This window comes from Anarhichas minor, unplaced genomic scaffold (genome assembly GCF_050575085.1).
Source record: "Anarhichas minor isolate MPS153535 unplaced genomic scaffold, ASM5057508v1 ptg000021l, whole genome shotgun sequence".
NCBI classification, from domain to species: Eukaryota; Metazoa; Chordata; class Actinopteri; order Perciformes; family Anarhichadidae; genus Anarhichas; species Anarhichas minor.
This window is the reverse complement of record NW_027466467.1, coordinates 7,485,712-7,629,890: the sequence shown is the minus strand read 5'-3', so window position 1 is coordinate 7,629,890 and position 144,179 is coordinate 7,485,712. Positions and strand designations below refer to the sequence as shown.

The following is a 144,179-nucleotide window of genomic DNA, read 5'->3' as shown; positions in this document are numbered from 1 at the left end:
ATTTCCCAGAGCTGTCTTTTACAACAGAAGGTGTTTACAATACAAGAACGCAGGACATATACGTTTTTAATCGTGTTCTTTAGGCACCACACACACACACACACACATCATACACACCAGGCCCTGAGGGAATTAAAGGGGCATTCATTCCGTTTTCAGGATAAATTTGATATAGGTATTCAGAGAACCTAAAAAAAGAGGAAATACATTACGATTGTATTCCGCTTCACCCAGTGTGCTGTAGTTCTGCGGCTTGGAGGTTGTGTCTACAGAAAGATACCCATGAATAATAAGAAATTCTGAATTGAACTGTCCAAAAATTTCCTTTCACTCATATTCTTTAAATGTCAACAGTGTGTGTGTGTGTGTGTGTGTGTGTGTGTGTGTGTGTGTGTGTGTGTGTGTGTGTGTGTGTGTGTGTGTAAGATCAAACAGTGTGCTCACGATTAAAAGTGAAACTTTCAATGTTTAATATTTAAAATATTGAAAACTAGGCCTGGCAGTCTGATGGGAAAATGAAGAAATAGATAATATGTTATTTTCTTCATTAAACATTTTCGTGGACTTAAAGTCGTAGTAAAAGTTTTATAATTTGCACATTCATAGAAAACGGAGATCAAAATAAATTCCATTGTCACCTCCTGAAAAACACAATTGGTGCGTCCGAAGTCGATGATGGAGGTAAGCTAACGAGTGAGCCATCTCGTCTCTGTTGAGAGTCGCACACACTCTGTGCCGATCAGATGGGCGGTAGCAGAGAGCGTTAGCCGGAGCTAGCAAAAATGCCAGCATTTTTAATGCGCTGGTGTCGGCCGATCTGCAAGTGCAGGTATCGGAATCGGAATGGGGAGAGAAGAAATGGTATTGGATCCGATAGTGACATGTTTTTATTGCACCACAAGTCAAAACATCTACATGCAATTAAGCATCATCCACCTCTCCTCTGCCCATCCAGCATGTTGAGCTGATGAACGGGATTGTGTGTTGGTTTATGCATTTTAGGGCAATCTCATTCATTCACTGGTCAGCACAACTGCTCTGTGGTATCCTTTTTTTGTTTGGCACATAGTGAATTCACAGATGGAGAGTGGAATTGCATTGTAATGAGGTGGCTTTGGCCACTTCCATACTTGTTTTCCCCTTGGAAAACATTGCCATTCGTTGCAACTGTCACAAATCCAAGCTGACCAGTTTCCATTCTCCATGAGGAGGAAACAGCCTTTTACTGCCACCTGTAAAAAAAAGTGATGAGAGTCACTTTAAGGTCATGTTTGAAACCATTTCATGTGAAAACAAGGATTTGACATTAAGCCAAATGTCAGTTTCATGGCCACAGATGCATGTGTGTCTTCAGTATATATGAATATGTGCGTTAATGATGACACATACATGAAAACTACTCCCATTTATATAATAATAGTGATACAATGTTTCCATTGATGACAAGACAGAACACCTCTGGCCTTTAGTCTTTTTGCTTTCTTTGTCATGTTCAGGTGCATATGTGATAATGTCCAAGATGAAACAATCTCAAACAGCTGCTACGTCGCTACCTTTTCTATCAGCATGAGCCCAGATGTATAACCTTTTAAACAAAAGGCTCACTTGCTCTGCCTCAGGCCACACTTGCCAGTTTGCTTTCTTGTCAAGGCAGAAAGGGAAAGTACATGAGAGAGAAGTGTGCATTGATGAAGGGGAAGAACATTGGTTGACAAGTAAAAACTCTGACAGACAGACGGCGAGAAGCTGATAGCATTCTATTGACATGTCTGGAATACACATTTACACATCAAACACTTGCTCGGCTCATTTAAAAGCTGTGTGCTTTCTGGAGATGTCTTCTGTTGCCAGCAGAAAGGGAAATAAACACACAACAACAAATAAAGAGTAACACAATGGAGAATCCACGGGAACAGGAAGACAATGTGCCCAGGAATATGCAGAGGAAGATATGCACACAAACAATGAGCTAGACTTGACAACAACAGACAAACAAATATTTAGCTTTGAGACCAGATATTCACACCGACATCAAGCCAAAGTCATTCCGTCTCATCGCCTCAAATCTACCAACTGCCGTTGGAGTGGAGACTGGTGCCAATAGACTGAAGCTGTTGTAAAAACCTAAATCAAACAACATATTTCTTTAGTGGTGCTGTGTTTTTTTTTTTTTTAAATGTTCTTTATGAATATGTCGTAAAAAGCTAGTAGTGTGAACATGTCTTTTAAGCAGATCTATGTTTGAGTATCTAAAGCCTGTTATTTCACTTTAAACTGCATGTGAGTAAATGGTGGATAAGCGACGCATTCTTGCTCAACACCAGACTGGATAGGCAACACGTTCTGACACATACTGACGCTTTGTCAGGCCCCTTGGCATCACTTTCTAAAGGCACTGGGTAGCCAGGTGCACTGTCACAGTAAACTTTGTGAATTAAAACAAAACCACCTGCTAAGGTTTAGGCAGCAAAACCACTTAGTTAGGTTTAGGAAAAAGATCATGGTTGGGCTTAAAATAATTCCAAAAACGAGGGTCACATGAGTACCGAGTACAAGTCGCAAACATCACTTCTGAATAACTCAACACACTCTTTGGGACACGAACCCCAGTCACCATCGGCGGTGTCCTGGTTGAAAGTCCTGTTTGTTTGACAACGTTTAAACAAGTCAGAGTGTGATAAAACAACGCTGTTTGTTACTGCCGTCTCATTTCTCTGTGCCTTTTAAACAAATCACTGTTGAAAAAGTAAAACTGTTTTATGACGTGACAACGCCATGGTTAAGGTTGGGTTAGGTTTAAGGAAAGAACAGGGTTTCAGTTAAAATAAGTGCTTAGTTACGGTTAAAACCATTTCTTTTGTTTTTTGGATCAGCCTCAAGTGGCCATTTGAGGAACTGCAGTTTTTGGCTCTCCCGCATCGGTTTCATTTCTCAGCACCGCTTGTATAAAACATACTTTCAAGCCGGGAGGGCAAAGAAACCTCTTGTTAAATTACTTTTTCATTGCTAAATATAGTTTGCACGAAAAGATTTACCTGTGCCACATTTGTTCATTGATCAATGCATTTTGTCATGTTAATTCATACAAACGATGAATGTATGCAAATTGAAATGAACTAGGTTACTCAGTGGGGTATATTTCTACACATGAACTGATTTAGTGGACTAGATTTGTTTTACAGCATTTGTTTCTTGAGCTGGAGAACGCATAAGGCATCATTACCTATTGCAAAAAAAAAAACCCAACAACAATTGTTGTAAAACAGAGCATTCTGTAACACAATTGTGTATCTTTCAGCCGTGTGTCGGCTCTTATCTGCATTCTTCAGCCGAGGAGAGTGAAGAAGTGTGAAAGCTTGTTTAGTAGCCTGGTGTTTTGTTTTTTCTAATCTATTTTTTATTTTAACCCAGTTAATGCTTGACAGTGCCATGTGGTCAGCATTGTTGGTATTTATAGAAAAAGTGTAAATGTATTCACATAAAAACATCAGAGTAGACATGAGAGGTCACAAGTCATAAGTAACCGCGTTTAAAAACCTGAATAACTGATTCAGTCAGAGGGAATAACTGCTGTCCCGTGAGCTCGTATTTAGCCTGTTATAGATAGATCAATATCTTTTACAGAGAGCTCAGCTTTGCGTATCATTGCACGGGCTCTTATAGCTAGAAGAGATTACATAATCCAATGTAATGTGTGTGTCTATGTAAAGAATCATTTCGCTGACATTTAGCAGATGCCCTCCATCTCCAGCCGTAACCGTATAAGCAGCACAGCAAATCGAGACGACGTTCTCCTCATGCATGGCTTGGTCTTAAATCATGGGAGAAAGATCTTCGTGACTAATTACAGATCCATCTTCTAATGTTATTCATGTATGTTAGTTACTGGAAAACATGCCTGGCGGCCATCGATCCTAAGCCGGTGGGCAGGAGGCAGAAATGTCTTTATTGTATTTCACCTAAACAGCCCTTTCATCTTACTTACAGTATTGACAGCAGGAGGGAGAGAGAGAGAATGAGACATAAGAAGCAGGGAGACAGAGGACCACTTACTCCAGCCTGATTAGTTCCTGGTCACTTTACCCACATTCTTCTTCAGCACGTCTGTATTCAAAAGTATAATGTGTGTGACCCATGAGAAGATGTACCACTACGATTCATTTGTGCAGAGATAAAACATTTTAGTTGTGACAGTCTTATATAAAACAGAGAGAATGCGAGAGAGAAAGAGAGAGAGAGAGAGAGAGAGAGAGAGAGAGAGAGAGAGAGAGAGAGAGCGGAAATAGAGGTTTTATTGCAATGCATCCAAATATATCCAGGCGAAGTGTTACCAAATATGCAGGACCTATTTATGTCAGTGAGCATCAGTGCATCCCACTTACAGACAGAGAGTGCTGCTGCTACTCCTCAGCATAGCCGGGCATACAATGGGCGTCACGGGAAAACGGCCTTATTGTTTATGGAGCTGCAGTCACCCTTTAACCCAGATTATATGGCTAGATTACACTCCTAAACAGGAACTCCACTTCCAAGGCCAGAAGACACTAATGTGTAACGACCAACTCAAATGACCCATGACTGAGCCGGGAGGAAACATGCCTCAGGGGCAGATAAGAATCTACTGAGTAGTCTTTATAGTTTGAGGCATTCAATTGTTTTCCACTTAGTGTAGTGATGACTACGGCAAAGTGCAAGCAAAGGCTGGTAAGACTAACTTCTCCTGTGCAGTACGGTGGTAAAGGTTGGTGCCGTCACGTTGCTTGAAGATAGCGAGGTGTCTGCAAAGGGAGAGGGGCACCGCAGAGACAGCGAGATTTTGGGAGACGGAGAAAAGGGGAGGATGGAGATTGTGCTGCATGCGAACTCTGAAAAGTTTCTCACAGCAGAAGGAGAACAACGCAGAGACATCAGGCTGCACTGTTCGACGCTAACCACTGTTGGCAATGAGGGGGCTTGACTCCTCCCACCCATGCAGGCTTCGGGGCCGGGGGCTGACTCCCAGGAGGCTGCCGGTGATTGAAATGGAAATTCGGGAAGTAATGCTTCAGAAGGAGGAAGTGTCTGGCTCTCCCTGCCAGTCAGTCTGTCTGTTCATCCTGCTGTGCTTTATTACTGTCACTTTCTGTTCGCATTAACCCATAATCATGCATGGCACATAATCACTTTCAGTATGTTCAGCCCTGAAATCCACGTGCGGGCTCAAAACTTAGAGCACATCATTTTCCTCCGATTTTTAAATTTTTTTTAATATCCTATCAACAGAAGCTAGGCCAAACTCTTAAATAATACTGAAATTGTTGACAGGAATTGTGTCTTATCTGCCCACATTCATTTAATGAATCAATTTAATTTGAACAAAGTTAAATAGGAATACAGTTTGAAGTATTTCCTGTTGATCCAAATAGCAACTATAATCATCCCCTGAAAGAAAGCCTATAAATGTTTACAACATACTATTAAATCATTTATTGGAGACTATAAACTTGTAAATATATTGTTTGTTGAATGAAGCACTTAATAAATAATGACATATCTCCTCTGTTTATATATTTATCTTTATATTTGCTGCTGCTGGCAAATTGCATGCTGAATGTCACAGTGCAGCAGCTCTTTTCCCATTCAGGCTTACTTCTGTCATGTCTGTGTTAGTGTTAAAAGGCAAGATATCAAACTCTTTAAATCTTTAATTCATGCAGCCCTAACACTTTAGAGAATAAAGCCACCCTCGGCTTGCAAGAGGTTTGACAGTGCACCCACAATACAACGTATTCAGTCTGTGTGGTTGAAAAGGTCATCAATGATGGGCACAGACTCCTATGGTCAAAAACGCCGATATCTCTTTATAGGGCAAACAGGCCTGAGCCAGTCCCTGCTGGGCCTCTCTGTCCAACCCCGGTGTGTGCATTCCAAAAAAAAAATGCCAGAGAAAATCACACACATCACCCTCCCATCTATTGTGATATAAAAGATCAGAATCCCTGGAGCACTGAAGAGGAGAGGAAAAGGGTAAATTGTATGCAAAGTGAGCGGAGTACGGGGCGTTTGTTTCAATAGGCTGCAACCTCGTTTCCATAGTGAACGATATCCCTCCCTGTTTGAAGAGAGGTAGTGGACAAAGAGAGCAGGGGAAGTGAGGAGAGGAGGCGGGAGTGGGTTGGTGCTATCTTTTGTGTGCAGTTTTGGTCATTTAGAGGTGAAACAAGAGTCTACAGCCATAATAGCTGCTCTGTAAAGCTGTACTTGGGCACAGTGGGGTTTACAGCATAATGATAACTTCGGGGTGCTGACATGCTCACAAGGACTTTGCTAACATACTGATGCTAAAGAGGAGGTATGCTTATTGGCATGCTAACAATTGCTAATTAGCACTAAACGCAATGTACAACTGAGGCTGATACGTCTGAAACGTTTGATCTGATGATGCTGCTGGATAAAAACTTAAGGGATCATCGAAGTTATTACAATTCAGCCTGAGGGGAAGATGAAAATCTGTACCAAATTTTATGACAATCCTTCAACTGTTGTCGAAATATTTGTAAGTCTAATGCAGAAGATTATTTGTAGAATAAAAAAAAGTAAGTGGATCACTAAAGTCTTCAGGATATATCCTCTGGGAAGCATGAGGTCTGTACCAGACGATGTCCCAATCCATCCAGTAGATGTTGAGATGATTTAATAGGATGATGTTTAACCTGCTGGTGGTGCAGCAGAAAGAAAAGAAGAAAAGTCAGTGAGTCGGATTTATCCTCAGGGGACCATGAATGTCTCTGCCAAAATTACAAGACAATCCATCCAACAAATTCTGTCTGGAGTAAAGTGGTTGAGCAAGCAACATTGCCACCAATAAATCATCTCGGCTAAAACGGGTCTAAATTGAGTTATAAAGGTGTATATCCAGTTTAACACCTACTGTTTCGACAGTAGTTATGTGACTCTAATTATCATGTGGTGATGACCTTCAACAGACTGAAATACAGTAATGTAAATGTTGTTTTACAGTAATTATGGTGATATGTAAACAAACAGTCTGCCAATCCCCAAATCCCTTCATGCTGGGTAAAAAATAGACAGCAGAAGCCACGGATGAAAAAATAATCACTGAAAGAGTAAGAAATCACAGAGGAGTACTGCAACTGTAAAAGAGCAGAGCTGACAGGAAGCAAAAAAAAAAAATTGTTCTTTCTGGCAATGAATGTGTAGTCATGTGAAGTCAGTGAAACTTTTTCAGAATGAAAAGAGAAGAGGGTGTCATTTCCAGTGGCCTTGAATACAGCTCCGTTGATTTACAGCAACCGATAAGCACTTTCTCACGTGTGTGTTTAAAGTCCGAGACGCACTTGTGCCGTCTTACTGGAACGATGTTCGACTAGATTATCTGGATTTCCTCTTGAAGGGAAAGTGATCTTTCATTTTGAAGGTGCCAGCTGTTGACATCAGCTTTCATGGTGTTTTTGTTGCAGTTACTGCTGCTGTGGACGCTGCAACTTGTATTGCCGTTATTGCTAATTATGGAGATGAGAACGACGTTGCCGATTGGCGATGGATTTGCTAGCTAGGGAGGTGATGGATGACATTAATGACATTTGATCATACACAAGCTAATAACATGACAAAAATGTGACATTTTCATACCAGGAACTGTCTTGTTTGCTGCTCTATAGATTATTAAATAAAATGATAATTAAACACTGAACGGTGACAGAAAAAAAAAAGAACACCATCTGCAGAAACTCAAGCTGTTTGAGTGACAAGCTCTCCCTGTAGAGAGCTAAGCAAAAACATCACACTACATGTTTATCTCACCACGATAAAAGATAAAAAAAAACTGATTTACCAGATTACCGGAGCCATTATTTCCTGATGCGAATTGTTTTATGATTAATACAAGCCTGGTCATGACCACGGGACCTTTACCGTGCTTGGCTTTTTCACATATTTGTGTCTACGTGAGTGAATTAATTAGCACACACAACAGTTTCAGTCTTGTTTTTGGAACATGTTCCTCCACTGGAATAGGACACCTCCAAAATAGGCGCTCAAACACCAGAGCGGTTTTCACAGGAGCTCATAAAACTGATGAAATGCTAATGTATAACAAAGTTAATTAGCAGAAAAGGCAAAGAGAGGGGTGATGGTGAGATCACCCTAAAGTATAGAGGCGGAGGGGCGGGCCAGAGAACAGATATAGCATCCAGAGAAGAATGAGACACGGCAGCGGTGAGGGGAGAGCTGAGGGATAGGAAAATCAGCATTTCAATTACATGAAAGCAATTGTTTTTTATCTTGAGTGCAAGTTAATGAAACTAATTAGTCTTTGCAGCATGAACCCTCTGGCACGTCAGATAATCGCCAGAGGCTTAGATAGTGCCTGTCAAGTTTTAGCTTTCTGCAGTGGAGGGGAAAAACAAACAGGGCCTTATCGCTCCAGCAGGCATTACACCTGGGGTTTACATCAACTTCAAGACCTTTTCTCACCTTTCCAGGTTACTTACCGGCCATTTACATGAGGCATCCACAGCATAACACCTCTCCCGTCTACAGCCGTAGGGTCTTTAGAACAAAGCAATTAGCATTTGATTGAGATCTCCACCAGGAAATTTGAATATCTATGTGGAATAGTATGTAGCTGCCCTTGAGAGCCAAGGCTTCTACATGCTCTGCAAAATAATGTGTATTTGATGCATTGCTATGCGGCACAGGTGGACAAAGACCTGCACAATTGCTATATCATAATAAGTGAATTAAGAATTTCACTGAAAGCCTGAACTACCCAGGAATAAAGACACCTGCAGTGGGCTTGTTTGTGTTACTTGTAATGTCTACGAAGACAATGAATCTGAACCAGACGAGGCCGTAGTGACGCGAGGGGAGACTGGCGTTCACACACAAGGACAGACATATTATTCATGTTATATTCAGGCTTTGTCTTGGAATGCTCTCAAATATTCCACTAGACAATAATAATAATAATACCAACAATACTACTACTACTACTACTAATAATAATGGCTTTATTTATGTAGCATCTTTAAAAATAAGCTTTACAGTAAAAACAAAGTAAATCAAAGTACATTTAAAAATAGATAATGAAAACAATTACAACAAATATCGTCATTTAAGAACAAGTCATGATAAAAGTGAGTTTGACAGCTGGCAAAGGCTAGGTGGACATTGTGGAAACCATAAGGACCCTGCCAGAGGAACTCAGGCAGCCATCAGGCCTTCAAATCACTTATGCAACTCACAGGTAACCAGTGAAGGGTAGCAAGGTTTGGCGTGATGTGGTGGCTTAAAAGCCTGCCAGCAGCATTTGTACACGTTGCAGTCTTTGCTGGTACCAGAATAAAGTGTGTTGTAGTGGTCGAGTCTGGAGGAGATAAAAGCATTGATGACCTTTTCTAGATCTGCAGATATAAGGAAGGACCTGATCTTGGTTTAATGTCTCAGTTGGACAAAGCAGGGCCTCACCAATTGAATCAGCCGAGCATCAAAAGACAACTTTGAGTACACTTAGGGTTACAGGTCTCCTTTTTCTTTTTTCGGTAAACTGTCAATTTAAAGTCTTACAAGACAGTCTCAAAAGGGTTGAGGTGGATCCCATCCAAGAGGTGTGATGTGCACAGAGGGAAGGTCATGCAAATATAAACGCAAAGACCAAAGTGTTCCAGTTTAGCTAGGATACGAGCATAAAAGGTTAGCTACAAGGTCTTATGATGGTGTTTGGCCATGGGAGCAACAGTCTGTCTTGTATAAGACAGTATGAGCAGTGGGAGCTGTCCACGGTGCTGAACTCAGACTGCAACATACGATTGCAGCTGGTAGAGAGCTGTGCGTGGTGCTGAACTATCATGCACAGAGGCCCTCTCATTGGCAACGAGAATATAGACAAATACAGCGATAACCCTGACACAATCCCCGACATCTAGCGTGAACTTGAGTTTATATCATATTCATAAAACAGCTTTCTCACAGCTACATGAGAGATTCATGAATAATGTATCTCCTTTGTTGTAACTTAAGTTCATCTGGATTGTTATCCAAGAGTTTCAACGTGAATGTTTATGCATGTTTAAATATGCTTCGAGCAAATATTTTATGCATTCAGTTTAAGTTTTGAATTGATGCTTACAAGAAAAGGCACTCAGTGATCCAGAATTGAACTGAAAAGGTCAGAACTTGGAGTGGAGTTACAGCGATAGATTGCCCACACATTGATCTGACAAAGCTTCACCTTGTGTTTCTTGTTTTAATACTAACTATCGATCGGCTGACCTTCATGTATATAAATGGACACTACCCTCAGTGTGGCAGGCATGGATTATTTCCACTTATATCTGCTTGTCAAAGCTCTTAGAACCCCCGGCTTGTCAATCAATAGTCAGAACTGCATGGGGATATTTCGATCCACATCAGAAAGTCATGAAAAACAGTATTAAGTGCATTGGCAGCAGCTTTATTGTGGAGTGCATGATGGAAATAGCTCTGTTTTGCAATGCATTTTATATAATAACTGAGTATTTCATTTTTATTTTTGCAGAGATTTTTGCAATAGTAGTCAAATAGTGTTTTCAATTATTTACCGTTTACTAATTTGCTGAACAATGTATGACAGCAATTATATGAATATGTTTCAAATATTGATAACAAGAAACCTATATCTCTCCGTATTTGAAGTTGAGTCGTAGTCTTCAGTGAAATTGCTTAAAATGTCCTGCTTTGATTGGACAATTTTTTTCACAAGCTTTGCTCCAGACAGTGAAAACTGAGTATTTATTGAAGAGAACTACATCAAAACTTGCAAGGTAAAGTTAGTGAAGATCTTTGGCTCTGGTACTCGGTACATGGGAGCCCAGAATCTAGAGGGAGATAGAAGTTTGATGGTGAAGTACAGAACTCCAACTAGGTCAGAACTATTCCTGGTCTCCCACCACATGCTTAAAGGTGCTCCAGTATACTGGTGGTAGTGAGTGGAATAATATCTGTGTAGCTGCAAATTCATCAGCTGGCACTATTGGTGTACAAACCTCGGGGTGCTTACTGCAACGCAGCCAGAGTGCAGGAGCTGGTCAGCCATTCAGCTCTACCAGGCCTGACCAAAACCCAGAGAGATAGCCAGCATTCTTATACCAGAGGCTAGCTGATTTATCTATTCTTTGACGATGCTATTTAACAACAAGGTGCCAGCTGAGTTGGAGCTTATTTCTAAACCAATACATCAGAGGAAAAGAGTCAGCATCAAACGTGCTAAAATCCCTGAAATCTAAAAACGATTTCAACTTTATCTTGACTCCATTCATGTTGAAATATGACATTAACCAAAAAACGCTGCTGCTGCATCTCTCCTAGCCCTCAGCTTTAAAAACGCACACACACACACACACACACACACGCACACACAAAGATTGGATCGGTTGAGACTGGTTGAGTCTGTAAATGATATTCTGGAGCCGAAGGCCACAATGTGAACCACAGGTTGAGCACAGAAGGCATGAAGAGGCGGCTCATGCATTTTTAGGTTTATGTGGCAACTGTGTAGGTGCATCTCAGGAATACATTGTGGTTTTCTACTATTCGTTGTTTCAGAGTGCTGAAAAGCGTGCAGTGTATATGATGGACTGTACATTGCAAGGAAAAGCTTGTCCCTTTGGGGGAAAACGCCTGTTCACATTCCTACTGAGAGTTGGGTGAGAACATAAAAATCTCATGTCCGTACACTAAGCTACCACCAGCAGTCAACTAACTTAGCTCAGTATAAAAGACTGGAAACGGACAAAGAGCCTGGACAAGGCCGTCCAAATGTAACAAAATCTTGACTTGTTGCCCAGCAAGCAGCAGAAACTCAAGCAAGGTACTTGTCCTGACCAAGCAGTAGTCTGAATACAAACATCTGTGAATTTTTTACACTTTGGTTTTTGTACAGATTAAACAAATAAGACATACAAGGTGCTAATCAGTCCACAGAGCCGGGCTAACTGTTTCCCTGTTTCCAACCTTTTTTGCTAAGCTAAGTTAGCCAACTGCTAGCAGGAGCTTAATGTTTATCTTGCAGGTATGAGGGTGCTATCTTCTCATCTCTCAGCAACAAAGTGTAAAAGAATTTATTTTCCCAAAATGGCAAACTTTTCCTCTCAACATAGGATGAAGAACAACACAAGTTGAGACTTGTGTGTCCCTGTCACAACATTAGCTTATTATCCATGTGCGATGCTGCCTTTACAGCTGCCATGTGGTAGAAGAACATGCCACCGTCGCAGAACGCTAAACAACCCCATCAACCTATTGTTTTATTTTCTCTTGGTATCTCCGAGATATGTCCAGGACCTTTAATTAAGTCTGCAGTGTCAGGAGGGGCTGTCCATATTACTCCTCTGACATTTCAGCTCCACTGATATGGAAACCTGAAGTGCACAGATTCCATTAAGTGTGCAGGGTGCGTGGCGGGAGAACACGGGGCACCCGTGGGATTCCTTAAGCGGCATTTCCTCGGCCTGTCATATCCTCTCTGCGAGTAATGGAATCTGTTGGCTCCTTCACTCCTAGCTCAGCATTGTCTGATATATTATAGGGTTTTAGTGAAAAAACAAGAACGAAAATAATGTGCAGCAGGGACCACGATGAGGACAAAAAAGCTACAATTTTGATTTACGTTGCTGTTTTTGAATAAAACAGCTTTCACTGCAATGTCATGGACTATGCGTAGATGGAAGATGAAGCAATTACTTAATTAATGAGGCGTTTTCACCAAAGTCTCATATTTTACTGTCTTGTTTATTTATATTCAAAGTAGTTTTGAACCAGACTCCCACCAGCACACCTGACTGAGCTCTCCATCATTCCCTTTTCCAGCCCGACTGCCTCATCAGAGAAATGCGTTCCTCACGGCTTCCATTAAAAGAAAACTTTGCCCGATTTCAGCTCAACTTAGAAATCATTAGATCCTCACTGCCGGGGTTTTAATATTTACAGAGGAGAATTTTTCACTAGCACAGCTCTAAACTGCCTAAAACATGCATCGTTAGCGTTTCTAAATAGGAAGAGTGTGATGCTTGGTAGTATATAAAATCGGATCCTACGTATGCTTAAGGTTTCTGAAAGGAGCCATGTCTTTGTCTGGAAAGTCCCGACCAATAAATGAACCCCAGCAACACCAACCCTTACTGTCAGCCAAGCTGTCAGAGGAGCAGCTGGATTCTTTCTGAGCCGAATCTCTTGAAGACAATTGAGCCGTTTGTGTGCGGCCTCACCGGAATGAAGCTTGAAGTGGGATTATCTAGCTATCTGCTTCGACACTTAAAATCTGAATCTGCAGCCAAAAAAAAACAATGAAAAAACAAAGAAAACAGAACTGATGACAGCACAGAAAAATATAGAAGCAAGATGTCTGGGCTGCCACTTAAGCAAAGGCTAAAAAGAGGGTGCTTCGGGGTGCATAACGATGAATTCCTTCGAATCCCTCTTCTGGAAATAAAACAAAACAGCTGGTGGTAACTGCTCAAAGGCAGCAGCAGAACAAAATGGAAATGCTCTCTTCAAGGCCACATTATACAGTAACAAAATCCTTGATTTAGTCATACAAGAGGATTTTCTAAGTGTGCCTTTGGCATGATGACATGTGAGGGTCAATAACGCCTCAGTGCCTCAAACATTCTGGACAAGGTGAGCATAAATCTATCACTCTGTCCTGATTTTACATGGAAACACTCCGGCTGGGTTTAAAAATGGGCTGCCAGCTCGGCGTCCTAAATTTCGCTGGGCCTCGACAGGTTGACGCCATATTTACTGTGTGAAATATAATGCAATGAGATGTGGCTATTAGAATGGCTGTAGCTCTTTTTTGATCAGAGCCCTCCGCGGCACAGAGCTGTCAGCGGAGCTCCGGGAGTTTTTTTTTTATTGGGTCGGAGATGCACAGCTCACCAGGGAGCAGGAGTAACAGATAGATGGATCCTATGGGGTTCACGTACACGAGTGCAACACAGGCAGGCTCAATAGGTTGTGGTTGTTTCTACCGGGTTGCTTTACATATTGTTTACCAGCCCCTTTACAGCTGGAAAACGGGGACAAACACACAGACACACACACACACTTACCGTATTTCTTTGCTCCTGTCAAATCTTTTGGAGTGCTTAAATGACGCAAGATATTACATATCAAGAATTTGTGACCTTAGAATTATCAGCCTCTATCTGAAGATATTGAGCTTTGAAGTTTTCACATCCAAGAAAACAAAACTGATGCACAGCAAAGTTCTCTTTTATTTGTCAGAATAGCAGGCACCCTGAAGAAAGTCTAGAAGTCAATTCTTAAATCTTTTGTTTTTCCACTTTCAATTATACGGCTCTGTCTGCTGAGAGAGGACTGTAATCAAGGGTTTTCTTTAAAAAAGTAGACAGTTTAGTCTTACTTTGTTTTAATACACATGAAAAAACAATAAATTAACTACTGAATGAACTGACAGAAAAGCCAGCAGTAAGCTTTCAGACACTATTTGGTCAAATCAAAGACTTTTCCCTGACAGATCTAAACTCACAGTTTTGTTTGTTAAGTTTCTTCTGACATCACAAGTCAAAACAACACATAATAACACAAATACAATGTTTTTCTATAAATTTCTGCTGCTGCGTTCCCTCTTTATTTGACATTAGTTTTCTGTTTGCGGCTGTCCCTCCGTCTGCTGTTTGTCTTTTCACTCTGCCCTCTTTTCCGTTCCCAGATTTGCCTCCACTTTTCTGCTTGGATAAACTAGAGTTAGAGAATGAACGTAATCCCTGCCATCAGTGTAGATCTACTGAAACACAAAAGTCACAATCAAAACAGACAGGGACCCAGCAAAACATATCGGATCTCAGATTTCTACACATCAAAACCGGAGCCATGATTGCTATCATAGTAGTTATTAATGATGACATTCATCTTTCCAACAAACATTAGCATTAGCAGTGTAATTAACTCAAGCAAGCTATCTTTCAAGCACGACAGCTAATGTTAAAAATCTACTTTTCAAAGTTCAAACAAGATAACAAATGACTTAGCTGGCATCCGAAACAGTGTTGTTTACAACGTCTGTAACTAAATCATTAATTAAAAGAGATGCTTCAAGAATATTTAAAGGAAATTGATCGACAGGAGTGAAGAGCGATGGCTGAAGATCTGGATGTATGAGATGTGGAGCGGGACTTCTGATGAGCTCATTGATGATGTGATGGAGACCGGAGGTAAATGAGGTGGAGGAGGGTCACATGGATCCGACACTGAAATGGTAACTACACTCACAAGTCAGTCTCTAAACGTTTGGCTCAACTAGATCAGTAGGTGTCGATCTAAATCATTAAAAATGATGATTGAAAACAATATTGCAATGGTGTATTTCTACTATAAATGTGCTCATAAATCACGAGCAATCAAACACATTTGAGAAAAATCCTTTAATTATTTATTCATGTTTTTTTCTGTCCATTGCTGTGTAAAACACCTCATTAAAAATGAGAATAATTTGTCCTTTCTCCCTTTTTTTGACAACAAATAATTTATTATTCATACTTTATTAAAGGTTAAGTCATATTAATGGATAAAGTCATGCTTTAAACAATATTGCATATTTATTCATTATCAGCCGTGTCATAACTATTTAGAATATCAATAATTAGTGATGAATCTCCAGAAACTGAATGTTCGGAGCCTCCTGAGATGAATATTCTGTGTACACAATCAATAGGATGCATTGTGAGCTGTTTGTAAAAAATACGACTTACTTCTCAATAAACAGTTTCATGTAAATAACAATAAAATACCAGATATAACCTTATAATTAGTAGGACTTTTGAAAAGTCAAGCAGGCGTGTAAGCACACTCCCACTGTATATACACATACTGTATTTTTAAGGAGACATGGCTGCAACAACACAGCGGCACCTTCCATTTCTGTGGGGATAGCAGCCGGAGAAGAGAAAGAACACAGGCTGAACCAAATAACGATGAAATAACCGACGAGTCCTCCAGCCCAGACCCAGCTCCATGGCGCCAGCTGACAATGACGGAAGCCCGGAGCCTTCCTATATGAGGAGCTTCTAATATCTCGCAGCCCGCTGATGACTGTGCCCTTTCTTCCCCTTTTCCCCATTGTGTCCAATCCGCAGATTCGATTTACAGGCCTTTAAAAATGATTCAAACTTTTATTGCATTGTTCACTGAACAGAGCACCGCTGAAATGAAATATAGGAGGAACAAGGCAGACATATTTTATTTGAAAGTTTTACTCACTCCTAATGTCACAGCTGGTACACAGTGTGGTGTCAGACTTTCATTGTTTTCGTTTTAAGCTCCCGTTTGCTAAGGCTGTGATAATGTTTTTTTTTACGATTTCCACAGGGGAAATGGGCTTCACTTTTAAAGGACACGTTAGATGGTCACGAAACGTTTTGAGTGAAGCAGCATATTGTGATTGTGTCCCCTGCATTGTCTCTTGCTCTCACCCGTCTCCTTTCCCCAGATTAATTGGATGATAAAACAAAACAACACGGCGGCAGGAACGGAGTGAGGCCACATATAGATTGATTTGAGACAAGATGCCAATAATCCACAGTTATGCTGCTACTGTAGCCACTGGAGGTGACGGAAGTGGAGGAAAATGGTTTAAAAGCTACCTCGAAACACATGCTACATTATGTATATGAAGATAATTATTCAGACTTCACACTGCGTAAATGTGGGGAAATTATTCTCAGAGCAGCAGACGATATCCAGCCTTGCCCAGGGGCACGGCATTAAATATACAGTACAGTAGGTTGATACTGCATAAATGTATAGGGAGGAAGAGGTATGAGTCGGTCGGTAAACTGCAGGTAGTGAGCAGTAAACACATCGCCTCTCGTGGCAGAGTTGCAGTGAACTCATTGATCTGCTCACATGCAGAGGAGGGCCGGATAAACCACACTTGGGAAATCATCTTTGACCTAAGACTTCACCAGCGGACTTTTCACGTGTAAAATGGGGAGGGGAAATAAATATTAAGGGAAGAGGACAGCCTTGAGAGGATTGTCAACATGGATTTCCTGGATTAGTGTTTGGGGGCAGTGGTGCGGCGTGACTGAGGACGCGTTCGTGGCTACGGGAAGGTAATTAATTAGAAGCGTTTGTAACGCACCCTGCTCCGCCCGATAACGCCGATGCTGACGCGATGAAGTGAAGCTGGAGGTTATCGGAGCAGACAGCGCCCCAAACGCCTCTGCATCTTCTCCCCACATCTCTCTTTCTGTTACTATCTGCCTCCTCTGAAAATGCCGAAACCACGTTTCAGTCTCCAACCTCCGCCATTTAAGATTCATCCCATCAAAGTCCACAGCGGTCAATTTACCAGCATGCTTTAATAGATGAGTCGGACTTCGCGGGAGATTGGAGCCGATTGCACCCTTGTTCTGTTCATTTGCACAGACCTCGGTTAATTGACTGCTGAGCAGCGATCTATTGGACACACACTATCTGCTGCCAGCCTCCTTCCTGACCCCACTCGCTGCAGGGAACAAAAGGGCAGCGTTTGTTTAAACAAACTCTTTGTTTTTCTCTCTGTGGCATGTGCACAGGTACCTGTTTGTGTGTGTAAAACAGAGAGCGGGAGAGAGGCAGAGATGTTGTCGTTATCTGTGGCAGGGATAATGAACAGGATGGGTAACAGGAAGATGAGATCAGCAGCAGAAAAGTAGGAGGAAAGATTGATGTGGATAGCAGACTGCGCTTAATGTAAGTCAGCAGATTATTCATTGCTCTATAAAAAGGAGAAAGTATGCAATGAACATCTCTAATGACAGCTGCAGCCTCTTATTTTACCAGTTGCACAAGATGCAACGGACATGCAGATAAAAGAGCAGAATTACCGTGCGGTACTGGACCGTTTTTTACAAAAGTAGTTTACAAAAGAGTACGAAATTTGGAATCTCAAGGAACTCAGATTGGGCAGTTTTGGTGACTGCCCAATCATCTGTGCTACATGGACCCATGAGGGGAAATCAAATCCCGGGATGAAAGACAAGTCATGCAGCACATTTCTGCACCTAATGTATATTTATCTTCTCTAGAGGTCACAAAGAGCTCATGATTATGAGCATTATTAGTCAAGAACGCAACTGGACCTTGTGTATAGTAAAAAGTGACAAAAGAAGAGGCATTTTGTACCGTAATATTACAGAAGTAATGTTACTGAGTGGTTGTTGTCTCGCTTGTTTTCCTCACGTTTTATTGGGGAACTGCAAAGATATATGGAGTAGGATACAAGGATACCTACTTAAAAAATTCCAATATCAGTTTTAGGCGTTTGCTATATTTATGATATTTTCGTCGCTTTACCTGTCCATCAGACAGCCCTTTCCGACGGGGAACTGAAGCTCTTATATTCATCTATGCTCTCTTTAAATCCACGCGACTCCTTTGACAAAAACAGTACTTTCACTTCTCAGAAATCGGGGGTTGCTGTTCTATCAACGCCTCAATCGATTTGTTTGTTCGTGTTGATGTGTGACTTTTGTGTTTTAACGGGATTAGTTGGATTCTCCAAAGTCACACAATAACACAAGCTAACGAACCTATCGAGGCAATGGTAGACCATGAAACTCCTTCCAGGAAAAATGGCTTTGAAGAGAGCATAGATAACAGCTTCAGTTCCCCCGCCGGAGATGGCGGGTCAGGTTAGGTGTGAGAGCACCCTAAGCCTTCATCAGGGTGGTTATAACATTTTGTCCATGAATCCCACCAGCAGCCAGCGACCTTTGTCAAACCACAACCGGTACGACATTCTTTCTGCAACTCTGCCATGTATTGTAGCTTTCACTTGTGCTTTCAATCTGAAAGCACATCATACAGCATGGACAGTGTGTGAGTGTCTGGGAATTCACCGATTGAGCCCTGCATCCCCTTGCTTAAATTTCCGCCGGGGGGTCAAAGGTGACAGACGAGCTTGTGACAGGTGAAGCAACCACTTGTCTGCAGCTGTGATAACGGGAGCAGGAGTAACCATGGCAATCCAGCATGAACATGTCAGCTCTGGGAAGCCTAAACACGCGCCGTTCCTCCTCTATCATTATTCTGCTCTGGGTATGCCAGCTGGAGAATGAGCCACAGAGTAGACTTCAAAACAACCAAAACAATAACGCATATTGTAGAGTGGAACTGGAATTGATGTAGTTGCCAAATATCCCCCCTCTTCATTTTTAACATGAAGAGTCTGGATCCAGCACCGCCGCTTAGTGACTCACAATTTTGTAAGCAGGGCATTGGATTTCACTCATAAATGTTTTAGAATCCAGCAATATTTATGATCATCCACTTTTATGGCTAATCTATAGCAGAACCATTAGGCATGCATTAGCGAGTGAAGTATATTTGACCTAATCCTGGTCCTCATTGAGAAGTCAATAGCCTGCATTAAGCCTGCCTAAATAAAAACTATGGCCTGGCACTGTCTTTGCACCAGTCACTTGAGTACCACTCTCAAGACCCTCTCCCTCCAACTCGTCCTAATTGGGACATCCGTCACTCGAACATGATCCCTCTGTGATTATTTTAAACCTCAGGGACACATGGGGAGAGGCAGGAGAGGGGGAACGAGAGACAGTCGGAGAGAGAGAGAGACAAGGAAGAGAGTTAAAAACAGACAGACGCATTAGGAACAGATGTATCGCTACGTGTAAAGTAAAAACGAAAAGTGGCTTTGCCCCTATGGCCAGTCCCCTCCAAAGTAGTCCCCCAGGGTACCATGTAATTACCTCTCCTTCAAATGACCTCGGATGTTTATGAGTTTGAATATTATTTGAGCTTCGGCTGCGTTCTTAAAATGCTTTGAATGGGCTTATCAAATTTGTGCTTTGATAATTACATCAAAGCAAGGAGCAAATGTATAAAAAAATAGATTAGTGGCGCCATGGCAGCTTCTATGAAATCGGCCTAATAGGCAATTTGGCGTCCAACTGAGACACCACTCCTAAGGTACAGACTAAAATATGAATTTAATGTTGTCAAATGCCACAGTGTTCCTTTTTTGCTACTTAGTTACTGAGTCACGCACAACCGCCGAGTATAACAAAAGGTCCATAAAAAAAAAAAAGTTGAAATCTTTTCTACTAACTCCTGATTTTCACTCTTGAGACGAACCGAGAAGTCTGTCGGCGTGGTTCCACCAACTCCGCTTTGACAGCCGGCTGGTACAAACCAAGACTGTGCTGCAGTGCTGTAGCTTTGGGCGTGTGTGCTGTGTTTTTGAGATAAATGGCGACATGTGGAAGACTCTCCGCAGCGCACTCCACCTCCTTTGTCACCTAGTCAAACTCCCAGGCTCCTCCGGATCAGCTGTCTGGCTGAGGTGAATGGAGACAAGAGGGGTGGGGCGGCTGTCAGGAACTGTTCCCAGCAGCCCTCGGCCAACTGCGTCTTATCACACCCCCAAGTGTGTTGTATCTCCGCTGCTCTCATCACGACCAGGGATCTACTGAGAAGTACAAGGAGAGAAACCTTCTGCGAAACGATTGCCTCAGCTCAGCCGAGATCTTTCACGTGGCTGTGTCCCAAGAAAATGCTCCAGATAGGTTTCAGTTATGGCAACACTGTCAAGGCAGGCCAATGAGAAGAGACACGACAAACTGATTAATATGCAAAGGACCCAAGCTTTTAAATGCTTTTTTTCCTCCCCCACAGTGCTTTTTAAGTGATTTGAGAAGTCACATGTCTACAATTTGAATCCAATTTATAAACAAATTGACCCATGAAAATCACATGCAAATGGGATCAGCCGCACCCAGGTTAAGTGAGCGATCTTGGCGGCGGGTAAGGACTCCACGGCTCACAAATAGCGAACGGATGGCTGCACGAGTCCCTCTTTCTCTCCCTCTTCTTCCTCAATAACTCAGCCCTGGCATGAATATAAATGGAGACCGCCGAAGAGCAGGGACCGGGTGCCGGTGAATGGCTTTCTGCTCGGCCTCCGACAGCAGCGCTCCCCTAATGGGTTCAGCCTGACTGGATTCAATCATGTCCCCTGATACCCTCTGAAGAGGATGCAAATTGTCAATCAGACCTCTCTCCCCCTCCCCGCATGCTGCCCCATCTTTTGCCGCTGTCTTCACCTCGTTCCCTGTGATCATCTCGCCATCATTCACCTCGCTCTTACTTCCCATTTCCTCTCCTTACATCCTTTTATATATTAGCCCCACCTCCCGCTCCCCTGTCAGACCTGTCTCGATCCGTTCGGAAGATATCGACATGAACTTCATCCAGGTTGAATAAAATAACGAGCGCAGAGAAGGTCGTGTGCATGCAAAATTCATCAAGTCATATATGACTTGATGAGCTCGCTTTTAAAGTGAGCTATTAAGAAAACATGGGCTTGTCCGGGATGCATTTTTGAGTGTTTGTGCTGCACGCAGAGTCTGGCATTTCAGATAATAAAGCATCCTTCCTCTCTAATAATAATGAGATAAACTGAATATTTTACATGTGCATTTCTATTATTTCCATTCAAGTAGCAGCAGAAGCAGGTACACTGACTCAATAAACAACGGACAGCGCAGTAAAAATGAAAGGACGAGGTTAATTATGTTTTTGTTTAATCCAACCATTTTAGGGAAACGACAACAGCTAGGAGGAGATGACATGTTTTGATTTGTAAAGGTTAATGTATTTATTGGATTGCCTCTTAATGCAATCATATTTAATTAGCTTCATGTAAAAGCAATCAGACTGTGAAAGCTCTTGCTGAGGGGCAGAAACAATGAGGAGAAAATTTAACATATTTCCACACCGGGTGAAAACTTAATCTGCCCCGTGGGCTACAGGTGCAGCCAGCCTCCCTTCGAAATAGAGGGACTTCTTCATGAGGCTCATTCGTTTTTTTGCCACACGGTACTCAAGACAGAAGACACAATGAATATGCATGCTGGGGCGTCTAAGACAAATACCATGAGACTGAAACTCAGTTGGATTCCAGCTACCTTTGTTTCCAGCAAGTCATCACATCAGTGTTTTCTGGTGGTTAAGGTTACGATAAATTCAGGCAATTTAAACTACTTGGATGAGGTTGCTGAAAGATCATGGCCTCCTCCCTGAAGGTGTGTTCTGGCAAAAAGCGAAACATATTTTAGATATGACACAATTGCATGTAAAAGTCGGTGAAGCGAGACGGGTAGGTGCGAACATACTGCGAATTCACTCCAGGCGGCGCAAAACTGAGGTGAAAGACGTTCATGCTAATTGGACGCGCTTCACCTTTGGTGTGAAGAAGTTGCGGTGATCTTCAGGCATTCTTTTTCTACTCCGTTTGTAGGAGCAAAGGTGGGGCAAATTCGGGAGTCGATAAGAGATGAGATCAAGGTGAGAACTTGTGCACTTGAGGAGCAGTTTATTTGACAAAGAAAACAATGTTCGTACACTTGTTCATCCTTTCTTTTATAACCCTCTTTGTGAGCGTGTGTATGTGCATGTGTGCACGCTTGTGTAACGTTTGGCTCTAGCTAAATGCTACCTCGTATGGTGGAGATATGTGCCCGTGTGTGGTTCTTGTGTTAACTAAATATTAACAGGAATGTTTCCGTGTCGGTTTCGAGATCCCGAGAGATGTGTGTGTGTTACATGTGGCTGTAACATGTAGTGATACTACCATACATTAACAGATGCCAGATGATAAACACAGACTGCACAATGAAATATAAATATAAAACTCATGTCCACGCTGCGTGACAACTGAATTTATCCTGTGGGTTACTGGTGCGCCCAGATTCCTTATGATTTTGAAAGAGTTCTTCACAAGCCTACAGCGCCACATGATACAGAAGACACAAGACACAAAGCTTTACCTTATGACATGCAGGGGTGTTTTTTGTCCTTTGGCAAACATTTCTCAGCATTCTTTCTGTAGTTCACAGCTCACACTGTCTGAAACATTCACTGCTTCACCCCCCCCCCCGCCAACAAAGTTGAAAAAGAACAAGATGGTGCTGCCATGATCGATGACGAGGGCGATGCGCTGCAATTAGCTGTGATGAATAGCAAGACTCTTTAGATGCTCTGTAAATAATTGATTTAAAAAAAGAAACATCAGATGTAGGCATTCCAAAACTACAAGCATCAGTGTCGGGAGGGGTGATGTATGGAAACCCAGTTAAGAGCCCATTTCCCTCCCATTCCACCGGGAGCGGGGAGAGGCCGCAGTAAATAACCGCTACATCGCCAGAGGGGAGAAAGGGAGCGAGTGTGGAGAGGAGGGGGTCAAAAAAAAATTCCCTGTAGTCTCCCCACCTTTCTTTCTCTCTCTCTGCTTCCCACTTACGCTACTTCCTGCATTGGTTTTCGCCTGCACCCCTCCCACCGCATCGCCCCTCTGTATGTCTCAATCTTCTTTGCTTTCTTGCCCTCTCAATCCTGCTCCTTTCATTCCTGCGTGCCTGGCGGACGATTGCTGAAAGGAAGGTGGAATTGGATGCCTCCTTCACAGAGCTTTCCTTTGAGACTTGTAGGAGATTTTGTTTTGCTGGAGTGAGTTGTTACAGCTCACTGGCTCGCCGTCATCCAAAACATCCATTGTCTGTCACGGCCAGCTGGGGCCCTTGCGAGTTCAAAACATTCAGGACAACAACCCTGCTTCTATCACGGCCTTCATGCACTTGTGATGGAACACACAATGATTCATCTATCACACACAGTGCTGGAGATGTTTTTTCATTCATGATTTATATTTCCTGTTGGGATTTGAAAGGATGAGAGAACATGTTGCATGCTCTTCTGCTCCTGTCCTGGATTCAATTGCAGTCGTTATTATCTAGATTTGGTGAGTCACTAACAGATGTGTGCTCTATAATGTTGCTTTTTAAGTATGGCTGAGTCATCCCTCGCACCTCTCAATGAAGAGCTATAGGTCCCTCTCCAACTCCAGTAAATCGTATTGGAAAATGCAGTCCTTTGTGGGTGGAACTCCTAGTGTTTGGCATTCGGCTGAATTTTTCCTCAGGGCTTCGCCACCACATCAAACAAATCATGACTGTCAGCAAAGGGAAAATGCTGAACACCCTTGTCTCATGGCTGATATAGAAGGTCACTTCAGTTCCTCCATATTACCCTGACCCGCTGAGCCACCGGTGCATATGGCGGTTGGTGGCTGACAATTCCCCGTCTCTCCACAGCAAAGCGACAGAGGGTTTAATCCCTTCCCGCAGGTTGAACCCATCTCCTCTCTTATCTACCCTCTCTTTCTGCTTCTCTTTGAGTGATGGACAGGCAGCTTGAGCCGTTATGGAAGGCTGCCAGACAGGTCAAAGGTGAGCAAACGGAATAATCCCTTTATGAAACCCTCCTCCCCCACTGAAGTAAAGCTGGTGTGAGGAAGGTCAGCGTGTAGAATCGGTCCCTCCTCAGCATCAGCCAAAGATTGTACTGCTCTATTCACTCTCTTACCTTGAGAAGCATACCGCTGGCTTATCGCTCCGGAATTGGCTGTGCAGCATGAATGCAGCAGAAGAGAGAAGCCATATGAATGTTTGAATGGGGATAGAGAGTGAATGCCTTACCTGTTCCACCTTATCTGCCTCCAGCTTCTCTCTATCCTCCATCTCTCTCTCTCTCTTACTTTTACCTCCATCTATTCCGCCGCACATTCTATAACTGTTTGTGCAGGGAATTGAATCCGTCTGTGATCTGTACGTTTTTTAAGATGACCCGAGTGAAAAGTGAGTCTGGCTCAAAGGGATCATGTCCTGTTGTACAGGTCACCCTGGGATCAAACCTGTTCTACTGCACTGCGTCCAGATGTGTGCAGTAAGAATCGGTTGAGAAAACATCCCAGCGACTGTAAACTCATCCCCTGTCATGTCTGTTTTTGTTTCGCTCCTCCAATTCTAAATGCAGGTCCCAATAAAAATGGCAGACAGAAATAAAGACACAGGGAGTCATTCACTCACTCACTACTCCCTACTTACTATCCAGGGAGTTCTATGTAGAGAACGCTATTGCTGTTGCACAATTAAAATGTGGAAGATTAATGTAATTTAGTAGAACATCCATAATAAATACAGACGTGCATTTTTTGTGATAATATTGGAAGCTTTGTTATTGAGTTGCCTCTTAGCGAAATGCTCTGAATGAATTGATGTTCCCCCTGGTCAGTGATGCAGCGTATATATGTCTAGGTCTTTCATTGTAGGTACAGGTAAGCCGAGGTAAAGCAGTGTGGCTTACCGTTGTGAATGTGGGGACAGTGAGCGTTATTTCCTATATAAATAAATACAAAGTGCTTTGTGGCCATTTGTGTTGTGATGCGCCGCTCTGCTCACATAATACTCACAGAAATATTATCTAGAAATACATAGAAATACTGATCATTATTCTTATAACAATAAAGCAAGGAATGTCTGTCGGTCACACTTGGTGGGTGTTTTGCTGGGGACCCAATGGAGTGCTGTGTCAAATTTGGTGTAATTTGGATATGGGACACTTCATTAGTAATAAACTATGAATAAAACAAAACGAACAGGCCGCGGCTCATTGACTGCAGTTGACTTTTGCTGCTGGATGCCGTACGTAGTCATGTTACAATCAAACTCTTCTTCACTTCCCTTGAGTCAACAAGCGTTGAGGGGGTTGCCTCCAAGCAATTAGCCCGCTCCAAACGAATGGGTCCTGCACTAGTGTTAATGTAATAAATTACTATGTATAAAATGGCAACTTTTTGGTGATAGAGCCACATATAATTATCACACAACTCTGTAGATCCCCTCGGCTCTACAAAGGTTTAGGTAATTGCTAAATAAGAAAGCTTGAATGTTCACTTTCGCGCCTCTCATCAGCATCATTCCCAGACACTGCAGGCCACTGAAGTCATTGGAAAAGCTCTGGTAATGTATACGTGACCATCACCAAACATCAGACAGACAGTGTACAGTATTTGGTAGCAACGTACAGAGAATTCTCCAAAAAGGCTCACAGACTCAGCGTCCAACTGTTGAGGGAAATTGACAGGTGTCATTCTGAAGAAGCCTTGAGTAGTTACATATGTGATACTTTTCCAATTTGAAAAATGAAAAGCATCAGGTGTAGTTTTTATTTTTTGTCACGTTGTTCTCATCAGCATTACTCTCTTTATCACCGTTTTTCTCTCTCAGTGAGTCCCCTGTCTCATCAGTTTGATAGTAGTGTATTGAGCAAAGCATTTCCACAGGTGGTCTCCCTGGGCCAGAACCCAACCCCACTGTCCCTGGTCCAATTACAGTAAGAAGGAGAACATTTTTATTGGTGTGTGAGGGGAAATTTCCATGGCAGCCATCATCTCCAGCAGTAGAGTCGTCTAGCGCTCAATTACTCCTCCATCCTGAACTGACAAGAGAGAGGAAACGTCCCCCGCTGAGACCCGGTGAGTCCCAGCGCATTACCAGTACAGAATTTCTGACCTACTTCAAACACAAAAAAAGCCACAACTTATTTTCACTGCCACCTAGAGTATATGATTGAATATGTGACGAGTAATATTTTCTTGGATTTTTGGTAGAGAGACCAACAACTCTTTTATAACATACTTTTCCATACAAAACATTTTACATTTAAAGAAATTCCAATACCACTTGAGTGCAAAGATGCCAGAAGAATGAATTATGTCCTAAGGTACATTAATAAACATGTGAAAGACAATTTAGTAACAATAATTTATATAATCTGTAAAGCACTTTACACAATGACATAGGCCTACAATGTGCTTTATATTCAAACGAACAAAATGAATGAGTCCATACCAAACTGGAATTCTTTTGTTTGCAAATGATTTGGTTATGTTTTGTCCTTATAGTCCTGGTTCCCAACAGTATGTGTACAGTACTAACACATTCTCACTCACAACTAAAATACCGCTGCAAACTATGGTGCTCTAGGTACTCCTCTAGCATCAGATTTGGACGTGTCAGGGACGGTGTGTCGGTTTTCACACGTTACATGCATAGTGTCTTTTCAAAATAAACCTCTGTGCTCCCAGGAAACATACACTTTCTGCTTGTTACATGCATACAGTCTCTTTTCAAAATAAACTTCCAACGTAGATTTACTTAGTTGTTACTGTTATTTACGCAACACAACTACACGGTTAGGCTACAAAACTATTTGATTAGTGTTAAGGTTGTGGTCTTGGGTTTCCGAGCCAAATTAGAGCCGATCGCTGCGCACCGCTGCAGAGACTGACCCGTTGAGTTTTAAGAGATGTTCGGTTCATTATGAAACTGTGGTTGTACAAAATAGACTTTGGCGGGCCGCCACAGTTAGGTAATTAATGGGAAACACAGATTGACGTCACTGAGGCCTGAAGGATTCATACTGTTAAAAGTCCCAAAACAGGGGTTCATGTTTAAGCTGACACTTCAACAGCTGATCACAGAGCTAGAAACAAAAAAAAAGCAGACTCAAGAGACAAGAGCACCCATGGTAAAAAATAGTCCTCACCTTGTTGAGAGGCAGGCTCATGGTTGGCAGCGGGAAGGCTGTCAGGACAAGCAAACAAATCGAAAGGGCTATAACAAGCAAGCAGGTCATAACAACAGGCAGAGGCAAAACATGACTACGGCTCCAATGCCAAGAAAACATACAGAATCTGGCAGAGTAGGACCACATATATACACTGTGATTTACACAGACACACACATAGTTTGCCAAAATATCGAACCCAACCTCATCCTTAAGACTTTATAGAGCGGTATAATGTCACAATACTTCTGCTTTTGCTTCTGATTATAAACATAAACACCAGTGAAATAAAAAAAATGGCCCAATTAAAGAAGAGTGAAGTGTGTCAGTGACTAACCGACGTGAATTTGCCTCTTGATGAAAATGAGAAAGTAATTAGGAACGCGACAGCAAAAATCATTTAGATTTATGGCTATGAAATAACAATTTGCGTCTGTGTTTTCCTCATAGAGTTCACACTGACATGTAAGCCTGTATTCTCCCAGGATCTGCTGACAGTAAAAAAAAAGGCTGAAGGTAAAGCCTAAAAGGTTTATGTGTGGAGAACTGTATATCCACTAACCTTACCTCTCACACTTACAATTACAAATCAACAATATCCTCAATGCCGGGTCCCCTCAGTAATGAACACCTGTGAGCAGAAGCAGGAAAAAGGATGCTCTGATAAATGTGAAATAAATTATTTCTACAGATCAGGCTCCTTCGTTTTATTAATCATCTTCTTCTCTTTTCCATCCACCACTGAGCAAGAGTTGCCGCTGCATACTTCTTCCAAATTAATTTTCTCTCCCTGCCTTAATCTTTCTTGCTATTCCTCCCACCCCCCCCCCACCTCCCCTCTCTGCCTCCCTGTGTCACTCTACCTTTTTTCTCTGATAGGATGTTTTATGGAGCGAGTGTCTATGGAGAGTAGGTTTACTAACACAATGATTCCCCTCATCAGATGAAGAAATGCTTGGTTCGCTCCAGTGAGAAACGTTGAGACATATGTCGGAATAATAGTGGACAAGGGCTCATTTTTTAAAAAGAAAGCAGAAAGCGGCTGGGGGGGGATTTTAAATGGTATTTTGGTACTGCTAGCAGGTGCATATTGATGCTTGTTGGCTACACTGGAAGGAAGAATTGTATTAGCCAGAGGGAGAAAGAGAAAGAAAGAGAACGATAGAATGGGAAAGAAAGACGGAGAGCGAAAAAGCGATATTGGCGAACCCTGCTGTTTAACAGGGCTGCCCAGATCCAAACACAGAGTTGGCCAGTGATTGGTCGGTCGTGGTTATGTCTTGGCATGGGCTGCAGCGACAGCTGTTTGGAAATGATGGAAGCCCCTGAGAAGGGAGACAGGAAAGAGCGGGACCACAAACAACAATCCAGAATTACTGTGAAATTGTGTTGTCCCAATCCATCCTCCCAACACAGCTCACACTGTGTCCGAATGAAAAACAGGAGACCTCAACAAATCAACAAAAGGAAAAAATTAAGATACAAATGGGAGACTTGTGTTGGTGCTGCACGTTGCTGAAAGGAACAATTAGTAATTGGATGCCTTCAATTTGAAGTTCTCCTCTGAGGCATTGGTGCGGGGCCTGTTTCATTTCAAACCTTCATCTCAGTCCAATGGGACAGATCTTAGAGACATTAAGCTCTGAAGACAAAATGAAATTCAAGTGTGAATGTATTAATGCTCCTTACAAAAGGAAACAACAACTATGCACACACACAAATAACCCGATTTGTTGGTAATCAAGGCATTCGGTGCCAATATAGCTTGACAGCGTAGAAGCACTAATCAATGCGGTAATTACTCTGCAGTTCCCGCTTAATGTGAATCTGGTCACTTAACAAGTGGCGTGCTTTAACCCAACAGAGATCCAGATGGCAGCTTCGCTATTCAAAACAGCATTCGCAATAGATTATTACAGAACTATGTGAGTACAAAGGACGCAGTCCAAAGGCAAAAACAAATCACCGCACGGTTTAAAAGGGGAATAACAAACACTCTTATTCGTAAACCATGTTTTCTACATCTCCTCCTCTGTTTTACACTGTTTCACTACATTCAGCCCCTTTCTCCCCTGCAGATTGTAACTCTGTGGGTCCGTGCACATCTGGCTGTCAAATCCTATGGTGCATAAAGAACGAGCACAGGTGATAGCATCAGCAGCATGTGGCATGGCACAGTGACACAGCAATTAAGGGCTTATTAACCATCTCAACAACTCTGCCTACTGTAGATAACTGCATGCCAACAACCAGGAAGCTGATAACGTTGCACTGTGGCTCTCTGAGACGCACGCGGACAATACACAAACCATAGCATGCAAATAAATCAGGGCGCAGCTACAGCTCTGAGACAAAGTTTTCACAGATATTCATCATCAGGTTCATCTGTCTGTACTCCCCCACAGCACCTCACTGTCTGCCAGCCTATTGAGCCCCTCAGCTGTGTATTGCCGTGAGTAGCATAAGGTTACTTTTCTGTGAAAGGTCAGACTGTGAGCGAGTCAGCCGTGGCAAGTGCGTGGGATTGGCATATACTGTAAATCTCTGGTTAACAATATAATGACTTAAAGAGGAGCTCCTCCACATGAAAGGTAATGTGTTGGAGGAAAACATACTCCACCCAGGCAAAGACCACCTGCCTGCATGGCTCAAGCGCGGTGGAAACACACACTGGCGTACACCCACACTGGCGTACACCCACACAGAAGACAATGAAACACACACGCACGTGCACCCACACGAGAAGACAATGGATGCCGCTCGGGTTCGCTTTGCGAGCATGTGACGGAAGGATGCTCACATGCTCCATCAGGCTGTCGCTGCCAATGCAACTTTGTTTCGGTGATGGGGAAAGCATCCAAAAAAAGGGCAGGCTGCAAAAAAAAAAAAAAAAAAATCCCTGCTTATCACCACAACAACAGGTAAGAAGAGCCAGCTCGTAATAGATAATATGGTGATGGTGGCGCTCTGATGAGGCACTCTGCCTTCTATTAAAAGTGCTGCGCTTGGAGCATGTTTCACTCTCAGCCCTCAAACGCTGGCGGGCGATGTCTAAAAGAGGCACATTCAGTCACCCTCCCTGCACACTCTCTCCAACTCGCACACATACATGCGCAGATGGATACGCTCAGACACATTCACAAGTGAGCTGAAGGCTATACTCGCGTGTCTCCTGACATTGTGGGATAAAATAAAAGGCTGGGATGTAAAGAGGGGTGGGTTAATAAAGCATTCTTCAATTGCTGATGAAGTCTTGATGCAGAAGTGGGCAGTCTTGCTTTAAGACATGTGATCTGACTCTCTCTCAGCTCTCTCTCTCTCTCTCTCTCTCTCTCTCTTTCCAGCTGGGCTACATTGTAATACACACACACGCTCACTCACACACTCGCTCTGCCTCCCTGACACAGACTCTCTACTTAGTGCGTTGGAGAGAGGACTGAGGCTCACACTATCAGCACAGCTTCTCAATGGGGGGAGGCAGCCAAGAGCGGACAGAGCAGTCATTCCACTGGAGCCTTCCGCTGCCCGCGTGAGAAGGAGCTGACAAGTGAAAGGAGGTAAATTAGCCCCCTGTCATCACAACAAAAGGAGTTTCTACAGACGCAGAAGAGACACGGACTGGAGGAAGGAGAGGACAGGAGATTTTGCGCGCATGTGGCCGATACAGCAGTGACATGATCAGCCTCCCATCACCTCAAATCCTGGGCAGTTTGTGACACAGACCCCCGGGTGTTTTGCTGTTGGTGACTGTGTTGCCAAGGATTTCAAAAGGAACTGAGCAGCGTGGGGTCCACAGGAGAGAATACTGAGAGAGAGTAAGGGGGGGAGTGGGTTGGAGAAACAGAATATTTGCCCCTTTTGCGCCGCTGTTCCGCTTCTCTGGTGCTGGAATTTCAGGAGGGAATCCCTGGCTTCACAATATGGATGGATTTAAGACAGAGGAGTGAGTCTGCTGGGCAGGCAGGCAGTGATTCTGACTGAGCTCCTTTCCTTCTGAACACACTGCTCAGGTAAGGGTGTGGGACTTTCGAGGAATACCTCCGGTGTTTTGGGGCCGGGACGGGTGGGGTGGGGTGCTGAAAACTATCTTAGAGAGACAGAGAAATGTGTCTGAGTTGAGTGAGGATGATACGACTTGATTGGGAGAAAAATAGGAAAAACAGCTTTCGCTACAAACACCCTGTATGTCATCAAACAGCGTTGTGTTTGACGTTTCATGAGGTTTAAATGTATTTGAAACAAACGTGGTGGCAACACTGCATTGCATTTTATAGGATGCAAAAGAAAGTTCAGCTATAAGATGGCAACCATGAGTAATGTTGTGACACCTCGATCATCCTGAGTGGTCGCCTCCTGCTGTATGACGATCAGACACATGCGTTTCTGGGAGTCAGCGCTGAAGTGTGAGCTGCAAGAGACAAAAACAGGTCTAATTTTGTTAAATCAACGTTTCACGCAGGTGCGTCCGTGGGTTGGCGCCTGCAGGTGTGTGTCTGCTGTTTGTGCTCCTCGACCGCATTCACTATCTCGCGCTGTTTTTTTTTTTTTTTTTACGTGACACTACTAAATTGAGAGTAAAGGAAAACAAGACGGCTGTTTATTTAAAAGAAACGAGGCTGCAGCAGCGACTAGAGAAGAGTTGGGTTCTGTTTTCTCCACAGCTGCTTTCTCTTCCTCTGAAGTTGCTTTAAAATGATGCCCATGCTTGTTCCTTGTTCCTTGTCATTTAAAGTCTGAAAGTCTTCACCTCCGGTGAAAACGCTGCTGGTAAGAACCACATTTTATTTTCAGCAAGAATGCCTTCCGATAACCGGGGGGGGGGGGGGGGGCTCAGAGTCTCTATGCAATATGCAGCTAACCATGAAGGCGCAACGACGCTTATGAATATGAAGCCAGCTCGGTGAACAGAAATACTGTGTGGTTAAAAAAAAGAAGAAGAAGAGGAAAACACTTCCATGGGAGCAGTTCACATTTCCACAAAACCGCGGATTATGGTGGATTTAGGGCAGGGGTGGGGATTTACAATGTGCTGTTCATAATTATATGCTTCATTTTCACAAAATATTAAGCAGTCTCAATGACACTGAGGGCACAGAGCATGTTAGTAGCCTGATGGCTTTAATCTCTGATGCACATCAAAACACAAAGTGGTCTAGTTGGAGCAAAGCAAGCAAGCGTGTGGCTTTGGTGCTTTGTGGAAACAACGTAGCGCATCAGGCCCGCTTTCATTCTTCAGACATTTGACACACGTCTGCCTATGCAGAGTCCTTATTGAAATGTAAAATTTCCATGGTTTGAAGTTCATATTGAAGAGACTCCCTGGGGCTCAGAGTCTGCTTTATATTCTCCCGTGTATTGAGATATGGCGGAATCAAGCATTAAAGGAGTGTCAGATTCACACGGTCACATTAGAGCATCTGATTCACTCAGAAAGTCACCACCTCAGTGAAAAATGACAAATGCAGCCAGTGCCTGTGATATCTCAGTGATACAGCGAGTGACTCGGGTGAAATATATTCAACTCAAAACTGCACTGATCAGTCCAGGGATTACTCGACACGCAAAGCCACATTTTGGTTTCTAAGAGGTGGGATGCCGCTTTTAAATTTCTAAATGGAGATGAGCGCTAACAACACCTGGAAAGGAGGAGAGCCTCGTTATTCAATGAGGGCTAAGGCGTGTCTCCATATGCTGGCCCTCACCAGCCATTAGGCAGTCGCTGAACAAGTCTGCATAGGAGCTGTTTGTGCCTGGAAATGCAATCTTTTATAAACCTTAAAGATATTTAAGGCTTTAATGTTGCTCTTGCTGTTGTTGTTGTTGTTGCTGTTAATGGAACTGTAATGTTACAGCATGACAAAGGCTCTTTCCCTTGTTCTGCATTTCATCATATATTTTTGTGTGGTATACTGACAGATATTGACAAGATTAACTTTTACTTTTTTTCTGCAGGTTTTCCTAAAAAATTTTTTAAAGCCTCTGTCTTCTCTTTTTCTTTTCATTCATAGTGTTATTGTAAGAAAACACCTTTGCACATACCTTTAAATACATCTTACCAGTATTGATATTTGTTTCAACATAACAAACAGGTTATATCAGAAGATCTATCAGCATACTATATTGTTTCTTTTGTTTGGCACATTCAATTAAACATGATGTGTGTGTGCCTTGTAAATATGTATGTATGGAGACACGCTGTAATACCGTTTTTTCCTGTTGTTTCTCTCCCGCCGTGTGCCGCCATGCAGACTCGGCCTTACCATGTCCTGGTTGTTGGCCATGTGGATTAGCCTCGGCTTGCTGCTGTTGTGCCAGGCCACACTCTACCAGACCATCCAGCAGCACCATGTGGCCCGGCCCGGTCGCACCGACATTCTCACCCTGGGTACGTGCACCTCTTTGTCAGATTTCGGCTTCAGAGCACAGCGCTACAGTGCGAGACGTTGCCCTCTCGATGGGACAGCGTTTCTCCGCTTTGGCTGTTTTAAAAGCGAGAGACTGCTGCAGTATGTCAGAGGGATTTGCCACCGTACTGTATCATGAAGATTCACCCCCATGATTCACCACTAAGTGTGCTTGTAATTGCATGTTACATACATGTATTTAGTCACACTCTACCGATCGACTCGTACACATTTGATCCATTTAAGGAAGAAATATGTAGACTTTGGTTGTGAGGATGAGCTGCACATTTATGTTTTAATCTGAACATGGAAACCCTGAAAGACAAAGAGCATCTTCAGAAATGCTCAGACAGTCTGTCGGTAGGGAGGTGATTTGTGTTTGCAGCGAAGGATTCTCGACTACTACACCCTGAATCTTGCTGGCAGACTGTTACTGTTGAGTAGGACAAGCTATGAGCAAAAATCCCTATTACTGTGCTGGTAGTCAGGGGAGCTTTGATCACTGTGGCTTAGATGGAAATGACAATTATGTTTCCCTCTCTTGCACTAGGAGCGTTTGGCAATTAAGCCCGACGCCTTCTGCACCGTAGGGGCAAAAGAGGAGGGTAGACGCCAAGGCGGATCTAATTCTCTTATTATGGAAAAGCTTACCAGCATTGCTTATGGTGTATGTTGGAGTGTTACGGAGAAGGCAACGGTTTTCTTGAGCAAAGCATAGGCTTTCTTTAAGCTTCTAACAATGAGGGTGACTCCCAAGCTGAACCGTCGTTCAGAGTGGGGATCTCTCCAGAAGCCAAGCGGCTGTTAAACATTGATGCTATCTTCTGCTTGCATCCCTTTTGTGTGTGTGTGTGTGTGTGTGTGTGTGTGTGTGTGTGTGTGTGTGTGTGTGTGTCGCATTGACAAGCAAAACAGACTGTAATTGAAGCACAGCAAGAGAAAAAGAAACAAAAAAAACTCCAGCATTGAATTCACCATGCCAGTGTTGAACATTGGTGACTTTAAGCAGCATGTCGGAGAATTGGCTTACTTTTGCTTTGGAACCGCTGACACAGTAAAATCCCGGCTATGATAGACAGAAAGTTCTCAAAGTATCCTGGTCCCGATAATTGGAACAAGAGGGTGAGGGATGAGCGACAGAGAGCTCCCGATGAATTTTTAAAGGCTGGCTTCCAGTTTTTCAGTTGTTTTTTTTTTCTTTTTTCTTTTTGACTGGTTGGCAAGTCGAGCTTGGTGCCAAAGATGTACAAGGAAGTGCAAGGTTCAGTAAGTGTCTTTTGAATAATGCAGAGTTCCCAAAGGGAAAGAGAGGGGGGGAAAAAACAAGACCCACCACCCCCGACGCACATCTAGAAGAGTCATCCAGGCCAAAGATATGGCTGAGGGTTCTCTGGAAGGTGCCCTATCAGACAAATCAACTCACACACTTTCAACTCACAACAGTCATGCACATGCTCACACATTTACACACCATTTTCTCACTGAAGCCGTTATGGTGTGTTGTTTTCATGGGCCCTCTGGGGATACTGGAGCTGTGTTCAGGACACATCATGTCTGAGAAGATGCACGCTGCAGATGGTTGATAAACACACACACTGTTGATTTGATCTTTCAAAGTCTCAGATTTCCTTTACGTTGTTAGGCAACAATAACGTCACCAAGATCTAATCAAAAGACAGATGTAATAAAGTATACCAGCATTCAAGCTGAAGGGCCTTTCACACATGCGCACTGAACCCAGCGGCGAGCGCAGCGCAAATTCTGGAGTGCTGCACCAATCAGATTGAACTTTGGGCTCATACTTTGCTCGGAGCAACGAAATGCCGTCGTGGCACCGTCCAAGCAATTGGAAATAAGGGTTTTCAGAGCGCAGTGGCACCGTTGCTGCTTTCTGTGTGAAAGGCCCCGTGAGACAGATGGTGTGTTAAAGTGTTATTTTAACATGAGTACTCTCCAGAAAACTTATAAAATGATACAAACTGTGATGGATGACAACCATAATTGGTGCTGGCAATCAAAATCTGAGGATATGTTAACATATTTTACTGTCCTAATCAGCAGGCTTCCCAGGGATAATGGTCTACCACAACTGGGCGCTCGAAGAGAACACTGTCTGTTTTTTGTTTTTTCTCTCTCTCTCTCTCTCTCTGCTGCTCAGCAACTGTACAATTCAGTATATCATGTTTTTTTAAGAGGATTAAGTTGACATCAATCTTACTCAGCCGTGGAGTGGCGTTAACCGATCTAACCAGAACTGCTCTCTCAGAATTGAAATGCTATGATGAATATTTGAATTAGAATTGATTTTATAATTTGAGGAGCTCTCTGGTTTCATTGAGGCCAGAACCCTCAGATATAAATAGATATGGCTATGTAGGACGTAGCAGGGGGGGGGGGGGGGGGGGAAGAAAATAAATCTTGGCTTTCATGCTTTGCTGTTTTTTCGTAATCAAATAATGTTTCTGTGTTTCTAAAGGATGATGAAAAGATGTGTGATATACTCTCTGACATACAGAGCATCTAGTTGTAAAATGGTTTTGTTAATGAAGCATGAGAAATACAAGATTCAAAATGTCTGTGCAGATAAACTGATTAATAGAAATAGCGTTTTATCTTAGATTCGCACATGCCTTCCATCTGCTGAGATTATTGAATCATTATCTTTTTATTGCTTGATGAAGATAGGCGAAGCTGTTATTCTGCTTTGCAGCTGCATTGTCTTCTGAACAGTCATTATCCAAGTTTTGAAGTGAAATAGGGGGTCGGTATTTTTTTGTAAGAAAACATATATTTGTGTTGAAATTGGCATGAAGCCCTGCTGACTGTCTGAGCGACTGAGTGGTACCAATACTCACAAACCATCCCACATAGACAGAGATACACAGACAAGGGGCTGTGCTGATATATGAGGAGGAGGTGAAGGTCACGTTGAGCTAGTTATAGATGTAATTCTCCAGCCTGTTGAAGCTTTGAAAAATGTTTTGACAAATCTGCTCAAATCTGCAACAGTGAGCTGGCGGTGCATACCAAAAAAAATAAAAAAATAAAAAAAAGCGACTGCTGAGATAAAGTTTCAAGATCGCATTTATTTATTTTTTGCAAACGTTTCCGTGACAAATCGCCATAGTCACCGCCGAGGCGGAGATTGAGTAACGAGTTGCCTGACTGCTTCGTCACCTGCTCAGGAAGCGCCGCCGCTCTCCTTCCCATGAGCCTCTGCATCACACAGCCTCCCCTGCGTCCTGCTGGTGCGGCTGAAGATTGATGGCGGCCTGATTCCGGGCAGCCAATTCTGGTCTCTCAAGAAATAATCCACTACATTGACAGATGAGCTGAATGTGACATGACACACACACACACACACACACACACACACACACACACACACACACACACACACACACACACACACACACACACACAAGTCCGGTTCTGCACTCTCTCCACCTGCCAGCACAGCGAGCAGAAGTGCTCACTGCCAAGACTGCCGCTGCACAAACCAGGCCACTGTTGACAGCACATTGTATTGGACTCCATCACCAGTCAGTGGAAGTGTAACCGATTTACATTGTCAGTGCATTGCCGAAGTTGCTGTAGATTCGGCGTTGAAATTGAAAGCGCTCCCTAATGTGTTGACTACTCAGTGTAGTACAGTGTTATCACACTCAGCAGGTACTGTATTTTGTCTACCCTTGCTCAGCTGCATATAGCCATGTTTATAATGTATCAATACCCTGGAGGGGCAGTCTGAATATAACAACACTTTAGCTGCTGCTTTGTTTCATTATGACTCTGACAGGGTAGTTTAAGAGAGTCTCAGATCTAATGGAAGAACATGATTCCTGTTCCAGGTGCAGCTGTAAAACTAACACTCCCTAAACTGCACTCTCTAACGTTACTCTTTGATAGCAGTCTGTTGCTGACGTTTTGTTTGACCTTTTCTTTTTGGCAGCCATGATGACGAGGCAGTACAGTGTATATGTGCACTATAATCACAGAACTGTACTTCACATACTATTAAATCCCTTATTAAGTAAAGCATTCACTGTTCATTTAAAAAAAAAATATATATATATATCATAATCAAATAATCAACGGCTGAAATGAACTGATCCAACTGTGAGTGGCAGCCACCGGTTTTTGCATGTACATGGAGAGTCATGGAAAAGGCTAAGAACGAGCGCAGCGGCGGTGCTGCTGCTATATTTTCAGCCACTGATTTGAAATGACTTGTATAAGAAATAAACGCTTTGAGGTGGAAGAAAACTAGTACTGTAATTACTTTGATTAGCCAAGATGCATCATATGGTCAAACAAGAGCTCATCAGCGAGGATGTGTTTGGTAGATTAAGAAATGCATTTTCTACTTTACGAAGAAAACAACCTGTCGAAATACTGTAGTCCTCAACTTCAGCTTTATGTGCCTATTTATTTCGATTTTTGAACTTCAGATCTAAGGGTCAAGGTTCTTTAGAAACAGGAAAATCTGTCAAGATACAGGGTGTTGAAATAAACCTTGAGCCTGATTTAGGATGGCTGTCTTTCGGTAAATGAGGATGAGGTAGAAATCTGGATGCCATACATACACACAGTATAAATTGATTTTTTTCCCCCTTATTTTCATTGCTGAACGGATGGCTGCTTCAGAAGATTGGTGATTTTTCTGGCAGTGTTTGGGAATGTGAAGAAATTAGCTTCCCGGGCTCACAAACTGAATGCACACAGCGTTTTCATCTCGGAACTCATTTCCATACAGTTCTCCGACTCCTCATAACAAATAGCTCAGCGTTGAAAGGCAAAAGTGAACATGCACATCTTTTTACGCAGTCATCTTCAAAGTGCTAATCTCGCTGCTTCGCCTCTTCTGTGGAGGTGTAAGAGCTTTATTGAACGGCACATCCATCCATACTACACCGAGGAACAGCTATAGGCTTTCTGTGTTTTTGTTTTGCCATTAAATCAGCTTTATTCACACCCCCATTAAACTGTGGGGACTAATTACTGTGAGAATTGATGGTGAAAGAAAATTCAATTAAAGTACAGTCACTTGAATGGATGACGACTTAATCCGTTTTTTTAACACATCCGAGTCATTACGGTCCAGCATTGTGGAATAGCCTTTTATGTGGTTTCACTAGGCGTGTTTTCATCTTTGCTATTTTCTTTGACTAAATATTCACTTATGCGTATATCATGTAAAACACCTCTTTAAGAGCCTTATCAAACTACTGTGTGATTGAAATCAAAAATTCTATACGACACAGATTTAATTAGAAACATTAATTTCTTGAACATGGACATCTGCAAATCCTGCAAACAAAGGAAGTGAAATCCTATAATCTATCTCCACATGGGATTATAATTGCTTTGAAAACTGTGGGTTTAGGTAGAGAGCTATGTGATCTCACTTTCTATCACACAGCGTGCCCTTCGAGGTAATGAAAGCAACCTTTCTAAAAAACTCGGCAATAACTTGCCTGATCATTCAGGTGCCGAACTGCTCTTTCTCCATTCTCCGTGCCTATCCCCCCCCCCAGCCCTCCATCGTCTTGCCCCCTCCCACCATCCTCTCCCTCCCTCCATCTCCTCCTCTCTATCGGCCCCTCAGACGATTTGTCATGGATCAGATGAGACAATTTGTCATGGATTAGTGCACTTAAATGTCTGTGTGATAGTGGAAGCAGTCACTGGAAAAGCTTAGGAATCCTATTACATTGCGTTTTATGGCCGGCGAGAGGGGAGGTAGGAGTGGAGGTTGAATTGGCACTTTCTATGGCCTGCGTGCCGTTTCTTCACTTTTTCCTCCACACATAATCAGATATTCACTTAGAGGTGAGCTCCATTGATGTGTCCTAAACTGGGAAAGTAGAACAGAAGTTATATATCCCTTCCTGAGTCACCACTTGCTCAATATCTTGCCATTTAATTGACTGTTCGCTAAACCCCGCTAAGCCTGTCAAGCCTTCTGTTCTCGCACAGCACATAAGCAGTTTATGGTGATAACAGCGGCAGATGAATCACTCAAAATTCCTGGTGACTTTTGAAACTATGGGTTCTTTATTTCAAACAGAAGTGAACAAAAGTAGGCTAAATATCTAACTATGTTGGATTTTGTCAGCTGAATTGTCGCTAGCTAATTCGATCTAGCTAGTAAGCTAATGCTAAAGAGCCAGAGCTGGTTAAAACTCTACCCTAAGCTGACTGTGTCCAGATGATTAAAACAAGAACCCTCTTAAGGGTTTATACATATGCTGTTGTTACTCTTAACACTGATATACGAGCAGTTAACCATAGATACGCCCCTTGCCTTTGGAAAGCAATGCTAGGTTACTGATTAGCTAGTGTATGCTAACATTTGCAGCTCACGATAGAGCTCACAAACGCACAATTAAATAAATTCCTTATAAGTTTGCTCTTCTCACTGTCCAAACTGTTTGGATAGAGAGTATGCCTTTCATTAGAGGCTCCAGAGGCGAATGTTTAAATGCCCAACTTCAAAGCAGAAATACACATGTTTACAGCCTGGTATAAGAAATGATTTTAGTCCCGATTGTTAATTTCCACCTTCGTGAATTTTAATACAACTCACAACTCACAAATTATATTAAGGCTTACAATTATGCATAATTAAGGTTACAGCTAATGCAGCCCCACCCTCTCGTCCAAATATGGTCACGTCTGGCTCTACAAAAACAAGAAGTCATTGGCCAAAATGACAAGCTGAAGGCCAAAGCACTTGCAATGATAAGAAGTTACAGCTAATTGATTGTTCCATTGCATCAGTAGCAAAAAGCAGAAAATATAATCCTCTGCCATTTTGGGCTGAAAGCAACTACTCTACAAAGTGCCTTAAAAAAGTAAAACTAAATTCTTTCTCTTCTATTGTCATATATTTAATTCAAACATCACAGAGCCCGCGCAAATAGAATACAGTAATCATTCACAGAATTAGTATTTGTCATGTATACAGGGATACGGAGAAGCTGTTTTTTCTGTGCTCACGTAAACATCATATCCAGATTATAATCATAACTGGGATAATCCTAACAAACACGTTATTGATATCCATGTAAACACAGTCACCGGTTCATATTCTGTCTTGGCAAACACATTCCGATTCACATGTGGCATCATTGTATCAATATCATTAGTATTTATTTACTCAGCCGCCTTACTCATCTCAAGCCTTTCACTGGCGTGTACTCTGGTGCATTGTCTCCCTCCTGGAGTGAAATTTGATTGTAGCAGATTAGATCCTATTCTTCTCTAATGCGAGCTAATTGTATCAGACAGAGTGCACAGGTGCTATTTAACACAGGTGGCTCGTTCTCCCAAATATTTACAATAAAAGGAAGAACAGGAAAATAGACAAACCAGTCAGAGTGTTTCATCAAGCCATCTGTCTAGCAATACCTTGAGATACACGTCTGTGTGTCACAGGTAGTATTTTCATTCTGTTTTAATTAGTCCTCCATGTGTACTTTTGTTTCGTCTGATTTGATTCATTCCAGCCCCGTGCTTCGCATCTATTTTATTCATACTAAACAAAGCAGCAGAAAGTTGCTGCATCATACATTATTACGTATCTTTATTCATACAATATCTTATGCAGCTTCTCTATCACCTCTAGGCCCCTCTAGCAGCGTCTCACATAAGTGGAATGGCTTGCTCATGTTAATGGAGCAAGGAGACACACTGCCAGGTAATTGAGATGCAGCAGAGCTACTTTGTGGCATCATTTAGAACCACTGCAGGGGACAAATGTTACTCATTGAGTGTTTTGTTTGCAGAGGAGTCACTTTGCTCCAGCAACTCATTTACCCAGTGGCAGTCAAATTAGGTTGTCTTAACCATACTCCTAATTTACTTTCTTAATCACTTCACTTTGCTGCGTTGCACTCTTTTCTTTAATCAAGAACACTTCCATGTATATTTTATAAATAAAACAGATTACTTTTATCATAGCGTGTTTAGTGTGCGTATTTAAGTTACAATTGAGGAAATATGAACAAACTCGCTGGTTATTAGAGTGCCGTGTTTTTCTCTTCGCCGACTTCACTTCTGACGTGTTGAAACAGATACGGATAAATTATTGATTCTGAATGTGAGCTCATGACTCTAGATTGATCAAATGCTTGTTCGTTGACATTTTAGTCTCTGAAATATGTATGATTAAAGCCCGTTTTTTGCAAAATCCCTTCATGCAGGTTTTAAGTTTACATCTTTTACTTTCCACCATCATGTCAACCCTCTAAATGTCCACCCACCTTGCTTACATGCACTCCCAAAATGTGGGAAAACCACTTCATCTTTGCACCTTCTGTGTTTTTAGAATAGTGTTCACACGCATAATAACATGATATTTGAGCTGCATATTTTCAATTTGTTGCCAAGGTGACTTGCCTTCTCAGTCTGGCCCAGTGAATCATTCATTCCAGCCCTGACAGAGGACAAAAATGGATTATGGGGTTTGGAATTATGGAAACAGAAATCCTCTTGCTTGAATATGTCCCCACTTGTCAAACGAATGATTGAAAGCCCGTCTAAATTCTCCTACCGGGGGTGCTCTGTCAGCATTAGCTGAGGTCTATTTGTCTTGTCTGATGTGTCTGGATGAATCTATGCGGCTGCTGTGCCGAGGCAGCACCGCATTGTCTTATCACAGCTTTATCTGACAGCAGACGCTCTAATAATGGAACTCAGGTTGAGATGTCACAGTTAACTGCTCATCACTGCTATACGTGAGATGGACACGGCCCAAAACCTGAATAGATGGACAGGATATCTTATTCTAATCTGCATTAGCCACCATGTTGTGGTTTTCACACTATTGTGTATCTTGTATTGAATGTGCCAGTCACTTGTACTGTAAAAGGCGAGAACGGTGACAGACTGGTGGGAATGTAGGAAGACAATTAGAAGCCACTGTCCCTGCGATGTATCTTCATTTGCAACAGTATCTTCAGCTCATGTCAGGTTCACTGAACATGGCTTAATGCCCTCATACCTTCCTGCTCGGTGCCTGTTGGCCGGGACAATGCGAGAATGAAGGATGAGGTGGCACTTGCATGTGTCTGCCTATAGCTTAGCCTAATGACCCAGAGGAGCTCTCTCTTTCTCTCACTCACCCACACTCCGTCTCTCTCTTCACTTTCATGCTCTTTGTCCTCGTCATTGTCTGGAAGCCACGTCTGCCCATTAGCTCCGCAGCTCATCTGCCTCAAGTCTTATCCCAATCTTATTTTTTTTACTCCCAAACTCCTCTAGCTGCCTCTGTGCACTTGCCAAAAAAGACACGTTTAACTTCAATTATTATCTTAGAGAACTGAGCAAAGTTGGCAGTGTGTATTTGCAAGGAAACATTATTCAGAACCTCAGGCAGCCCGGCAAGCTATGTCTCACGTCCCAGAGGTTCAAGTGTGCTACCGAGCTTTTCGAACAAAAAGATCTTTTGACCTGCTCTCTGTAAGTTTTTTGAGTTGAGTTTAAATGAGGATTAATGCCTGCACTAAGGAACTTGTTCAACCTTTCCCCTGAAGGCATCATCTGAAGTATGAGGATGGCATACGTGTGTACGAAATAGGAGTGTGATTGGTACTGAGCTGATAGGACTGAATACCTTTCCACATGCCGCCTTTGATCTTAAAATCTTTTCCTCTTCCTCGTGGATTTAAGCCCTCTCTGAGGCATAAACTGCGAGGCAAACTAGCATGCTAAATAAAGAGTGGAACTGTACTGATCCCTCAACTCATCTTTTATCATAATATCTTTTTTTCTCTCTGTCCTTGTGGAGTTGAATCCGTATCAAGGCCTGTGAGCTTAAGCTCTTTCATGGAATACCAACAAAAGAACATCAGTTCTTATAATCTTACCGCTGAGCTTTGACATTTGTAGGATATCCCAGCTAAGTCAGGGTGCAAAAAAATATTTTATCGTTGGCATCCACAAAGGGGAAGCATGGGGAGCTGCAATAGCATGTCTGTGCCCAACATTTGGCCTAAAACTGTGCAGGTTAATGCATACATTCTTTACCACAGCAAATGTGAAAGCAGTCAAATCAATGTAGTGGACATTCATGTTTCATGCTTTAAAATGAGTTCCCTAGACGAGCTAAATGCTGCTTTGCGATACTTTTCTTGTTCCCATTGACGGCCTACGTTCCTGTGTGTGTGTGAGTGTGTGTGTGACTTGATGTATGCGTGTAATGAAAATGTCTGCTCACAGCTGAGCCAGTGTGCTCCGCTCTCGTCAGGATCAAGGGCTTTAGTTTTGCTCTCAGCAGATGCAAAGAAGCACAGTAAGGGTGTGATGTTTCGCTGAAGAGAGGAGAAGTACCTCAGGCTCACTTACTGTATATTAGCTTTTCGTATTACATTCCACCTCTTCCCCTGTTTTGCTGAGTGCAAGTAGAACAGTGCTCGCATCTCGACACGGCTCCCCCCCTCTTCTCTTAGGCGCAATCAAAGCGCAAGCCTTTGATTTAACCATGAATAAAATACAGAAATGTTTTGTGATACATTCAGAGGAATGAGCAGCACCTCTGTCTACTTTAAATTTACACTATTTCTCTCTCCTTCTCTTTTTTACAGAATTCATGTCAGACAGTCAGCTGGTAGAAAGAGAAGCTGTCTCAGTCACAGGCACTAGTGTTATCTATTCACTATCTTTGCCACTTTTGTCACATTTCCACACCTGTATCATCTGTCCGATCGTAGGTTGGATATGCTCATATGCTGTTAGCGTGATAGTAATTCTCTATACATGACAGAGCATCACTTTAACATGAAACATGGCCTTTGCAGGAGTTGCTGCTTCTCCCAGTTTGTTGGATTACGGAGGCGGCGCACGCTTCCTGTCAGGGCAGTCACACCACACCGGGCCTCGGTGCAGCGGCATGTTGCAGTAGTGATGTTATTGCAGTTTTGGATGATTCACATGAGAGGGCAGGCAGGCAGACAGCATCACTTTTCTTTTTTGCCTCGGCTCTTCGGTAAATGAGAAATATCACCCACAGATGCAGCCGGGGTGACAACGACTTGTTCCACTGGTGTAATGTAGTTGGAGGTATACACAGGAGGGTAGAGCAATACAGGCTAAGAAGGGTGGAGGATTAGGAATGCTTTAGGAGGGCAGAGTGGTGGAGAAGATGGAAACCCCTGAACAAGGCTCATTAAGGGATTTATATGAAGAGATTATCGGTTTCTGACGGCCTGCTCTCTGCTGTGACATTGTGACATCCACCCTACCAAAACGTGTGTTGAGTACGTGCATGTCGCTGCTTGTGTGTCACAACATTATATCTTGGGTTGAGATATGCAAATAGAAAAGGTTCAGTTCCACTCAAGCACCCACTGAGGTGCAATAGTGTAATATATTGCGCCTTAGCCTTTTGATAACTGATTCCAGTCCACAAAATACTGTCAGACATCCTCACTTTTGTTGACTTGTCCTCCAGTCGTATAGCAGCATCACTTCTGTTTGTGTCTATTACCGAAATAACGTTACGGTGCATGCCGCATTCTTATCGAACGCCGTGCCATTATTTTTATTTGCTTATCTTAAGTTGCTTTTACAGGACAAACTTTACAATGTCAAATAAATCTAAAAATCAACTGCTCACAAAGACGCCTCAAATAAAGATAAAGGGATGTGGGAATAAAGTTTATGGCAGCATGTTTAGAGAAGGGTTATTGCTTGTGGAGGCCGGGTCCTCCTATGAGAGACTGAAAACACACAATCACCAAAGATATCAGTCGTCACTGTTTGGCCAGGGTATATGTTTCGTCTCGACTAGTTTTCCTTATTTGACTTACTTACTCACTATAGTAACAAGTGTTACATTGTTATAAAAGCGTAATTTTGTTCTAATCAAGCTTCAAGTCATTAAATGCTACAGTGGGTCCGGGTCTGGTTAAAACTAAATCTACATTGGTTCTAAATTTGATCAAAAGTCTACCTGAAATATTATCTGGTACAATTAGGTTGGCTGATGCATAAACTGATAAGAAATCACATTAAAAACAAACAAACAACCAAATCAAATTAAGGGTTTGTATTTCATCAGAATTGTTTAATTGTTTCAATCGTTTTTCAAGCAAAACTGCTTCTGATGGTTCCAGCTTCTCAAGTGTGAGGATTTGGTGCTTTTTCTTTGTCATATATGATCGTAAACTGATTATCTTTGGGTTTTGGACTGGTGGTCTGATAAATCAGCACATTTGAAGATGTCACCTTGGGCTCTGGGGACTTTATAAGAATAGTGTTCACTGACATTTCAAATCAATAAAATCAGGAAAATAATCAGCAGATTAATTAATAATGAAAGTAAGTATTGGTTGGAGACCACTGCTTTAGCCTTTGTAAGTCTAAAGAATTTCAATCAAAACACATTATCCAAGCATATGACACACTAACCTACTGAGCAAGACATTCAATTATGTCTTTGTTCCTAAATGGTGGGAATCATTCCCTCAGTATCACCGCCGGAATAAGATGAAGACGACTGGAATTAACTTGAGTACCACTTCAGAGCTGAATCAATGAGGGGAGATTCTCTGGGAGATAAAAGTTGGAGATGAATGGACCTCTTTTAGCCAGAGGAGCGGTGTGCTAATGTTAGTAATATTGGTGATATTGGAAGGTGAATACGAGCCCCTCGTAAAGGTCTTACAGGCTCTTGTGAACACGCCAAGTCATCCTGAGGTGAATTGGATGAGGAGCGAGTACAGATCTCCTAAGTCCGCTTCTAGGAGACACGGCTCTCTCTGCAAGGGCACTTGTAATAGGTGTCTTACACATGGGACCGCAGACATAAAACAGCCCCATATTCCTTTTCATTGCATAGTCTTAAATGAGAAATGTGGCTCTCATACTGTACACGTGAAGGATACAAATCAACACTAGAGGCATAAACTGTAGGTTTAACATTGATGTATAACGTTTCAAAAACATATAATTCATTGCTAATCTTTTATTGTCAGCCAGGCAGAATGCCTGTGCCTATGCTTTGTGTGAATAAAGACAATTAGATCCATGTTTTCTGTGGATGTGATCCTGGCAACCCGGGTGTGCTTAAGGATCCTTAAGTTAAAGGATGACTTAAGTCAGTAGTGTATATCCTCTGCAGACCATGAATGTCTGTACAGATTCGAATGGTAATCCATCCGATATTTTTAAAGATATTTCTGTCCTGACCGAAGTGGTGGATGGACAGACAGACTGACTGTGCCATCCCTAAAGTCACGCCGCTAGCGTGGCTAAAAAATATTAAAAGCGCACACATAATAGCCGTGATCGGTTGATCACTACAAGGATGATGACCAGTGTATAATATTGCAAAACATCTCTGTGACTGCATTTGCGATTTCTTGAGCATAGCTCCATGTCGGGCCGGACGTTATTTAGCTGCTTAAAAACCTGGTTTTATGCTTTATAGTGCTGAAAAGAATAAACTGTTCTTAATAGTTCTCGGGTGATAATGGAGTTGTTTGGCATGGGCGTTGTTTGGTTTGGTCTTTTCATTGAATTTGTCGACAATAATAAAATAAAAGCCAGCCTATCCTGTGGGAATCTACTACTGTAATATATGTGATACAATAGGCAGCGTGTGCTTGATTCCCAACTTATTTAGTATATGATTGACAAACACTTTTAAAGAAAACAATTAATATTCCTGTAAAAGTGAGATACTAGTGTTGTTGGTATTGGCATCCAAACAAGCTTATTTTCGCAAAAAGTGTTTAACGGGAATGGCTTTGTGCTGCGCTCTCAAAACATATTTAATTTTACTTCAACACAGAACATATGCTATGTGCACAGAGTATTCATTTTCCTTGTACACACATTTGATATGAGATGAAAGGCATCACAGTAAGCACAGTGTGTTTAACTGGACTATGAACGCTGTGATTGTCTCCCCTTCTTTTGCTCCCTGTTTCTTGTCAGAGACATTTTCGCGATCACATTCGGCCCTTATCTCGTCACACTTGCAAATCCATTTTTAAAAGGTTAGACATTAATGGCAAGAATCCCCTCCTTCCTCCTCCTCCTCCTCCTCCTCCTCTCCCTCCCACTTCTCAGATACGAGATTACACATTTCACCCTGAGCAACCGACAGAAACTAATCCCCGGTCCATGTGAGATATTAGGCCTATATGCCCGCCGTGTGGCTGACAGCTCTGCTGGGCCGAGTTTTGATATTGGGCATTTAACAGGCCACTGTAAAATAAAATCCAGCTCCAGTTATAGGCGCTAAGCCACACACAGATGCGCACGCACACACACTCCCACATATTTGCTTTTGCACCGACCGTGTGCTTAAATGAAGACAGAAAAATACAAAACACATGTTTGCACTTCCACACACACAGACCCGAAGCAGATGTTTCATCCTAGTGTTGATACATAACTACTATGCAGCGTGATTCTGGAGTATAGCAAATGTTAAATAGCAGGACAAGCATTGGGCCTATCAGGGTAAGTGTGATAAGTATCACATTAAGTGCCCAATGGCTTCCACTTTCTCTCTGAATCAGTGAATGGTGAGTGGAGGAATGAATATTTAATGCCTCGGCTAGAGTGCTCCAGACACTTTCTGGGTGATTGCATCAAACTCAGTTTGCAGTAGGTTTAACAGTATCAAACCAATCTTTTGACTCGCCTTTTACAGCAATTGTCTTATTTAAAAAAAATAAAATGATGACCAACTTTCCTTAGTGCTGCCCTCATTTGACATTCATCACAGTTTATTTCGGTTTGCGCACACATGCCTGCATATATTTACCCGCAGTACGTATAGTATTCACTCTTTTCTATTCGTTATTGAAGTGAGAGGCACGGTGTCACACTTTCATGACGTGGGGACTGTTTGGGCTTCGTTGAAACAAACGCTTAAGTGCCGGCTATTAATGGCGCTACATGGCTGTAAGGAAATGTTACCAGTGAACCAGAGCACAACTATTAAAGCAGGAAGTCATTGTAGTTGTCTTTAATTAAGACGTATTCATCAGACTGTGGGCAGTTTTCCCATTAGCTGCTGTAATGTACTGCTTTTACAACACTAACCATGGCCAACAGTATTTAAATATGAGTAACTAGTGTTCTGCTTCTGTTCCGTTTAAATGAGAGACGGACCGGACTGCAGTTTTAGGAGCCAGGGGGAGTTTTACTCAGTATTCATCATGCACGACCATTAGCATCTAGCGCTTTAAAAGGGTATCCCACATTTCAGATCTGAAGTGTAACATCAAGATCTCAGCCTTATCAACAAATCACCACCACGTAATGTAGATAAGTCTGAACCAAAATGTCTGTGGTTTAAATAAATGAATGCAGGGTGTTAAAACATAGCACGTCTTCACATTGGCTCAGGACGCGAGCAGTTGCATGTGGATGTGTGGTTTTTGTGGTAAACCACCCGGCAGGGAGTGGCGTACAAATTTTTCAGCAATGTTTTTAGTTTGAGAAGAAAATGAGGCTTGTTGAAGTAACTCAGGTCTCAAAACAGAAACAGATTAAACTGTGAAATGGAAGCAAGCACCTATTGTTTCCTCTCACTATCTATTCCTTATACGTTGTACAAAAAGTTGCATTTCCAAAGCAGCCAAGCTGTTCCTCATTCCTGTCCTTCGATTAAAAGCTGTTCACTGGATGTACAAGATCATAATACAGTCTAGCGACATGACTCGTGTTTTGTGGTCTGCGGACGTGTCTCTTTGAGACCCTGTCATTCAGTATCACATTGATGAGATTAAAGTGTCTCATGTCTCTTCAAAGTACAGCACGCTCCCTGCTCAGCCCTGTGTGCAGCATGTAGATGCCAGTTGATAGACAGCCAATTTCCTATTGTGGCCCTGTTGTAAATACAGCCGTGAGCTCTGGCCCACGTTAATGAGTTGGCCTACTGTAACACGAGCCAACGCCGAGCCGACGCTATTCACCGAGTTGAAAAAGCGTGTAGGGAGTGGGGGCTGACCGCTTGTGTGCTTAGACCCTCCATTTACACCAGTTGGCTGGTCTAAATCCAATTCATCAGCCCTTAATGGACTGCTCAAATTGTCTCTCTAGGATCTTAACTCGAGGAGTAGACAGACAAGGCAGGAATAGAGTGGGCGCATACGGCACATAATGCTGCAGAAATAGTCATTAAAGTATAAAAACTTTAACGTTTTTTTTACCTATAAATTCATGATTGTTTTCTTTCTGTTTTTGTTCTGAAAGAACGGACTTCCAGGCAATCTCAGAGAAGAATTATTGGCTTAAAAATCAAACATTCACTCAGGAGAAAGTCTTTCATTCACACTGAGCAGCAAAGCTAAACGTAACAACAGCAAAACCCCTTGAAGCAAATCTGTGATATCAGGCTGTATAGATTCAATTGACTTGACTCAACTTGACAATAAGCGTTAATTAGTTTCTCAACCGGAGATGTTTTGTCTGCATTGTGCTGCACATTTGAACCCCTGCAATTGTCTCGCGCTCCATTTCAATCGCAGTTCGGAAGAGCGGAACGAATATGTGCGTCACGGCGGTTTGTGTGGCTGAATGTCACTGATCCCATTTCCAGTGAACATGCACCTGCAACTAAAATTACAGACGATGCGTTTCAGTAGCAATGAGCATCTGTTTGCAGAGCAATGCTCAGTGGCCGGTGGATTCCGCTGTGAGCGGTGCGGTGGAGATCTGAGCGCTATCCCTTTCTCCTCAAACCCATTTGCTCCCTCCATTTCCCTGCATTTGAACATGATCACACAGCTCACAGGGCTCAGCAGCAGCAGCAACAACAACACTAGCAAATTGTCACTCATTTACTCAGGGGCAGCAACACTTACCGGGCACTCTGTCCAACTCCAACAGGCCTTTGATCCCTTTTGTGAATGGCGCGGGTTTATGTGTGTGTGTATGAGGTCATGGAAGGCAACCGCTTTCTTTATGTTTTTTTTTTTCTTTTTTCAATTCTTTGCACATATTTATTGGGATGCTACAAACATGCATAAAGTGCTGAACAACAACAGTGGGAGGAATAAATACACATAGACAAGGGGTCTGTCCTTCCTCCTGACGTGCTTCAGCCCTCTCTTCATCCAGAGCAAGTCCTCTACATTGTGCCGACCTTTTTATTTCTGCTGGTATTCCGTATCATAGTAACGTGACAGCCCTATGTACTACAAACCAACACATTTGTTGTATGTCTCAGAAAGAGTCCAGGATTCTCCTGTAAAGGTGCATGATATCAGAGCGTTTAAACAGGAGCCTTTACTGTAGTAGCTCCATTGCAAACACCCTCATTTGCCCCCACAGAGTTTCTCAGCTTGGCTTGTCTGCCCTCTCTCCATCTGTCAAATTACCACCCTCCTGACTTGTTTCACTACAATTGATTACTTAGTAGAATTTGGGAAGAAGAGAAACACAGGTGGTACACTGTCTCTCTTTATCTGGTTTACTCCCCTCTCTGTGTTTTAAGTGGGAAGGAGAGTGGGAGAGAATGAACCTATCTGCACCAACATGACTGATCAGTCCTTTTTTTCCCAAGGTTGGTAACACCCCGAACAATGTTGGAGCGCAAACAGTCCCCCAGCCGCTGCTGCTACAACATCACCGGTTGTCAGCAAAAACATGCCGCAAAATCCAGACGGCACCTGTCAACACATGAGCTCAGCAAGGAAGCGTTTTTCTCTGTTGAGAAAACCTCTCAGCTAATACTGGAAAATGTGAAGTTGAACTTTTTCGGATGATCTATTATTTTGACCCTATCATTAGGCCTCATCACAATTGTATAGTGGTGTGAATTTGTTCCAGCTGCTGCGTTATGAGAATCAGTCTCGGGTAAGTGAGTTTTCTTTATTTCTTTTGTCTTAAAGTGGTGGAGCTTTCCCTTCTTTCCCTTCTTTGAATGAGGGACTCACCTCTCCTCTTCTCTGCACTCTTGCATGGGGGCCCTTCTGACCTTACTACACGCTCTGCTTGGCAGGAACACTTAAAAGACTTCTCTCCATCCGTCGCTGTACTCTCTCTCTCTCCCACACCTCCGCTCTCCCCGGCCCCCTGGCATAACGGAGGGGATCCACTCCTCGTGATTTTTTTATATCGCCCACATCTTGGGACTCCGTTGCCGAGGTGAGCAGTGTTTCTCAGACTCTACATCTTGTTCTAATCAGGATATCTTCTCCCCACTGGGGTGTCATGAGAGAAGCGCGCCCTGTCCTTTTAACTTTAACTCTGTCACCTTTTGTCTTGCACTTTTTCCCCCTGAGGTGTGAGCATGTTATTTAAGTCTCACCTGTGAGAGGACTGGTAAAGGGTAGAGAAGGTGTACGGTGTGAAAAGAGGGAGAGGTTTGACTCGGGGGGTCAGTTACGTCATGCAGAGTGGAGGGTCAGGCCGGGGATGATGCACAGTGATCCGGCTTTACGGAAATATAAATCTTCTTTTTAACCCTGTGAATTAATTTGTCACTCTGTTACCCACACTGAAGTAGACTTTGACACCGGTGAACAAAGGCATACAGTTGGATGCTGAAGTAAAAGATGTGTGAGATTTTAGTTCATGTTCCCACTCTGTTGCTATAACACCTCACATAGAGGTGCAAGGCTGTTGCCATATTAGCTCTGCGCCAACAAGTCAGAGGCAAACTTTGCTCCAAGTCACATCATAAGTAATGGTGTCGCAGTTAAAACTTCTTCTCCTCTTAACTGCAATACTAGCTGAGACGTTTAGGGGATTCACTTTGACTTAAATATTGTCATTTTAGGGATCAAAGTGGAAATTTGTGTACAGTGCATTCTATCAGAGGCTTTTTACCTCTCCGGGTCTCGTAGCGCTCCGGTGTGGGTCGGATGAAAAGCGCTCATCAGATCAGAGGGATGCCAGAGCAGGCCTGAACCCGCGCCGCAAAGGTCACGGTTCGCTCCATTATTCATCAGGCTCCCATGCTAAAGCCGGGGAGTGTTAAGAAAGAAAAGAGAAGAAGAGAGAGAGAGAGAGAGAGAGAGAGAGAGAGAGAGAGAGAGAAAGATCGAGAGATTGATTTAGAGAGGCACCCCTCTCTCTATACCTGTCCTCCCACAGAGACCCCTGCCAAAAGTCCTCCTTAGTTATTCCAGAAGCTCCAGCTCTCCTGTGGATAAGGAACAAAGGATGGAAGCAAAATGATTGAGGGAGAGCATCAGAAAGAGAGAGATAGAGAGAGAGGCACAAGAGGGAGAGCGCCTCCCTCTTGTGTGGCCTAACCTGCTACCTCAAACACCCCTGCTCTTGATTTAGCCATCTCTCTTCTGGCTGCTCAAGAAGCTCTTCCCTTCATCTTCCCAAATATGACACCCACAGTGCCACCTTGATGTCCGCGGCGGCAGAGTTGCCACAGAGAAAATATTCATATAGGCTCCCCTGAGATTACCGTCACCACCGGCAGCAGTAGCAGCACCCAAAAATCACCTCGTCATCTGGCCCCTTTCTCAACCTGACAAATGTCCTCTAAAGGATGGAAAAAAAAGCTGAGAACACAAACCCCGAGATGAGGTGAAAGAAAAACACACTCACACTTTCCCTGTGAAATCTAAATAAGTCTGGGGCCCTTGTTGTACATTCTGTTCGGCTATTCTATTCCCCGCGGAGCATACATATGCTGTAGCAGTTCTGGGTTGTTTTATTCCATCCCTTTATGCGGTGGCATGGGCTTAGCATTGGCCGTCAGCAAAGCTCTCTCTCTAAACAGTGACCCGCACTGTGCAGCCCCTTAAGAAATCCCACCGTCCTCTCTACCCGGGGGGAATGTTTCAGGAAAAGGAGCACAAGACGTGAGATCTATAACTGAACACGTATCACTTTCCTATCCGCCCCCGCTATCTCCCCTATCCCGTCAACACACACCCATACACGCCACCTCCGCAGAACAATGGAAGGATTCTGTGATCCCCTGTTGTGCAAAAAAACTCCCCCACTCAACTTTTTTTTTTTAATAGCAGCATACAGTATCAGCAGAATTACTTCGGCTGGGCTCCGAAGCTGCGGCAGCCTTTGCTAGAGTGTGTCAAGCCCAGAGGGGTTTGTGGCTTTGATCTAACGCACAATACACAGTGTGTGAGGTGGAAACGTGTGCGCACATCCATACGCAAATGAACGCGCGGCTCACCCGCAAATGCTCAAACAAACACACACCCTGGCACACACACACACACACACACACACACACACATCCCCTTTGATATAGTTCCAGGCTTTTAGTGGGTGATTAGGAGAGGCGACCCAGCTAAGGTCTAGAGTGATAGGAGGAAGCAGGAGCCTGCTGCTCTTTAGTTAGAGGAAACCAATACTCTGTCTGTAGATAGAGGAGTAATTATGCCCAAGGGTTGAGGGGAGAACATTTTGGAGTACAAGCCAATGAGGGGAGGAGGATTAGGGTGCGAGTGAGGAAGACTGTGCTGGGGGGTTGATTTCAGATTTCCCACTGTGTCACCCCCACAGACAGCAATTAAAATTCCTCCAGAGGGATTTGAGTGTGTATTTATTGTGTGTGTGTGTGTGTGTGTGTGTGTGTGTGTGTATGACGGAGAGGCAGAGCCTAAGCATATGTGTTTTTACATTATGGTGCAGGGTGCGGTTGTGCATGAATCCATCCAGTGCTGCATAAATGCAGTAGAGGCTGCCGCTGCTGCGCACGCACAGATGTGTGTGAGAGTGCACAACACGCCTGTTTACCGAATCCACTCCAACAGTTGTTGGTGGTCTAAGAGCTATGAAATATTAATGCGCCCTCTCTCTTAATGATTCATAAATTGTATTCCGATACTCGCCATTCTGCTTTTCCTCGCTACTTCCCACTACCTATAATTGGACCATTGGCTTGGTTAAAAGAAGAAAAAGTGTGGAGTGTGGCGCATGAGATGGAAATCAAGTTTTCCTCCACCCTCATGTATTTCAGCATGCCACATGCAAGTGCTGAGGGATCATGATGTCAGTAAATAGTATTCATGAACAAATACTCTCCCAGCGAATGTGTTTTTAGCATTCACACCAGCACTGAACCGAGCTGTGTATTTGGCCGGTGAAAGTGTTGCAGACTGCCAGTGACACCTTACAAAATATCAGCTCCAGCACAGAGGGGGGAAAAACAGAGGGAATGCTTTATTTACTGGAATAAACCCTCCATTATCAGGAGAAAGTTCATATATTGTTTTTCTCTCTCTCCTCACATTTAGATGTGGCCGAGGCCTCACTCTAATGTGTGCTAATCTAAAAGAAACACATTCACATTACGTTTGCTTTATTCATTTATTACACGGCATCGATCGGAGCCACAGAATCACCGCTCAGGACCAAATGAAAAGAGAATAAGCCTCTCACTCTCTAGCTCCTTTATCTGCTGTTTATCTCCGTCCCCCAGCCCTCTCCTTGCTCTCTTTGTGATTCAATAACACTTTATAAGATGGCAACATTAATATTTGGACAGGGGAAAATCTCCAGTGGGATGAGATTGGCTGCTTCCGATGCTCTTTCTCACCGCCTTACTCGGTCTTTAACTGTCATACACACACCTAAACACACACACACACACACACACACACACAGGCTCATCTGCAAGACCAGCTGGGTGTCTGCTCACAATAATGGTGAAGCAATAAACCACAGAGCTCTACCTATTTGCCTGTCTCGGTGTAACTCATTGGCTTGAGATGGTGACATGTCTACACTCAGTGAGAGCATATGTGCTTTAGACAAGCTTTAACCTAATCTCCCTTACTACACACACACATATGTAATTAGGGATAAACTGCTAAGGCTTTTGTAGCAGGTGGGTTGCCATTCTCGCAAAAGTGAAGGAATCAAACAAACATAAATTTAGGCTGAAAGAACAGACGACTGCAGGCCTCCTTGTGGATCACACACAAGGACATACACAAAGTGTCCCACGTGTAAGTTCGGTCACGCTCACCTTCGTTCAAGGGTTCATCAGGAATTATCAGCGCTGCTGTAATTCCCTCCTATATCGTACTGAGTGTTGCTGATCATCAATCACTTACACACTAGAGTGATCTAGAGTACACTTCAGAACGGGGTTGCATGTAATTGTTATTTGAAGAGTATAAGGAGCAAGCAACTAAAACAATCAGCACAAAGATTTAGCAAGAAGCAGACAATAAACCAGGACCGAGTGGCTCCTCAATCACGCCGCAAGCCCTACTGACTAGATAATACTGCAAAGGTCAGTTCCTCTGAAAATCTATAGAAACGACCGGCCCCGGATGTCTTTGCTAGTGACAGTAGCCTCTTTTTCTTCTTCTGCCTGAACCCACATTGACCAATGACCAATGAAGACTGGTCCTGGATCCTTAAATCCTGCCAGTGTTGTTGTGCAGGCAGAGAGACAAAATGAGAAAGTGAGAGGCAGGTGGGAAAAAAGCAAAGAAAGAACAGAAAAGAAGAGCAAGGCAATGTTGGCATGTGGATAGGGCATTTCCACACGTGACTTCTGTCATCACACTGAACACGTGTCGGTGCCTCCCACTTGCTCAGTGTCTTCATGATAATGCCACCCACGCACAAGCGAGATAAGTTAGCGTGACTGCCAAGGAAAAGGCAGGAGTGTCCACTGTCGGCGAGATTTAGCATAAGACACAATTATTCTCTCGGTGCATTTACCACACAGCTGAATAGGGTAGTTAAGATTCTCTCCGGGTCGGTGGACACAAGCATGCGTTCACAAAGCCATCTTCTTCATTGTCACAGTATTGTCTTTTTTTATTCATTTCATTGAAATTATTTTTAATGAGGCGGACAGAACAGAGTCTGGCAACGAGAGAAAATGGATAGCTAGGAGCAAGAGCTTTTTTTTTTTGTCATTGGGACAAAAGTAAAGGTTGGCCGGCCAACAGCGTGATGCAACGCGCTGACATCTTCATCATCCGTCCTTACGTAAGCTGTTCCTCAGTACAGTAGGTACAGTGCTCTTATTTCATTGAGACTCACCAAATTCTCACTTCACTTCACAACTCTCATACTTTTCTTCCATTTTTTTTTTTCTTGCACTGCCACACAGAGAAACACACCCGCGTCGGCGCTCTGAAGCGCACAACACACAAGTCATTAATTAACTGCCCCCACATTTCCTCTCAAAAGGAGACACAATACGTTCTGAGGCATGCAACCATCTCCCTTTCTATTCCATCTAAGTGATCGTATTCAAGCCAGCAGCGAACACCCCCGTTTATCGTTTCTACCCACTCTGGGCTTGGGGAGGGAGAGAGATGATATGATGGGTGGGGATATGACTCTCAAGGCCCCCGGGCCCTTCCACATCTGGAGCCTGCCACTACCGCTCTGTTCCAGCAGGCTCGCGAGCCGCAGCAATGACCACCACAGGCCAGCCTTCATCCCGTGTCCCTGTCGCTGCCATCTCCTCTGGGTGGGTGGGTTGGTTCGGGAGTTTGGGGGGTGGTGCACCTCTGCCAGCTGACACGGATGTCATCCATGTTGTTGTATGTGTTGACTCCAATAATGTTCAGTTCATTTATGTGCCAGGCTAGACGGGGGTGGACCACCATAATGCGACCTGTTGTGCACTCTGATTTGCCTGTCTGCTACATTTCCGTACTGCCAACAAAGGGCATCGACTGAGGATTGTCTGTTTATTCACTCGCCTCGGGGTGTTCCTGCACAGACTGTAAATGCCTTCCCCACCGTTCGTGTCGCCGCTGCCTCCGCCTCCCACCTGCACCCACGTCAATAAGTCATATTTATAGTATGCGTTGCACAGCATAACAGCAAGTGGTAGCTTTTGATTAGGTTGATGTCTCACGGTAATGTAATTTGGTGCGATGTGTAAAGAGGGAATCGAAAAAGACCAGTCTCCCAAGACGTCCTTCTCCACAACACACTCAGTCGGGACTGATGTGTGGCCCCATGTTTAAGATAGCAGAGGAGAGGGTGGGCGAGGAAACAGGAGTGGGAGGGAGAGGCCAGGAGCAGAGAGGAGTGGAAACCTAATAGTGAGGGATGGTTCCGTGACGCGGCCCTACAGAGAGAGAGATAGCCCTCCATCTCACTTATCTCCTGTTTGCTCAATTTCCTCTGTGTACGACAGTGCACCTGGGGTCCGGCTGTAGCTTCCCAACGCTCCTCAGCGGCAGCACCCGCGAGATAATAGCCAATCCTGCTCTCCCCACTCCCAAATCATACGGGGCCAAAAGACCTTGTGCTTTGTTTAAGATTTCCAATGAACAAACCCATGTTGTGTGCGGCAAGCCATTACAAAAGCAGACAGACTTATATCAGAGTCTCTTTTTTCGCTCAGCTAATAGCACAAAGAGAAAAAAAAATAACAGAAGGCTCTTTGGTCTCAGACAGAGGTCATGTCAGCTAAAAGGGGCTATTTGGCTATTGTGTGCCACTGGATGATTACTACATGGATGATAAAAAAGTATTCCTCTATGATTACCTTCAAGTCAATAATCCACAGAGTCACCTCAAATCACAGCATTACTTACAGTATGATTGGCTGTTAATGGGCGCGGATTGTGTGAGGGGACACGACGTGCCGATTAGAGCGATAGCAAAGCACTCTGTGTACAAAGTTACAGAGCTGCCTCTAATGCTCTGATGTCTACTACCATTATCCTCCTACGCGGAACCTTGTCTTTGTGTTTTATTGAAAGAGTCAGGTGCAATTATCAGACGGCTCACGCGGCTGTCAATCAGTCCCCCTGTCTCCCAGACACCTAACTTCTCCGTTGACTTGGAAGATATATCTGTCATTATCAAAACACATCAGCTACCTTTTATGAAAAGGTTCTCACATTTCCCTCATATGAATGGGACTTCATAAGACCTCTGTTTGCAAAAGGCCTAAAAAATAGCTGGTAATTGGATATTTCTTTGGCAGCATTTATATCCAGAAACCGTTGTGAACAACACACAGGCATGAATTCAGAATTAGTTTCCTTTCTAGACATGTTCAGCAGCCAGTTTTCATCTGAATTTGAACCAAAACCGCTGATGTAAAACACTGATGTCCATTTTGCCATTTGGTCGCCCTGTGGAGAACCAGGCTGATACGTTGGGTGCACATTTCTGTTTCCGGATTTTGCGGTGTGCGGGAGAGTCTCGGCCTCACTGCAGCAGAGATAGGCCAAACAAATGTAGCATACGGTAACATCCCAAGGGTACACTCTTTCTGGTCAAAGCGGAAAAGAACCGCGGTTGAATCGTTAGGAAATCCAAACCCTCAAAAACCCAAGCGCAAATCAATGAGCAAAGCTGCCTGTGTGGAGCGCGCAAACCAAACAGGCCTTCGACTTCCAGATTGCTGCACTATCAACATTTCATGTTGATGTGACGGGATCAGCGGCACGCTGGGAAAACCACTTGGGCCCTGTCCGTCATGGCGGAGACACCCGAGCTGCTAAGGCCTCTTAGAGATGAAGACGCATATGTTACCTACACACACACACACACACAGTGGCACCCAAGCACTCACATGTCACGCCCCTTCAGGCATATTATGAGCAACAGAGCTATCAGCGCTTGAAAGCTGCAAATCCATTTGATATGAGAAATCCGAACAGAACAACAGGACAATCAGCAACACCCTGATACGCGGCTCCTCTTTCACTGCTACAATACTTCAACCCCTCCCATTTGCTGCTCAGTCTGCAATAAGCCTCGCTCTGAAGGAATCCAATCTTAATATGTAGCATACTAGTGAGCTTTTAATGTCTCCTGTTCCTGCACTCTAAAATGCCAAATCATTGCTAACCTACTTAACCCGGCACCTCCGGAAAGGGTGAGAGATTACAGAAGACTTCTATCCCTCTAGTAAAAACCACACTTGTCAGGGAGAAGGATCGGGCGGGGTGGTTCTTTTCTTAACAGGCCACTCTCTAACTAAGGCTCTTAAATGATAGATTAAACAGGGAGACTGTTGGTGGTACAGAAGGGCCGGTGGGGAGATCCAAGAGATCCGTGAGTGAAATCCGAAATTCGAGACACGTGACGAAGGCACAACCCCCTCACGATATTAACTAAGACACTTCTCTACATTTTTACTAATCAATTACCACTTATGGGATGAACCGACAAGCCAGGTTGGCTATAATTGGAGGCAGTTTAAGCCTTTTTATAGTCTTCCATGGTTTATGGTGTCGGTGGATTTAGTTCTTTAAAAGTAAGGCCTTAGTTTCAGAGTCGTCCCTGGAGAGCTCCCATTAAGGAGGAAGCGAGAGGAGGTAGTAAGTAAGACACAATCGAACCAGGGATCATAAAGAAATAGATGTTGCTAGGCTGCCTGTTTACACCACTAGTCTTAACTGCCGGGAGATTAAAAACACCCACACTGCTATGCTCACAATCGCTCACATTCGCGTGACTCAGACTTGAATTGGGCAATGTCAAGAGAAAGTCAAGAACGCTCGCTCGTTAATGGAATGTCTGGCGCCATTGTAAAATGCAGCGACGTATCAGTGAACGTGTTCTTGTTTCCTGCCATTGCTCAGACTCGGCTCAGAGATGCTGCAGTCACTAGTCTCTTTTACGACAGCCAGGAGGTGTAAGTTAACTTGTCCTGTCGAAGACAGCCACTTAACATTGATGTGTGCCTGCTGACATATTTGCTGGTTCATTAATTTGCGAAGAGGACATGCTGTGCTCTCTCTGTAGTGCGATGCTGCTGTAATTATGTTAAATGTTGCACGTTTCTGCATACTGATGCATGCGTCCTTTGGAACATTTCAGTACAGTACTCTGGCTGCAAACACTTCTCCCAACCCCCTTAAGCTTGCCCTCATTCGGTCGGCAATAGTCTGTTTGTCTGCACCTCCCAGCTCATTAAACGTGCCAGAGTATTTTGCCTCACAATTTATTTAAAGCATGCGCAAAACACACACGTAATGACTCATCCACATGTAATTATATCAGATTATTGACGCATTACAGCCTCTTTATCATATGTAATTTATGCAGAGCCGCCATAAGTGTCCTACTGTTTTTGCTTCTAGAAGGCATGGTGTTACATACAATTAAAAATAATTGGCAAAGTTCCATAAAGACCTTCTCCTCTTGTTGAGATACATATCCCTCACAACAATCATACACTACGCCTGTAATGTCACAAATTATTAGTCCAGAAGTCACACTGGCAATCCTCAAACTCAGAAATGCACAACTAACTCGTCATTACCCAGAGAGGATACTGTGAATTCTCTGATTCCATTATGTTGAGGGGAGTCCTGTCAGAGATAAGGGAAGCACTTGTGTAATTTGCTTCTTGGATGATATGACATGGGCCAATTATAAGAGTGAGATATGATTGGAGAGACCGGAGTGTGCAGTCTATAAATGTTTCAGAACAACTGAAACTGATATTGATCAAATATTTTCTTATGTCAGATCAAAGTCTGCACTGGATCGGAGTTTAAGCATGAAGCATCCTACTTCTCACCGGCCACATTTTCAACATCAACACTATCAAACCACCGACATCTAAACTTAACTTGTGCACTGCGTGCAAAAGTATCAACATGTCACCTTTTATACGTCCTCAAAAAAAGGTGTAAAAATACCCTGACTTTGCTCTGCTTGCTTTTTGTAGTCGAGCTCAGTTAAAAATAATACTTTGGCAAACAAAAGTGTGTTAATCCCTACTATGGTTTTTAAAGAAGGACATGTATGCCTCAGAGGGCAGACTGCAGCTCTTGTGATAGTTAAAAACTGAAATCTATTAGACAGCCAGGCCTTGGAAGTGCAATTAGGCAGCTACCTGGCAAAATTCTCTCGGATGCCAAAGTTTTCAAAGCCCACCTTGCTTCAAAGCAAAGGACCCCTGAAGAAAGGAATCAATTAATTCATTATTTATTATTTACTGACTATACACAATCTTTTTTAAGCACCTAATGCAACCTCTAAGCGAGGCTCCTCAAGAGAGAAAACAGTGGCTGGTTTTAGCCCACCATTTCTGCATCCAGTCTTCTTCTCCATTGTGTTTGCTGCTCGCTGCACTCTTTAAGATAGTGCCGTTACAAACATCCATCCATTTTCCTCCGCTTATCCGGGGTCGGGTCGCGGTGGCAACAGGCCAAGCAGGCTGACCCAGACCTCCCTCTCACCGGCAACATGTTCCAGCTCAATCTGGGGGATCCTGAGGCGTTCCCAGGCCAGCTGGGAGATGTAATCCCTCCAGCGTGTTCTGGGTCTTCCCCGGGGTCTCTTCCCAGTTGGACGTGCCTGGAAAACCTCCAGTGGGAGGTGTCCAGGAGGCATCCTAATTAGATGCCCGAGCCACCTCAACTGACTCCTTTCGACGCGAAGGAGTAGCGGTTACAAACATGTGTGCTGCAAAGAACAGAACATTGTCTGCTACTCGCAACGATATGACTTATTCATAAGAATATGGATGGAAAGCATAAAAGAGGTGGTAACAAATGGCAGCTCTGACTCACCTTTGGATGAGGGCCTTGGTCGACACCAGGTGATGCAAATGTTGTGCGACGCAGCAGCACCATTGGCTAATGAGAGCTAAACAGAGCGTCACCTTCACACTCTCATTGAAGTATGTGTTACTTCATAAGGAAGGCATTCTCATTTCAGCGAGACATGCAGCGTAACACACCACAGCTTGGCAATAAATTAGGTTTTACTGTCTTAATAATATTCCTAAACCTACCCGGGCATACATGTTACTGTCACTACTTTCTATGCGCAAATAATGAGGTTGTTCAATGTGATTATTGAGGCGTCAACGTGATAAATGTGTTTTTGTTTAGAGTCTAGGAATATCAGATGTTCTACTGTCCATCTTAAATGGTTGTGCTTTTGGAAGGTAACATAATAGAATGGAACAAAATGGGAAATAACAAGACAAATGTAAAGCTCAAAACGAAGCAGCAGCAGAGCACTGAGCCAGTCAGTGTCTTTCGAAGTGAAGCGGACTTCGCCTTCTGACTTTGCAATGAGTCAAGTCAAGTGAGGCCTTGACTCAATCGGGCCTTTCTCAGCAACGCATTTCTAAGTCTGTTTGAAGATTCAGCTGATGTAAGTCGCAGCGAGCAAATATGTCAAAGATTAAAGGCACGCGCACATCACCTCACCTTCAGACAAGATAAAGATACACAGGAGATTAGCACATATGACTGAGTATGTCAGTTGGGATCTCCTTTCCCAAAGGATAAATGACTTTGCAGAAGATTTAACTTTGGTCGCCCAATAAAATTCTTTATCTAGTCTTTTATCTCAGAATGATATCAGCAGAACACCTTTGAGCCACAGAAGCGAGCCTGAACGTATTGTTCTGATAATTGAAGCCGACTTGTAACATTGAATCTAATTTGAAAGGCTAGCTTACATTCTGTACATCTTCTCAATAACACATTCGTAATGTGATTTACCAAACGGTAATCCCTTCAACATGGTGGGTTTACCTATTTTAAATAATATAAGGTGATGTGGAAATGGCAGTAAAAATGGTGAATGGGTGCGCAAATGTGTTTTTTAAAAAGAGTCCCCAGAAAAAGAAAATAATAATTGTGAGACACTGCTACAGAGAGTATCAACATGCCTTCACAAACGAATGTTCTAAAGCCAGCTGGATTTGACAAGATTGCTATCAGCTCTCACTGTGGAAGAGCCGCAGCAGCAGACACTGAGGAGTAAATCACTCTGCCGCAGATGATCCACAGATGATAGATTAAGTATTCAACATCTCAGGGAGAGTGCTGTTATTGTAAATAATGACCCTATCAACCTCCCGCGTTATGCACAAAACTTGTTCTTCAAACATTACAGCCCGACGGATGTTGTTACTCAACATCGGCCTCGCTGTCACACAAAGTAAAGCTTCCTCTGACAGCAGCGCCCTCATTGCCCAACGCTTTATTATTAGCTGGCATCGTTTGTCTGCCATCTGATTCCAGCAGCTATTGAGCCATGAATATGTTCAGAAGAGCTTCACTGGGCTTTGAGCAAACGCGGCCCCCGTTACCCCAAAAGAAGTCCTCGCCCGATGAATTGCCAAGCTAGAAAGAGAGCAAGGTCCAGTGAAACACGTTAAATACAAACATGTGAAATTAACAATGTATTCATTTGACCCTGTGCTTCAAATTGTCATTGCTCCATCATGAGTTGTTCAGGAAAGTGTGTGTTATAATAGTCGCCCTTAGACACTGAGAACCATGCAATGGTAGGCAGTGCTGCAGATTCAATGCACAAGGGTTGAGGGTTGCCATGGAGACAGATATCTGGACTACCTAAGTTATGATTTATAAAAACACCCTCAGGTGTGTAGCCTAGATACTTCATGCTCTCAAGAGGGACGAACTCACAAAGCGTCTGGTCGGTCAGGAAAGGACTGTGAATCCGTCACGAACATAAAGACGTTTTTTAGAGTCGACCTTTGAGACGGGCGATCGACGTCCTGACGGTTGTTGAACTACGCAACTTGTCGGTCGTGTATATTCTGCTAACCTGGCAGAAAGTTATACCAACAGAGGAAAGTGAGAGCCAATGGATAATAACAGGAGCAAAATCATTCACGACTTTTTGGAGTTAGGAATTGACTCGGGGGGGCTGTAACCCAAGTGAACTGGAATCATTACGACCTCCTGGACCCGGCCCCGTGGAAATAAAGCTCCGTGCTCGGAGCTGAGGAAAAGGTGAGTCAGGGGCCAAATGGTGGCTGGGGAGCGGGTCAGTGATTACAGTAAGAGGCCCGGTCGCTCATCGATCCCTCGGCTCAGGCTAGAGCGGGTGAACGAGTGGAGCTCTCATAGACACTCAGAGACAAAAAAAAAATGGAGCTGATGCAAGGAAACGGGAAGGGATGGGGGGGCAAGGAGAGGCCAGGGACACTGAGGAGCAGAGGCACGTACTATGAAGTCTTTCCAAATGGGAGGAGGAAGGGCCGTGTCAGCGAGTGGAGTGTGCAGACAACACGAAATGTGTGAAGTGAACCTGAACTGAGCACCCCTGGAGAAATGAGCTGTTCTTGGTCTAGTGGTACTACAAAAAAAGATTCAGTGTATTCAATTTTATTCTTGGAGCATTTGTGTACAGACACACTCAAAATATAAGCACTACCTTGACGATACTTTTGAGCGCGCCAAAACTTTAATTACTTTCAAACGTGGCTGTGATTATCTCGCTTGCAGCCATTTCTTATTGAGAATCACAGACTAATTTAGTCCAGTAATCACAGTGAGTAGGGCTTATTGAAAAGCTAATTGCCTATTAGGCTCAACTTGTTGCCTTGAATTTTCCTAGCCCGGTTATGAGGCTGAGGACTAAAGGGCTTGAGGAAAATACGAGGCGATGCTTTCAAAACTTCAGAGAGAAGCTGTCAAGCTGTAATGGAAAATGTCAAGTTCTGCAATGATGGTCTTACACAACCGGAGCAACAGAAAATATTTATAAAGTTTGAGTCACTCCATCATGCTCTGCCCGTGTGAAACGACTGAAATAGAACACAAGTACTTTTAAAAAAAAGTGCTTACACTAAAACATCTCCATTGCATAATATGCAACTTAAATACATGGTGATATATATACTGACGGTTGAGAAGAAACTGTTGTATTTTAGTTATTCTTTGCTTTCAAGGGCCTTTCTCATATTGGCTCATTCTGCCAGACAAACAGTTTTTTTACCATCTATATGATGCACTAAAACAAAATAGGTACAGTTCAACTCAGACACACACGCATACACACACACAAAGTGGATGCTCTCGTGAAATTGGCCGTCCACTCCCCCAGCCAGCCCCACTTCTTCTCTGCACTATTATTTTCCTATCCGTGGCCTCTTCATCCCAGTCTCCATGCAGCCCTCACAGTCGTTTTACCCCCACTGAGTAAATCAGAGGTGGAGGCTCCAGCCGTATGCCTGCAGAGTATACACTACACTCTGCCTAAACGCACAGATGCCGCACAAACGCAGACATACATACGCTGCACCTGTACTCGTGCAGGTTGCAATCAGGCTGCTTGGCACTTTGTGAGTCGAAGAGAGGGCTGCATCGGGGAAAGCGATGGGAGACTATGTTGCATTGATAATGGCTATCAGCGGCACATGGTGTTAAAGCGGCCCAGTCAGGCCTCGGCTCCCGGCCCCCCCACACCCCACTGTCGGACACATATTATACCCCCCAACCACATCCATCATAAAAATGCAAATTGATGTATTTTGTGCCTCATACACCTCCTTTTTTTTTTTCATTTGACACCCTGAGATATCTCTGCTGTTTGATTCGGTGCCACTTAAAGACAAGAAAGCGATTTCTGAAATTGCAGATTACCATGCCTGTCGAAGAGCTGGTGTTTAAAAACAGCCACTACCAATGTTTCATCCCTGTGCTCAAAGAAAGCATCATGAGTTTGAGCCAGAGCCACCCCCAACTGAATGCTCGTGGGTATGCTAAATATAGAAACCATTTTCCATATTTCTTTTCATCAACACTGGGGCCAATGCCCAGCATATCATTTTCTCATCATGTAAATTGGCAGAAAACGGTATCATTTGCGTTGTTCATCTATTTGGCAGAGACAGACTGTTCACTATGTAGAGCAATGTCACAAAACTAACTGGTGGTTTCTGCTTGTTTGTTTGACTTCAGCATATTGCACTGTGGTGGAAACGGAAATATATAAAAGTGAGTTAAAAGACTGAAGGAAGTTTGATCTGCTGATGCATATTTATGAACGTCATGGTGCAATGACATGTGGAAGAGAATACCGCTTATTGAGGCAAAATTATAAATGGAAATAATTTGTCCTGCTGGGTAAAAACTGTCTTTTTGATGAAAATATGAACAAAACTGCAAAAGATCCAACTTGAACACTTATTATAAACCAGTCTGCTGCCCCTCGTTGTGTCTGGACGGGGGATACTCGAACTTGTGTAAATAATTCATGCTTCAGCTACAACAATAAATCCAGAATACTTATATATTCATTTTAGGGAAAAATAAAGACAAACTCCAGCCAAACTGCCAGAGGCAGTAAAAAGTGTTTGCATTGTCTGGCTGCTGATGGTAAAATATAAATAAATAAATAAAAACATATAAATAAAGAAGTAGCTGATGAAAATAGTGCAATAGGGATGAAAACACAACAAAAGGAGGAGAGTGTGTGTTGTGTTGGAAGGATCTGACAGGGCGAGGAGCTTCCCAATGTGTTGCAGGACATTTGTAGGAAAATGCACGGAAAAAAATACATTTTTTTGTATGACATCATATGAAGCATAATATGAGGATATTTCGAGTGACGGCACTAAATAATCTCTGTTTCGGTGCTCACTTAAAGCTGCTACGAGTCAAAGCTGTGCAGGGCACAGCGTGGTTACCAATAAAAAGTTTTGACTAGGTTTGTTGATATTGAACATGCAGCTGTGGAAGAAGTATTGAGAACGCTTTCCAATAGTATGAAATTCTTTTTTTTTGTTACTACACAAATTAAACACCACTAACTGATGTCTATGATACATTATAAATCTGATTTTGTTCCCAAAAGATAAATGTCTGTCAACTTGCTGCTAGTTAATTCACAGAAGGACCTAGATGTTTATATGATGATTAGTTATGTCTTTAGTTTGTTGATAGGCTGAACCAGCAAGATGTGGTGAATATTAGATGTAATAACTGTGAATATGTGTATCTCAGGTGTGTTGTAAGTCAATGACATATTTCAGTAATGTCAACAAGTGGTAAATGTCTTCTTGATTCCTTTTCAACATGAAATCTTAAATCATAACTAAGCATGGACATCACTTCTTTGAGCCGATTATTGTATTGATTTCAGATATTTTAGTACTTTATCAGTACCCTACGCAGCAGCTTTTTAATATCTAAAGATGTCAACATCATACGCAGTAAAAGCCCTTTGACCAAGAACTACATTGTATTCTGACTCACGTCTTGGACTATATTGCTATTCACCACTGCAGAACAGACTTTTTATATATATATAAATGCCTGTCTCAAAAAAATGTTGGATCAAAATCTTAAGTTGGATTTCTGTTTTCCCCTGCACGTACTTTTTTTTTTTTTTGACATGGGTAAAGTTGGCACAAACATCCAGACTTTCAGTGCTAGAGATTCCAGCGCAGAAAAGAACTAGTGTGTGCTCAAGGGGGAGAAGAAATGTCTCCAAGCATATGTTGCGAGGTGAATGATAAAACGATGCACACAGGAAACGATATAGTTGAATAGCGAGCAGGAATTAGGCTTAGATTCAACCAAAGTTGTATTTTTCTTCCTGCGGTGAGTCCTTGCCGCTCGTCTGACACTTAATCCACAGTGATAGGTGTGTCTTTGAACATATTTCCACGCCTGACAAAGACTTGTGGGTATTGTTTTGCTACGCGACCATAAAGGAGCGCGGCCCTTCCTTCTGCCATGTCTTTCACTCTTAATTACATGTAATAGCTCATCTTCTTTCTAAAAGCATCTATTCACAGCACCACAGCTTGACACAGACAACAACAGAGATGATGCTCTTACTGCAGGGATGGAGGAGAGAGAGGGAGGAGGAGGAGCGTGTGTGTGTGTGTGTGTGTTTGGTATGTCAAGTCAAATTGTTTTTACATTTCATCTCGTTGGCTCCTTATCTATTCAACTGTTTATCTGCATCTCTACTGGGGTATGTGCAGGCTCCTGGCGTGTGTCTCCGTGCGTGTTTGTGTGCAGCTACCGCCAAAGTAAGGAGGCAGGCAGCTCGCTGTGTCAAGGGCTGTAGGGGGAATGTTCAAACCCCAGTCAGCGGGGGGGGGGGGGGGCGGCGGCGGCTATGTGTGAAATACAGATGTTAGAAAGTGCTCCACTGTTTTGCTATTGTTGTCACTGCTCTTCAGCTACGAGAGGAGCAGTCTTGGGTTTTGACTTGACAAGGGAGAAACAGAATGATAAATTGTCCCACCAGCTTTCATCCAACCAACCCGCCCCCACGCTTTCCCACCGCACCGCCCTGCCGTATAGACATTAAAAAAAACAAAACAAAAAAAACAAGAGAGTACAAAGTTATACACAGACAGCTACACAATGAGCAGAGGAGATAGGAGTCCCCACCCTCTTGTCTCACCAGCTGCCACACAGAAAAACAGGGCATCTGTTAATAAGGCAAAAAACGAGGGTAACAACAGTTTTCTTTTTTGTTAAATGAGTGACTTCAGGGGGCTGGATGGGCACCGACAGTTAGAGACAAAGAAATGTAAGCACAGTTGTGTTTATATTGCTGGTAACGTACATGGGTCGTGATGAAATTGAGACATTCGGGGTGTGCAGAGTGGAGCGCTGTGGGTAAAATAATCATGCATTCAGAGATCCATGCTCCTGATGATAATGATTTTCACAATGCTTATTTTCCACGAGTGTATATGCTAATTGGCCCGAAGAACAAAAGAAGTCATCTCTCTGATCTCTCCCGCTGAATGCTGACGATTGGGCAGTTTTTTCCTGCAGAGGTAATTAGGCGAAGACCAGCATTTGAGTTGCTCAACGAAGTAACATGTATCCTCAAAAGAAAGGCAAAGCTAGACACAACACACATTAAGGTTTGAGAAGCTCCTTTGGCAGACGCATCGCCGTTTGAACAGTTTGCGTAGCCTCTGTGCGGGCTGACACTACATAAAGGAGGATAACAAAACAACAATGTTTGACAGTAAAAATAGCAGAGCGCAGAAGTCCTCGCGGCTAATTAAAGACCCGGTACACAACGAGAACAAAGTTAGGTGCTAGTCTGAAGGTGGGGATGTCTACGCACTAATTAATCCGCAGAGACCATCAACCGTGGCCGTGGCCATGAACGATGCTAATGAATCTATGCATTTTTAGGGAAACTGACATTAACATATGAAAAAAAAAAGCTCTTATTGTGTTGCCATACTTAAAATAGAGGTCCACGTGCCATTAACCCTCTTGCGATGATGAATAGCGATCGTAACCACCGTCCTCCCACACACACGTGAACGCATAACGGTCGACCATCCACCTCCCCACAGGAAAAGTAAAATATCTAAATCCCTCCACCCTGAGCTGCAGGAGCACTCCGGCTGATGTGCAACATTAATTTCTCATGATGTCAGTCAGCTTCCATCAGCGTTAAACTTTAGCGTATACCCACAAGATGTCCGTAGACATGGGAAGACACCGGAGGGCTATGTGAGACGATGACTGTCCCCTGTGCTCCGGTCGTGGCATTCCCCCAACCCACTCTAAGCTGCTGTCGCAAACAATTAATAAATAAAAATTTTAAAAAAAATTGTGGAATTTATACATTTTAATATCTTCTGCCTGGGTGCTTTCCCCTAGCTATGTGGTCATGTTTCCCAGAATGCCTTCACTGGCTTTCCAATTACAGTAGAGAACAAAACAGGAGATGGGAACAAAAAGTGTGTATTAGTAACACACAATGCCTGGGTGTGTGTGTGTGTGTGTGTGTGTGTGTGAGGGTGAATGAGTTGGTGTGTGTGTCTGGGCTGCGTGGTTGGTTTGATATCTAGGGTTCTTTCGCTGGTGAGCATGTGCAGCATTTGGATAAAGTATTATATAAAACTGTAATGCAAAGCCTTTTGTAAATCCTAGCAGTGATAGAAGAGTATGTGCTTCTTTTAAGACATGATCATCTTACAACGTATCGCATGAACAAATAAGAAAGATGGTTGTAAAAAAAACGTACATTTTGTCTCTTCCCAGGAGTTTTTTTGGTGTAAAGTTAATCAGGTTTCTGTGAGCGCATCGGGGCTTTTTCCCGCTGCTTCTCACTGTGTGCGAGACACTATACGTCTGAATATTCAACAGATGTGCAGTGAGTGCGATGAAGCAATTATGTGGCGAGAGCACGGTACACTTTTTATTTAATTTTTTTGCCGTGTGCAGATTAAAGAGATGGCGGGAACGGAGCAGAACGGCGCTAATTGGCGGCGATGTGGTAGATGGAACTTCAGATGCTGGATAAGCGGCTTCATCCCCTGGCAGTGTTCAGCATTTTGTGGGCGGAGCCGTGTTTCGATCAATCATGCATCACCTCTCCATGATAGCATATAACTTCCACAGCCCGGCTAGTTTTACATGACGTATTGTGTGCCAAGTGGCCTTATGCAGGCTTGTTGCCACTAAAACAACAGCCAGCGCCTCTCTTACTGGAAGGATTCTTTTTCTTTTTGTCTCACTTTGCCCTTTTTGCATTTCTATGAAGAGGAAGAGGCTTTTAATGTAGCACATGCTGGCGCTACGCAGAAAAAGACCTTCACTTTTCTACTTTATCATTGGTTCAACTAATCCAATTGGCCATGGCGAGACAGGAGCAGAAACACGTCTCTGTGTTATCTTGCAGCACTTTGAGCTCTGAACTTCAATGATTTTTTCTTTTCTTTTTGGGGTTGTGTGAGGGAGTGCGCTTTCATCTACCACACTGATAGTATGAGTTTATTAAGAGCCTTGAATAATCCTTAAAAAATCATTCCCAAATGCCCTGTCCCCAAAAAAAAATGGGTATATAAAAAAAAAAAAAAGAAGTAAAAACAGTTTTTTCTTGCTATTTTTCAGATGTTGGATTTCGCGATACCTTCAGTTCACAGTCGGAAAACCATAAATGAAATAAAAACTGTTTATTTCAGGCTGCTGTCAAAGGAAGTCTTTGCTGTGGCACAGAGGAAAATAATCTCACCTCACACAGTTTCAATAAATTACTCAGTAAAACGTGGTTCACCACAAGCTGTATAAATATTCAGTCAGCGTGCACTCCCCCATAGGGATCTATGTGGACTATCAATATGATGGATTAGTCTTTGCCTACTGGAGAAAAATAAATAATTACTCAAAGCAATAATTACACCAGCCCCGTGCTGAATTGCACAACGCCCAGTCAGTAGATGTCTTTGTCTAAGTGCTGCAGTGAATAACGTACAACTTGAAGGACAAGCAAAGATCAACAAACTTCACAGGCTATCTGTGCAGACAGTATTTTTCTGCCTCTTTTTATTTAGCAACACAAGACAGCCCCATGCAGCTCATATGGTCCAGGTTAACCCACAATTCCCAAAGTGATTCTAGGGCTGGGTGTTCATTCAATATGATCATTTATCATCTTTAATGGCATCGTATCGTGATTAAATCATATATCGCGATACACAATCTAAATTGATAATAACAAGGGCACACTAACTCAAATGTATTCAAAAATCTTAGTCTGATAGCTGTATTTGTGTGCATGCATGTAAACTGTCAGTGTAAAGCTGGAAATACTACATTTTTTTCTCCATAATTTCGCTTGAAACTGACTTTTCTAATTAAATGAGAAAAATGCTTTTTATTTGTCAAGTATTTAATCCACACAGGAGTAAAGAAAAATAGGTATGTGGTTATTTCATAAAGACTATTTATTTATTGAATATATGTCATTATAGCCTTAACTGATTCCACCTAAAACATCGGTTTCCAGCTCCAAGCGAATCCCAAGACGACTCAGAGCCAGTCACACTCAGCCTATAGCTTCTGGTTCCTCCATCTCCTTGTTGAAGTGGATGGTTTTTTCTTGCCTGGGCATGGCCGAATGTTTACGAGCAGAGATCATCCGTCCAGTAATTGCAGCTGGATCTTTATGGCAACACTTGATTTGATCAAAAAGTGAGTGATTTCTGAATCATTCCAACCTTCTTGCGGTACATTCCTCCAATGAACAGTCGTGCAGTGCATATCAACCTCACATGTGTTTTTATACACAAACACACACTCAGCTTTCTGTACGCTAATCAAATGACTGAAGTCAACAAACAACAACGGCAGATTCAGCAGTTAAATAAGCCCTTTAATGGTAGAGAAAGTGGTTTGATTACGACCTTCCATCGTGGTGCTACGGACCTCTGTATGAGCCTGTGCTTTCATATATGCAAGTTCATCATATGGTGGAGATAAGCCTGTAGCTAGTGAAGAAACAAGCAGAGCTCCAGTAATTAATTCATCACTGAGTGACAGTTAAGCTGTGGGGCAGAAGGCCGCCTGTTGTTGATAAACAGATAGGACTTAATTTATGTAGAAGTCCAGGGCATGTGCGCTTATCTTTGTGTTTCTCTGTCTGCGTGTTTCATTGTGGCAGACGCTCGTGTGTGTTTGCACATAATGCAGCCGCTGCAGCAGCCGCCTCTAGCTACGCTTATATTTGGGTCTTGGAGTCTTCTTAAAGTTGTTCCGTAGCGACAAGATCCATCAAGCAGGAAAAAAAACACAGAGGAGCAGAGGTCAATTGAGAGCGCCGTGCACATCAGAGGGAAACAATGGTTGCTGAATTATTGAGTCCTTCCTGTCCCATCAGCCATTTGTCCCAGGCTTAATGGGTTTCTTCTCTAAAAGGCAGTGTGAGAGAAGGGAAGGGAGTTTACGTCACTCTTTCTTTCTGAGGTAAAAAAAAAACACAAACAAAGTGGGCTTTCCTTTAGGAGCCTTCTGCCTCCGCTTGTTCAAAAGATGCTGCATTCAAAATAAACTCTTTCACTTTCTCTTTGCTTCAAACTGACTGCATTACTTATTCACAGAGTCAGAGCCTGAACTGGTTTGAAACATTGAGATCACACCACCACGGTGCATGGGGATGAGGGATAGGAGGGAGAGGGCGGTATTTTTAATACGCGCTCACATACACACAGATAGGTATTGGAAAAAGAGGCATTGACTGACCAGCTGTCTGCAGCTGTCTGCCAGCTTCTTCGATTAATCCACACTTCCCCTGGCTGCTTAGCTTTAACTCCCATCATGCTGCTTTCAGTCAATATGAGCTCAGCGCACACAAACATACACACATTGGCACGCACACACCAGAAATGTGTCCAGTGACACAGACAGACAGTTGATAGATACATTGTCTCACACACACACACACACACACACCTTTCACACCTTTCCGGAGCATGTGCGCTGCTGTGGGTTTTATTGGGTGGGCCGCCATCCAGCCATGAGTTCAGGAATCTGGTCTGTCAGCTGGCAGTCAGGACTCGGCAGGTGTCTCCTCAGCACAAAAGCGAAGTCAAGGGCCAATAAACAACCACAGCAGGAGAACTCAGGGCCAAGTCAATAGCGAGGCCGTGTGTTCTCCCGGCACCGGCAGCAAGATATTCCTTAATCACGTGAAAACTCGCCTGCTCCTCCTCGCTCACGGCGGCACATTCGCACGCACCTCCGCCTCAGCGGCATGGAGGTGACACGCCGTGGGCTGCAAGTGTCTTCTCTGGAAGCCGCGGCGTCAGTCGGTATACGCTCGCCCCCAAAAAAAACTGCAGCTGTTGTCCCCCTAGTGTATGTTTGGGCGTGATTGCTGTCAGGTCATTCAAATCAACACATGGAAAAAGCAGCCCTTTTTTTTTATTTTCCTACGTCCCCCGTCCCCCCCCCCCTTCATCTAGTTCGCTGAACCGGTAATATTTCATCTGGTTTCATGCAATGTTCTCAAATGGAAAGTGAGCGTTTACGCCGTGCGGGTTGAATGCCGACTTGCAACATCTGCAATTCTTCCATGGCTGGAAAATGAGTGGAAGAGATGCATGCAAATATGTTGGGGAGTCAGTTGGCTGGATGAAGTTTGACTGAGCTTTGAGTGACTCACAGTAAACTCGGATGCACTCGGGCATGTGGTTACTATAAATAACTCTGCATGTTAACTCTGAGCTCTTATATCAATATCAAGGTCGGTTAGACTCGTAGGAGAATGAACCGAGCACCTATGAGGGCAAGATACCAAATAAATCATACAGTAACAACAGCTTTAAAAAGGGCATTGGAATTGTTACATAACCTCTATTATAGTCGTCGTGCAATTAGGAGGCCAAGGAAGGTTCTACTGAACAGTGTGGTTAGAAATGCACAATGAGAATCAGGGTGTAACATGTGGATCCAGCTTACAGGGCTACTCCATTTTTCATGGTCTATTTTTACAGAACCTCAAAGACCTGATTTGTTTCATAAAATAAACATTGCATGAATTCGTTAAACTCGCTCTTAACTTAATAGCCAGGATATAACAGCACAATACAATTAGCCTCTTCCTCAGGTCGTTGTTGCACCTTGGAAAAATCATTTTACAGCTCTTATTAAGCTTATCTCGCTCCCCACAGCTCTTATATCTCCCACATTAGTAGTAGGTTTTTACAGTGGCTGGAAATGTTCTTCCCCTGCCCTCTTTATTCCCTCTCAAGAGGCGCATATGTTGGTACGGTACGAATGTACACAAACGCCCTCAGACTTGAAAGACGCACGCTGTCAGCAGCAATCAGCAGACAAGAAGACCAAGTATAGATGGTTCCCCTGTAGAGTTCAGTGAAAAAGATTACAGGGCCTTGCTGTCGCTGATTGGTGTTACCGCAACCTCATCAGCAGCTATAGCAGTCAGCAGTCGGACCCAGCACAGTCACTGTTAATGTATTTACAGAATTACTGAGAATTACATAGGCGTTTGTTGTTAGAATATAAATTGAAGCAACAGCGTGTGCCGCCTTGTGTTTTGATCATTTTGATTGATTCTCCTTCGCCAATAACATTGTCTTGAGAATAGAATGAAACGAAGGCTGAATTAAACCACGTGTAATTACTAATGATAAGTTTTGCAAGAGGAAGATTACAAATGTTCTTGGGTATCAAAAGACTTGGGCTCGTACAGCGCTGTAGATTACAATGCGCCTCACGAGTTTTATCCAATACCATATTATAGCAACGATTGCATATTTACTGATATCAAGTCTGCCACCATGGATATGAGACGGTATCATTTGCCCGTTTAACACAATCAGATACATAGTATTCATAACAAGCAACTAAAATATGATTTGACTTTTCTATTTAGTGGTCTTTGTAGGAAGGAGTCGGGCTTGGACGGGAATTGGTGACAAAGAAAGGCCATGGGAATTTCACAATAAAGGCGTATCTTAAAGATGGTGATACGTATCGATGTTTTTGCATCGACAGAATTGGATCGTTGATCATGACATCGATATATATCGATCCAGATCCAACTCTACCTGGTACTAGCCACGATGCTAGGGACATAATGCTAGCACATTTCTTCTCCTTACTTCAGAACACATTTAAGTGGTGGACATATAGCGTCCCATTGGTCAAATCTGTAGTAAATCTACCAGAAGAATATCGCAAATTCCTAATTTTCATGGCACATTCTTCCTATTTTGCAGTAAACTTTATTTAAGTATATACAAAATCAAAAGCTCCTTACTCACTCCTCTCTGCTTTTTTTTTCTGGTGGATGAGACAGAGACCTTAATCAAGACCAGTCTGCTTAACTCACACTCATGTTTCATATCTCAGTTCAGTTAACTTCAGCACATCGTGCGCTGGAGTAAGAGACTGAAAACGATGCTCCCTTTTCTATCCATTGAATGGAAAATGAATTTTGAATCAAGAATGCGAAATCAAATCCTGACACCAAGAAAGAGAATCATATTGTGAGATTCTCAAAGATTTCTGTCCCTATGATTAGCCAACGTCCTGATTACCTGAACTCTCAAAGCAAAGAAGCTTACCTGTAACTTGCTATACTGCCAAATATTGTAGACGCATTGTTAGGTGCTTGTGTTCAGCTCACTCAGTGGGCCTATGAACATTTAACATTTAGTTGCGTTTTGTTTTTAATACTAGAAATATAGCGTCTACTTTTCAACATCCAGAAAACAGATATTTTACCGTTCATTTTAAAGCAATGGGCAATTTTCTTTACTGTAATGCTTCATAATTTCGTTGTAACAGAATACATTTTACCCAACTTGTTATATTTAATAAATAATCACCACTATTGTCCAATATTATTCATCATTTTAGTCTCTGCGTCAGAGTCTGCCGCCCCCCTGATTAAATTCTCAGTGTCAACTCCACCCTCAAACATTAGGACCACTTGTTAAAAACTGCTAGCTTTGCACATACCATCACAGAGAGCTTTAGTTTAGAGTTTAGATTTAAAGCTATGCAGAATATATATATTTCATATAGAATATAGAATATTTATGGGTAAGAAAACGCTTTATGGATATGAGCCAAGAACTGAGAGAAGAAGATGGCTCTTCTTAGGACAGAGAGGGAACATCCCCGGTGTGAGAAATGTTATACACACCATTTAACTGAGAAATAGTGTTTCCTCTTCAACACATCTCCGCAGCCATTAGCCCCCGCTTGCAAGAAGTTCTGGTAGTCTGGCAGTACAGCCACATGGCTAACAGCCTTTATCACGACTCGGGATCCACCAGGGCCCGAACAATTACAAAAGCCTGTGTTCTTGTGAATATGTGTCACATTAAATTTGCTCTGACAGGAAGGAAGGAGGGAAGTGGGGACAGAAATGCTGCAGGGATTAATGTTGAGCTCGGAAGCCCATTTCTTCAAGGCATTAGCTGCCTGGTGGAGCGCTGAGGGTCTGACAGAGAACTATGACACGGCGTGTTGAGCCATTTGGGAGTGTTACAACTGAGCACACACACACACACACACACACACTTGTTTTATCTTGAACGTCAAGTGTGTGTGAGTGTAGGCTGCCACACAGATCGCACACCCAACACTTGAGAGAACAGGTACAGTAGCTCCGAAGTACTCTGCTGTGTGTCCATAGACGGAACCGTTTCCAGTGGCATTAGGATGTAGGACGCACCTTCAAAAGTTGAATTTTCTTTAATCCGAATAAATGCGTAGCAAGTTCATAATAATTACAGAGTACGAAATTTGAATAGATGGGAGAGGACACATTGTCAAACTCGACCCCGAGCCGGCAAACATAGATGAAAAATAGAGGTTGATAAATGATGCAGAGACATATAGACCCGCACCCGTCTGTGTTGTATGCAAATAAGTTTAGCCTACAGGTTTGGTCTATTTGAAGGGACGTAGCTCTAAAAAACAGTCCAGAGGATTTCAGATTGGTGTTTTAACGCTGTGACCTTTGAGTGAGTCGAACACATGCAGACAGCAGCGTGGAGCCTGATGAATAGCTCGGGTCTTTTCCCAGCTGGGAGAGCAGATGCTGAGAGGAGAAACAGAACATGCTTTTCTATCTTCCTGCACTCTCTTTTTCTCCCTGCTTCCAATCTTATATTAGAGATGAGGGGAAGGGACGGGTGGTTGGGTGGAGGGGTAGCGGGGGGGGGGGGGGGGGGGAGCTCAGGAGATGACACACTATTAACTCTCCTGGCGTTAATCTTAATGCCTCATGCTAGACGACTATACACAATCCATTTTAATGCAATTAGCTCTTGCCAGGAAGGATGAGTTATTCAATGGGAGCATAATTGCATCCTCAAGTTTTTACACTGGTTCATTCCAGGGATGTGATTACTTTCATACGTGGTTTAGCACATGGCGCCACTGACACGTACGTTATGTACACACTCCGAAGGCACTCGTGCAGACATACGCAGTCGTATGAAATTAGGTTGACGCGCAATACACCACGCAATTTTACCTGATTATTCTAAGTAGAAAAGTAGAATTGGCCCGCATCAGGTTCCATCAGCGTTGGCGTTCACATAGAATTCCCAAGCAGCGGGGCCCAGACGCACTGGGTCTGGAGATTGATGGGCTGGCTGCGGATGTGTCACCCTGAGGGGGACAACTGTGTCCTCCTGCCGCTGTCCTACAAAGCTAGCTGCTTTGTATTAAAATCAGGATGACACAAGCTCCAAACATAACCCTTTGATATTCCAGAGGAAGATAAAGTAGGATGCACAAAACACGTGCTGGCATTTCGTCTTCTTACAACGCTATGTCTTCAACACGTTCCCCTACTCCCCACCCGGCCCTGCTTCAGTTGTCTGTATGTCTGCCTAAAAGTTTGTCACAGTTCATCGATTCGGCTTTTGTTTATGATATCTAGACACAACAAAGACGAAGTTGCTTTTTTTTTTTTCCAGAGTTGATTCCTCTCTCCCTTAAGGATAATGGACTTTGAAAAAATGAGGACGTTGCAAGATGATGACACCTAGTTGAGAGCTATTGCAAGGATCCAAAGCACAAAGATTTTTTTTTCTCAAGACTTGATAAATTGTCTTGCTGCTCATGGTGAATAGCTTAAGCATTAAGTCCCAGTTCGCTTTCCCTCATATTGTAGTATATTACACAGACGGCAAAGACGGGCTTACAGCATTGTCCCTGTGAGGCCAGTGCTTAACCACTGATGTCTGTGTAAATAAAGGTTCTGTGTAACGGGGAGGAGAGGGACGGGGGGACGGGGGGGGGACATAAGCCCAATGAGCTGCCGCAAGGGAGAGTGTTCCTCTGCTCTAAGTCTATTAATAATGGAGATGAAAGGGAACTAGGCCTTGAAATGATGTGGAGTGGCCCTGGGCAGCCCATGGGCCTCTATCAGAGCCAAGGGGGAAGCAGGCCCTGTGTCCACCTACAACTCCAGTCCCATGCCTCCAGTAAAATTTGGCAAGACAGCAATGCTCTGCCATTTGCAATGAGGGGGTGATCAATTGTTATGCAACTGTTTCACTTCTCCTACCATGGTGTTTTATTGAGCTAGTACACAGTTTTGGAAAGAGACCAGAATACCTCACTGCGGTTTTAAAAAACTTAATGCATTTTCTTTTTCTTTTTTTTGGCATCCAGGAACCACATTTGTCCTAAAATCTTAACAATTATGCATGATGTAATTAAATCTTGATACTAGCACTTAAGAAAGATGTTGTTGAAGTTACTCAGACAGCCTTGAAATGGTCATTTCTCTCTCAGGTTCTGAAAAAGGATGTTTGCACTCAAGCCCCAATTCTCTGACATGTGGCTGTGAGAAGGTCGGGCCCTCGGTGCTCCTGGGCTGAGACGTGTGCCCCTTCACGGCGCCTCCCTCACATGCCCCCGTTTTTTGCGTTCAGCGGCAGCAGCAGCAGCACGCCCAGATGCATCGACCGCTACTCTGTGTAGCAAAATCGCTGACAAGCCGCTTTTTCAGGCAAACTCAACGCATTGCGCGGTGTTGCTTGAGACCCTTAGAGGGCTTAGAGGATCCAACCCCTGCAGCAAACGTGACCTTGACTGTAGCATAGCTCTCTGGATGTACAGACAGATGTCAGAGTTGTCGCAGCACAACTGCGGCCGGAGGTCACCTATGATGGGGTAGCTACGCACACCAAATCCCCGAAGCATGTGAGGCACGGTATGAATGACACCTGCACACCTTTAACCTACAGGTAGCTGGATCTGTCATCCCACGCGCAGACTTGACCCCTCTCCTGCCGTGAAACCACACACACATTTCATCTGGGTGAGCTTTAATGTCTCGGCACTGGAGCATCGGGTGTCTGCTGTTGGGTTCGGTCTAAAACCCACAACGGACCACACATACAGTATGTTTTTTTGTGTTAATCCCATACTCCAGTAAACTGTGCTAGTCATTATACCGACCTGCTTTCACAGCCTTGCTTCTTGTTTCTCCACTTACTGCCAGGATTATTTAGATGTGTTTCATCTCTAAACTGAACGGATGCCGTGCGAGCGCATGCACACGCAGGAAGTGCGAGCTGATATGGGTCTGAGCACAGAAACGTCTTTCCTGCCCATTATTTCTTCGGCTGCCGCAGCATTTCCCACTGAATATTGGCACGGAGGTCCGGTGCGGGGAGAAACATTTACATGTCTGCTAGTGTGATTCTACATAATAACCCTCACCGTAACCCACTTCACTAGAGAAAAAGTGACGCCCAGCCAGAGCTAGATTGTCTATTATCGTGCTCTCGCCTTGCTCGGGCACGTCTCGTGATGCAGACATCCCGCCAACTCATTTATAAATGATCTAAGAGTATGATACAGCCTTAGGAAAAAAACTGGAAAACGTGTAACTGTCCGAGTGAATTTCACTGACATGGTGCTTTATATAGAGCAGACTTCAGAGCGGAGAGAGCGAATTCTGTTTGGTGTTGAACTTCACTGTTGTACCTTTAGGCTACAGTCTTGGACACACTGTCCCACTGTGACATTCATTTCCTTGACTTGGTGCTGCAGTATTTACCATTCTATTCCAGCTCACTGTGTAAAACACACCTTTTCCAGTTAATGTCTCCGTCGCTAAGCTGAAGAGCATTGTTGGGAGTTAACTTTCCCCATTTCCCCGCTAAATCTTTCATTCTAGTAGCTGTGTTAATTTAGAGCAGCACGTGTCTGCATAATGATGACGCTGTATAAGCACCAGCCCTCTCTGGAGGAACGATCGAGAAGTGGAACGCTCCACTTGTGTTTATCTCTGCATGTCCCAGGGAGGCATGTGGGGACTGTGACAGTGGCATCTCTTGTAAAACTGCTAACCCAGAGCTCCAGCTTTGGCAATAGTATAAGTAAACAAGCCGATACACACATTAGCAGATTGACAGTACCAGAATAGAATAGAATGACAAAACGATGAGCATGGGAGTGGAGACAAGGCAAGCTCCGAGTCTCTGATGAAAATATTTCGATGCACCGATGCTGGTTCCAAATACTTTTTTACGTAACCATTGCAAGGGACTAGCATTACTGCTTTTTAATGTTTTAAACTCTTCTATCTTCTATCCATCTCAACAACTCTCCAGTTCTTAAATCTTTTACAATTGAGTTCTCAGTCCTGAATTCTACATGAGAAGCTGCTCTCTTGAGATAATCTCTGGTGAACACTTTCAATTTGTCAATGGCACAATTAGCTCTCGCATCCTCTCAATTAGAGTTAAGTGATGACTGGTCCCTTCCGTCTATCCTGCAAACACGCAGTTGTCCAGCCCCTCCTTAAACCACGGCGCACAGTGACTGTAATGAAATCGTCAGAAACCACAACCAGCCAATATGCTCTGTTGTCTGGACCGCAGTGACAGGAAATAAAACCTGAAGGTCCAGCGGCTGCAGTGCTATTGACCACCTATCAGAAGCAGCAGTTTAGAGCTGCGAATAAGACTTAATACTAATGATCGACTTGATCTTTGTTCTGTGTGTGCCATGCAATGCTCTCATATAAGTCTATGACGACAAAAAAGCTCCCTCTACCTTTACAAATGTTGATGTTTCGGCCGTTTTTGTGCCTAAGCCTGACCAATCCTTGTTTTTTCATCTATGTTTTTGTCGGAGTAGAACGACTCTACCATGAAATTATCTACATTGGCATGTTTCAGTGCATGCATGTCAGCAAAGAAGAGGGAACATGCCCTAACAGCAAAGCCCATTTGAGCCATTTACAAGTAATCAACCATCCGTAAAATAACCATTTACAAAAGCACAGCACAGGTCATAATTAAGGTCATTCTAAATTTGAAAACCTCTCCGCAACCTGCAAGCTCCGAGTCTCAATCAAGCTGTCCTGTGTTCATTTTTGACAAGGCAATGCACCCCAGGGTAAAGCCAAGCACATTAACCTTGCCCATCCTCCTGCAGCATCTGCTGCAGGGCACGCTCTATCAAGGCTGCCCTTCCACCAGAGGAGCGACAGGTCCTGGGTCGCACCTCTGCCTCAACACTCGGTGCTGAAGACGGTTAGGTGTGGGCCCCGGTGAACCACAGTGGGTTCTCTGTCATGGGGCTGCTAGCTGCCAGACCACCAGCTGACCGGGCCGGAGCTGACAGCTATACCTGGCCCAGGCACAGAGTTGTTTTAGGCTGGAGAGAGCCGCCCAGCACTCTTTTGGGACGAGGACCACAAGCCTCACGGCAATTACTCAGCAGGTCTGATTCTGTGTCAAATTAAACCCACCTACAACATCTAACCACAGTGTTAAGAGTTACTTACCCAAGGTAACTCCAAGGTGGTACCCCACTGCCTACTGTTGTCTGCAGGGTAATGAGCTAGCGTGGTTGATCAGAGGCTGTCAAGGGACATCAGCCGGAGTCCGGCCAGTAATGCTCTCAAGTCAGCGTGGGACCACCATCAGAGGGCAGCTGTGGTCGGACACAAGCTGCAGGGATGTCCTGCACCACACCGCTCGCTACATCAGACCTCCAGAGCAAGAGGATTGAAGAAATCCCACATACTGTTTGTCTTTCTTGTTCAAGGGCCGGCTGTGCTGTGTTCAGAAACGTATGTGTTGGTGTCTATGTTGCGGCAGACAGTGTATTGTGGTGTTGTGTTTTCCATTTTCCTGAATAACCATATGATGTGGTAATTGCATGGAGCCACAGATAATAATAGCTGTGGAGAATGTTAAGAGGACAAACACATTTTTTCGTTGTTTTCTTTTTGTGCCATTTTGTCTTTTTTCCCCCCTGTTTTCACACTTTTATTGTGAGTGTGTGTCTCTGTGTTTATAGGCACAGTGAGATTACCTTTAAACGGACTGCCGGTCTCTCTTGGTAGGGGATAGGGTTGCCATTATTCAGGCCCTGGCTTCCTACCAGCCTGCCTGGTCAACCATCCCCAGCCGAGTGACAATGGTTCTGGGCAGCAGAGGAGGCGAATATGACAGGGAGCAGGCGGCTGTGAATATGGCTGGAGGTGCTGCTGGGGCGATGTAGGTGGTGTGGTAGAAGAGGTGGAGGGAAACCAGAGAAGCTGCAGATCCAGGGACCGAAGCTCGCAGATCCAGGGACCGAAGCTCACCTGTCAGCGAGGTGGCAGAGCGGACAGACGGCCTCTGGGCTGAGCTCTCCTCGCTTAAGAGCCCGGTAAAGCTTAAATACCACGAAACATCCAAAAACGTTACTGTTGAGTGACTGCTCAGCACAGGACGACACAACCGATACGCTTGGCCCAGTGGTGCAGCACAGTGAAGTGTAACTAATGTAAGAGATTATAAATATATGTGGCCACAAAGAATGATCCGTGGTTTACAGTTACTGCTGTGGCCCATTGTAATTATTCATATTCCTTTTGAAAATTGATAAATCCCATCCTTGGATCCAGTCACATTGATGAAAAAGATTAATGGCCGATGATGTAGGCTTTAACAATGACAGCTGAATTACAATTCATGTCTCACCGGCCCGGTTTCGTTTGCAATCTTTGTGGATATTGTGGGAAACTCTTTGTGGCTGTTATTAAAGCGTTGTCTGTGTTGGGCAAATTGAGGATATATCTGAGATCTGCAGTTGATCTGAGCTCCCAGGAATCCAACTGGAAACCCCGCAATTATTGCCACAGTGATGTACACCCTTTGAGGGGAAACTCGGTGACTGGGCTCAACTCACAAGGAATTGATACTGTATACTGTGTGTGTGTGTGTGTGTGTGTGTGTGTGTGTGTGTGTGTGTGTGTGTGTGTGTGTGTGAGTGCATCCATGGGTTCATAGAACGATGTCTTTGCTTTTTTTTTTCTCTATATGGCGCTTTTCTTCTTAAAGGTTAATTGAATCCGTTGACCCCAAAAAAATACTTTTCTTTTTTCTATTCAGGAAAAAAACATATTACTTTCTCTTCCAGCAAATAGCAAAAACAGACAAACTCAAAGCGATACAACAACATTTACTACCAAGTGGCATTTAGCCTTCAGAAGTTAGTAAAACAAGGTATCAATTTGTATCATACACCAAGTTATCCTACTTTCTAATCCTATACTGTGTGGCACAAAAAGAAAACTCCTCCGGTAACTGTGTGTGCAACAGGTAGAAACATTTCTACGGGAACATTGTGTTTCTCTGAATTATGCTCCACTTCGCTACCATCGATCAACACCTCTGTGTGACGGCAGGAAATCACATCATATTACTAGCCCTTCGCTAATGTCATTAGCGGATATTGTTCTGAGGCGAAGTGTGGACTTGCCCAATGTGATTACGCCCTATGATGAATTTGCCCTGTTGTTTGGAGACCGTTAACTGACTAGAAAGATTGACCTGAACCAGGAGCCTTCTGGGCATTTATTGATGTTCCCCGAGTGTTATTCCTTTAATGACTGCACTCTGATCATTGCCAGCTTCATGGCTTGAGGGAAGCCAAGTTGAGTTAGCAAAGTTAGACTAAATGGAGTTTCAGCAGTTCATGGTCACAGAGCAGGGTTAGCGTGCACACGCGTGGTTTGGCAGCGTGTTTATCCCCTGGACTGCTGTGTTTCGGTGACTGTTTGCGACGACTGTAAGGGCTTTCAGATAGGTAAAGGAGAGCCAAACGCCTGGAGGGCTCAGTTTTTGTACGTCTGAGGATGTTAGACCTCTCCTGGGGTGAGGCCTGGCAGTTTTAGCTAAAGCAGCCTGGTCATGGTACTCCGTGAGTCCTCTAGGTTTATTTTCAGCAGCCTCAAGAGGTACAGGAAAGGGGAGAGGTCAGAGGGTTGGGAATTACCCAGAGTTTCACAGACTTTTTGCCAGCAACTGCATTTTCTCCTTACCTCTTTCTACAATATATATCTTCCAGTATAGAACGTGTGTGTGTGTGTGTGTACATGTGTGTGTACGTACACACTCTTGCAATAGCCTATGCCCTACATAGGTTTAAGTGTATGTCTGTCATTCAGTGGGTTATCTGTGCACTCAAGCAGTCCCAAGAGTCAGACCCTTACCTGTTAAATTGACTCCCCACGGCTATTTTGGCAGAGAGCTGGGGAATGGGAGGAAACATACAGCAGAACCATAACAACCCTGCCGAACAGAAGATGGGTAGCAAGTGTATCACGCAATCCCCTGCTCACCTGAGTATCGTCTGCACAGCCAAGGACGGAGCAGCAACATGGCAAAATGAAAGGTTTAACTGGGAAGAAAAAACATGATGCTATTCAGTTACCTATTTGTTGTAAGTCATACCCACTCTCCCCTCATTTCCTGTTATTTGGCTTCTGTCGTCTCCCCAATATACAGTAAAGGCATAAAATACCCCGAAAAACGCTTCTGCGCTATAGTAACATTAAACGTTCCTGTCGCCGGTTTTGTCAGGCTTTGAAGGGAGACGCAGGGAGCTGCTTAAAGCTATTGTTATGTTTTTAGCTGTTTCAAGTTTGCACCGACAACTGCAGTCCACTGATACTTGAGAGCCAGAGAAGAACTATTCCATCTCCCGTGTTCTTCAGAGAATCCAATCCTTGTGCCATATGCGCTCACACGGTGTGTGATAGAGGCCGTACACGTGCCGCGTTTTTTGGGCCTCAAATGAATTGTCGTCAAAAGCGAGAGCGACACCATCGCGGTGATAAAGCGCCTATTTTTCAGGGTGCGACAGCTGCGCCTCGAGATAAAAATAGTTATATTTTTTTTGAACGCTGCAGCACACATCGCATGTCATGTGACCAATCACTGCTGCCAAAACGTTTATTTTTTCCATACAAATCAGTCGACAGTTAATTTATGGTTAATCATCAAGTTCATAATTATAGTGCAAGGCTACCCAGAGTTTGATTGCTTCACTTTCCGCCCCACGACGTCACAACATCCGGTTGAAAAGTCAGTAAAACTGACACTGATAAATAGAGTAGTAAACTGTGAGGGATTTACGGTGCCGGTATCTTTGTTTTGACTTTTGTTTTTGTTTACTCAGTGACAACTTCATCATCATAGCCATCGCAGTGCAAACACTTTACATAAAAGGATGAAAGCGTTTTCAGATGGAACCTGCAGTTTCAGTTTGTATAACACTATCAAAAGTGAATCTGTCTTGTAAAATGAATGCTTTGATGACTCACAGTTATATGGTGTGTTTATTTATGTTTAATATTGTCGGATGAGAATTTGTATTAATTGATTTTTTCATCGACGCATTAAACTCAAGTTGTATCCATTCAGTTCGATAATGCAAACTGGAAAAACGAAGAAATGCTGCCAGTGATTTATTGTCTAAAATATACAAATGATCTCTTTATTGCCATACATATTTGTGCATTACACAAACTCTATAAACAGTGTGCGTGGTTGATAACAGCCCTCATGTATCAAGCTGTTGCAGTCTATATACTCCTTTGTGTGAGAACATTGCTCACACACGAGAGTGCGTCCGGCCCATTGGTCGCATGAAAGCCGGCCTATCATTGGCTAGTTAGGCTTTATATTATAGGCATCATGTAGTGTTGTGTAAGCAATACCAGTGAACAACCAACTGCACGGTGAGCTGTGGTGACGGCCCGCAGCCTTTAGATTAAGAGTTGAGCCCAACAAGAGTGCGAAATGAGAGGATTGAATGCAAACCATCAAAGCGCATGGGGATCATTATTTATCGCTTGGATTTTGTGCGTAATGAGCATTAGTAAACACCGTCCGACTCAATACACAGGCTTTTGTTGCAAAAATCATCAAGTATGACGTGTGTTGTTAATTTGGGAATATATTACACAAACAACGAATGCATGTATGCCTGATGATGTCATTTGATTACGCTGCATCACAGATGCTGTCATTTAACTTACATCACATGTTCCGTAAAATCTACATGTTGGAGTTACATGCGGAGTGTTTTTGCATTTTGCTCCGTCACTTTCAATTGTTGCACACACAGCAGGAACATTATGGCTATTCTAACAATGTCGGGATGGAGAATCCATGAATACTTAATAAGTGTCGGGTAAAAAAAAAAAAAGAGAAAACGATGTAATGGTGATGTAAGCCACTGAAAGACATTAATCAGTCCAGTTAAATCTGAACCTTGTTTTCTGCTTTCATTCACCTTTTGGTAGCGTGCTTCATCAGTCCTCTTTGTGCTTCAATGTTGTCTGTTCATACAACATGGCGAGAGTGTGGTTTAATGTGTGCTTGTCTGTGTTTGTGTCAGGAATACTTAAGTAAATGAATGCACACAGTTTGCTCATTCTACATGATGGACCAGGACGAGGGCATTTGGTATTCACGTTGAACGTCTGCAGCCTTTCAACTGTGTGAATAAAACGCCGTAGATCCCTCGCACAGCAGCCCTGAGCTCTGCCATACGTTTGCATACTAGGATCTGAGCCTTAGTGGGGCTGACAATATCACTTCATGACTAACTGTACGCACAGTGGCAATCCTTTGATCCCCATCCCTTTGAGTTTTGGATGTGAGATACACACACAGAGACAATGGGAGGCGTTTGGCCTCCAGCACGGGGGACGCTGATGTACTGAAAAAGAAGTGGTTGAAAGTAACTATTTCCATTTTCTGTTGCTTTTTAGTTCCGCTCCACTACAGTTCAGAGGAAAATATTGCACTCTTTTACTGAACTGCATGTATTGGATAACTTTAGTTGTCATTTTGCAGATTTAGATTTACAATACAGAATGTACCAAACAAATATATGATCGTGTATTATCGTGTAAGAAAGGAGTTATTGATAGTGGGGGAGAAATTCACAAGCTACGCCGCAGTATGTAAAATAGTTTAAATTAGTCCAACTTTACCAGCTGCAACATAAAAGTGATGTACTCATGAATACATCAATAAATACATTCCAATACAATAATATAGATTTTTAAATTCTGCATAATGAGCACTTTTACTTTTGGTACTTTGGGGTTGTATCAACAAGGTTAACTTTAATCTACAATTAGTTCTAATCGGAGTTTAGCAAAACTAGGTTTAAAACGAGTAAATCCAGATTTAGAATTAAGCAGAACTCTGTTGCACAATTTAAAACTACTTTGCTCAGTAAATCCATGTTTTATCAATATGGTGTTTGCTTTGCCAAATTCAAATAATTAATTGTGCATGCTGTCAGAGCCTAATAAGTAGGCTATAAAAAAGGGGGAAACCTTTCAGATGGTCTGCATTCCTTAATTAAACCCACATTGTTAGCTATACATCTAGCTTAAGAGCCAACTAGTTCGCCTAACGTTACTGATGCTGGCTGAGCAGAGAAGGTCTGATCTCTCTCCCTGTGAGAAAAACTAGTTGGACGAATTAATGGAGCAATATGGCCAAATAATAGAAGATAAAAAGGGACAACAAACCTTTTTTCCCCCTGAAGAAAAAAAAAAGACTGTTGGTGTAATCTTCCTTTCCAGCCCGATAAGAGATTCCTTGCTGAATGGGCATCTTGAGAGAAATTCATCAGCAGCATCATAAAACTGAATGGGGTTGAGTCTGTCCCTTAAGTTTCTTCAAGGCACTCGATGATTTTGCTCATTCCATCTTAAAAAGGCAGCCAATTTAATAGTTAAACCTCCTCAAGTGTACATTTTGAGTTGTAGATTTTAAATTGGAGTTTAAATTGAATCTGTATATATTTTAAACGAGTTGTTTAAAGTTTGGTGCACCATGATATAAATGGGGTTAAAAAAATGAATACCTGTCAGTGCGACCCATCCTAAGTATATTTCGATGCTTTGAATGCAGGACTTTTACTTGCAACAGAGTATTTCCACACTGTGGTATTTCTACTTTTCCTTCAGCAAAAGATCTGAGTACTTTTTTTCCATCAGTGCTCAATGGAGCCAATTAGACCTGGAAGCATTTAGTGATTCATGCAACATTTGACTCATTTCTCTCTCTCTCTCTCTCTCTCTCTCTCTCTCTCTCTCTCTCTCTCGCCCCCTTTCTTTCAATCAGTCTCTGTGTATGCGCATGTCTCTTACAGGCAGATGAGAATGAGACTCCTCCATCCTGTTCAACTCCATTAAGCAGCTAGTGTGCCTCAGTTCACCACAAATCATAATCTGCTCATGGTGAGAGGAAGTATTCAGCATGAATGGGACTTGACACCAAATTGTCACTTTGAGTTTAAGTGAGGGAGTGTGTGTGTGTGTGTGTGTGTGTGTGTGTGTGTGTGTGTGTGTGTGTGTGTGTGTGTGTAAGTGAGAGAGAGAGTCAAACTGAACTATTTGCATGTCACACCTAACACACTTCATACCTACACCAGTGTACCAAACATGTATCACTATCTCGCTGCTGATGTGACATTTCTACGGATGACTGCTTTTTCAATCTCCTCCACTCCTGACTCCTTACTCCTAGTGGGCCGGGGCTTACTTCTCACCTCAGCATGAGATTGTGTGTGTGTGTGTGGGGGGGGGGGGGGGGGGTCATATAAAGACCTCCTCCTGTGCAGACCTCGCAATGGGACACAGGAGAACTTGTCAGCCACCACTGCACCACATGTGATATTGATAAATCTCACCCGAATTCAGAAACGACAGCCCGGCGTGTCACTGCAGCAAAACACTATTCCCCACATCTCCCAAGTCAGCAAGACGGATCTATTGCTGTGCCGCTTTAGTCAAAGGTGTTCATGTTATTTCTCTGTTTTTGGGAAGCTTGCCGCAGAATTTCTGATGCTGGTAACAAGAATTGAGCGTGACTGGCGGAAAGGGTAGAAATACACGGAAGAAAGAGACATTCAGAAGCTAAAAGAATTGACGATATTCTCGCTGCCTGTTTTCTCTGCCTCTTCCCCTCGCTCTGAGGCCATTATTTGCGTGCGCGAGTCTTCCGTTTCTCAGCGCTCTTGGGGAGGCTCTCACCGGTCCGGTTCATATTTAGTCTCCTGAATGAAACATTCATAGCTCAGGTATGCGGTCTTAAAAAGTGCCGCTGCTTTCAGAAAGGCCTGCATCAATCACACGCCTGAAGAAGCCGAGCATGAGATAAAACAAGCGACCTTGTCAAGGCGGTTGGTTGGGGTTCAACTCGGGGGTAGCCGCGGGGGTCGCAGGTACTCGGGTTCCGCAGTGGGATCCACAGGAACTATCAACATCATTTGAATATTTCCAGGACCACCCACGTCTCAGTGGGATTATTATTTTTGCCTTTCAGCTGGTTTATCTCTTAAATACACAGAGCCAATACAGTAGTGCAGCCTCATGTTAGCTCTGGCTGGTTTATTTTCAGACTTCAGCTTCCCTCAGTTGTGTAACCCACCTCTCAGCCCCCACTATTTTTCTAAACACATTAGTGGTGAATTATGCGTATGCATCATGTAATTATTAAAGAAATGCCCAGAGAGGAGGCTCCCCCAAGAGACTCAACTGTTGTTGTTGTTATTATTCTCATCGTCAGTGCTATCAGCTTGTCTGCAGAATAAATAGCCCGGCTCTCAATTGTAGGACAACCGCTGATTAATCAAGTACAAACAAGGCCTTAGAATGTCTGCCTCAAGAACGAGCACAAAGAGTTCCTCTGCTCAGCAACTCCGTCTTTCTCGTACCACATCGGCCCCTCTCTGCACCGTCTTCTGCAGGGCTGTTACATCTCTAATTAAACCACTAACATGAGTAAAAAGGGAGCACCCTGGGATGCTGTGACCACCCGGCGATAAACCTCAATGGGGAACTAACAAGAACCCACCCACCCCCTTCTCCATCTTCTTCCCTGCTTCTATCACTTGCAGTACAGCTTTTTGCTTTGATATTATTAAATAGTGCATTTCAGTTTGCAGTCCAGCTGACCTTGTCAGACCCCCTACCTCTTTAAATTTCAACCCCCTGCGTGTTTCCTTGCATGAGTAGACAAACACAGGAAAAACACTGTTTGGATGTCTAGTGTACGTAGAATCCTCAGGGGCTACATGCAGATATCGACGCTTCCAGTATAGAGGTGAGCAGTAGCCTACAACTCCCTGCATGCCTTTCCTCTCATCATTGCTCCCTTTCTTTCAGTTTACAAATATCAGAGACAGCTGCCGTACAATTTGGCATGCGATCCAGGTGCTGTTTGTTCGTCTCAAGGCTCCCTCGTGCAATGTGATCTCACAGAAATACGTGAAAACGCCGCGACTTCTTAACAGTGCATTGCAAGATGGCTGCACGTAATGCCTTAAAATTACTTTCCGACACCACGGACACAATTTAGGTAAGGCCAACAAAAAAAGAAAACGGTCGTTTGAAATGTCAACATTTTCGGTTTCACTCGGGACACGAACGGCGGTGTCCTGAGTGAGAGTCCTGTTTTTGTCTGTCTACTCCAATCTGCTCCCGACACAGACTTTGATTAAAACGTATTTCTGTTGAACGTGGAAATGTGTGTGTCCACCACGTCAAAGCATCCCAATTGACTTTCCGTTTCTATTTCTGTGAGATCAGGCTGCCCTGGGAGAAGGCACAGCCTCACGGTCTCCTCGGCCAATGAAGAGGGGGAACAGGTGAAAACAGGAAAAGGAAATTAGTAACAGTGTGCTCAGTCACACACACACACACACACACGCATTGGCAATTGCCGTGTCCCAGAAGAACACACACATTCTGCAAATTGTTTTGGCTTAAAAACACAAAACACAATTTTGAACGGGGGTGATATTGTACATACTTGAAAGTGTTTGGTAAAGTGCCAGCTGTTGTATCCAGCAGAGCTCTTCTTCCAATAAATATGTGTTCCAAATGAGAGCTGGTGCACAGCTTCAATCAGAACTGAGGGTGAGGACGATGTATTAATAGTGTTGGCAGTCAGAAACATTCACTGATATATGTGCTTTGGATATTTTTCAAGTCTGTCTTCGTGCCAAATGTACTATATGTTGAAGTTGTTGTTGGTTATCATGCATCCTGTCTATATTGGCCATGCAGTGATCCCTCCCGATAGAACCAGTCGGCACAGAATATCCTTTTTTCTTACTGCCAGATTTTACAGAGGGATTTTAACAGTTTTTTGGGTCACTTAAGAGCAGCGGACATATTTCCTTGCTAGGGGCATATTTACAGTGTAGTTGCGCAAGGAAGGGATCACTCCATGACCAGTGTGGAGGAGGAATGATTACAGCGACCAGAACCTTTTCAACGCACATATTTCAACAGGAGAGAATTGTATTCAGACTTTAAAATATCCAAACCTGTCCTTTAAGGCTGATAAATAACAAAGGGACTGCCATGTGTTTTTTTTCTCCCAACAGCATCATTAATATGCATGTTTGAATACATACTGCATATGTCATGAATAAATACACCCACCCTGTGTTGGTCGGCTATTTTCAGAGCCTGAATATACAAAATCTTAGTCAGCATCGTTGACCGTCGCTATTTTCCTGTTTCCGCGCAGGTTGCCTTCATGATGCAGGCGGATGTCACCTTAGAAAGCACGTAGGTGTACGAGCGTAGGTGTTTTTGAAAGAGGAGAGAGAGAGCGAGAGATGCACACTGGGTCCAGCTGTGACAAAAGTGAGTCAGCCAATGGAAACAGGGTTGGTTGCTGCCTTCCTTCCTCCTCCTCCTCCTCCTCCTGACTCTGTGGAGATTTAGTTATTGTGTACTTGTTTGGCAGGTATTCTTGCCTGATAAATGAGCAGCATTTGAATAGAACAAACAGCGGAGGAAATTGCATTCAACAGTAAAAAAAAAAAAAAAAAGTTTCCTTATCCTTTTCTTCTTTCTGTCCTCACTCATTTCCCTTTTTTTGTTGCTTCTCCTTCTTTGTTGGTAACAGCTGAGCAGGATAATTGCCAGTGTATGTTTATGCTACTAGAGCTGGAAAAAGAGTGTAGGGGGGCATCTTTATGTCTGGCAAAATGGAAATGTTGAGAACTGGCACTCGCATACTGTACCTCTTCTCTGTAGCAGAAAGCTGTAGAGGGCCCAGTCCCTACCGACGTCAGAAACAGGCTCATTTTCTCATTGAAATGAAGCAAAAAAAGAAATGTCTTTCAACCTGCATCCGCTGCTCTATGCTGAGAACAAGGGAAGCTTTCAGTTGAAGTGGAGTATTCTGGCAAAGGAGCCAGCGAGAGAGAAACAGAAAGGGAGGAAGAGGGAAAGTGAACGAGGCAGTGAGGTTGGTTTCGGGAGCCATTTCATCACTCATTGTGTTGTGAGACTGTCCCACTGTTTTTCTCAGTGATGCCAACTGCTCGCAGGAAAACCTCCCGCTGAGTGCTGTCTATTGGCTGCCACACTGAGAAGATTTGAGGCAACATAAAATGGGCAATTTTGCATAATGCTAATTCTATGCCACAGGAGAAATTTTATAAACTTCTCGTTATATTGAAGTCAAAACCCTTGTGAAAAACTACCACATTCGGCCTCTGGACATTAATGTTTCTGCTAACGTGGTCCAGCGCCTAAACTAAGCTACAGTTACAGGCACATGCCACTGAGCGTTTCAATTCAAGCCACTTTATTTCACTTCAATGAAAACATTATAATTGAATAGCATGTTTCACAACTGCAGGTGACCTCCCGTGGTGAAACTGTGTCGTGGCTCTATTTCTTTTAAACTGTGTTGCCATTCCCGGCTGCACCTTTGGTTTTCTTTCGCTCACCACTAAAGTTTTCTGCAGGGAGGAGTCACATAAAAACAGGTATTAGTGTTTCTCTAAAAAGCGTGCTTGTGTTCGAACATGTATTTGTGTGCAACTGTGTGTGTGTGTGTGTGTGTGCTTGTGTGTGTGCTAATTGCCGCGGTTAAAGACAGATTTCTCTGCAGCCAGGAGCTCATCCCTGCAACATGACCCCCAAGTCAGAACTAAAAAGGGTCACCCAACAAGAGACCTTCATTATACCACAGCCCCATGCAAATCAACCACACTGACGAACTCCGGTGTTTCAAAAAAAGAAAAACCCATTTTTGAAAAGGTTAAAGGGGCCCCGTCCGCCCGTCTGCGAGTCGTCCTTTTCCAAGGTGAGCTCCCCAGCGCCATCATAATTGAAAATTAAGTATTTGCCGCAGTATAATTAAATGGTGACTTTTGAACTCAAACGAGACCTCAGACGCATATTAAGAGATTAGGGGGTTCGGATCTCTTCACACACACACATGCTCATACACATCCATGACAGCTTCTTAATTATCACCATGCCTAAGTCGTTAAAGCACAGCCTCCTACCTCACCTTTCGATTTCTGCAGCCCATAAATTAATGGAAGATCTCGTTTAGTTTTAATTAATTATCAGATCGCACCATAAAGGTGCTGGTAATGCCAAAGTAGAGGGCTTAGACGGCCCTTCACGGCCTAATTTGGAGGGAATTAGCCCTGAAACTTTGAGTTTAGGGGTGAGGTGGAATGAAAAAAAGTTGTTCCTCTTATGAAAGTGATATCTATTTGAAACTCTCTTCTTGGTAGCACCTGACCAAACGGTTAAAACTACACAAGCTTGTATCTTGTTGACATGAGTAGAAAAGGTAAGAAGGGTCCCTGCTTCGCAGCTTAATTGAAACAGAGTAGTCAGAGTAAGGCTTCTGCACCTTCTTTTGAAAGTGCTCACCGAGTAACATTATTTTCATTTACTGACCACTTGCTTCCCTAATGTCTCAGTTCCAATTACCTCACTCTGCAGAAAACTGTGAAAAACTATTAATACTTTCACTATTATAGAATCCTAACGACTCATAAATTAAAGTGGAGGATATTTTGATATGTGGATCGGAGAGAAAAATGCCGAGAGCGTTCTCCCATTTCAACAAATGGAATCATCGATGGAGTTTGGTTAGTATTCATCTTTTAGTGATGTTCATATAAATATGATTAACGATTATGGACGTAGCCGTTTTTATTATCCATTAGTCTGATAGGTCTCACTTAAATTCACTACGCTTCCCTTCTATTCCTTTTCAAATCTTGATTGCAAAGTTTTGCAAAGATCCCTTCAATGTATACAAAATCAATACTCAAGTAAAGTAAGTGTCAGTTGACAGGGTGAGGATACCAAATCATCTATGAAGTGAAAATTATTCTCACTGCTGTGTACCATTTGCTCTGCTATTTATGTATTATTTCAAGTGTTGTCGGTCAAAAGGCAGAAGAACTTGAGTCTAGTAATAGCCTCCCTTAAGCGGGATCAGCACAATACCACAACACTCGCATCAATCCCTTTACACAAACTGGGAGGGGATTGGTATGCGTGATGCTTTGAGCTCGGCAGCGGTTTAAATTGATTAGCATGCAGTGTCTCCTACTTAGCCAGAGAGGAGGCCTGCATTTAAACAAATCACAACAGCTCTTAATCTTGGCCCCGAACGAGGGCAGAGCAAAGGCAATCAATAGCGTTAGAATGTAGTTATACTCCCACTTATCTTGGTCTCATTTTGTAATATAAGGAGTCGGGAGAACAGGAGTCCTGCAAAGGGCTTAGTGCATAATTCAAGCCGAGCAAGCTATACGGTGATGTCAGGATATATGGTTTGGCCCGCAGCAGCTCAGAGGGCGCTTAGCGCAGCACAAGACCAGCCGCTCAAGCGAGTATCCCAATCGGCTGCTTCAGAGATTGAGTTAAATCTTTTGCTACCGACTGGATTTTGGACTTGTGTTTTTCCTGCGGCTCAACCTTATTCACTGACTCTATGGGAAATATTTCAATGACATATTACACTTCATTTTGTATCTCTCGCCTCTGTCCGCCGCTGTATATAGCCGCCTGCGCAACAGGGATAAATCACTTCCCAGCCAGCTTATTACATGAAATGAAGGAATTCATCATGGTGACAGTCGGCCATTGCGAGGTGTTCACTTTGATTTATCTGGGAGAAATTGATTGATTCGTTAAAACTGAGTGAACAGTGCTTTACTGTGGGGGGGGGGGGCAGCGCGGTGCACCTTTGCCGCACGCCACAGAACGTGTTGATGAAACACGTCTCCAGTGCGGAGGTCTAAGCTGGGGCGTCCCCTGTAGCAGCATCGCAGGGGCTCCTATGTGTTCAGCTCATCACCTGGCCAGTCCAGCCAGTGGCCCAGAGCTGGGAGCCGGCACTTTGTGGCAAAGAACAGAGCGTTCCCAATTAGCTCATCCATATAACTTCCAACATAATGGAGAATAACTTATAATACGACAAGGTGTTCTGAGTGAACTGAGCTTTTGCTCAGAGACGCTGCAAAGTAAAGGGCTGAATTACATCTGGTAGAACGGCTGATGCAAAGGCCTACACTGAGTCAGATACGGCAGTTAGGAAGCCCTCTACAGCGCGGAATATGCAACGATCAATAGTTTGAAACTTTGCTTGAGTGAGTTGAGAAATGTGTTCATCTTTCTACATGCGTGCACTTTCACGGGAAAACATTTTTGTCATTTCCAAGGCTGCCGTGTTCTTAAATGCATGACAGGAGTGATGTGTTTAACAGGGCTTAAGGAGAGGTTTGACAGCTGATTTTATGATGGCTGAAGTTAAGAGTCAATCAGGCCTCCCTGTTGTCTCTCTCTTCCTCTTTGAATGTCTGTTGTGTCAATATTGCCTTAAGTCCCTCCGTCTGTTTAATTGCATTAGCGAGACAAATCTAATGGTTTTGATCTGAGGCAGTGCTTTTAAATGAAGAGTTGTTTTCAGCGAGGCTTCTTCGCAGCCAGATTGTGCATCAATAGTTTTGTGATTGAAAGTCTTCAGGTATTCCAGCAGGGCTGACCCGTATTCACCGACCTGTTTATCTCCCAAAACAGGAGCACAAAAATGCAATGGGAAAGTTTTGTTGTGTACTTGAAGAAAAGTTTTAGTTACATGTTGTGACAAGGTCAGTGAGAGACCTTGTCTTGATGAAGAAAGGAGAAAAACAGGGATGTGCCTTGTGATGATGAAATATACAAGGAGACAACATTATGGCAAGCTTGCTGGCTGGCAACCTGTTCCATCTGTCTTTTTATCCGACTTCCTGTTCCTCCGTCTCTCTTCATCCTTTTCATCTGCAGCTCTCATAGGGCTGCAATAGAGGATTACTTTCATCTGTTGATTATTTTTAGGATGAATTAATAGACCACTTAATTGATTAAATGTTAAGTCAAAAAAAAAAAAAAAAGATGCCAGAATACAAAATAATATTCTGAAATTCCATATTCTTCTTACTCGTTGAACAATGACTTTTTCTTCAACCTCAGCCGTACTTTGTTTCTAGTGCTAATTAGCATGGACTGTGTGGGCATCTCCGAGCGCGTTTTGGTTCATGTGTGTGCAAAGTGCATCAGGGCGGGGTGAACCGGAGGGTGTGATGATTCATAAATACACTCTCAGCCAGGTCTCATCGCTCTGAGACAGCAGTGCCAATCACAGGCAAGCATGACAACGATACCTCAGCAAATGAAGACACGCTTCTTCAGGGAGTCATATATGTGTCCGGAACATCACAATAATGTTTAACTTGCGCTATTATTTAGTGCCATATATATTGAGGTAGCCAACAGTTGTATCAACATCTGTATGTAGTCAACAAGTGACTGTAAAATCAAATGAAGAAAGTTCAATTGAATAATATCTCAACAATATTTATTGTCAGATTTCAAATTAAACATGGTGAATGATAAATAAAGCATACTCTATTTATAAAGAAATGTGGTGGATTAAACGATGAAATACATAACGGAAAGCTTGTGACTCTTAAAATAAAGTACTTTCTTTTGCCCTGCAGCTTAAAATTCATTTCATTCAGGTGTGAAGTGATGTCAATCATAAATGCTACAATATCCATATTCTACTCATCTTCTCAAAGGAGAAAATTGTGTGCAGGGACTTTATCTGTGGTTATAGAAACCACTTGTTTCAGCTCTATTCCCCTCTTTGTTATCATCATTATTGGGCCGTTAATTAATCTGTTAGAATTCTGATCACATTGGGCTCTTAGGTGTATTTTTCTGTGCCTTCATATCGGATGTGAGTGGGTACGTTTTCTCAAAAGATTTGTGCTTTGTCTCGAAGTGGCGCTACACATTACTTAATTATTAATCTCCACGGTCTCTGAACATGAGACGTACTGGTTTTGAAGTGCCCACTGGATCAATTAACATTTATTAAAAATCCATTCTTGGTTAAGCTGTCCACATTTCTCTTTTTGGAGGACGCCATATGAAATAACTTCTCTGACTTACGTACTTCTCCGACTATTCGGTCTCTCCTCGTCCCTCCCTTGTCTGCGTGTATCTACTGGAGTTTGTTTACAGATTTGATTCGCTGAGTAGCATCACGTGATATGATTTACAACGCATGCAATTGATCGGTGTGTTTCCTGGACCGCTGAACGAGTGCCGTAAAGGCGAGAAAAGCTGTGCCGGTTAAAATAGAAGCCCTCCATCAAAATTGTATGATTCTCAATTATCTAGCGGTTATAGATCCAGGTCCGGATAGAACGCCGTCTGGTTCCGGACTCGGACCGCGGTTTGCCTATTAGTGACCCCTTGCTTTAGATACTACTTTTCCTCGAACAATGGAAAGGAGGCAATGACACAGGACTTATGAGCTGCTGAAATCCGACGTCTTAGTTTTAATGGACCGGTCTGATGTGTTTGGGTGCTTACTTTGTAGCAGCCTGGTGTCATTTGCATGTGATCTGTCAACGCCTGTGTGTAATGGAACATTTCTATTGGCTATGGCGGCAGTGCATCGAGCAAAATAAATGCCAAGATATGAGAACACAGTGGCATCATCACAACAAAGTAAGACAGGGACAGAAACACAATAAAAATAAAAAACTACTAAAAATGATTAAAACCAGATTAAGTGATTAATATTGATATTTGTCAGCTTGTTCCGTTCTCCTATTGGTTCCGAAGTAAAATATGCTGCTGTGCTGCAATGCAATGAGAGTAGAATGTGTAGATTCTGAGAGACTCTCGTTTTCCTCAGGTATCAAACTAAATCCAAGAATATACCACAATCTGTGTCTCACTCTGTCCCTCCGTCTTATCGGAGCCTGCAGAGGCCAGAGAGACCATTCTCAGAGGGCCACATGCCAAATGTGAAGGTGATTAATTAAATTCCAAAGAGAACAGGCGGTTCCGAAGACATTTCTATTTTGAATGGAGCTGGCATCTGCCTCGGCCACAGCAACTCTGATAATGAAAGATAGGAGTCACATTTAAACACGCTGCCATTGTGTGCAGCCGAATGAGTCTGCCTGGATCTAGGAGACACAGCAGTTTGCCGTTACAAAATGCCATCAGCTGTGAAAATGGATAAATAACGGGGCTCTTCCAGAGGAGTCTGTGGAGATAAACATAGGAGTGACACAGTACAGTAACTACTGGGCATTTTCTCTCCCCTTGTTGTGATCAACCATCTGTTGCAGAGTCTTGAGAGCGGCACTCTAATTTGATTTGTGCGCGAGAAACAGCTGGCAAATATTGTTATTGCATTTTCCTCCGTTTAGAGTGCATATAGGTGTTGACAGATCAGAGCAATAATGTGAAAATGAATGTACAAATTACCCCACGATGAAATTAATCAAAAACATACTTCTTTGCTGCAGTGTGAAGCAAACGACTTCCAGTGCAATTCCATTCGTTTCCATTTAGGAACATTTACGTGCGCCGTGCTGAATGCCTCCTTTGTATGACAGACTTAATTGCAATAATTGTATATAATCCATAACAATAACAATAATTAGTTTTGGTCCCCTCTCTGCCTGTGCTCCTTTTTGCCATGCATGCCTCACCTGTGTATTTTTAGTGCAAAGGTGCATTTTCATTGCAACAGCTGCCGGCCACTGAGGGCCACTAACCTCTGGTCAGTGAGCTGGGGTAATGAGAGCCCTTGCATGGTGCGATCTGCCCTCTTGAACATGTCACAGTTCAATCCGGTCAGATGCCGTACCTCCCTCCACTGTTGGAGATGTCTCTAATGAGGGAGAGACATGAGAAGGGAAGGCAGGCAGTGAGAAAATGGAGACATTCTAAGACAAGTAATAGAGTGAAAGATAGCATTGCAGTTTGTGTGCGTGAGTGTGAGTGTGTGAGTGTGTGTGTGCAAGTGTGTGTTAGACACAGAGAGGAGTTGATGAGTCTCTAACAAGCGGCTTCATCAGAGTGAGGAATGAGCTGCCAAGCAGGATCTTTCTTTTGACCTACCTTGGAGAGCGATGGATAGACGGACGGACAGAGGGGTGGATGAATGGATGGAGGGAGACGTAACGGAGAGAAATAGCGTGAGCATCTCCTGAAGTGCTGTGCAGAGGCAGCTCTTCTGTCTGCCAGGAGACAATCACTTATCTCCTAGCTCTGATCCCACAGTCACGACTTGGAGCATCACCAGTACACAGGCAATGACCAAGGAAATGATGCAGCGGATATGATGGATAAAGAGGATACACACGGCGACTGCGGCTTTTGGCAGCGCACCAGTCATATGGCTTGCCGGGTTGATGTGTTAAGGAGGGGCAGGGGCATTTTTGAAAGTACAATTTATGGATGAAAGGTAGATACCATTATGGAAAAGTAGTTAAGCCCTTTTATGTACCAGAAAATTGTGTTTAACCTTATTTTTCCCCCGGATGAAATATTCACTAAATGTCAACACTATTCAGTTTTTCCAATATATTTATTTTTCTTTGAAGGGAGATTTTCTGTGGTTCTTGCTCTCTCCCTCTCTCCCTCCTCGTCTCTCTCTGTCTCTCCATCACAGAGCTCGGTGCACGCATCGCTCTGGCATTAGTATGCACACTGAGTCCAGTCACACTTTGATGTGCAGCCACATGATTTCACAGTCCACCCTGGTGGCACAGATACAATTTAAAGGTATGTAGAGGCAAGACCGATGACGGGATTCAGGCTTTCATTTTATCTCAACGTACTGGTTTCACAGTTACCAGACAATATAATGCCAGAGGTACACGCATTGTTTGTGAATATTGCTCATACAAGACTCCATAACTTCTCCTTCTCCTCTCCTAATGAGGCAACGGGGAAATTATTTTAAAAAATGCAACGTTTCTTTTTTTAAGTCCTCTTCTTAGAGAGAAAGACCTTGAGAATCAGCGTGGGCACAAGTTCAAAACAAAGTCACGATTATAATCTTGATAATTAATGGGTACAAGAGCCGGTGTCATTCATTACGACTGATATTTAATCTCGCAGATAGAGGGATAGTTTCTGTGACTGAATCATGGCATATTTCAATCCATGATTGATTCCTTTCTGCAGAGGATTGCTATGGAAGATGAAGTAATCACTCTCAGTCAAAGAAGACAAGAGTGAAAGTTGGGGCTTTTCTTTTCTTTTCACAGAGCTCCAGCATTCAGCAAAGTCTATTCAGCGGGTTCCCCAATGTTACAAAGTCTGATAAGGAGCCACAGGGAGCCTTAAAAGGTTTGATTGCAATATATTGTCTCTGCACACAGGGAAAACATGCAATTTGTATGAAAACACTCCCGATAAAGACTTCCAGAATATAAAAGTATCGGTTCAAAGAGATGTCAGGAGTGGGGAAAGTTTGTAGTTGTCTTCATCTCTGCAGGGATGCGAGATAGAGGCCCGTTAATGATAAACTCGTCAATCACGTTCGCAATGAATCATCTCACTCAGTGCTCATGGCACGCGGTTCATTTTTCCCTGTTGTGGCCCTCAACAATAGAAACAGATGAGACTGAGACTCTTCTCCCACTTGTGTTAGCACATCAAGATGTTATCTCCAGCTTAAAAGCTTATCAAGGCGACAGTAATGATATTGAGTGACTGAATTGTGTGTTTTGATGGATATCGCTGTGAGTAATCTGATGCCAAATTGTGTTCCAGTTCTCATATTGTTCCGATTTTGGATCCTGCAAATAACTGCACTCCCCTTCCCCTCTCATTTCGCCGCCCCCCCCCGCCCCCCTCGTCGTCTCTCGTCTCGCTTATAGTCATTTGTCATAGCTGTGAATTTCTTTCCCACAGGTAGATAAATAGGTTGAAAACCCATTTTAGTGCTCTGTGACAAAAATAGATTATCATTGTCCGCTGTCTATTTGGCCCCAAGTTAATCTGTTGCACATTGTGTACTGTGCTGGATTGTCAATGGTCTCCATTCTGCTCTTTGATAGGATTGAGAACCGGTCTCTAAAGGTATCTGCAATGCTTTATGAGGAGGATAATTAGCTTCTACAGTAAAGAAACAGCACTGAGGATGGTGAGGATTAACAGTGAAGACTCCTCTCGTCAAATCATTTTCCACACAATCGCTGCTTACGATTACATTTAATCATGTGTTGGGAATGTATGAAAAGGATCCCTTCTTTGTGATGCCTCTACTTAAGGCCGGGTTGTGCTGGAAAAATAACTAGTTTGTACGACGTGCGGTCCGACCACTTTGAAAGCCAAAAATGTATTTTATACTTTCCAAATTTTCCAAATGGCCACACTTGAAGATGGGAAGACCTTACACTACTTTCATTTTGAAAAGTTACTCACAAATTCATGAGAAAAATATGTACTTTGTTTTCTTCTGAATAGGCCCAATTCGCTGCAATGTCTCTTCAAAGTCCAGAAAATCTGTATGTCCTTTTTGCTGAATCCAATTGCATAGTATAATTTGATTAGGTCATCCACAGCAGGAATAATACACGGTTAGTGGCGGCGTCTATGGTGTGATGAGGTTCATCCAACCTGGCGAAGTGAAGCAGTTCTTTGATCAAACAAAACATTTTATTTTTTTCTCATAAATCAGAGCGTTTCTCTGAATCTAATCCCCCTTTGGTTAATCCTGCTACTTAAATACCTGACGAATCAAGATATTCACATTGATGCTACAAACATCCAACATCCAACATTGCCATAAAACAGTCCTGTAACATTTCCCATAATGACCTTATACAACCACATATATTAAAGGGATGGCTATCTTGTTATAAACAATATGGCAAAATATCTGCTGGTTGACACATTTAGACAATCTCCCAGTATAAATCTTCATGTTGTCACCACTAGTTAAAAGTTTATACTGTATATCAGGGGTCACTAATAGGCGGAACGCAGTCCGGATCCGGACCCAGACGCAGTTGTATCCGGACCCTGGACCTATAACCGATAGATAATTGAGAATTATAAAATTTTGACTGAGCACTTTTATTTTAACCGCCGCAGCTTTTCTAGCCTTCACGGCACTCGTTCAGCAGTCCAGAAAAAACACCGACCAATTACATGCGTTGTAAATCACATCACGTGATGCTACTCAGCCAATCAAATACGTGAAGGAGAATTACGTGAGTCAGAGAAGTTATTTCACAAAGCATTCTCCAAAAAGAGAAAAGTGGTCAGAGAGACCACAGAGACCAAAGTCTTTAACCAAGAATGAAATAACTCTTAGATGTTCAGTCTTCACATGGGCAGTTCATAACCAGTATATCTCATATGTTCAGAGACCGTGGCATAATCAAAAGCGGTCATGTGAAGCGCCACTAGGAGAAAAAGCACAAATCTTTTTAGCAAACGTAGCCACTGAAATCCAAAATGAAGTCAGATAATAAACAATCTAAGAGCCCAATATGATCAGAATCATAACACATTAATTCACTGTCCGACAATGATGTAAACAGAGGGGAATAGAGCTGAAACAAGTGGTTTTAATAACCACGGATAAAATCCCTGCACACAAATTTCTCTTATTAGAAGATGAGAAGAATATAATATCATGTTTTCTTGGTTGACATCACTTCACTCTGAATTAACTGAATTTAAAAGCTACAGGGCAATTCAGTCAAATTCATTTTTCTAAATTTAAGTACTTTATTTTAAGATGCACATTTTTCAAAAGCTTTCTGTTATGTAATCTTTAATCCAGTCCTTATTTTACTTGAAATGAGAGGACATTTATTTATTATTAGATTATATATTATTTATAATTCATCCAGTTCAATTTGAAATCTGACAGTAAATACACGTTAATACAACTGTTGGCTACTTAAATGTATATGGGACTAAATCATAGCGCAAGTTAGACATCATTATGATGTTCCGGACCTTTGCATGAGGAAATTATTTCTAAATGGACCTCGCTGAACTTTAATTGAATACCCCTGGTATATGATATAGCAAAAGAGCTACAGATTTCTATTCAGAATAGTGTCCACCAATGAAATTAGGGGAAATGGTACCTTAGTGAAATAACCCTCGTCCCCTTTACTTGATCCATGGATTAATCTTATGATGAAAAAAAAATGAATCAAGTGAAGTTCTTTAGTGTATGACATAATATGCAGGGTAAAAACATGGCTGTTACATGATGAAATTAAATAAAATGTCTTCAGTCATGATGAATTATAGCTCTTCATGACAGCTTCATGCTCCTTTCTTGTCCACAACACACTCTTGTCCTTGTCGCTACCGAGAGCAAGGTTGGCCGCTTAATGCGGCATCTGACATCGTTATTCTGCGTTGTCAAACCGGAGCGGAGTGCTTAGCACATTGATTTGCCTCCCTTTTGCTCTCGCTTAGATTGAACATCGCGTGGAAGTGGGTCTTTGGGAAAGTGATCAATGCTCTGCCGTACAATTATCATCTCTCGCATGCATCATTTAAAAGCAAATATCCGTTTCAATACGGTGCTTAGTGGGGAAACTCTTTGTCATGCACACATCAGGAACATGACGCTGGACGTATAGGTAGACTGCAGCCAGTGAATCATAGAACATGTGCAAGAGCTGTAAGTCAATAAATCTTCAAGTTTTGGCACACGTGTGGCATACGTAGTTAGCGAGACGTGGCACACTGTACATGCTTGAGACCAGACTGCTTTGGCTCAGACGGGCCTCAACCAGCTGCTGCTTGGCAAAGCAGAGTCACTTCTCACAGCTTTCTAGCCACAGTTGCACAAACAGCCTAGAGTTATGCGTTTGTACAGCGCGCCCCTGCTAGCACTTAAGATGCTGTTTGTTCCTGCAAGTGTTTACAATGATATAAATAAATAAACTAATAAATAACAAAGAACAATAACAGACACACAGTGAGCTGTAGCCGACTGCCTTAATGCTAAAAGGCAGCATTAAATGCCATGAGCTTGTTAACATTTATTGCATACGCGGCCCAGTTATGCAAAAACATGCAACTCCCTGATTGCCTTGCTTTGCAGAAAATGGGCAGATTATTTGCACCGGAAAGTGCAAATAATCTCTACATATATTCTATAGTGTATGTAAATATTCTCTACATACACTACTCGAGGTATTTTTGCACGCATCCATAATTTGATGTTAAGTGCCTGCTGATGCATTATGCATATTAGATAATGCATTGTGTGTAATCCAGGCAGACCTCGGCTGAACCCAGAGCGACGTATCGTTCCAGACCCCAGATGCAGAAGCCCCGGTTTAGGGCGTGATCGCTGGCTGAGACAGCCATGTTCTCTGCACCACAGAGTCGTTCTGTGTCACACACTATTCAAAAAGGACCTTCGACCAGACAGAAGCTCTGACGTTTCGTACTCAATGACCCTTCAAATCGGTTTATAACGTTATTACTGGCCATTTTCAGAACTTTTTCCCTTTCTTTTTCTCTTTTTAGAAGAGGTGAACTGAAACTCATGGTCTGCATTCAAGCCATTTTCCAGGGCTCACAGCATCCAATTGTTTCCTACCAGGGAATGTCCCTTTTTGAAGGCTGCTCTATGGTGCCGTTCAAAAAGACAGTTTGGAGACTTTGAATGGACAATTTAGTTTCTCATTTCACCATCCGACTCTCATTTATAGAGAGCAGTGACCTGTGTCATACGGACATTGGATGGAGGTCAGGCACCGCCAACTGTACTGCAGGGTGCAGTAAAACACAAAGAGTTGCAGCCACACCTGCCAGGCTGGAGCCGATGGTTTGTGTTCAGACACACGCTAGTAGAGAGGAATAAAGTAAGAAACGAGACGTGATGAATTGGAGTTTGCTGACTTTGGCTAATATGCCTCTTTATGTGACTGTGACAGCGCATAGTAAATTCTGCACAATAGTGTTACTGGCACAGCACAACACTATTTCTGGCTTCACCCACATGTCATGGAAATATGATAAGCGCGATGTAAGAGCAGGGACACAAGCCGCCGCCCCCCCCCCCCCTTACTGCAGGTTTTTATTTTGATACCACATTTAAAATGCAACGAAGCCCATCTCCATACAAAATCTGCCATGCTTATAAAAGAGTATCCAACAAAGTTATCCTTACACCTAAAAGAGCACAGAAATAGGTTACATCCTGCATATATTTACCATAATCACCCAGTTTTTCCCCCCTTCATCTTTCAGGTAACTTCTTAGAACTTTTAATGCGTTTTTCTCCAAAGCAGTGCTTTCTTTTTTTTACCTGCCAGCTATTAGTTTTCATTGCTCTTCTGAACAACCACGTGGGTAATACAAGCTAGAATTGACATTTAAGCTATAACGGCTGTCAGCAGCCCCTGCGGTGCCCCTCCCCTCGCTGGGTTTGAGCTTGGCAGTGGGTCTTCTCGCGGCGGGCTGAGTCCATGACACGGCGAGTTATATATGCCAGGGCATTACAGAGCCCTTCTTAATCCGGTTTGTCACGCTGCTCCCTCTGGACTGGGGTAATTTCATGGTGCTGAACTGGTATTGATAGAGCCTTGGTAAATGAGGCACGCAGCAATCGTTAACTTTAATAACCATAAAGATGTGAGCATTGGAGTCATACAGGCACACGAGAGGAAACCCATACAGGTGATTAAGAATCGACCAGGGCCGAGGCCAGCAGCACCTCGCATCCCTTATTTGCACTAATGGAATTACCTGTTAAAGATGTTAAGAGTATTACCACCAATGGTGCAATTGCTGCACTATACTTTACCTATTCAGTAAACTGGAGCCTATTTCAATATCTCCATGCAGGAAGAAGATTTTCCTTTTTGTGTGCGTGTGTTTTTTTTCTGGCTCTCTCCTCAGGTTTGAAACCCATTCACGGTAGGTTTCTGTACGTTGGAGCCACTGTAGCAGTATTTAGTATTCTGTAACACTATAGCTAGATTCAGAGGTGAGCCATACCGGCAGAGAAAAAAAGAAACATTGATTGGTGTGTCTCCGGTATAGCTGGGTCAGTGGTTCCTGTCAGTCAGCTTGAGCTCTGGAACATCTTCCTCCCCTCTCCCCCTCCCTCCCTTAGGTTTGTGGTATAGCTCCAATCGCTACTATAGCTGCTATATCCACTTGTTTGTCTACTCCCATTACTGTGGGTGATGCTACCTCAGGAGTCACGTGAAATCCAGGCCACTGAGGGGTCAGTGCGAAACCATCCTGAAGCCGTCACACTGGCTGAGGTCAGAGAAACCATACGGATCACTGCAACAGGGTGCGGATGGGCACTTGATGAATGGTGAATCCACTCCGGCTCCTGATGCATCGGTGACACGATAGAGACAAACGTTTTTTTAGTTTGGACAAACAACGGTTAACAAGGCCTGAGATTAATTTGTTTGTTACTTTGGGAGACAGTCTGCACTGTAAAACCTCCCACAGCTGGCTTTCCTCCCATTTCGTCCTCAGAGGTGTTTTGGTGGTGAATTGTGCAAGCTCCTCCGGTAGCCTTCCTCCTTGAGGCTACCTTTTATTATTCATCGGTGGAAGTCAGCCCTCTGGGAAAGAGGCTTCAGAGCGAGAACAAGTGGCTGGGGCTCAAGCCTTAGTGGACGATTTACTCTCAAAGGCCAGGAGAACTTCAAAACTATACTTCCATGTCCAAACCATAAGAGTAATGTTGTCTCTTCATGTTTTCCCTGACAAAGGGCTCTTTCTTATGTGGGACACACTCAGTCTGCATCTCTGGAAACACCTCCTGTGAGTGACACGCAAACCGCACAGCTCTAATGTGGTACACGCACAGAAAGACCTATGCATGCAGTCTCTCTCCGCCTTTCTCTTATTCTTGCTACTTCACACATCTCCTCCGTGCTCCGCGAGGTGTGATTCAGAGAGCATTAGCACCACGGACGTGATGTACTCCATCATGAAAATGTAGCAGTGAGGTCTAATTCTGCACCTCCCAAGGATTTCTCTTCACACTCTATTCATTTGAACTCATCCTGCTACAGAAGCAGAGGAATCTGAGCAGTGAATGATGGTCGGGTAATTTGTGATAAAATATATAAACTGTATCAGTTGCCAAGAGGAAGGACATGAAAAGTTGTTCCCTGGCACTGCCTCTAAGGCCTCCATTTGGAACCCACTCAACGGCACTTTGTTGTGTTTAAACATTATCCTAAGTAATCAGGGGGAGTGTTCATGAAGTTCTAACTTGATGTTTAAGTAATGAAATGCTAAACTCTGATGAGCATCATTAAACATATATGCATTGGGAGAGCTGCCCAACAGCCACTTTGATGCCTTTGCTTCTTGAAACAGATCATTAATATTCTGCTTTTTTGTTTTTTCTTCCCTCAAATCTGAAAAACGAAATCGAGACAAACAGAATAGAGCTTTTTTTCATTGTGGACATATCTGACAACTTTTCAATCAGATGCATTTCATTATGTCTAAAACTCAGCATCACAAGTCGTAAAAAAAGGGTCATTGTCCATTATGCATGATTTCACAGAGAGAAAAGTTGACTCGATAAACAAGCTGCTGCTTAATAAAACTTTACGGAGGTTTGAATGGACTTTTCTGGCGCACCATACAAAGTAACTTTGCTCACTTGGTAAAATGGCTTTTGGCGACAGTGAGAGTCTCAATTTGTCTTTCAAATGCGCATCGTTTTCAGCAATGATTTGAAATGCGGCTCTCACTCTTCTTCTCGAATAACAACTCTGTTGAATTTACATTTGTTAGCTCGACACATGTTTATATTTATTTACTGACAACGGAAGCCATAATTTATGTTGCCACCTGAGATGTAAATTGCCAATTAGAAGTGCTACTGTAGCACAGGAGCACAACAACAACAACGGAAAAGGAAGAATCGTGAAGAAAGATGGACTGTGGTTGATGCAGCAGCGGCGTGTATGGCAAAACAAAACCGGCTCTTCAGCATGCAGGCGGAAACGACTAATTTTCACCTGAGTCTGCACTGATTAAGTTGTTACGACGAGTTGTTGAGAGGCTTAAGTTTTTTCTGCTGTGTTCCTTCCCTCGGCCATATGTCATTACTTAATAACTGTAGCAGTGTGAGAGAGAGCTAAAGAGAGAGAGGAGGAGGTGACAGAAAGTGATTACTGCTCTTGGCCACTCTGCATAGATTATAGTTGTTGACGCTGAAGCTGAGCCATGATGTAGTGGGAAAATGTTGTTTGTTTTGGGGGAAGGAGGGGGGGAGGGGGGATTTGTGGCGACATTGTCACAAGCACCTGCATTTATCTCTGTGCTTAAAAATTGCCGGTTGCAGTGAGATCAGAAGGCAGTAGAGTGTGTTATTTGTCGCTCAGAGGATAAAAAGCAAAACTGTCGCTTTTTATTTCTGAGAGCCGTGGAGTCTTTGTGTGAATAAACCGTCGCCGGTTTGTGACTGTGACCTTGAGTTTATGCGCAGAATGTACCCCATTGTGGGCGGTGCATTGTGGCTGTTGATGGTAATCGGCATGGGTGCCAAGCATCTAAGGTTTATCATATTGGCCCAAATAAAACAACACTGATTATGAGACACCTGTTTTTCTTTTCCTCCAAAAATCAGTCATTGGAAAAACAGTGCTTGATGTTACAACACACTATTTCTGTGGGAAAAGTTTCCCTGAGGTGCTATTAATCCAAGGAGAATAGGGTCATCATCCTTGAAAGCTTTTCTCTAGTAAATGTGAAACATGACATAATACTTCTGAAGCATGAATTTGTGTAACCAAGTCTATCCGCCCACATACTGCAGACTTTCTCTCCTGTCAGGCTCTTGGAAGCAGTCAAAAATTTTTTTTTCCGGCAGATTTTTTTTCTTTTTGAGCTCCTCATCGGCTGTGACTGCTCTAATTCTCAGCTGCCTGACGAATGACTCGGGCCATGGTCCGTTTCTGCAGTAAAGACGCCTGGAGACGCTTTGAACTCGTTTTTTTAGTCGACGATCGATCCGCTGCCGATAGAACCCGGACAGTTTTCAGCAGATGGGCCATGGGCCGTGACCAGCTGGTTCAGCGTGAGTGAAGAAAACATAAAGCCCACAATTTGGTCCAACTGCAAATCCAAAATCAGCCATGGAAGAACAACCTTAAAAACATTTGTAACAACTAACTTAATCAGTCACTTCTTATATTGTAGTGTAATAATAATCGCAGTGACCAGCTGATCTGCCGACAGCACAGGGTCTCTCTCCAGCACAGCCCTGCTTACAATGGAGCTAACAGCTTAGATCAATGGAGGTTATGATGCGTTCAAGCTTTAGTCAGTAAAAATTGGTATTAAGCGAAGGTAAATTATGAAGCTATCATGATGTGTTCAAGTGTAATCTAGTAAAATGTAGTTTTTAGCCAAAAAAATTGAATAACAGCAGTACTCTCTTTATTCAAAACGAATAGCTGATGATATGACGTATCACGTAGCTGACTAGTCCTAGAAGACACCCTCATTTTTTTCAAAATATGTCATCTCATATTCGGGTCATTAAGGTACATTTAAGTGTAAAAAATGTATATGTGCATTTCTGTTTGTAAATTGTCCCAGTCTACACATCTCAATCTGTCCATGCTCTGCAGGAAATACTCTAATAATAAGTACGGCTTTTTATCCTGAGCCCCTATTCCTTCTCCCGCAATTTATCTCCACATTGTACAACCATACCTCATTAACAGCTCTTAATTGGCCGTTGGGCTAAACTGGAAACAATGAAGCATTGATTTCCCTCAACATAATCACCTCATCCAGTCATTTAATGGCTGCTGTCACTGTGGGCCGCCAAGAGAAAAATTACCAGTTAGTGGTCCCATCGATGCCCTTCACCTCCCCTCATCAAAGGGTAGAGTGCACAGCCACCCACTCCATCTTAGCAGGTTGGTTTAACCCCTTTAGCTGCCTGACAGGCTCCAAGCACTGCATCCATCACAACCTGCAGTCGTGTCTCAAGTTGTTGTGATCCCGTATCGCAACAATGCACACAATGCACACACAGCTACTATTGTTCACTTGAGCGTGTCGGCAGAAGATATACATTATGGAATGCCACAAACTATCGTATGCGTAAATACACATACAAACAAACACAGAAGCGCGCACACACACACACACACACACATAGCCACGGATAATGGATGGTCATTTACCTCAACCCGAGCTCACAGCTACTAAAATTAAATGATGTCTCGTAGAGTGGCCATTTGTCGTCAAAGTGGCTCTGGTGACTTGCCCGGTAGAGTCATTGTGGAGCCATTTACACTGCTTCCTCTTCCACGTACCAGATGGCTCGTACCGACCGCGCCTAATGTCCACCTGGTTGATGGCTGGACCTCGACTCATGGCTGATACCCACGCAAGCATTTGCGTATGCAAGTGTGAGTGTGTATTAGGGATACTAATCGGATGGCAATAATTATAATAATCATCATAATGATCATAGTTCTGTCCAAATTACTTGTATTCAGTCAATGTCCAAAAGTGAAATCACTTTTGTCATTTGTATAAGCTTAACCCCCATAAACCTTGTATACTCTACTATATAACTGATGATCATTTTTGCAAATTGTAGTACATTTGTGTAGAGCAGATTGTTGAATGTGCCGGAAGGCCAACCATCAGTTTTGATTTCTTTCAGTAAACGTTGAAAATCAACAAGTATATCAAGCAACTCAATACTTGCTGGTGGTTATCATTGATCTGTTTTTTTTTGCTTCGAGTTGTTATTATTATTATAACCTTTTTTCTAATTCTGTGTGGGAATATGTGTACCTCATGCTGAATCCTCCCGCCTTCCCTTTGTGGTGGGCTTCCTTCAAAACTACAGCAAGTCTATAACCACGAACCTGCCTTATGATTCATTTAATCCCCAGTCTTCTCTGCAAATGTTTTACACTACTTCCTGTACAACTTTTGGAATGGAGCAAGGCTGTCGTGCAGCAGAGGAAGTTGCACTCAAATCAGTTGATTGACTATTTGTTTGTGTGTCATTGGTTCATTGGTCCTCCGTCTGTTCTGCTATCAGCTGTCTAGTGACATCCAATCTTATTCATACAAGTTTACCTTCATAAACTGTCAGTTTCCAATATAACTCGTATAATATCCTCAGTTTCTTCGAGAGCTCTCTCAAAAAGAATTGCGTTGTTGGCCAAATCTTACTGTGTAATGAATGGTCAATTTGTGGACTGAAGTGCCTCTGACTAAAATGGTGAAGACACACAACTTTGAAGGTACTCAAACTTGGTTCTGTAGCTTAAGTCCCTTTTGAGGAAACAAATCCAAAAGTCACCCATCAGAACGCATTACATCATTAGTGATACTAATGGTATTTATGAAAGGGGTTTCCCTTTGCTGTCCCTTGTTGGTTAAACCTCTGTTGTCCAAAATCAGGCTTTGAAGCTAGCTGGGCATTCAACCCAATTTAGTATTCTGTGTTGCAACGTAAAGTCCTCACTTATTCAGAGATCTGCTTTGACTTGAAAGCAAGTCTGCAGGTCAGGAAGCTGTCAGTGAAATATTCAACAAGCCAACACATTGTGGGGTTTGGGGTTTTAGGTTTTAGCACACTCGGGGGATTTTTCTCCTAACATTTATAGTCTGTGTTCTGCCTCCTCCTGCCCGGAAATATCTGACAACAAGCGCTGAGAGAGTGACATTAATACTGCATGACGGCACGGTCCAGCAGGACTGCAAATGTTTGCCTTTTAATCCAGGACTCGGCGGCCTTTGGTCTGGCCAAAGCAGACATTGATGGGAATGGGAGAAGAAAACTGTTGCCAAACTTGTCTCGGCTACTGGGAGCTCAGCTCCGTAATTCATGACCCGAGCCACTTCAAACATTTGCACAACCACCCCAGAGAAACACACACACACCGGTTGTTGTCATGCCAGCGGAAGCAAATGCGTCTTCTCGACGCAAAAGGATGTCCTCTTTAAAACTTGGTACGGCTGATTGAAATGAGGCACAAACAAGATGGAATATGGCATTTGGTTGTCTCCCCCTTCTTCTTGCACTCTATCCCCTATATATTCTGTAGATTGGAGAGGTTGAGTCCAACCCTCCTCCCCTCCTCTCATCTCCTCTTCTGTGTCCGGGGATGAGCTCTAGTTTAATTGTTGGACGCTGGTGTCTGTTGCGGTAGCTGTCAGAGAAAGATAAAGAGTTTTTCCTGGGGCGCAAGAAAAAGGGGAGAGCGGTGATGGAGGGCCTCTCTCCTGCAGCTCCGCTGGCTGCATTAGCCCCACGCTTTATAATTGTGTGAAGGGGGCACTTCCAGTGGCTCCCTCATTACTCACTGGCATGGCCAGTCCCTGGCAGCCAGACACACCTTGTCCTCTGGCTCTCTGGCTCTGGCTCTCTCTCTCTCTCTCTCTCTCTGCCTGTCTCGCTCATTTCAAGATGTCCCTCCACTCCATCACCCCCCCCCCCCCCCCCCCTCCCTCCCTCCCATGGGCAATCCTCCCTATTGTTATTTTGACCCAGTACCGCCAACGGCGCCTTTCCCCTTCTCTTTTCACAGAATCTTTTTGACATCCCCCTTTGTCACACTGGGACCTATTGTACAGCATTTGCTCTGACTGATGTCACCCATGCTTTGGAGTTAATGCTTTAGTGTATTATAGCCTAAGACTGCATTGCCTCTGTCATGGCACTCAAAAGGTGGCTAAGTCAATGACTGAGGCCTATGACTGCCAGGTCTTCCCTGGCGAAGCGTAGACAAAAGTTTCATCCTTTTTCAATCATACTGACGACATATGGAATATATCAAGGGTGCAAAGGCAGCCATATTAATGCATAGCAAGTGCATGAGGTGATCTTCGTCGTAGGCTGATTGGTATGGAGTGAGAACAGCCAGCAGTGAGTGAGAGGCAATTAGATGACATAATTGAGATGCCTCGAGGGCCAATTTGTTACACATACTTACAGCGAAAGAGCCCAATGATCGTACTGCAGCGTGCCTCATGATGTGATGTGAGGCAGTCGAGTTCCTCTAAGCCCATGCTTCATTCACACTATTATTGCTTATTTGGATTTTTGATGTACAGTCCGTTAATGAAAAGCTGCAGGAACATTGTGGTTGCATCAGTTCCTTTTCAGGGACATGTTTAGTCTCGCATTAATCTCTCACATGTACTGACCGTGTACCACTGTGTCTGTCTATCTGTCCGCAGAGGGAGGTACGTGTGAGGTGATCGCCGCCCACCGATGCTGTAACAAGAATCGCATTGAGGAGCGCTCTCAGACAGTCAAGTGCTCCTGTTTACCGGGGAAAGTGGCCGGGACGACACGGAACAAACCCTCCTGTGTGGATGGTGAGGAAGTCTTGTTTGTTTTAACATTGTACCCAGTATGCTTACTAGGAATGATGTACACATTACGACCATTAGCCGACTAGGCGATTAGCCCGTTGATTCTTATGCAAGAGGCCAGAGTTTAGTCAGGATTCACATTTTTATTTACTGTAACCATTACCTGATTATTCGCCAGTACTACAGTCTTTCCCTAACCCTAACCGTACCTTGGCTACCATGCACATATATAGTAGGAATTTTAAAGATATTGGCACTAGATGTAAAAAGAAAAGTGTAGTTTATAGGGAAGGGTCACCCTATCAACAATACATATTTAACTCGTACCATTTATCAATCTAGATTGTTTTGCCGAGTGTTGGAAGATATCAGCAGAAGAGATGTCTTCTTCTCTATAAAATAAAGGGACTATATGGCACTTGGATTGTGGTGTTTAAAGTACAAAAAAAATGCATTTCAAAAACTCAACACAATGTTTCTTCCCAGAAATCATGACCCTGTTACTCAAGATAGTCCCATATTTACGAGAAGGCAGACTCTCTACAGTCGATATCTCCAAAACTAGGCCACTCACACAAACACAATCTATATTGATAAATAGCACTACAGGTAAGAGGAAAAATATGTATTTTTGATTTGAGGGTGAACGGTCCTTTTAAGGTAATTTGCAGGATCATTCAATATTAAAGGTTATTTTTTTCAGATTTATCGAGTAGTTAGTAACTCTACAGTACATAGATTTCTTTAATGAACACTTTGCATAATCTTTGTATGAAAAAAATTGTATTCATGTGAAATCAATACTTGCAATGAATTAATGAAAACAATAAATAGGACACTGTTATGAACTCAAATTAGGTTATTACTTAATTGGTGTTAACAAAGTTTTATTGAAAAGAAGACCATCTAAATAATTGTTATCTAATGTGTAATAAAATACGAATGAGAATATAGTAAGAAATCCTTGACTTCTACATGAGACTAAGGAAAAGAAACCCGAGAGAGTTTCCATGTAAGCAAACTGGAGTTCACTATATATACTATATATATATATATATATAGTTTCATTATAGTATTACTATGACTATCAATGCATTATTGAACAATTACATAGAATATTTCTCATTCTGCCAAACTGCAGCCGTCTACATGACATGTGCGTATATATAGATGTACAGATGTTACATGTCAGATACAGAAGAAGACTCCAAGGTGAGAATAGCATCAGGTTTGAATGAATTATGCTTGAATTAACACCTCAGACAACGACCTACAGCATATTCCAAAGTACCTTCCTCTGCTGTCTGAGTGATTTTTCGAATAAAAAATACATTCAACCTGAACCCAGTGCTGTGCTGCTGGGCATCATGGGCGTTTAAGGATGATCCAGTTGGGCTGTTGAACACCTGAGCAGGGAACATGTTGCAGATCACATCGCCGAAGGCAGTTCAGGCTGATGGAAATGAATAACTAATAAACACAAGTCAGGGAAGCTTCAGGCTAGTGCACCTGAATTACTTCAGCTGAGAAAAACAATCAGGCAGAGGTGTCTCCATGGGAGGGAAAAAAAGCCAATAGGAAGTCACAAATCTACTGAGACAGAACTGCGATGCTCCCTTCACACCAGGAAGCTCATTTATTGCTCCTCAGTCTCGATCTTTACACCACCACCTTCAGCAGAGATCAAAGTCATCTCTCCGACTGCCCTCTCGCCATGAAGTGACACTAAAATATCTTCATTGGGGGGGATGTTACATGAACGGCAGACAGGTCTGCTCAGTGGGCTTCACAGGGTTGGTTAGCCACAGCTGACACTCAAGAGAATCCTACAATATAAATTGGATATATGCAGAGGATGACACACATGAAAAAAACATTTTGTACGAAAAAGGAATGCGTTTGCCCTGTGGTTGGACACATGAATGAAACATTTACAGAGCTCTGGCCTTGAGATGCAGATATGTTAGCAGACTGTGTTGTCCTTGTGCAGACAACCAGACACTCTTCCACAGCACCTTACAGACAAGGGACTTTTAAAGTGTCCACATTCACTCAGATTTCAGTAACCATTGCTGAAGACAAACTTAAAAAATAAAAACCCTGAAAACCTTCACATCAAATTGAGACATTTTCTTGCCCACAACTAGAAATTGCACCTCAGCCATTAAAGGAATACATCACCCTCTCGAAGGCGCACTACTTATCCATGCAAGTACCGTTTATGTAGATGTGTTTTGAATAGTACGATTTTAGCAAAAATGCATGTATTCGGAAAGTAGTGAGCATAATGCAAGAGTTGTGTGAAAGCTTATAAATGGATGTTTTTATATAGTTTTGCTTTTGTTAAACGTGGCCCCCATTTACTGTTATTCATCAAGAATCCCCCCCCCCCCCCCCGTTTTTGGATTCGTCGGCCACCAGAAAGGCATGCAAGAATTCAAGGTGAGACGGTGTGAGTGATACATATACAAATAATAATTTTGGGGCTGATGTATTCCTTTAAGATGAAAAGCAACAGTAAAAGTTACCAGTATAAGTAGGACAAAGATATAACAATGAAAAACACCATTAGAGGAATGGAGGTGGAGAAGTAGGAGTACGTGGTTAACACTTCATGCCTCTATGCTTCAGGCCCCCGCAGTGAGAGAGTCCTTGCTGTGTATTGATTAACAAGCACTTATAGAGGGAATGGTGATACAAATGGAAATGACAAGTCACTGAGCAGCAAGCTACAGTATTGAGCACCATGACGCCACACTGAAAGAGCTAAGAGGACCTGACCTCTTAATGATTTTATTTCCTTTAGGTGGGGGCTTCGCATCCTCTCTTGGATCATTTTCACCTGCTTGGAAGTGAATCAGGCTGTTATTTATTTAACGATGAAACCATCACGGGATAAGGGCTGAAGGGCAGACGGCATAATTATGTTATTATTCATAAGAGCTCATCTGTAGTCGGAGGTGTCGCGCTTTGCAAACATGCCATTTAATTAAAATATCTTTTTTTAGCAAGTGTGGAAATAAATGGACACAGGAGGAGGGGACCACTCAGTTCGGTTCGAGAGGTTTTGATTGTCTAGGAAAGGTGCACCAGAAAGCTGGACGTGTTTATCAACTGGGCCCCGCGGGCCACCGTTGCACCATGTGACGGATCATAGACTTGTGGAGTCAGTGGTCTGTCCCCTCAGCGGCACACCAGCCTGGCCCAGATGGAGCTTTCTCCCCAGGTCCCGGCGTTATTAATGTACCGTCCAGATGAGGAACGATGCTGCAGCCCAGCTCATCTCGCCGCACCCCTGGGGGACACCTGTCGCCCCCTGTACCATACACAGGTTATGTTCCCACAAACAAACACAAAACAAAAAAAAGAATTGCCAGTGCTCCGATATCAAAAGCGTGTCTTCGGAGGTCATTTGATTTGGACACACATACAGAGCCTGCAGGAATGAACACTCCTTTATCTTTGGCCAAATTTGTAGAAACAGGCAGTCTCCCTGATGTGCCGTATTATCGTTCATTAGCATCAAACTGCAACATCAAAGCACACAGCGAGGAGCGAGCCCATTGTCGAGTGTTTACTACCTCGAGATTACGGGCCTCGTGGGGTTGTTGCAGTTGCTATTGGTAACTGTTTGGGTTGTTATTAATACATGAGGATGCGACGACAGCTTGCGTTGGGCGGTGGGGGTCTGCTGTCAGATTATCCCTCTAGTGGGAATTGATTATTAGCTTTGACAAGGAGAACCATGTCCCAGATATGTCAGGGCCAACGAGGCTCTTGGTGAAGAACATCACTTTTAACAAGTCAAACGCTCATATCTCTCCAGCCTCGCCGGGCCGATCACATGCACTTGGATTAGGCGCTCGTCACTGCACCACTGCCTTTATCCCAGTGTATGAGACATGCAAGCCCTCCGCCGCAGTGTGGACCAACACACACACAAAGACACACACACACACACAAACTCATTTACCCAACGCACACTTGCAGATGCCCTAATACACGCACATGCTACCACTTTGTGTTGTCATGTAGCTGCTGTAGCAGTAAACTCTTTCGACAAGAGATGCACGCAAATGCCCGCTCGCTGCTGATCACTGATGGGGAATGAACCCTTCTGTTTGGCTGCGGGCACGTATAGCCAAGCATGACAGGTTGTCATGGTACATTTGAGATATGTCCGAGGGGGGGAAGGAAACACATGGACGCCACTTGAGGGGAGAAACCAGAGGTGCTGCGGTTCTTCCACATACATTACTGGTCAAACAGATGCTGTCAGAATATCATAAGCATGCAAGAGTTAATGTGCACAGACTGACACAGTCTTTAAAACATGTTTTTTTACATTACAAGGCCACCATTATTATTAGGGGGGAATGTAGTTCATCAAACGAAACCTTGTCGTTACATGCGTTCTGTGCATAAATACATATCTGATGTGCAAGAGTTTATTCATCACTGTACGTGCTCGCATGGACAGCCCAGTCTAAACTGATGGCACCCATGTCCAGTCAAACATCTCATCCTCCTGTTATAAAAACCCTGCCCCCCCCCCGACAGTTTACCTTTCATATTGGTCTACAGTCCCCCTGCTACTATATGTGGCTGGCTGACAAAACCTTCTGCAGTTACTGCCTGAGGGGATGGACAGAAAGAGCACATTATACTGTACAATAGAAAACAATCGCTCGTTTCTCTTACAGACAAACACATGCAGGCATAAGGAGAGACTGAAAAAGAGTGAAATCCTCCTGGGTCACAAAAGATGTTTGTGTCTTCAGAGAAAGTCCGAGATAATGATTGTGAAGCAGGTTTTCTCCTCCATTTTTTTTTCACGTCCCACTGAGCTCTCACAGACAATGTGATTAGACTCTCAACCTTTGACCTGCCAGGAGAAGATCTGACCCTCAGCTGGAGTCAAAGGTCTCATTAATGTTGTTTTTTTTCTCTCCTTATTTCTGTCTCTATTTTTTATTTTTTTTTGAAGCAACATCACATTTCCTTTCTGCTGTCACCACTCGAGTAGCCCGTCTACAGTTGTGCTGAGAGAGAAGTAAAGAAACACAAGGCAGATCTATGTCAGCTGTGTGGGAGATACACTTTTATAAATGGCTTTGGTACCCACATAAAGGAAAGGAAATAACCACCCAACAAAAGGACTCATTGTTCAACCATTAATAGACACGCACCTACACGCCAACGTCCACAGGCTCATGGCTGCTCAAAATGCACACAGACACACTGAGACACACTCGTAAAGGAATCATTGGATACTTTTGATACTCTACAGTTTTCAATAGAACAATATTAATAGCAAACGCCACATGTACGTTTTAGCAATTTCAAGAATTACTCCACATGCTGTCTTTGCCTCACGACTGACAGTATTTTCGGCATTATCTGTCTGTATGTGTAACTGTACATTCCAGATTTACCGAAATGAATCTGAGGACATTTCTAAGACTTCATTTGAATTAACAAACAAAAAACATGCTGAAAACAATGAAATGATTCTTAAAGCCTGCAGGTGTCCATTACATATTCAGAAAAGCAGTGTGATTAGAAAGCCAAATGGTAATTCCTGAACAGCTAATCAAACCTCTGCTCTCTGGTCTCTGAGAGGGTCGAGGATTGATGCAGAATAATGACTCTCTGAAGCTGACCTCGAATTCAGGGGTTCGAGTCTCAGTCCCACTCTAATTACACACTTGCTCCATTTGCTTCACGCTCCTGTGACCCTTTCAATACTTCACCGTTCTTGCACTCATACCCCTGTCTCATTAGGATGGAATTGTGTTTTCTATTCTCATCAAGCGGTTCACTGTAACTCCTCTTGCCTACTTGCTTGATTATGTGACTGAGGGATTGATTGATGGGCTTTGTTTGGTTAATAACTGGGTGATACATCGGTGCACTGATGCAGAGCGATCAGGTAAAGGGTAGAGAGACAAAAGGACTTTCTGGTAGTAGAGACAGATGACCTGAATGAGTCAGTGGATGAGAAGACGTGAAGCTGGTTGTTAAATGTGATCTTCCGGGAAGCACTGACCGTGCGAACTTTAAATTGAATCAAACAAAATGGCATGAGAATTCAGAGTCCCGTTGCTTTCTGCTCCAGATCTTGGCTGACTTAAGTGACTCGCCAAAAGATAGACACTAAGGCTGACATCATTGGAATGCCATCATTTCACTATGATTAATTTAAGTCCAGTGAGCACAGTGCAGGCCGCTCCAAGTTAAAAAGCATTAACTATTCATTCAGTCCACAGATTCACAATTTTGACACAGACAGAAATGAATTCACCTCCTCATCAGTCAAGGTGTTCCAACATTCTGCTACCTGGCAGCGACGTGTCAGCGAGTTCAATCCATCACAGTGCGCGCTCACCTGTGATCTGACAGATGCACTTGTAAAAAGGTCCATCGCTTCATGTTTTTCAATCAATTCAAGTCCCACTCTCGGGTTGTTTTTCCATCAAAGCCCAAGACTCCAGCCTGCTACATGGCTAACATCTTGAATAAAACACTCTCTCCGTCCTTGTTTTCGGATTATTTCGGAGCCCATCTGTCATCTTTGACAGAATACAGCAGCTACTCTATGGCAACGCGTGGGGATCGTGTTAATTGGTGTTGGTGCTTTAAATCACACCAAAGGCTTTCAGCTTGTAAACAGATCGATCTGAAAATTAATAGTCGATCCAACAGGGTTAGTTGGGACAATTGCCCCCCCCCCCCCTCATGCACTGACCAGCAGACACAAAGGAGGAGTCAAGTTTGCTGATGTGGGAACAAAGGTTGCACCCTGTGTGCTGACGGTGGCACTGGGAGTAGTTAAAGCAAAATGACTGTTGGAGGTCAGTGGTCACCAGAGAGTGATGCATGGATCTCGGCCCGGAAATGGCTCATCTCCAGTGGTCAAGGTCAGAGCCAGATGTCCTGGCCCGGGTACAGCCACGGACATGTAGCATGTGTGTTCACATTAGGCTCTTCTCCCTGATTCGAAAATATCGAACAAGACTTTAATATCGGTCATCATAGAAATAGATAATGAACATAGGAAATGACACTATGAGAACCTATCCAGGCCCGTGTAATGCAGATGTTTCCTAGACTCTCCTTGTATAAATGATCTATGCTTCATGCGCACACATTACAGGGCACAGAGTGTGAGAGGTGAATTCACTTCTGTGAAGTAAATATCATTCAGCTTTCATGCAAAGCGGCTCTCATGTTTCCGCAACTCCTGTGAGGCACCTCCTGCTCTTGCTTCCTCTTCTTCTCCCTTTTTTCTCTCTGGCTCCATTTGAAGGGATTGATTTTTTGCTTTGCAGGTATCACTTTACCAATTTCAATTTCAAGTGGATTCTGCATTCACATTGTTGAATATTAAGCCTCCTCAGTGGGTGATATAATGAAAAACATCTTTTCCACCCCCCTCCTGCTCTGCAGCGAGAAGAAGGCGCGTAACAGAGTGGCGGTGTCGCGGAACGGCATCCTGTAAACCTGTAAACATGATTAACGGTGTGAAATGCATATTTAGCCAATGAATGGGAGGGAGAGGGGGGAAAAAGCAAGAAAGAGGGAGCAGAGTGGAGGATGGCCCAACGTGTGGTAATTAGTGGATAAGGTAAACAGCCGTGGGGGGAGCCAAAGGGCGCGTTCGCAGCTTTTTAGTGGATGTTCTCATTGTGGCGCTGAGTATCCTCGGGCTCATGGAGGGAAAAGCGAGGCAGGAAATCAGGAAATGCATCAAGTTCACTGAGCAGCAGTGGGGTGTTGTTGTGTGTCTGGTATACGTGTGTGTGTGTATGTGTCTGTTCACACAGAACCGCAGCATGCTCTGTGCTGTGAGGGACTGCACTTTAACAGCCTTCTTTCATCAGTTGGAGACGGCATGTCGCTCGTACTCACAATTAATTGGTGGTTGGCCTGTAACCTTGGCAACACAGGCTGGAGGGGAAATGATAGTTTTCGAGTTGGTTCTAAAAAATGGGTTTGGAAAATGAAATGACACTGCTTTAAGTAAATGCATTTACCCATTCATTTCACCTACATATCCTCCTTATGTTAACAGGAAATGTTCAGAAAATGCCCCATGGGGGGGGGGGGGGGGATGAGCTTTGAATTTTTCTCATTTGCTGTCAGGGCGTGAAAAACAAAAAAAGGTTCTCCACACATGAAAAAATAAATCAGAACATGGTTTAGATTTGAGCATTATGACATAATTCAAAGAGATGTTCCCACTGCAAGACAGCTGGATTTAACAAAAAGAATAAAACATGAAAAAAATATATGAATTAATTTAGAATACATCACAAATATACGCATGTGGAAGAAGAGGGAAGCACTTTTCCTCATTGATGAGTTGAACATATGGACTTGCGTATCCTGAAAGGTGTTGTTTAGCTGTAATCTAACACCTGTACTTCTTTTAGAAACACACACACACACACACACACACACATACATACTACACCCAGAGACAAGTGGAGAAAGAAGAGAGGAGGGAGGGAGATCTTGAAGAGAACATATTTGTTTTTGTCAGATAGCTGGAGGAAGATTTCAGTTGAAGTTAATGAGAGGCAATTAGTTTTGATTAAAAATGAGATTGCTCCCCTACATGCAATGTAGCTATATCAAAACAAAATAATGATTCATTTCTGTTGGTATAAGACATTATTGTCGACAGCAAAAGTACCCATGCAGCAACGATACAATTGCTCTGAGGCCGAAGAAGAAGGAAAAGATCCATTTAGAGACTCATGATATAGTGAGTGGGTGTTTGTATATGTGTGCACGTATACAAGTGTGTCTGTGTAAAATATGTAGGGTAACAGTTTTGAGTTTGCGTGGGAGGTTTCTGCATGTGTTCAACTTTTTGTGATGATTCTTTTTAAACTCTGGTTACTGTGTTTTTAATTGTACGTTATTATCACGGTTCTTTTTTATCTTTTTCTACCAAATTCACTAGCTTTCTTCTTCCACTCTTTGTTATATTATAGTATTATCATTATTTGTATCTGTGTGTGCATACATACAGGAATGTGTTCGCACACGTTTGTCTGTGTGATAAACTAACCTGCTTTGTTGTCTGTGCTCACCTCCCACAGCGTCCATTGTGATTGGGAAATGGTGGTGTGAGATGGAGCCATGTCTGGAGGGAGAAGAGTGTAAGACTCTGCCCGACAACTCTGGATGGATGTGCTCCTCTGGGAACAAAATCAAGACCACAAGAGTGAGACCTCACACACACTTACAAATGCATTTAAATGCACGCACAGACATCCACTCCCAATGCACATATACATGTGAAACACACGCACATGGTGGTTCTGTATGCACATTTATCCCAGGCACACACTAGGGCTGCAACTAACAACTATTTTGATAATCCAACTAATCTGTCAATTGTTACTTTGATTACCCTATTAATCTGATAAAAAACCTATTTAACAGCTTTTTATTCAAAAAACAAAACATATACCTTGTATTCTTATGCAATGCTCTATTACTACACATTGGAGATGCATCCATTCACCGACAATAAGAGAAATGTATCTGCACATGCATCATATATATATATAGCTCATTATTTCACATATTTTAGCATCTCGCATATGTTAGCATCGAATGCCTTGATAAGCACTTTCAGCTTTGAAAAGTGCTTTATAAATTATTATTATTATGTTTATCATTATTATTATATTTGATCAGATATTGCTCAGTTTCAGTTTCAGATTTAGACCGTCTCTGACTGACGGTATGAAATATTCCAAATACTACATAACTTTGTAGACCGCTTCAACAGAATTACTTTGCTCGGCAACAGCTTGGGTCCATGTTTACTTCCTGTCAGCTGATGTCTGACCGGGCAGCTGGATACCTTGATCCATCACAAACAGACGGAAGTTATTTTTGTCCGTTGTTTCTGTCCATTACGTTTGTTCTTAAATTAGAACATCTAAATGTGCTTTGCCTTTTCTCCGCGTTATCAGTCTCTCCTTCCGACTCTTTTCAAATGCTTACTACAGAGACAGAGGAGAGCAGAGGAAGACGGCGTCATGTCCTGTAATTGGCTGGTTTACCGCCCCTATGGAGACGTTGCCACAGCGCACGTCGTGCATCATGACATAGACCCAACGAATCGATGATCAAATCTGTTTGCCAACTTTTTTTTTATAATTCAATCGATTAGTTGTTGCAGCCCTAATGCACACACTTGCACACATGTCCACATGCGCACAGCAGCACATATTTTCACACAGTATTTGTCCAAATGCCAGAAAGATTTCCCTTCACTAGTCAACCTCCCTTGAACTGAGGAAATCACTCGAGATAACAAGAGTTTAAATACTTTGATTAAATGCTTTAGCAAAGCTTTTCTGCCAACTGCCTTCTTAATTTTTAATTAAGCTTCTGCCATTTAACGATCAAACATGCACAGAGCCAAACGTGTGGGTAAAAAGGTGTCACACTACATAGAGAATACTCAGAGAGTCTGTATAACAAGGTGGACTCTGTTGGGTGTAAGCAACCTATCTAAGGGCCCATAGTAGTAAAGAACAAACATAAAGCAGGCAGTAAACAAACAGGTGGGCTCTGCCTGAGGCCACACTCCTCTCAGAGATAAAGCTAACTGCCACTCTGCTTCTCCACTGCCTCCCGGCTCTGTAAACTGACTCCGAATGCGGCATGCAAAAATAATGAAGGGAGTTAAGTCCTCGAAGGAAGCAGTCCAGCACTCTGTGACAGGTTGATCACCCGATTTGTATTCATATAATTGATCCCACCACCACCTACCTGCTCGCGATCAGCAAACCCCCGTCTTCTCTTAGTGCGTGGTGACAATGACTGAGAATAGAAGCGGAGGCTTAAGTGATGGTAGGGAACGGGTAAACAGCCAGTGAAGGTTAGACCACACGGGGCGTCCCAAGGCTGTTCTGCAGATTTATGTGTCCGCAGATAGACATAAAGCTTTCACTGGACCCCTTCACAGCCACCACAGGCCCAAAGTGTTCAGAGAGAAGTTGATCGAAAGGGCTCTTGCCATCCTGTGAAGGTAAGGCGCGTAGTACTTGGTTAACTCTAAAGAATGCATCTCTAATTCTCAAGTCAGTCCTTTGCACAATTTGAAATAAGTAAACTGGAAATAATGATTGCCTTTATGAAACAGATTACTATACATTGACCAAGGTTGTACATTTCTGCACACGAATGGAGGAGGAGCATTGCTACATATGAGTAAAATGGGTTTGGTCTGATATTATCAAAACCTTAAGAGGGCAAAAAAGTTCAGGCCGGAAGCTGCTTTTCTACCCAATACACACGTGTCCTTTTTTCTTGACCCTCTCTTTGCAGAATACCCAGCCATACTCCCCTTTTTAGCTTCCGGAAGCAAAATGCAGAGGATGGGTCAACAGAAATTGAGCTGCATTCTTGCTTCTGTAAAGGTTAGTCTTTTTCTCAAGCTATTCTTTGTTTTTATTTTGTTTTTTCCCGTCTCTCTCACATCACTTGTATACTGCACTTGAGTGTTGGGGCGGCAGGAGTGGGACCAACTCATGTTCAATGACTTCTCATTAACCCAAATACTCAGTGCGAAATAATCAAGTGTGTGTTTACACGCTGTGCATGATTAGGCAGGCGTGACACAAATACTGAACGCACCGCCGCCCACTGTAAATATTTATCATCCGGCACAAGCATAAATAAAACAGGAAGTTGCTGCATGTTCATACAAAACGGTGGCCCGTTTGATAAAATACATCAGCCAGTACGTAGACGGGTAAACATGCATATGCTGCAGCAGCACACTCATGGAGTACTGTAGCAACACACACACACACACACACACACACACACACACAGAGCCAGGTCCACCCCTCAGCAGAACCCTGCTGTCTGTGAACAGTGTAATGGCAGGATCAGTCGCTCCTCCTTTCATTGCCTCCTTTGTTCCATGTCCTGTTTTCGCTATCGGCCGCTGTGTGGGCTTGATTACAGTGACTTACTCCGTTCTGCCAATCCCATTAAGCACTAATCTGTGACATGCTACTTGCTCTTCTCTGTGTGTGTGTGTGATTGTACTTGTGTATGAACACATGTGTTTGATATGTCTCTTTGTTTGTTTGTGTGTACGCTCCCACATGTGCGCGACACCCCCGGGCAGGCCCTCATCCCTTTTTTTGCCGTGTGGCTCCTTATCAGAGGCCACTTGATATCCCGATCCCGATCCCCCTCTGGGGGTCTTGTTGAGGCAGCTATCAGCACACAGCAAAGCCACCAATGCTACATGAAAGACCTTTTATCCTGCACTCTGCTCCCTTTTTCAAGTCAACAATCCTCGTTGACTTGCCTCTCGAGCCAAATTGCCTCATATGTGTTAGTTATGACAAAAGCCAGCAAGCACACAACACAGCATTGTTTATTTGTGTTTGTTTTTTGTAATTCTCCGCCATTTCATTTCACCTGCAGGTTTTCATTTTGCTCTAAAAAAAAGTGTCAGTGAAGCACAAAGAGGCGGGCACACACAGACACACACACATGTTTAACAGCAAACATATTTCACGACATCTTTAATAAAACATGTTTTTTTTTTAATGGCATGAGAAGTAAGAAGCCAAGCAAAGCCAGTGCCTGACACCCGTGTTTCTTCTTTTCTTTCTCTATGTCTTTCAGAGAGGGAGCCCTTCATTGCCTGTTCTGTAGCAGCAGACAAGGCAGGCCCTTTTGTTTGTGGAAGTCACAGTGAGAGCGGTACTGGGGGAGCAACCTTCCAAAAAAAAAAAAAAACACTCGCCCACCATAGATCTGCATTACCCGCTCCGCTCGCTAAATAAATCAAACCACTCCTGCTCCCTCCAAACAATTACACTCCTTAAGAGAGACAGGCAGAACGAGTGGGCTGGGAATGAAAGCATCTTTTTTCCCCTGCTTTTGATGATAGTGAGAAGAATATTGTCCATGTGATAACCTCACTGTTAAGTGTGCTCGAGTGAATTTGAATTTGTCATCAAGGCGGGGATGTCGTAACACAGCCCACATCAGACGTTCAATGTGGCTTTTCTTTAGCTTTTTCACACTGCAACATAACTCATGTGCAGTAGTTGTTTTAAGCATTTCTACTATGGAATATATAATTGTTCAGATTAGTGAGTGCAAAACGTTGGACTCAAGTGGATACTTCCACGCTTCACGGTGGGTCCCATTCAACTAGTCCAACATCATTTACTTGCTGTTCAGAGACCCACATGTCCCCCATAAAAAAGGAGTGCAGGGCACTTTTTTAAGCAGAATAGCACACCGACAGGATGTAGCCCATCTGTGAGACAGTTTCAGAGCATAAGTGACCCGCCAGCAGACGCATCGCCATCTAATTTGTCAAAATCGGGAGACGACACTCTGCAGTTGATCAAAATGAACTCCAAAGCGGCCGTGCCACACACCATTCAACTTCACAGAGAAATCATCTGCTCCATCACTGTGCTTGACAACACCTCTCCTCCCCCTGCAGTCCTGTACAATGTCATCACCATGATAAAGCACACACAAATGGTCGACAGCAGTGCGTCGTTTGGGATACTTTTTTTTTAAGTCGGAGCTGCCGGGAATGGCCAGATTGACCTACTTTGGACTTGTTGTACAGGTTTAGGGGGAGAAGGAGTGCTACTCATTAATCTGTCGCTATTTCTTTCTCATTGTCAATGTCACATTAAATGGATCTTGATGTATTTTGGTGTCTTGAGTCTTCTGTTTTTTTAGAGGGTGCTCTTTAGTGCTGTTTTAAGAAGGGTTTCTTAGCTGGCATGATTGATTTGTTCAGCACCACACAAGAAAGGGGGAAAAAGGAGACCGTGTTTGCACTAAATTATTTTGCTACGGCAGTTGTCCTTGGCTCCTTTTACTAACAGGAGTCTGAGTAAATTGCAATTTAATGCGGCCGGCAAATTAGAATGCAGCCGGCTTAGTTGCCAGCAAAGACGGGATCGGCAGCAAATCCTTGAGCAATCCGCCGCTACCTGCTGCACTGTTCATTTGAAGAGACAGAGGACAAAAAAAGAGGGCACTTAATGTCTCACACACACACACACACACACACACACACACACACACACACACACACACACACGTGGGTTGAAATGACAGCATTTGCATACAACCCCTCTTCTCCCACTAACAAACCTCTGGTGGATTGGGTGTGAGATAGAGAGTGAGCCGTAATGTCTAACCTGTTACTGCTCTTGTTCTGACAGAGGTCATTCTCTGCTCCAAAGTTTTGATATGTCGTCCTAAAGTAGATGATACAGATGAGCCCAGGGGGATTAATGTGTTTAAGGATCACGGTGGGGACGGTGGGGACGGGGGGGGGGGACAAATCTGCTCAGAGAAAAATGCTGGTACGAGAGCTTGAGGTGAAATCCACATGTTCAATCTGAGACTGTGAAGTTATTTAGAGCATACAAAGGAACAGCTGCTGCAACTTCCTAAATAGGCAAGATAGTCAGCAAGGGAGACTGTGTCAGTACTGCTAAGTGTTTCCTTAACATGGGGCTGCGAGACAGCTCATTTTGACATCCGTCTTAACAAGTCACTTGATCTTCAAAAAAAGATTTTTCTGAAAAAAGAAACCGTAAAAAAGAAACCTGCCAGAGGTGTTCCACTTATTTCTAGTGATGCTTCCCTTGTTTCATTTACTGTCTAGCGTCCGTGTCCTCAAACAAGATACACAAAGTACTCAGCACATTCACACCTGTGCAATCCTGTAAATGTGTTATTTTAGAAACAGAAATCGTTCTAAAACATCAAAATACATATGTAATGGCATATTAGAGAACTCTGGTCAACAGTTGTTGTTTTTAGAATGTGCTTATTAAATACATTTGGATTGGAATTAGGGGACACATTTTTTATTTAAGTAAAGTGCAGAAGTGGATGTGAAAATAGTGAAACATTCCTGGATCTGCACCAGAAATAATACCTGTACCTTGACCTATGACCTAACTGCACTCCTTTTACAAAGACATAAAATGTCTTGGAGGTATTGACTAACGGCCCTGATAAAACATGCTCACCTTCAAGAAGGAGAAAGGGCAGAGCTGAAAGTGACACTTCCTTATTGGTTTTCATTAACAACTGTTGAATCAAGTGCAATCCTTTGGCAAAGAAACAGATTTATGACCTAAATGGCTTGCTTGAATTAAGACTTGTTGTAATGTCTCAAATGATTCTGTCAAATCAAAGACAGTCCCACAACAATACAACAACTGCACTGCCTTATGTTTTCAGACATGCTCGACGCTGACGCTAAATTAAACCCAAATTAAAATGCTAGCGAGTCTCCTGCTTTCAAGATTGTTCTCTAAATAGTCTCAAAATAACACACCAAACACGGTAGGCAAATGCAGGTGCACATAATTCTACCCAGAGAAAATGGTCGCCAACATCATTTGGCTCCCTTGCCAGCATGTCCAACATATTGGAGCTCTGAGATTCTTTATGTGCTGCAGCTCACAGAGTCCCGAGCAGCCCCCTCCACGACCAAATCCACACACCTGGCTGCCACCTGCCAAGCCTGCAGGAAATGTCACCGCTGTATTTCTAAATTGAACAGGATTATGGGATTTCTAATTGGCCCGACGGTGCTCAGGGAACTTCAGACTTCTTCACTGTCAAATACTAAAGCAGCAACATAACTGGCAAATGTGTTGAAAAGTGAGGCGTGATTCTGTAATAGCTTTTGCTGCCGAGACGGCCACGAGAGTGCAAGGGACTCCACTGTTGTAGACATTGTGCGCATCATTTTTAGTCAGGTTGAGCAGGAAGCTGAAAAGCAGGACATTCAGTAGCAGTCTCATGGTTGAATAAGAGTCCCAGAACCAGAGTCACAGAGAAAAAGCTCAGACTCCATAGCGGGAACCCTGATCCCATTCAGCAAAGCCAAAGTCATTTTATTATGTTGGAGGAAATCCTCAGCTATGATTGGCTGGCTCGGTTTGAAGGTGCAAATGAGGGTGTGTGTGTGTGTGTGTGTGTGGAAGGGGGGGGGGGGGGGGGGGGGGGGGGGGGGGGACATGCTGAGAGTGGAGGGGATGTGTCTAAGACGCAGTCAAAAATATAAATTTGTGACTCAGACATACACAGCATGGAAACACACCAGGGTGTTTTTTGTACAAAGAGCTTCCCTGAAACAGCCCCGTATATATAAATGCCAAACACACCTCCATTGTATGTGCCGTTCACACTTGTGTAAGCGGTCTGTTTTTAGCGGCAGCGTAAACCAGGAGGTGAGACGCGGCTGTACAAAGCCCCCCCGCGGTTCAAAAGACTCCCCTCGTTTTTTTTTTTTTTTGAAACACACGAACGGTGCAATTCCTCTGGGTGTAATCCTCGCTCTCTTGTATGCCTTTGTTCTATCTAAGTGCACGTGTGTTTTTTCTCTCCTCTCCTCTTCCCCCTCTGTGCTGCAGATTCATCCCAGGACCTAACAGAGGGCTCCCGTTGCAGGGCTGCGTGCCAGGCTCTTCCCTTCATCTACCCTTTCTCTTCCCACCGAACGGACTAAAACTATTACATCCACGTCTACTGACTGGATTACCTGGGACCACAGAAAGGATATCCACCCAGATAAAACAGCTTTGCTCGCGTGGTGCCAAGGATTTGGAACCAGACTAATCCCCTGTTTGATCAATGAGCCCCATGTTGGTGACTCTCCTCTTCCACACAGCTGTGGCCAGTCTCCGACCCTCTCTCTCTCTCTCCCTCTCTCTCTGTTTCCCTCCCTCTTTACCCCGCTGAAAAACTGAAACAGCTTAACAGGGGTTATTTAGAGGTTGTTAAAACATTATTTGAAGACATTCGCACTGCCTGAAGGTAAACCGGTTTTAGGAGCTTACATGGACCAGAACATATGGGATCCACAGAACTGAGGGCAAACGGAGGATGGGGAGGGATTACCTTGATTTCCTTATATTTCTGTGCGGAAGGCATTCGTGTTGGACTCGCTGCCTGCAGCTGGACGGCCTTGCTGTGTCGACACTGAGGTTGAAAAACACTGGATTGTCAGTGACAGAGACCACTAGTAGCCTATCACGACTTGATGAAGGATTTTTGAGTGGCTCTGGGGTCCTCGCGGCCTCGCCTTCAGCCTTGGCAACGGACGTTTTGACTTTTATTCGTGGGCATGCCCGATGTAAATTCATGAGCACTTCTTTTCTTTGTGTGTAAGATAATTTGTGTATAAAAACATATATAAATACATCACATATAAGATGACAGATCCAAGAAGCTGAAAAATATATTGAAGACTCGCTTGAGGCCCGTAGAGGAGTATTGATCAGCCACTGAATATACTGATCCAGAGGCTGTTGTTGTCCCGGTGCGGTGTGTATAGGACTGCTTTGCAGTATACGCTTGCTTTGGAAAAAAAAAGCAGAGTCATAAAAATAAGTATTGGTCACTTTCGTCAGTCAGCAGATGTCCTTGGTTAATGCCAGAAAATGCTTGTAGTTTCTGTAAAGATGAGGAAAACACTGTATAGAACTGCCTCACAAAAGAAAGCTGCACTAATAACAAGCCCTGAGCCTCCCACGCAGACACAGCAGGGACATAAAACAGCAGCAGGAAAACTTGGGGCCTAATCGGACACTTAATGTCTATTTCGGCTGTGGAAAGTGATCATGGGCGACTGCTTGACTGTGTTTGTCGTGTCGATCTCCCCTCTCACGCGCCAGAGAGAGATGATGTATTTTTAAAACGACAGTGAGAAAGTATAGTCACTATTGAGAAACATACAATTATCCCCCAGTAGATATAAGTACATTACAGGACAGCCTTATGAGAAATAAAAATGGTTTTCTATACTGATATGCTGTCTCTCATTCCTTCATGTTGTTACTGATCTTTTGAAAAATACTCCTCTTATGACAATTTGATATGTTGTAATATGCGGGTGCAAGATCTTGTCAGGGTTTCACTTATATGATATGTTAACACAGAGTCTTTGCTTGAGTAAACAAGCAATCAACAACAGCACAAGGCGAGTGTGAAAATGACTTACGGGCAGACAAACACACACAAATCTGTGATGCGTCATTTATACAATTCCCTTTGTGGCACAGAGGATTTATCAGAACAGCACATTCAATTCATTCATGCAATTAGAATAAAGATTTCCAATATCGTGGCAGGCAAAATTCCAAATGATTTTCAATATCAACCTCCTGTCTCGGCTGATATGAGATTCGTCTCCTCTCCCAGCGGACGCACTAGTGTACATTCATCATTTAGGAATTTGGCTAGTTTCGTGGAGCCCTGCGCCTCGATGAGCAGTCACAGAAGGTATGAAAAAGACAGACACATCAATCTCCCGGCGGTCTTGCCAGAGTTGTGAAGGAATATGCAAAGGGATGAGGGAGCAATGGCGTGTTTTTTTCCTCCTCAATGAGCCGTTCCCGTCTTTGTTTTCTCATATCTAATAGGATTCACTGTCCTGCAGTCTTATTGAGCTGGTGTGAAAGAAAATGAGTCAGGGAATGAGTTTGTGTGTGTGTGTGTGTGTGTGCGAAAGTGTCTCTGGGTGCGTTTTTGTCTCTGTAAATGAATGCATGCGAGTGTATTTGTCAGTTTTACCATGCTTGTAAATGTATTTTTAGTGTACCCAGAGTCTGTGCGACACTGCTGTGAAGATTATCCTCAAATTCAGTGCCTGTGTAGAAAATCAAGGGATTTCTCCCTTCCTGCTTATGGAAGTTCTAAGTGGATTTTTGCTTAAAAAGGTGCTTGGGGGATCACAAATGGAAGAGATGCTTTTTTTTCGTATTCTCTTTTATGCACTCCTTTAGCTCTATCCAGAAATGATGGAGTCGTGCTGTGGAGGGAGGTCCTGCTCCATTTTAGGCAGAGCAGAAAGGAACACAGCGTGAATAGATAACAGGGACCAGGTCCTCCTCCCTCTCAGCGGTGCCGTGCAATCTCAAAAAGAGAGACATCCATCAAGTCCTGCCGACCTCCCACCGAGACACAGAGACAGCCGTGTCCACATCACGCCGGACGGCTAATCAACGCCTGACAGCAAGGACAACCTTTTTCACACAGCCAAGACGTGTGCAGGAGATGTCGGGCTGTGTTGTTTAGAAAACTTGCATCTGTAACTTCCAAGGGTATCTCAAGTGAAACACAAACGTTTGCCCTTGCGCATAGAAGTGAAATGCCTGGTTACTTTTTGGGAGCTTTTAGTAAAAGCCTCCGCTCCTCTTTGCCACCGCATCCTCATCTTTGCACTTTATCACATTCATAATCTTTAATCATTTTAAATAGCAAACTATAATCTGTGGAAAGGGCACACTGCTTTACTGCGGGGGCTTAGCGGTGTATAATTATAGTCATTATGGGCATGAGTCACTGTAAATGTCGCCTTTATAATTAACATCTACTGGAACTGGACAACTGAGAGCACCTCAAAATCATTATGACACTCAAACTTGGTCTCAGAGACAGCTGCTCAGCGAATTCGGGCATCACTGCCAAAGGCTCATTTCCCGTAAAAAATAAAATGGCTGAGTACATTCTTGATTGATCACTTTAAATCATTGGACATAAGAAAAGGGAAAATGACATGTCAACAAACACAGTTACAGCTAACAAACCAACTAGCAAGTGATAAAGATCAGCCTGCTGCTGCACTTTCTCTAAAGGCTGTGACTAAGCAGCAAACAACACATAGTGAAACACACCAGTGCCCTGCTGCTACGCGCCAGTGTTTGTTTGCAACAAATGAACAGACACACTGATGGGTACACGATACATCACTGTCACAGGCCCGAGACAGTGCGCCATGACCGGCAACCACCAATGCAGTCGTCAGCTGAAAATGACTTGGCCGTCTGATTGCAGCTATGATGACAATTTACTTCTCTGCAGCTTTAGCGTTTTCCTCACCTCGCCAAAGTGTAGCAACTGGGCCCCGACCAGCGACACCAATGTCGTCACGGACCAGCCTCACTGGGAGATCTCAGACTTAACACCTTCCTGTTGTTTCCACACAGCTGGATCGACGTCAACACACAGGCTCTCAGTTGTTTGCCACTTGTTGCAAATTATTTTATTTTTTATTTTTTTTAAAGGCATCAGGAAGAGAAAGTAGCTAATATAAAATTGCCATCAGCCTGAGGGGAGTATACAAGCATACTCTGTATATTTTTAGAAGTCACGTAGATTCAGTCTCATTTCACCCTCCAACTATACGGATCACGCATTAAATAAATCTGTAGAAACACGTGCTTTCAGTCATTTGTTTTCATGACCTTTACATGGTGGCACACGGGGGATGTAGAGTGAGCAGTCTGCTGCTGTCAGAATGGGACCATCACACAAAAGGACGAGGAGACACGGCACACCTTGCAGGCTTAAAAAGCACTTGCGTGAAATGTGAAAATCAAGAAGTGCATGTGTTGTTTTTTTCACATGTACTGACCCCAGTGCAATGCAATCCAATGTGTCCTGGTATAGCATTGCATTACATTGTGTTTAATCATTGAGTTGTTTTTTCTGGTCACTCTGTATCAAGAGTATACTGTATATATGGGTATATACTACATATACGTCAATTCGATAATGTTCTTTCAAATTATGTTTCTAATATCCTCTTACTGCATGAATCATTTAAATTTTCTCCTATTAGTATATTAGTATATTTGTTATGTGCACAGGTCTGATAATAATAACCAGACACAGATTGTACTGGCATCTTTTTTAGTGGAGGTCAGATGAAAGTTTTTTTATGGAGAGTTGAACAGCAGCCTGGCCTTCAGGCTGTCTGCCAGAGACAAAGACTGTTGCCGTCAGTCCATACCTGCCCACACACAGTATGATGCAGTGGACTTATCGAAAGTTCGGTCCATGGAAAGGAAAACTAGGGCATTTGTCTTGCCTACACACTGATTGAAAAGTTTTTGCCATGCCACTGGGTTCATGCAATATCTCTCTTTCACTCTCTGTCAGGCCTGTGTAACCTGTGTTTCTTAATCCATAAATATTACTCTGAAATGTGAGCACATTTTTAACCAATAGTGCTTTTTTAATAACGCCCTCGAGTCATATCACAATATGTTTACAATTGGTTTGTCGCAGTATAGCGATAGTTTACATTTGTATTTCATGTGACTCACACGTGATTGCCAGTTAAAGCAGTCATGTTCGGTAAAAAAAAAAGGAAAAAAAAGGAGTATAGGAAGTGACCAATCAATCAGCGTGGCATATAAGTCTACAATATGCATACATTGCTAAAATATAGTGTAACACGTGGTATACATTTGTTAGGCAGACAAACAACACAATAAACGCCCCCAGAGACAGAGAGAGCTTGGTGTCAGCGCACCAGTAGAAAACAGCTTATACGCAAAATGCCCAAATGCGCACTGTGAGCGTCTGGCGCACCAGGATAAAGTAAAATAGAGAGAGAGAGAGCTCTTGTTGTCAGCGCACCAGTAGAGAACAGCTTATTCACTCCCACAAAATGCACAGAAACGCACCGATAACTACATACGAGCATTTGGTGACGGCCCACCAGGATAAAGACACACAGAGAGAAATCGTGGTGTCAGCGCACCAGCAGAGAACAGCTTACGCACTGCTACAAAACGTGCAAAGGTGCACCTAGCGAGCGCTTAGAAATCGGACAATACACACAAAGCCAATACACGGTTTAAAAAAAGGAAATAGACATATTTAATTCATTAGGGCTGTACCGAATGTCATGTTTTACATTACAAAATTGTATTGAGGCTTTCGAATAAACCTTAAAATGTCATATTTTATGATGTCATCAGCCTAAACAATGGGATAAATATGATTTTGTGTTATTGTGGTTGCTTAAATGTCTTTGTGTGCAGCAAGGTGGAGAGCACACAGCTTTAAACCACAGTGAAAATGTTATCTTTAAAGAGCTAAATGCCAACGAATATTCACAACGAATACTTCAATAAAAAGATGGAATTGGAAAATGATTACTTTTTTAAATAAATGTTGTCTTTTGGACTGAGGCAAATACAGCTGTGGCTCACTGTGTATGTTTCTCTAGGTTATCATTAATAGTCATATGAATGTCAACGTTATGAATGAAGCTCAAACTGTTCGGTACAGTCCTATAATATATAAATATATATGTATGTATTTATTTATTGTAAAGGAGGCACTTACTTTATTTGCAGACGAAGGCCATGGCATGGGCCTTTGGACAAAGATGTCACTCACGTTGTTATAGAAGTCCTCTTTGTTAGGTGTATTCCTCATAAGTCTGTCCTTTGCAGTGGAGATATGAGCCAAGTACCAAAGCCTGTTCTGTTTCATTCTGTTGCGGCTGTATGTCTTTATCCATATACGGTAAACGGTCTTTGTGCGCGTTAACACTGAAAAGTGGTGGTGGTGGTAAAAGGCATAGTTAAGACCAGTTTTAATAGCGTTGTGGCCTCGGACACAGTCCCCTGCACATCATTTGTCCGTAAAGAAAGCGAGTAGCTGTACAGGTGTCATTCCTTCGACTGTTAGAGAACAGTACAGTTGAGGAGATTAACTGTGAGGCTAACTCGTCTTTTTTCTGCGAACACATGCAACAGTTCAACATAATTTCCAGCACTGGCAGAGCTGACGTTACTTTAGTCATTTCCCAGAAAGGCTGGCTCTTGCTTGGCAATAGATCACATCGAGGAGGCATTTTAATATTTCCGTGTTTTCCTTCATCTGCGCTGCTCTCGTCCAGGTTCGTGTCAATGAGACACCTGCCGAAGGTTTTCAAGGCAATTTAGGAGTGGCAATGGGTTTCATGCTTCAGCAGAGCTGTGGGTAGATTGTTCATGTCACAGTGTCCCCCTTTGAATCCACACGCTGTCACTGCTGGAGAAGCGTTGGCATGGAGAACAAAAAAAGTTTGCCAGTCTCGCGGCCACAGCCAGGCCAGTCTTACTCTGTTTGACTCCGCGTTGTGTTTTGCACCCTCCGTTGGGTGTCACGTGACATGCTGCAGGGTCAGGTAGCAGCAGGGGCAAGGAACCAATATAAAAGGTTCATTACATCACTGAACATTTAGTGCCAAGCCGGTGGTATTCTACATGAATTTGATTATAAATAACTAACCAACTGTTAAATCGTTAATGATATTTATCTCTCTCTCTGTAATTGTCAGGAGGTGGCGCTAATCGGCAAATTTGATATGCCTTCATAAATGTGCTTTTATCCCAGTACTTGTTCCTTTGTTCGTTAATGAACTTAATTAGCATTTGCACTTTGTTTAGCTATTATCAAGCAATATCTCTGCTGAGACGTTCCAACATTAATTTGGAGATAAAACCTTTAACGTTGGTAAGAAATACTCCTTGTGAAGGTGTAAAAGAACCACAGGGAGCTGTGGAATGTAACTTCCTCTAGTTTAATCGCTGTTATAACATCACAAATGTTTATCACTGAGGCAAACTATAAAGCATAAGCACATTGGCAAGTCTCTGACAGATTAAGTCCAAACAGTTTGAATCATAGCCATTAATAAATTGTTTTAATTGCAGTCTGGTCAGTGATAATAGTTTGGTTGTGTATCATGATGTAAATATCTGACAGAGCCAGAGGACCAGAGTATGAGGACCAATAACAAGGAAAACAATCACGCACATTTAGATAAGAACACCAAAGTCAACATCACACAATGTGATTATATTTTTTTATTTTGTTGAAGCATTTTTAAGTCTGATGTGAATTAACACAGATATGATGTTTTATAGTGGGACTTGCCATGTCCGCCATAATAGTTTCAATAGAGCAACAAAGTTTGGCACTGATGCAAACTAGCACGCTGTCACCATTTTTCCTTGGGCCGGGTGTAGCGTGAGAACCGACGGCCCAAGTCTACGTAAACGTTGGCCTTGAACTTCCTGTATTAAGGAACAGGATTCTAAGAGCAAGTGCAAAAGAAGCATACTATACTATTCTGACTAGTTTACTGAAGTAAGTGTAATCCTGAGACAAATTATGAATAATGAACAAAAACAATTAAACAACAAAATAAATATAATCATAAAAGTATAACATTATGAATTTTAAGAAATGATAAAAAAGACTACTATGATGTAATCTTAACACTTATTTTTAGCTTTGGTGAGGCACTGTCTAATCTGACCGCACATTCATTTGTCAGGACTCTTTGACCTATACTTAAATAAGTAAAAATCTATCGAGCTTACATAATTCCACAAAGGGTCACCTTTTTCACACAAATTGATTTGAACAATTAAATGAGGTGATACCACTTGAGAGGGTTCAGCTATATCAACATTGATCATTTATAATTTGACACTGTTACCGACATTGTAGTGTTTACTGCCCTATGTGTGTGTTGTATTTACTCACATTCATGGCATATTACAACACTGATGCAATAGAGTTGGAAACAGCTCTCTGCAGAGTGTTTAGTCAGGGTTAATGGGAAAGGTGATTGTTTAATGGTTGCAGGATGGAACCGCTTCTCCCAATTCCATCCCCAGCCAATGAGCTGCTCTGTTCTCTGGTATGCAAATGAGAGGCACAAGGGCAAGCAAGCATGGCTAGTGAAGGACACACTCTTTGGACCAGGAGGACACGGAGCTACCCTGGAGGGCCAAGCATGCCTCATTAAGATTCAACACTATCATTTCACTTGGGCAGGTGAAATCTGAGTGCCATGCATGCAGTCCATACAGTGCCAAGAACACAAGCAGGCGTTTGCTTGCATAAGCAATAGAGACAATTGTGTGTGACCTGTAGTTGTTTCGCAATACAGTTGAGGCTATCAAACCAGGATTCAATGTGAATTACCATAATGTCCTATCCAGGCCCTAACTGCATATAACTCACAGCAGCAAATCACTGTTTAGCGAATCACCATAACCCGGCAACAAGCATACAGACACACAAGCACGCAAAAGGGCAGCGCTCCTTCCTGTAAGTAGCCAGTATAGAAAACCTTGCCGCTAGAATGGAATGTTAACATGAGCATTGTGAAGAAATCAATTTCGATGTTATTCCCACGACAGTGTCTGGGTATGACCGTCCAGGGTATTTCTATTTTGTATTACCTTCCCCATCTTGTTTTTCCCCAAGCTATCATCCCAAATAGAATGGTGTCTGTGTCTCAAGACGATGGCCATTGATCCACATTGGAGGTGAGATACTACTGCCCGCGCCATCAGCACACTGCATTTTGTTCGTCGTGCCACATTGATGAGTGCAACCAGACAGACGGCCCATATAAAAAGGCCTGCTGGCTTTTTTTAAAACCAACTGCTGTTGGAATGTTGTCCTAAGGATAGCAAATAGCCATGTCATTGAATTATATTGCAGCAGCTCTATACATAACCTGTTCCTTCTTACTATACGTTTACACATATATGGCTTCAATTAGAATGGTAAGAAGCCCTAGTAGTAGTATTTGTAAGCACATGGATGCATAAGAATCAATGTGAAACACACAGAATGCTAAACAAAGAGGGCCTTGTTCACTCTTTGTCCCTCATGGATCTATTAGGGAGAAATGGTTGACAGCCCTCTGGATGGATGCAGTCCAGTAGGAGGTCTCATCATTATCTCATAAAGTTTCATATTCCAAGTGTACTTGTTGCACTTTCACAGTCACAACTTGTTACACTCGCCCAAATGCAAGAGAATATCCAATGTCCCTACAGTCCTTTACATCAGACCTGCCAAGAACAACTTCTTCAAATATACTCTGCAAAGCTAACATGAGAGGTTGAAAATTGGCCGACTTTGACAACCAGGTGACTTATGAAGCATTTCAGTACTAGCACTTCTGTTAGCTGTCACAATGTTAACTATCCTACCTTTCACCAAACTCACAAACTCAATGGAGGCACTGAAATATAAAGCTGAGTTATCTTTAACACTGGTTCATCAAGAGGCACTCAACTTTCCCTGTCTCCACTCATCTTAAGCAATGCCCGCTTGACCAGTGTTGCGTTCCACTTTGAAGCGTGACTAATGTACAGGGAGTGTGAAATAAGAAATAACATTTTGTTTGCAATTATTTCACTTAATGGTCCAATATTCATTTAAGAATGCTCCAAAGTAGGATGATACATCAAAAGTAGAAGTGATTGCTCTTTGTGTTTAGTCTTGTGTTCAACATGATGTTGAATATATTTGTTTCATCTCCAAAGCCTCACACATCCATGACGTACTGCTGAGTCAAAGACCCTTTTATACACTTCTAAAATGTGCCCTATAATGCCCCATGTCATTGAGATCCAGTGATGGCCACTGTGGTGCACCTTTCAACTGACCAGCTTGATCTTGAGCTGCTCCATCAAACGACCCCTGGCATGAAAGCTGCTGATTGCCTATTAGACTGTGCATCATGGTAATCTAAAATGCACTTACAGCAGCAACAACTATGCTTCGATGAAGCCACCGAGCACATATGACAGCAGTCCTGTGTGCTGAAGTCATTTATAATATAGCGAAGCTTTAATATGAAAAGTTCAGCTGGAGTGGAACTGTGATCTCCAGACACAGTGGGCTACGCTGCAGGCCGGTACGGGGATGTCCCCTGCCACCGCTCTCATTTCATATAACACCGGCAGTGCATTTTCCTGAGCTTGCTCCGAGCAAAAACTATTTAAACTCACTCCCCAAATGAACAACTTAGTAAATGAATGCCTGGACTGTGTCATCGATTAAACAGCAGAGTCCTTCTCTTATGATTCATAGGCAGGGTGTGTGCACTCGGCCACATAATCTCTCTTTTTCATTTCAGCGCCTGCAGAATTGCGTTCTAAACACAAATAATGACAGTGGCAGCAAAGCTCTGCGAGCCTATCCACGAGCTCATATGAAATGTGTTGATCATTTGGCTGATTCATAATTCTTCTCTGCCCAGAAGCACAGGTCTGTGCCGTTGCGGTCATACAATGCTATTAGCCAGTGTACATGTGAGAGACAATGCAATTGCATCCTTTAAGGATGCCGCGGTACTTTTAAGTATTTTGTCACTGTGTGGAGACACTAACACATAACATAAAGTCTAAAGCAGATCATCTTTGCCTTTTTTTTTAAATATCCAGCAAATCAACCTATTGTTGAAATCTTAAAGACACTACAAAAGTTAAGGTTACAATCATCAATTCCCAGCACTGACTCAAACATGGCTATTTCAGCCATGGCGTGTAACATGGAGTGTATTTTCCAAACCTATCCGACTTTCTGCTGCAAATGAAACAAGTGAAAACCTTCCGCCTGATCCGACCCCTCTCTTTATTACATTAATCACACTCACCTATAAATGAAATCCATTTAAATACCCCTAGTTGCACAAATAATTTGTGTAGCCAGGTTGAAAGAGTTGGGAGTCAAAGGCGGCATAATTAGACGGGACGATTCTGAAACCTAATACAAGATGTAATTAAGGAAATTAATAAGGTGCCAGCCCCCTTTCACTGGGTGCTCCGCCTGATGATTAATCACAGCCTGGGCTAATTTGATTTGTGACAAGGAAAGGGATGACTTGGTGAGTCAGTTAGGAGAGCCCAGTTCGACAGCATATGACATTAATAAAACATGAAAAGTGGGCGCTCAGAGAGGAACGAGAATCCTCTCGCGATCCACATGAAGCGATCAGATTAAAGAGGACTTTGGATAGATAGCCTTGTGACAAAGTCACTGACAGGGGATTGACTGGAAGTTAATCAATGTCTCTAATGTCACATTATTTTCATCACTGAGTAATTGGACCAAACACCTTCATAAATAAACAAGTGTTGACCACAGTATTGTCTTATTGAGGTGAAGACGGGGTAAAACAAGCATGGGGATTAAGGTGTGTGAGGGAAGGGTTGGGCCTGCGTATTGCTGTGCTGTCGTTGTAATATGACACGGTTCAGCTCCTGCTCTGAATAAAAAAACCTAAGTGGAAGCAAACAAAATTCAAATGTGTTTAACTTATATCTGGGCAGGTGTATATGTTTGTTATTGTGTTCACAGCTCTAGAGGGTAGACATAGTAACAGGAACACCTGTGTAATAAGACGCAATCCTGATTCCTCGTATTAAATGATGTCTTTGAGGAGCACATGATGTTTGATTTTGAGCTTCAAACCATCATGTCTTACAGATGTTGAAACATTATTATCTCTCTATCACAGGTGATTTTGACAAATAGAGACCGTACAGTACGTGGTGGTGCTTCTGTGTAGATGTTCCTGTTATTGCATTCCCTGCATATGCTCTAGGAAATGCATGCAGGAGCAGCTACATTTACATGCAATGCAATATTAAATGTAGGCGTATACACACACACACGTATAAACCCCAAACACATGATTACACTCTCTCCCAGGAGCCAGAATATTCCCATTGTTGCCAAACCACTAGTCCCCCTTCTGTTTAATCTCCCAGGTGGGTAGGCTTGACAGTGTCATGGCCTAACCAGCGAGTGTGTACGTGGGGGAATCAACCCTCTGAGGACTGCAGCGAGACCAGCCGCAGAATGAGAAATAGTCAACAGCCAGTAGAACCGAGTCCCTGTAGACTCTTGTGACTTGGGGAGTTCGTCATACACACTTACTGCAGTGATCCAAAGCAGATGCTGCTAATTAAGATTTCATAAGTAGAGAGCATTATGCAAGGCAATGCCAGCTCCTTATCCATTTCATATATAGGGTGTCATGCATGTGCTGAGACATGCCTACGGTGTGTTGTAGATGCATATTCATGGCTGTTTATAGAAGGGACATTTATCAAGGTTGAATCAAATCCTTCTCTGATCAAGAGAGGAAGTGTGTCAATTGAATTGTAGATAAAGAACTCTTTTACAAAACAAATGAAAAATCTTTTAAAAAAAAGAAAATAATACAAAAATGAGTTAAATGAAAATGAATAAAAAATGATGTAGCTGGCCACTGTAAGAAAATGTTTACTCAAAAGTGCATAAATTCATATTCATGAAGAAAAGTACATATATACAGTAGCTTAAAGAGAGAAAACAATTCCTCTGTATTAAAAAAGATTTGCTATAGTTAAACATTATCTCTTAACCTCACCATGGTTAGTTTCTTTATAGTTAAAATAAAAAAAGGAGTAGATCAACCTCTTCAAAAACTGGTTCTTATTATTAGTTGTTTTTGTTCCCTTAGTAATGAGACCATTTTAGTCACCTGGTTAATTGAGAAATAAGCTTTGAGTTTACATGAGTTTTACACACACATTCACTGTTAAAATGTGTCTACATGTAACTTTACATATTTTAACAGTTGAGCTACGAAAGGAAAATGGAACCGTAAGTAGGAATGTTGCCGAGTCAGATATCTCCTTCATCATTCAGCAAACTGTTGGGAGTGTTTAGATAGTGACAAACCTCACTGCCTTTGGATCTCTAAAGCTTCAGGTACATCTCGTGAAAGTTTTGTAGATGTAAAATTAAACCTGATTCTGCAACTGCATAGCCCGTTTCCTGTCTCAGTGTATTCATAAACTGAGTCTGGTGGCCATGTAGTGATTTGACAGTGGTGCTAGAGCCCCAAAGCATGTATTTACAGCTTAACATTGGATGCAAAGGCTAATGAAAGCCTATTTCACCCCAAACGCATGT

General features: G+C 43.1%; 1 protein-coding gene across 2 annotated transcripts; it reads left to right on the top strand.

Annotated features, from left to right (window-relative positions):
- The first annotated feature begins 33,722 nt into the window (after nt 1-33,722).
- On the top strand, nt 33,723-127,271 carry tafa1b (TAFA chemokine like family member 1b). Of its 2 annotated transcripts, none has more exons than XM_076096044.1 (4): nt 33,723-33,856; nt 114,426-114,566; nt 123,674-123,798; nt 127,242-127,271. In XM_076096044.1, exons 1-4 carry the CDS (start codon nt 33,733-33,735, stop codon nt 127,269-127,271), a joined length of 420 nt encoding a protein of 139 aa, XP_075952159.1. In that variant the 5' UTR covers nt 33,723-33,732. The 2 variants fall into 2 exon arrangements, with proteins under 2 accessions (XP_075952159.1, XP_075952160.1); XM_076096045.1 differs by lacking the exon at nt 127,242-127,271 and adding an exon at nt 125,922-125,948.
- Nucleotides 127,272-144,179: the final 16,908 nt, after the last annotated feature.

Excerpts from the sequence above, each read along its gene's own strand:
- tafa1b (XM_076096044.1), top strand. The coding sequence starts at position 33,733 with ATGTCCTGGTTGTTGGCCATGTGGATTAGCCTCGGCTTGCTGCTGTTG. Across the intron at positions 33,857-114,425 it reads CACCGACATTCTCACCCTGG|AGGGAGGTACGTGTGAGGTG; the intron begins GTACGTGCACCT and ends ATCTGTCCGCAG. Across the intron at positions 114,567-123,673 it reads CAAACCCTCCTGTGTGGATG|CGTCCATTGTGATTGGGAAA; the intron begins GTGAGGAAGTCT and ends CACCTCCCACAG.